The sequence below is a fragment of the Polyodon spathula genome, chromosome 3, assembly GCF_017654505.1.
Source record: "Polyodon spathula isolate WHYD16114869_AA chromosome 3, ASM1765450v1, whole genome shotgun sequence".
Taxonomy (NCBI): Eukaryota; Metazoa; Chordata; class Actinopteri; order Acipenseriformes; family Polyodontidae; genus Polyodon; species Polyodon spathula.
Window position 1 is genome coordinate 41,605,095 of NC_054536.1, and position 144,179 is coordinate 41,749,273.

Genomic DNA, 144,179 nt, shown 5'->3' on the forward strand with positions numbered 1-144,179 from the left:
TTCTAAATACCCCCAGCTCTACAACCACCCTGTTGATACACTGCAAGGCCTTGAAGGTTTGGACCCAGGGTAACAGGGTGACTTGGTATCAGTGTATAACCCAGGCCAGGTCTTTGGTCTTCAGGTGCTTACATTGTACTTACACATTGTTCTTGAAGTGAAACTCAATTCAGTTCAAATAGCTTTCAGTCCCTTTCTCCATGGAACATATGTGACTGACCTAAACCTGTTTCTCCTTCAATGGTTCTTTCTCTCAAGAATGCTCAAGCTCTAGTTCAGCTTTTTGGGCAGCCAAGGGTTAACAGTAATTGTGTTTTAAGCTAGTCGAACAACATAATGTTCAAGCTGTTTCAGGGGAAAGTAAAACAACCTGAATATGTTGGATGAGGAGCTCTATAATAAAGAAAAGTAATAACAACCACATAGTTAATACTTTGCTTCATTATCAATAAGCATTTTAGAAAGAAGTCCTTGTTTAAAACAAAACAGGAAAGCAACTCAAAAGCTGGAATGCTAACACACCTACAGCATGTCTATCATGGAAACTTTAGTAATGGTCTTTACAATTCAAAATTAGGAGCATTACTGATTACGAAATCTGATACAAACCCTTTCATTTTTCTGTTATATCTGACTCAATCCTCCGCAAAGAATTGTGTCTGATCAAACAAGTGGAGAAGTAGTTCAGTCCCATGACCTTAACAGCCTGCATTTTGGGTTCTAAGTTCAACAATTGTCAGACGTAAAAACCATTTTCTAACAAGATAAGTTGGGCCCCGCCACCCACCCACACACACACACACACACACACACACACACACACACACACACACACACACACACACACACACACACACACACACACACACACACACACACACACACACACACACACACACACACACACACACACACACACACACACACACACACACACACTCCTGGGGGCCAGGACTTTGGTGGATAACTGCATTGTTTAAATGGTGCTTTTCTAAAATGTCGATCCTAAAAAAGGCAAAGTAAAAAAGCAAGATATTGGTTGAGGCATGTGCATGTATCCCCCCCTGTGGAACAACAACATCGCTCGTAAAACTGTGTACTGTTGTTGCAAAAGAAACCCTAAAAAAAAAAAAAATAATGTGTCACTGTGTTCAAGATATTGTTGAAAAAGCTTTGTGCTATGTATCCCCTGAAGAAAGAGGTGTGCTGTTTTACTGTATTTGCTATTTAGGCTAATGTAGAATCCGCATTTTAATCACTTGCGGGCAATATTATTTTTAACTGCTGCGCTTCAAACCCAAAGGAAAGGCTTCTTCATTTCATTTCTGCATAAAATAAGCAGCAATGATGATGCCAGCAGCACCCAAAGCAGCCAGACTGAGGGCAGTCTTCAGATAAGGCCAGGAGTAGTTGGACATCGAACCCCTCTGACTTCCGTATAGCTCCACAAAGGCATCCTGAAAGAAAATAAAGATGAAGACAGTTCAGAGGAACATCTTTTCCTACACAACACCGGCAGTCAACCAAACAGGTGTTTTGTGCTACAAGCAGGTATACTTAAGCTGTTTCTTTTGGCTGCAATCATTTTCCAGACAAAGTCATGTTATAATAGAAAGGACATGAAGTCAGTTCCATTGCAATTAATAATCTTCAGTTCCCCAGGGTACAAACCTATAAAAAAAAGAAAACGAGTTGACGCCAGCTCTGTACCAGTCACCTCAGTCATTCATCATTACATTCTGTGCATACGTTCAGCTTGAAATAACAGGAAAGACTTAACATGTTCAAAAGCTTTCGCTTTTTTTTCTGAATGAAATTAGCATTTATGGCAGTAGGTGAATGGTTTGTATTTGGGAGCACCGGAAACTATTTTAGAGTCAGTTATATGTGAGGATTCTAAACCTGAAATTTTGACCAACTCCCCTCGTGTCAACTTCAAATTGTCAGCTAAGGAAGGTGCATACATCTAATTCAGTAAAAAAAAAAAAAAAAAAAAAAAAGCATTGATGAAAACTCCAAATCTTTAACTTTAAGTTGAAATATTTCATTATAAAATAATTATTGTGGAATGTTTGACATTCATTATTATAGCAATGGTTTCTTATGGTAATGTAATGGGTTGGGTAGAGATTATATAGTAGATTTAACTCCCACTTGGGTGCTGTCTTACCCAACACTAGTAATACACAGATCATACCATGCTCTGCGAGCATTGTCTTACATTTCATTTGACATGAGTAGAGAAAGTTATTAAACTACATCTTATCATGCTGGCTCCACCTCTATAGTTGAGCATACAACGCTGACTCTGTATGGTGTCTGTTCTACCTCTATTCAGCTTTTGTGCTTTTTCAGCCAAGGGCAACCACTGTGAGTTACTATATGCTGGTGTTGTGATGCAGACTACTATCTATAATAGAGTTGAAAACGTCGCATTTTATTTTATGACTAGATATGAATTTGAAATCCCAGGCTACAGAAGTTTAAGTCATTATGCATTAGTCCAATTATGCCAGAGTTTCTCAAACCTGGTCCTGAGGGACCTCTGTGTCAGCTGGTTTTCATTCTAACTAAGTTCTCAAATACTTAATTGAACCCTTAATTGAAATATTCATTAGCTTAATTAGAACTGTTTAATTGTTTTCAGCTTTTAAACAGTTGGAGATTTCCAGTTAACTGTACAACTGTATAAGTAACTTGAAATCGACTTTTTAGGAGCTAAGAACAATTAAAAAGGTCTAATTAAGCACATTATTAATGCATTTAAGGGTTTTCTCGTTGATATAGCTTACTCCAAACCAGCTAAGAATGTTATTGTGAGTATTGATGTCACTGTCTTCTGAAACCATTGGGCCCAATGTGAGACAAATGCAAAGGCACATTTTCTCAGAGGAATAACCCTATTGTAACTCCTTAAAGACAGGTGGCACAACACACCTAAGTTTCAGTTGCAGTCTGAGTTATGGTTTGAATAGTTATGATCCCACCATCATGTCTGATTCAAACTTTGAAAAATCTTTGTTTCTTTCTGTAATAATACAGTGTGCACTGCTGAAATCCAGCTTTCTGCTGTTTGCTGTTTTCTGGACAAGGAAACACCTCATAGAGATGAATGGTGGCATATAATACTTTTGACCTTAGGCTACAACACCCTCTAATACCTGCAGTCCATCTTGATGCCTATTGTTTGGTATCGCCATGTTTTATTGCTGGCAGTATGGTTTTGTCCACAAAACAGAAACAAAATAGCCAATTCTATAATAACCCTCTATTAATATATATATATATATATATATATATAGATATATTATATATATATATATATATATATATATATATATATATATATATATTATACAAAAATCTTACAAGAAAATTTACGTCATGCAAAAACGGTCCTCAATACCTTTTGGGCAAGACAACACATTTCTGTTGTAAACATAACGTTGTATTGCAGTAAAGGGAGCACGTGCCTTACTTTCCTCCACAACTGAACATATTTATAACATAAGACTATCGGAAGCAGGGGTATCATCATAATATTTTTCACCTGACACCTGACACAGATTAAAAAGCTCGCTGTCATTGTGCAGAACTATTTCACCGACTCGCTGAAATGTTTGTCTGTTTGTCTTACTGCCATTCAGAAAAACACTTCAGTGTTAGTGCTCACTTAAGAGTGTTTTCTGAAAACCATTACCTTGGCACACTTAAGTAAACCCTCATATTATGAACTGAACACAACTAATAGTTTATTAGAAGTTTTATTTTACAAGCTATGAGCCGAACAGAGAATATGTAAATACATTGTCTGCCTGTTCCAGGGGTCTCAACAATACCAACAATATTTTACATTTTCTAAGAACTATAACTCCAGTAGCAGCTGCCTCTCACACATTCTACTGTACATCTATGACCCTCTCACCTATGCAAGAAGCTGCCAACAAACCAATCACTGCTTAACAGCCTATCACTGTGGCTGCATGCCCTTTTATAATCACTCCTATGAGACAACCTGGGAAATATCAGTAGGGATGTGCTTCTGTGATAAATATGGCCTAGAATAAGACATTTCCATTTTACATTTATTGCTACACAATTTTACTTTAACACCAAGGACATATGTTATCCCTTATAGAAAACCTATTTTTAATATAATGGAAAGTGGTTTGAAGGGCTGATACTGTTTATTAGACTATGGCCTGTGGCAAAGTGGTTGGTAAGGGGAACAGATGTCGCGGTGATGCGGTGCAGGAGTGATGAACAGACAACAGTGATTCAGTGAATAAGTGCGGTTTATTGCTCTTTTCCAGGTCTGGCGACCGTCAAAAATAATAAATCCCCAGCAACACACAACAATGTGTAAAGCACGGGGATAATGAAAACAAGGGCACAGTCCCGAACAAAAAACAACGGTACGGTCACCAGTCCTGGGTGATCGAAAACGTGCAGGTGCTCAGTGCAGTGGTGCTCCGGATAGTGCTCTCCTTTCGACAGCTCCGGAGATGTGCGTTAACTGTCTATTGGTGCGACAAAGACAGACAACTACAGACAGACAGAAAATAACACACAACACGTACGACACTCTTCACAATACTCTGAGAGCTCTTCTCTCAGTCCTTCTCTCCTAACGTTAACCCAAACGAAGGAGAAGATCAGCGTTACCCTGGCCCCTATATGTAATCCCGCATGATATCGAGATAAACGGTTGCAGCTGCCTTATTACTTGCAGCTGCCTCTCGTTTACCTTTCAAATCAATACGGTCTTACAACAGAGTAGCGCTTCCCTCCAGGCTGACCCACTTCCCTGACCCGGAAACGAACTGTCAGGCCAGCCCTTCCAGATACTTCTCCTCCCGTTCTTTAGCGCCCTCACAGGTCGGGAAGAAGATTCATCACCAGAACTCATCTTTCCGTCACAGGCCCCACAATGGCACCATTTTACCACTGGCTCCCACCATTCTTGCTGTCCTTGAGCTACCACAGTCATTCCAATGCTACTGGCTTCCCATTCATATTATACAATACAGAATTCTGGATAATGCAGCGGCAGCTGTACAGGGAAATGCGAGACCTAGGTTGTGAACAGCAATGCATTAGAGACAAATATCACTACATTTATGCATTAGCTTTATGACCTATAAGCACTGTATCTAACCCAGCACAAATTGCATAAAGCAGGATAACAATATACAACTCTGACTACACTAAAGGTACAATATTGTATGTGTACATATCACAAGAGCTGCTGCGCTTGTTTAGAGATATCTGTTTACAGTACTAACATTACCTGCTGATTTCCTGCAACACCTATCTAGTATATATTCAATAGGGATTTACACGTGCCACCTGGCCATGGTCAGATTTGTAGGGCTTAACAGTTCATTGCAGAAAAAAATATATTTTACACGCTTTCTGCAGAAGTCTGACAAGTTAATATATGATTAAACTAGAAATGACAGGGCTTGCTAAAGTGCTGATAAGCAAGCATCTAATTCATGTTTGCCCTTCCACATTTGCAAGCATCCTGATTAGAGCAGTTTCCGGGGCATTTCTGAACAGTTTCCATATACAGAAGCCATGGTGATTGCCCTAATAAGTATACCTTTTTTAGAACAGCAGAAAACAAAGACATTGCTGTGCAAATAATGCATGAAACATATATATTAGTAAAACTGGATCGATATTTCATTCGTTCCATTTTTGAGGACCCACAGTGAGAATATATAGCGGTACACCAGGAATGTACATAATTCATGTAGTTATTCCATAAATGTGGGTGCTCTTGGTTGCTATGCCCACCCTCATGAGTGAAATGACCACAGAACATTCATGGAGTATTCTATTATATAACATACAATGCAGGGGAAAAAAATCAAGTGAGGAAGGCCAAGTTTAGGATTATGAATGGGTGGGTCTCGATATCTCTACTTCCAATAATGTTTTCATAATTATATGTTCCACACTTATTCACACCAAGATAACGGTTAAAATCCTTAGTTACTGTACCATATTGCACACATGCTAATTACTAATAAGAGATTGTGTTTACTGCCAAGTAAGTCATAGATGGGTGACCAACACCTTGACTGGCAAAAGCTTCTCTCCTTTCAAGGCAATCGGAGAAGTCCCCCTCATTTCTTTCATATTTAGGACCTGAGTAACAGAATTATGACAAACACAAGTCAATGGGATTGTCACCAAGTGATGCCTTTAGAGCCTTAGTACTTTCAGTTCCCCTCCCACTGCTCCATGATATAAATAGGGTAGATGTAGGTTATAACAGTCAACTTCCGGGTGCTGGACCCCAATAGAGCTTCACACATACACATTACGTTATCAATTACTTCACCCCAATGTATACCGTGCTCATGCTGCAGTCAGCCAATCTGCACTGTAGACAGCTGGAGGGCTTTTGCACAGAGGATTCACCTGTTCAAGATGAATAAAACATCACCCTGAGCGAAAGTGTAATTATGTTTTTTGATCTAAACAACTAATCTCAACGTTCGCCTGAACCAGAGCAATACAGAAAGAGAAACAATTATAGTTTGTTAGAAATGACAGCTAGAGTTTTCTGATCTCAGGCATTTCCTTTCTAAGAAGCATTGAAAAACTAAATGTTTTTTCCTTAAAACATTTTTTAGGAAATATTGAAAAATGACTAGAGGAATTATTTATTTATTTGGAAGATGCCTTTATCCAAGGTAATACACAAATAAATAAGAATAGGATAAATTATACACTTTAACATTAACATGTGCTTACAGTAAAGTTTTACCAATTTGTTTAATTTGTCTCTGAATAGTCTTGTTATTGAGAATGACCTGTAGTTTGAAGACACAGACTTAAACAACAAGTCATAGTTTTAAGCTTTTTCTTCCCCTAGATGTCACACCTTGTTTCCAGGAGATTGTTCATTCAGAAATGAAAAAGTTAACCATTTTATTATCCGCTCATTCACACATTATTTCTGCGAGAATTTATTCTCAGCGTGGCATTGGTGGAGAGTCATGCAGGAGGAAGTAGGGACTTCCTCTGCTTGGTTTGAGGGGAACAGCTGGGGAGGGTGACTTTATTTTCCCTGTTTCTTGTGATTGGTTGAGTAGGATATCCTCAGTCAGACTGTGTTGAATGAAACAGTGAGAGGGTTCCATTGGCTGAACAGGAATGCCCTATTGTTTACTCTTGCTTTTCCTTTCTCTAAATGCTCTTATTTCTGTTGTGTACACAGTGCGTCTGTCAGTCTGTTGTCACATATTGTCTGGTGCTTCCCAAGGAGGCTTAGTCTGGACTTTGTAGAAAAGAACAGGCCTACACCAACAGCTTGTCATATGCGTTGTGTAAAAATAAACAAAAATGTTACTTTATATACAGGCAATACCTTAAGATGGTAACCCCCTCTATTAAATTAAACATTTTGGCCAAATATAAATTTTGCTTGTTTCCAATGTTTCCAATTTGACAGATCGTGGATACAGACTTGCAGCACACACTTAATTAGGAATGGGGTGTCACCTCAATACTTGGTAAGGCGCCTGTCTATCAGTATGTCTGTCAAACTTGTACCAATTGTGATGAAACTTAGTAAGGACAACTTTTAGCTCAAAAGTATCAGAGTCTTAAGAATAATGGAAGCACTAGACCATACATGTTGTATATATAAAGAACATTAAATCTAACTGTGTTGAAACTTGGTACAGTCCTTACCAAGGTGATCTACTTTTCACGATGTGGATAGTTCTACAGCTATGGCCAAAAGTTTTGCATCACCTAGAATTTTAGTTTTTTTTTTTTTTCTTTTTTAAAAAATATATATATATTAATTTAGAATCTCTCATTATTATTTTACATTTTTTCTCCCAAATTGAAATGCCCAATTATTATAATTTTTCTCCTTCATCGCAGCAATTCCCCTCACAGCTCAGGGACCTGAGACCCCATCCCTTTCTTGATAACATCACCAAACCTCAATGGTTTTCAAGGGAGGCTTGCTGTGTAAGAGCTCTGGCCCACTACCGCTGCTATCAAAGCTGCAGGGCTGCTATAGCTCCATACTGGTGGTCTGGCTGGCGTCCAACAAAATCACAGGAGTAATGCAGATTAATTCTTGATTTTGTTTTTCTGCTACTAGAAACTAAATCGGACCTATAAAGTACCACAATCAATGTTAGCTGATTTGCATTGGCTTTCTAAGAAAGCCCAATACACACTCATAATGGGGTTACAACTGGACTTATTAACGAGTCAGCCGTTTAACAGACCACTTACATGATTCTAAAGCACTACAAAGGGACACACACAAGACACTCAAATGCAAAACACTGGTGAGCCAGGGTGTCTATTATGCATCACAGTAAAACAAGGACAGGGCATTTGATCATTCAGCTTCAAAAAGCAAATAATGTGGTCAGTGAGGATAGAATTTCAGAATCAGACTGAGGTTTGAAATTCCCATGAGGCAACTAGAAATATAAGAGCCAAATACAAGCTGGTATCAACTCCTCCCTTGAGCTTTTATAATACACATACACACACACTGTTGAGGGTCCAACATGGCTCAATTTTGAATTAGTTCATGTAATAAGCTTGGTGAATATGAGAATGTGAATTAAACAAAAATAGTCAAATAACTTTTGTTTATTGCCCAAACTTATCATTTTCGAAAAAAAAAAGCCTTTTCCTTCCATATAAAAAGTAAACTGAATAGAACCCCAGAGGATCTGCTAGAGGGGAAAGTGAGAGTGGATTGTCTTCTGTTACACTCCATGAATATATAAATATAAGATGTTCTGTCCTGATATACAGTAGAGGGACAGTACATACACCAGCCCTACTACAGTACACAACCACATTAAGGAATTCCTTGGTATGCTTCAGTTCTGTAATGAACACCAGTCGCCTATCCAGCAAAACATATACCAGTTCCACTGTATTTTTGTCAGTACGGAACTAAAAAAAAAAAAAAAAAAGATTAATTTGATTTGGTTATTTGGAGGCAATGGTTACCTTCTAACTTTGTTATGTACTTACCAGAAAGAGCTAAGATGTGCACTTGAAAGTAGTGCAGAAGTCAATGGAGTAGTCTCTGTACTGACTCCTGTCTGCACTAGGGATTTTAATGGCATTAGTTTACGTTGTCAATTTCTGATTCCGATGTAACCAGCTAATTGGAAGGCGCCAAGAGTCTGCATTGCTGCCTGGCATGTGTTTGACATGTGGAAAGCTTATTGAAAATGACTTTGAAGTGGAGGGCTGTGGAATGAATGGAGCAGAAGCTGGCTGTGTCAGCTGAGCACCACGAGACTTCACGTACAGTAGGCCCTGTCAGCGAAGGTGCCCTTTTCACACACTCCCACCAGGAAGCTGAGGCTCCTCTTGTTTAGGGGACAAGTAAGGTTTGTTTTGATAGCAAATTGCTTGGAATGCAACTGTTCTGGATCACTACCTGGTCTGCTGTTACAGAAACAAAATAAAAAACTATAGTAGTCATCAAGCACAGCATACTGTACAATAGGAATATGGTCCACAATATTATGAGATTTTGTATAAGTAACTTGATCTCAGTTTATCTTCATTTGATTTTATTCATTTGATTTTCAGTTCATATAGAACTCCAGTTCTATAAACTATAAATTACTCCAAGTACTCTAGTACTACTAAATTTGGAAACACTAAAAGAAACTTAATACATTCAATGACAAACATTTTGACTGAAAGTCCTTTTCAAGTCTTTTTCTTTGAAGATGTTGAAGAAGACTTTCAGTGGAAATGTCATTGAAATGTCTGTCACTGAACTTATACAGTTTTATTTTTTCTAAATGTAGCACTATTAAGTATTTTATAGATAAGAATATGCATTTAAACTTGAGTATTACTTGGGAACTATACAGCAAAGTGGTTGACATAGACTTATTTAAACAGAACCATTCTGCTGTGAGGCTGGTATGAACTTATAGGGGCCAGACCAACTGAATGGCCATCATTGAATTATCACCCTCCCTGGAGTTTCACTTTTTTTTTACAAACTAAAGAGATTCCCATGCACTATTAGATGTTTTATTTCCATAACCTTGGTACATAGCAGTTAAAGTGCAAACAAAGTCTGGCTTGTTAACATGTTATTCTCCTCATGGTTAAACTCACCCCCCTTTTAACACAATAAGCCTCATCAGAAAATTATAGTTGAATCATCCTAAATCATGTCCAATAGTTCTACTGTACCAGACATCAAAACAACACCCTTCTGGTTCATTGTTGTTCAAATGGCTCATTTTAATCAAGAGATAGGGGATTTTCCAAAAGTGAATTAAAAAATCTAATCAAAGTAATTTAATCCTTCCACTTTCAACATGACATGGCCACCAAAGCCTATTTATCTGAAAGAATGATCAGCCCCAGACCAGTAATCTACAGCTAACAGCTGACCTTACACTGAACTGAGGAATTTCCCGATAAACATAAAGAAATGTTCCAGTAATCGCTGTCTCAGATAAATCAGATTATTACAATTACCTTGCATTGTGAGACCTTTCTATTATATGCAAATTTATGGAAACTATAATAAGATCCAAAATGGAAAATTACCTATACGTTAACAGTATCCTGGGATACAGTCAACATGGTTTTAGGGAAGGGAGATCGTGTCTAACTAACCTGCTCAATTTTTTTGAGGATACAACATAGATAATGGATAATTGCAAAGCGTATGACATGGTTTATTTGGATTTCCCGCACAAAAGATTAATTCTCAAACTGAACGCAGTAGGGATTCAAGGAAACACATGTACATGGATTAGGGAGTGGTTAACATGTAGAAAACAGAAAGTACTGATTAGAGGAAAAACCTCAGAATGGAGTGTGGTAACCAGCGGTGTACCACAGGGATTAGTATTAGGTCCTCTGCTATTCCTAATCTACATTAATGAATTAGATTCTGGTATAGTAAGCAAACTTGTTAAATTTGCAGATGACGCAAAAATAGGAGGAGTGGCAAACACTGTTGCAGCAGCAAAGGTCATTCAAAATGATCTAGACAAGATTCAGAACTGGGCAGACACATGGCAAATTACATTTAATAGAGAAACATGTAAGGTACTGCACGCAGGAAATAAAAATGTATAATATTATAAATATTATATGGGAGATACTGAAATTGAAGAAGGAGTCTATGAAAAAGACCTAGGAGTTTTTGTTGACTCAGAAATGTCTTCATTTAGACAATGTGGGGAAGCTATAAAAAAGGCCAACAAGATGCTCAGATATATTGTGAAGTGTTGAATTTAAATCAAAGGAAGTAATGTTAAAACTGTACAATGCATTAGTAGACCTCATCTTGAATACTGTGTTCAGTTCTGCTCACCTCACTACAAAAAGGATATTGCTGCTCTAGAAAGAGTGCAAAGAAGAGCGACCAGAATTATTCCGGGTTCAAAAGGCATGTCATATGCAGACAGGCTAAAAGAATTGAATCTATTCAGTCTTGAACAAAGATGACTACCTGGTGATCTGATTCAAGCATTCAAAATTCTAAAAGGTATTTACAATGTCGACCCAAGGGACTTTTTGGACCTGAAAAAAGAAACTAGGACCAAAGGTCACAAATGGAGATTAAGCAAAGGGGCATTCAGAACAGAAAATAGGAGGCACTTTTTTACACAGAGAATCGTGAAGGTCTGGAACCAACTCCCCAGTAATGTTGTTGAAGCTGACACCCTGGGATCCTTCAAGAAGCTGCTTGATGAGAATCTGGGATCAATAAGCTACTAACAACCAAACGAGCAAGATGGGCCAAATGGTCTCCTCTAATTTGTAAACTTTCTTATGTTCTTATGTATTTTCCAATTAAAAATCTTATTTGCTGCTGTAATTTGCCTTGGATAGACTTTTTTTTTCTTCCAGTGCAGGAGTGGCAACATCTTTTAATCCTATTAAATCCCTTAGCCTATGGGAAGATAATAACATTATAATTATCAGGAGCTGAGCTAACTGCAACAACACATTTCACTAAAATAATTTACTGAAATAATCTCATAATCATATTAGTTTTATTCAGGCATTAACCCAATTGTTTTATATGTTCTATTTAATAGTGATGGGCACCAATATTGATATTGTAGCTTTCTGGGGTTAACAAAAGGGAGCCAGATGACCGCAGCAAGATCATATTTAAGATTTTATTCCCAAAGTCAGGACACCACAACACAGCCCACAGCAGCGCGCAAGCTGCCCCTTTATACTCCAAAACCCTGTGAAAACATGCAAACTTTAGACATTGCCAGACATACAATGTAGACATAACAAGACACGATATTGGACGGCACAAATCGAACGAGGCACAAACACAACACGATTGGACAACATGGACAAACACACTGGGGTCACGACTCGATCACGCTCCCCCCTCCCCACCCCGCAGGTGCACTCGCTGACATGCATAGGCACTCAGGACATAGAGAAAACACGGAACAGCAATACAAAACCATATAACACATAACACTAAATGGCCAGATCGCTACAATATTTTGATATATTGATTGATATCGAAAATCATTTCCATACTGCGATATCGTGGCATCTAACATTTTTTGCTCCATCAATAACTTTTGACTAAATTTTACCGATTTTGGTGACATAAAACATGGTGTATATAACTACTAAGTTAAACATTGGTTTTCTTGAAGTTTTAACAATAAAATCAATTTGCTATGCTGTAACTGATTTGTTTCTCGATAGAATAATGGATACATTTTTGTACAATCTGGCCCCTTTTGTAGATACCACATATTTATTTATTGGTAGGAGTAACTTCTCAATAATAAGAAATGAAGCCAATATGTTCCAGTCACATACGGCTACCAATGGAAATTGTTGAGAATGTCTTGTAAAACTGTTGTGATTCCAGAACAGTGTAGGGTTTAGAGCCCTGTTTGTGGCAGCCATCCTCAAGGTGATCTGTTGCAGTTGAAAGTTTTTTTTTAGTCATAATCTTTTTATTAGGAGTTAAATCACATAATTTGGGGGCTTTTTTGTTTGTTTTTAAAGGAGAGAGCGGAGGGGCTATAGACACTCTTTTATTTGCAGAAGTGCTTTGGGTGCTTTAAACTCTGCTGTGCATGCTGATGAAGTAATGGGACAGCACCTCCGCACATACACAGTGTATACTGGGGTGCTTGTACAGGCGGTGTAGTACATCTAGGAAACCCCCAAGATTGATTTCAAACCCCCGCTTGCGTAGCTGTTTGAAAGAAGGCAAATCCAAAAGGGGAACTCACTGCACTGATGTTTGCACCAAACTTGTTTTAATTATTAAGAACACAGTGCTAGAACATTAGCAGCAGGTGATGCTCCAGATAAAACATGTAATGCACTGCATCACACTGTTCCTTTTCCTTTCTGTTTCCAGCATCACTGGAACCACGCTGCTCAAAATAATGTATATTAAAGGTGTAATGCACTGTATCACACTGTTCCTTTTCCTTTGTTTCCAGCATCACTGGAACCATGCTGCTCAAAATAATGTATATTGAAGGTCATACCCTTTACAAACCTCAAAAAGGTCAGTTGCTGATGTGAAGTGCCACACATGGGGGGGGTGATCATAGCAGTGGTGGAGATACTGAGTCACACACATTGCTCATTTGCATTTGGTGAAATCCCTGCATAGAACCCAGATTTAAAAAACAATAACCTCTCTTCTAAAAGTAGACCAGCACTGCCTTTCCGTAACTTAAAAGGCTTCAGAATACTGATCTTATCCAATCCTGTATCTTTAAACTACAGTTCTATCAATAAGTTCTGCAAACACTGACAGATAGAAACAAGCATGTTAATAGAAAGCGCAACCTACACTATTGCACTCTATGGGTCTCATAAACATTTTTTTTTTGTGTTATATAGGCAATTCACTGTACTGTAACTAATGCCAAAATCTGGAATCACTGATCGTTAACACAGCTGTAATATGAGTGCTCAGCTCGTCTAAAAGGGCTCACCCTTTCATGTCTCACCTAAACCTGATGGCTGCACTGCTCATTGTGTAGGAATCACATTCATTATTAACATGAAACTCACTTAAAGGATTCTCCTGATTTCTCGGGGGGGTTTTTTGGTTTTTTGGTCAATGCTGCATGGCAGTTTGTTTTATAAAACTATCCCACATCTGGTTTAACAACTTCATGACGTGTACAAACTTGGCCTACTCTGTTGGCAACAAGTATTTAAATGGGTACGCATTTCTAAAAAACACAAACGTTCCCCCACACACAATAATTTGGTTGACTTTAAAAGAAAAAACGTTCAGGCTGTTGCCAGATTGTTGGGAGATAGTGACATAACATACAGCTGTGGTCTTTTGAAGTCTGAACTGCTCTGCAGGCACTGGTTTGCACATCTTTTCGTTTCCTGTAACACTGACAATGCAATTTTGTATCTGCAGGTATGAGGCGGCTTAGACTGGAGCAATCCACTGCCTACAGGCCTGGACACACCAGCATTTTTCTTCACCTAGGCTCATGTTTTGATACAATGGATTTCTATGTACCCTCACACACTAGGGCAGGGGTGGCCAGTCCTGGTCCTGGACAGCCACAGTCCAGCAAGTTTATGGGTAACCCTTAATCATCAATTTCTAAACTTGGAACCATTTCATTTTGACTAGTTAAGCAGGTACTTTGTTCAAGTAAGACCCCATATTCTGATATTCCATTTCCCAGTACGGTTCGTTTGAGTTTGGAACGTTTGCCCTTAAGTGTGAAAGTTCCAAACGTTGCCGGGAACGATTAAAACGAACCGTCCCGAGACCACATGAAAGAGGTTGACTCGGCACGGTTACATCCGTTCTGTGGACAGTTCATTTATTTTTGTTTCAGTGTAAAAGAAAAATGCTCTCAGTTCAGTTGCGAACTTCAAATGTACCAAAGTGTCAATTATATTTAGTTCAGTAACTGATGTAACTCAGTTGGAACAAAAACCAGAAGAATCTTGTATGCAATAGTATTACACCGTGTAACAAATTTTTTTTTTTTTTTTTGTTCCTGGGTAGTAAGTGTTATTTCCTAATTGCTTATGCCTCAAAAGTATAAAAAATGGCTATTATTCCCCACAAACTTTGCTTTTGTGACCAGGACAGTGATATTTCAAAATATCACTATTTCCAATGGGAAAACGGGCAAATGTGTGTCTTTTCGTTCACATAAAGTCAGACAAAAAACAACATATGAATCCAAATTAACATGTATTTATACTAAAGTAATACAAAAATGACTACAAAAGATTTAGAAGTGAGTAGTTTTTCGAGATTTACGATTATACTGTAAATACAGTATAAAATAATATATTTTAGTATAGTACAGAATAATAGCCATTTTCTACACTTTTGAGGCATAAGCAATTAGGAAATAACACTTACTACCCAGGAACAAAAATTGTGTTACATAGTATTATTGCCATCACTGTAGCACACCTTGAAATTGAAGATGTCACTTCATGGAGATGAAGAAAAGCATCCCGTTGCCTCTTCTGCAGCTGTAGAAATATTGTATTTATGCTTTAGCTAAATATGATATCCGATGGTAAACTCTAAAAGTTTTTTTTTTAAATGATTTTTTTTTAAAAACGCCACATTTAAAACAATCGAGAATTAAGAATATTTAACCATGTCATATATGTTATATTAGGCAGGCCTATACAATAAACAAATGATAACTTCAGATTTGTTTTCTTAGTAGTGTCAGTAGCTGAGAGACTACAAACTCCGGGTGAGAGGTTGTGCAAACAGCAGATCCCACAAGAAAATAGTCTAAACATGAAGTAGGCTATAATAATAATAATAGTGTTTTATTTCATAGTGTGGTTTTCACCATTAGTGGTTTCATTTGAAGGGTAGTTTTACTTTAATTCGTAAATTCTCTGACGTGAATACATTTTAATTAAGATGCGTATTTGTCCCAGTACTACAAAGAAAACAATTGCGTTTGGTTTTGCCAAGATCGTAATATTGCTACTGCATCGTATAGATCAGCTGCATAAGGACCTTTCTACCACAGAATAGAATATGTTTAAAAAAATGCATTAAATTATATTATATTATTATATTATATTCAATTAAGGCTGCCAAATGTTAACTTCATGTTTTTACGTATCATGTATCAGACTGTACCATGTTTTGTTTTATTTGCTGTTTATTAGCTATTAGCTGTTTTTTTGTGTTCTCAGTACAATTGCAGATGTGTAATGTGAAAGGGAAGTGTTCACTGTACACTTGAAAAGATGGAAGTGAACTCAGTACATTTCCAAGTGTACTCAGCACACATCCAGTCTGAAAGAGGAACAATCCAAGGAGGTTTCCACTGAAAAGCACCGAGCACACTTGGTAAGTGTACCATACTCAGTAGACTTACAAGTGTTCCCAGTGTGTAAAGGGGGCTAAGTAATTTATAGACAATTTGGAACAAAAACCTGAATAGCCTGCAGTACTCATGGATCAGAGCTGACCACGTCTGATTTAGTTGACCACATTAACTCCCTAAATTGATCAACAACTTGCATTCTTCAGAAATGGATGATTAAGGGCTACCTATAAAACCTGCTGGACTGTGGCTCTCCAGGGCCAGAGGTGATCACCCCTACACTAGGGCGTTGTTTTACATTGCATCTAGAAGTGGCATGTCCAGATTTCTCCCAGAGCAATTTTTGACGTGTCTGCACTCGACCAATAGCAGTCAACTCCTGGGTGACATCACTTCAGGTGAGTTATTTATAGGTCTGTAATTACTTTTGGTAGTTCCTCGCGCCAAGTTATCAGCGAGAACTGCCAGAGACTCTCTACAAATGGATAGTTTACATGTTTTCAGGGTATTGGTGCAAAAAAGTAAATCAGTTAAAAGCACCATTTTACTTTTAATGTGTAGTTCCCAACACTCTTAGGTGAAATGTAAGAAAAAAAAAGTCAATATCTGTCATGTAGTATGAAAAATAAGTTGCTAAAAATGTCCTTCTCCTCATTTCTTTTTCTCCCTTTTTTTGCAGATTTTTGCAGACCCCTGGCACTTTTATCCACACACATGTATATTACAGGACATCCGAGTTTAATGACAATTAACTTGTCAACATGGAAATATTTTAGGGAATGCACTTATTTTGAAGTCCCTATCATTTATATTAAATTATTTATTTCTGTTTTAAAATGGAACATTTGCCTGCAAAATATAATTTTATAATATATAAATGGTTGAGCATGCATGGGATTTGAAACTTAACCTTCAGTTTGCAAGTGTGTTGTGTTATACTGTCAGTGCTACACGATTAGTTTTGAGTAAAGATGAAGTCAGCCAGCTGAGAATTCTCGGGACTCTTATTTTTTATATTGTGGAGATTTTTTTTTCAAGTCATCTCATCATTCTGAGATTCTGATCTTGATCTCTGAAAAAATGTGGTTTCCTGTCAGTGTAACGCTCATTGTGGTCCCTATTGGTGCAAGGAAGTACGGTTTCCTCTCGATACTGGTTGATGAGAATGAGAATATTTGTGGTCCCCACTGGACAAAAAGGAATGTTAATTTCTGAGAATTAGCTATGCTGAAGGATAGCCTGTATATTTGGTAAAAGTAAAACATAAATAAATAAATACATTAATATTGAAATAAATGAATACATAATTCAAAACATAGACATTTCTTTCTTTATCTATCTTGACATGTATTTATTTTTCACTATCAGATATAAACACTGCCATTTAATACTGTGTGAAACAAAAATAAATACTCAAAAGTTCTTGTTCAATTGTATATTACTGAATATTTTTGTACATAAAGGTCATCATGCTTTCATATATTTTTACTTTCAAACTACCCGTACAATTGCTTTGTTGCGGGACTCGTTGTCTGTTCATTTTGTGTCTCTGTCTCAACCTTGCCCAGCACAAAGCAAAAACGTACAACTGTAAAACCGATGGCAGCCAAGGTTGCCCCAATTGTTTCTACTAATTGTTCACCCATTGTTTCCCCCATTGGTTTTACAGTTGTGCTGGGCATGGTTGCCCCAATGGTTTCCTGAAACTTGACTTGTGTTTTTGATATCTCCATTCTAAATGGCTGGGCACTTTTGATAACTTGGCGTTTTTTCACATTTCCAATGTGTTTTTGTTTCAGATCTATAAACAAAGCTAAAACTAAAGCCTATCAATGACGTCAACCACTGAAATGTGATTTGAAAATGAAAAATTGCTATCATGTGATTGCTAATATAAGAGTGAAACACTAATTAAAAAAGTGAAATACTGTGAAATATCAAAAAAAAAAAAAAATAAATTGCACCTGTAAGTGTGAATAAGATTAAATATATTTCTGCTTTGGACTTGTTTTTGATCTTTGTGTCATTCTGTGAAACACAGTGTGTGAGCACTATATTTTTTTAAAAACCTAATACATTTTGAGCTTAACACACCTGTGTTTGGACTACAGCTATGGATGGTCTTCGTACAAGCGCAAAATCATTGTTATATGAACTACAATTAATGAATATGACTCTTGATTATTTTATTTGTATGTGCTTTGGTTTCTATCAAATGAAAAATATAATGATATGAGCTAGAAGATGTACCGGTCAGATTTTTTGCTGCATAATCAGTTACTGTAAAACTGTGGTCTAGTAATATTATTGATTGTTTACACACAACATGTATATACAGATAAAAAATACACCCACACAAAAAAACACACACACACACACACGTACAAATAATTTTTCTGCCTAATAAAATAATCTCTTTGCTTCCTCATCCTCTTCTTCTGTTGAGGTCACACTTTCCATGTCTTCCCAAAACACAGCCATATTTTTTTTTTTTTGTATATTAGGTAAGAGCAACAGTGGGGGGAGGGAGGGTATCTTCACCCTAAATGGAATGCTATAAAGTACTTTGCTTTACCCGGGAAAGGGAAATGACACTTGGGTATAGATGTGCTGGTGTGGCGCTGTCTACCACACATCAAAAACAAAGCGAAGCGCTCTTGTGTGGAAGGTCATCCGGGTCAAAAATGCATTATTTAGTACAGATTCTCATTGGACTTAAGTATGTGTTGTAATTCAAATGACTATACATACTAATTTGGCCAATCAGATCGCCGAAAATGAAATGAGAACCAATGTATTTAAAGAAAATAGCATGTGTAATAAATAATCCAACCAAAAGTCGCCTTACATCTGCCATTCCTACCGAATTCGTGGCTGTATATGGACTTTGCATTGGGTAAAGTCTTGAGGTCAACATGGTCTGTCTCAAGAAGTCGGCAGCACTCAGCAAACCTATATTTGCACTCTCACCACCAGAATTTGTAATTTTCCTTATTCTTATCTTTTTAATGCTTATTTTATGTCTGAAATTAAAAAAATGTTATGCCAAAGGTGGTTGGGCTACTTTTGTAATTACGCTGCATGACTGTAAAATGACCAGCCCCTACGTAAAAACGCGTAGTTTATGTATTCTGATTGGACTTGGATGGCCTTCCATACCGCTGTGTCCAGGCCTTCGATACTATATTTGTTCCGGCTACTTTATTAAAAAAACATTACAATTATTTCCATTCCCGTCCATTTTTTTGCCGTATTATCGTACTGTAAGGTGATATAAAGTACATAATACCTACACATATGCACCAAAAAAAAGAAGAAAAAACATTGCTTTAGTTGTGATATGTAAAATTATGTGCTTGTCAGAGATATTGGGGATTCATGTATACGTTATGAAGAAAGCCATGATGGGATACCAGCTGAAACCTTGTCAGCTGATCTACAAATGCTTAAGTGCAGGGAGGTGCTGTATATATTAACACCAGCAGAAAAAGTTAACCCCAGTTTCATGCAACAGTTGTGATGGTGACAAAACATGTGTGAGCACTGCTGTGTAAAATGCTTAAAATTAACAGTTGCATTCAAGACATTTAAAACAAGAACAGCATGGAAAAAAAATAGACTTAAGGTTTGTGTTGCCCTAAAACTTAACATAAAGAAAATAATTTTAATGAATGGCTGAACTCTTAATAAACCTATGTTATTTTTCGTCAGTCAAAACCAATAGATTTTTTTCGTCACTTGCATCTTAGAATCAATAGCATCCGCAACAGTGTTTATCATCAGGAGTTTAAAGCCCGGGCCAGACAGGAGGGGCGCAGTGCCGCCTGTATTGCTGCCATTGCTTTCATATGGTGTTGGACAGATCAGCATGGGCCAATACCGCTAGTCCTGTGGTGCCACTGAGTGATACCACTCAAATCGAATCTAGCACATTTTCTTCTGGCTGCATACATACATAAAACATACCACGTACAACATAAAACACCAAATACACACAGGGACGGGGCACCCCACCACATGCCTGCACAGGGACAGCGTATGAAGCTGCTGCTCTCTGTCAGACTGGAAAGGAAGTGGATGGAATGTTTCCAGTTCCACAGACTGGTTGACAAAAGCAGGATTGGTAGGAAGCGTAGCCTTTATCCTGGCTTCTGCAAAAATTAAGCAGACTTTCGCAATTGAGAATTCCTGCATCTCACTCACCCACTTTGCAGAGGTGATTGCAAGCAAGAAAGCTGCTTTGAGCGATAAAACTTTCAGCTCAGCTGAATGCAAGGTTTCAAATGGAGGTTTCATGAGTGCATCAAGCACCACGTTAAGCCTCCAGCGAGGAACAATGTCCTTCATAGGCGGCCAAAGCCGCCAAGCTACTTTTAAAAATTGCCCCACCAGGAAGTGAGCTCCTGGGGAGACCAAGTGAAGCTGAAATAGCTGCCAGATAGACCTTAACTTAGTGGAGGATTTCACCTCATTAAACAGGTCCTGCAAAAATTGCAGCACAACTGCCATGGGACACGTCATGGGGCTAAAACTCAGAGGCAAGTACATCTGAAAGATGCCCCACTTGTATCTGTACCGGAAATGCGGGGAAGCTGCTCTGGCATCCTTCAGGGTGTCAATGACTATATTGAACAGACCTAAATGGCTTAAATGCAGCCGTTCATGGGCCAAACCCAGAACTGCCAAAATGGGTCGGGATACCATAAGGTCCCTCACGCCTGACTGCGCAGGTCCGGCGCTCTTTGGCAGGCTCCACGGCTGGCTGCTCAGGAGCTGCACCAGGGCTGAAAACCGTAGTTTCCTGTGATTTGGGGGGAATTCAACATCAGTTTATTTAGCTGCACCGGGTTTACAATACATGATTCAGTACCTTGTGTTTGCTGTTGTGTACATTTCTCAGATTCACGTCTTTCCTCTGGCTCAACTGTTGTTTATTTTTCGTGGGAGGAGGAGGTTGGCAGTTCCGCTGCTGCACTATACTTCCATCTGCTGTTGTCTGCCCACTTTTAAATCATTTACTGTACACTTTTTTTTTTTTTTTTTTTTTTAATTTTCTGCTTCTTTTTGGGAAATTTCTAGCTGTATTTTCGCTTTGAACAACATGACTTGTGGTTTGACTTGTGGTTTGATGGCATATTCAATATACCGTATGTTATGTACTTATTACCACAACTGTGGAAAAGTTAACAGACTATTATGGAAAATTGGGGTGTGATGCAGGAGTTCACACAGAGAATTAAAGTTGGCTGATAGGCCTATGTGTTTATTTTTTTCAGAAGTATTAGTGATTATATACCTTGTTATAATCTTTATAAACAGCAGCTGTGAAAGAAATGCAACCCTCCCCCCTGTTGTTTTTTAATCGACACAGACCTATTATAAAGTTTCATGCTGAGCCACAATTTATTTTTGAAGCATCGGGAAAACAGTTTTTTGGTAATTGGTATGGGAAAAGATATTCTAGAATATCTTTGATATGGGCCCTAGCTGAGGCTGGGCCTGGGTGCAGTCGCATCCCTCGCGCCACCCCCTGACGACGGCCCTGCTGCTTTACGTGATCTGCTGCAGAAACATTTTTAGCCTTTTTAGAGACATCCGTTTTCTTGTTTACGGTGCGTAGTATTTTAATTTGCCACTTAAGTTGCATATAGTCACATGACAATCACTGCACAGCACTGTGTGCATGGCGAATATTGCACTCAGGCACATAGCAGAGCTGTACAGCTTCATTAATGTGATTTTTTTTTGTGGTTATTTTTATTTCTTAAGAATATTGTAAAAATCAAGGTATTGGGCTAATTTCACGATTGCAGCGCAGCCTGTGAAAGTGCGATTTTCACAGGGCCCTAATCATCTATCATCAACACAGGCAATTTTGCTTTAAAGTTACATAAACATACTTGTTCAATAAAACTGCTTCTGATTTGCAGAGATCAAGGTTGAAACCTAGCTGCAGTTTACTTCAGTATCCAGTGTGTTGTTGCTACTGAACAAGCTGTTTAAAGATGCCGAAAACAATAAAAATCACCCCAAAGATCGGGTGAATTAGTTTTTTTTCATTCCTTGTCTCTGCCATTTCTTCGCAGTATACACTGGCCATAGACACGTTTTCATAAAGTAATAACATGATGTTTACTTGTGCCTTTTTGTAGCTGAACAACCAAAGGAAAACTGAAATTAAACTTTAAACACTTAAAATAAAACAAATGTGGAAATGGCGTTGTAAAATGAAGAGAGAAAAAACTCACAGTTTTGGTTCTCATTTATTACATTACACATAACAAAAAGTCAAAACAAAAAATACATGTCAAATCAATTTAAAAATCACTACACATTTCCAGCAAGTTAGGTGCTGTTTAAGTAAGGCATTTCACTGACATGCTTTCCTTTTTTCTGTCCCATGAGATTCTGGCTTGCTCTAAAGCAGCACATGTTTTTGACCCAGATGTTCCATAGAGCGTGCGCGCACATAATCTGGTTTGTTTACGTTTTGCTGTCTAAAAATTTTAAATAGAGGCTCAAGAGCTGCTGTGTTGATTTTGTGTGTATATTAATCACACTGAGCTCTTTTTCATTTGCCATTTTTGAAACTGTCCAGCAAATTCTGGTGAGGTGGTAAATAAGTGCAAGGTATTTTTGTATCCAAATACAAGTCAAAAAATATTTGTCCCAGCACTATTCAATACTACTGTTTGTGTATAACACAGTTTTTTATCTGAGAATTTTGTTTCTTTATTGCGGAAAACTAGGATCCCTATTTGTCACCGTAACATTGAGACTGGCTGCGCTTCCAGTTCACTTAAATACTGCTTCACAGTGAAACAGTCCCCACTGGGATGAGCTCTTTACCCCAGAACTGTTATACTGGAGACCTCCTACTCTAACGGTAAAATCTACCACATTATAGTATGCTTCACAATATACTTTATGCTTTAGATCACAGGATTGCTTCTGTATTTTAGACCTATACAAACATGTCTGATTATACACTGACCTCAATAATTATTCAGACCTTCAATTTTAAAAGCCTTAGTTCTATATATCCAAGTACTGTAAGGTTCAACTGTATTAAAAACAAGTTATAAAGCTGTGGCTAAATTTAATTCCTAAAATAACATTTGATTAATAATTAAAGAAAGATAAATACATTTTCCACATAGCTTGAAAAAATAAATGTTTTAATGTTAGTTAATGTTCAAAATAAGTAACTTTGAATTACTTTTAAACTTCTATGTTGCTCGTTGCTGCCGTTGTAGGATTTGCAGTTTGTTTTTAAGGTCATGTTAAATGTAGGCCATTTTGCTAATTAAACTAGTTAATGCCAATTAAATAATAAGCCAAGCTAAGGCAAGTTTCAGGGATGCATACAGCAATAGGCAATAACAACATAGTAAGAGTGATACTTACAGAAGGCTCCAGGTTGGCACCTTTGTTTTTATACAGTTATACTGATATTCTACACTGAAACCTCTCCTTACTACAAAAGCTTAAGCTTGTTTACAATCACTACAACATTGAAAAGTAGATACACCCTAGCCTTTTGGGTCTTTCATTGAGCTGCACCAAAAAGCTGACCAGAATGTCAAATTCATATTGAGATGTTTGTTTTTGCCCTGCCACATAAAATATGCCATTTGCATAATATTTGTGTTTTTGCAAAACCAAAAGATAGCGAGACACTACATTATTATGATATTCAGTACCCTGGCACTAGTGCACTCTAACACTAGTTAACTCTTTTTAAAAGCTGTTTTAATTTAACCCCCTTTTACTTGTTACTATAGCGATTGTTGATCCCTGTTTATGCACATAATTGCTTTGGAAGTACTTCAGGAAAGAAAACACTAAAACTGCAGTGGTCTGGTTCAGCCCATATGGGGGTGGGGTAGGGTTTAATCTTTCATGAACCTCCAAATGGTCATAAGGCTTGGTCTTATACTGTACTTATTCAAGATTTTGTTTAATAATTTAGAAATGTTCTAAATACTGTATGAATGCTTGTTTAAGCAATGTAGATATCATGGCAGAAGAAAATTCATAACATGATTTCAACCAAACCTTCTTCCGGGCTCTTTTTAACTTTTCTATCTTACATCCTTGTTTTGAGTTAATGCAATAATGGCAGACTATACATCTGAACTGAATTAAAGTAATGCCGATATTAATTTCAGTAGCAGTCTTTACCAGTGAGAGTACTGTAATGGTTGGTAATGCTGCTTCTTATTAACATAGGTCTAACATTCCAGAAGGTTAACTAGCAGTAATGAAAATACATGTATAGCGCCCTGCATTTTTCACAACTTGTTTTTTCACCTGTAATTTGATCCTTTAGTCATGCGATGTCGATACATCATCCACAGTAAGCCACATAATGAGCAATCATTAAACAATCATCCCATTACATTCCTTTAACTATTTGAATTGCTCACCCCAGTACTACAAAGTACGTATTACCAGATTAATAAACAGAACGATGTATATGGCTACTGACATTTATTTATCCCTTACATCCCTGTGAATACGGATTATCTGGAAAATTAGAAAATAGCCACTAATTAAGAGGGCCAATTATGGTCACTCCAGAAATTGAAAAAGCTTAACTCGAGACCTGCTGTTTTAGAAAAAAATGGATGCACCAACAAAATCAAAAAGCATTTTTGAGATTGCATGTAGCAATATCCACCTGGTGTCTCAACTCTGCCTGATTGCAATGCATGGCAAGGGACTACTGGATCTTATACAGTGGTTTGAAAGCCATAATGTTAGAGTTCATTAAACGTATAATAAAGTTGCAGAAATAATAAATACATACCGAGCACTGGCACAGCACAGATGGCAGTATAAACAAACAGTGTGTTAAAACTTTCCTCAAAGTTTATGAAAAATTGATGAGTTACTACAACCCTGATCAATGCAGAATGAAAACACATTTTTTATTCAACCAGCTCACAAGTTTCTGAAGGCAGTGAGGATTTTCGACCCACAACAAGTTTGTAGTTTGGATAAAGAAACCCTCCCGTTAGATTCTATTCCAGGGTTTGAATTTCTTTGACCGAACTTTGGAGAAATGCAGAATAACTATTTCCCAATTTAGTATGAAAAAGGCTAAAAGACACTTGTCAGTTGTTACCAATTCTGTGGATGCGGAAAAGCGTTTCTTCATACGGTCACATTTTCACAGAGCAGCCTCTGATAATGCCAGATGGACTCTAATACAGAGAAAACATTACTTCAATTAAATATTCGAGCAACAGAACTACTCATAATGACTGAAAATATAAAAAATGTACTGTAAGGGAATGATGAGAAAAATTAAGCAACTTAAATATGAAGTACTGTAGCTGGCACAAAGCCTTCCATAAATAGTTTTCTCACTGCTGCTGCACTGATTTGTATAGGGGGAAGGCTTCTAGTCAGTACATATGCTTGCTTCATATAGTAAATATGGTTATCCAGTAAGCAATGGGGATAGGGGACTGAACCTGTATTTTCTTAGCGAGGATGTTATCCAACAGACTACATGATTACAGCCCTGTGAAATTCACAGGAGAATTAAAACCTGCAATTCAGTCCTAAATCTCCAGATGTCTGTGTAGCCACTCCAGCTAAACTGAGCTAAAGACTAATAATGTTTTCTATGTATCAGAGTCCATCTGGCATTATCTGAGCTTGTAGCATCCCAGTTGCTGGATCTTTTTGAATACTTCCTTATTTTAAAGCAATCATGCAATGCAGTGACCTTTCAACTCTGCTAGCCCCACTTGCTTCCTACTATTGTATCTCGATAGACCAGGGGGAAACTGCAGACTTGAAAGGTATTAATGACATTTCTCTAGATTCAGAAAGTAGTACAAACTGCTGAAAGATTTAGAAACTGGGATTCTACAGGCTTATATAATGCCAAGTGAATTTAGATATAGAGATCAAGTATTAGACCAACAGAACTGAGAGTCTCTCAGAATGACTGCAAATACCATACAAATGGAATAGAAAAATTCCATTTGAAGTAACGTACTGTGATGAATGGTCAGGTTTTGGTACAAGAAAAATATATCAGAAATGTGGGGAACCGGATATCTTTCGCTTGAACACAAGACAAAACAGAGACCATTATCGGTATTAGTGCAGCAGTTTTTAAGAAACTCCATTTCCCATGATCCGTCGGGGTAAAAGTCAGGAGGTTAATGGTACAGGGATCCTGGGATATATAAGGCAGCACAACAGTAACTAGGGGTAGAGTAGACTGGAGAGGAAGCAGTCTTGCGTAAAGCGCATGGTGAATTGCAGGAGGTGACTAGAAGACAGAGCAAAGCAGTGTGTGCAAGTGCTGACGGCTTGATTCACAAAGGTTCCAGTTCCAAGACTACCCTGTTCGGGTTGAATTTAAAGTAAGAAGTGTTACAATTACTGTCCTGCTGGGGGAAAACTGTACCGTGTCGACAGTGGGACAAGAAGTCAAGTTCAAGCAGAGGAACGAGCCTGTCTGCAGTTGTGAGTAATAAAAACCTGTTCGAATATTATTCAGCCAGAAGCTTCTGCTTTTACTTTATAACTGTGTGCAGTAGTCACCTTTGAAGAGAAAAGCACTGAATAAAAAGGACTGTTTAACTCACCTGCTTCCATACCATTAGGAGAATGGTCTGCACTTCACTTTCATAAACTAAATGTCTGTTGTTAAATGCCAAGCCTGGATGGCGCAGTAGTTTTGTAAATAAAGTAAATGGTGCCAGTACACCATCAATACGAACGTTGTTTTGTATACAGTGTATAAAAACAGTTGCTGAACAAACAGCCTTTCTTGTATGGACTTTGAAAATATTAAATGGATGTGTTGGAATGGACTTTTTAAATGTAAAAACGAGTTGTGCTGAAAATACACTGAGTAAACTAACAGGCTACACTTTAAGGGACTGCCTAAAATTGCAGAGCCTGTTTTAAAACTAACTGTTACCGGGATATATATATATTTAATATATATATATATATATATATATATATATATATATATATATATATATATAAGGGTCAGTCTAAAAATGTCCAAGGCTATTTAAAAACGTACTGTGTAGAGAGGCCTTGGGTTGAAGGACTGTGTATGCAACCCTAGTGGTTTAGTTTGACGGAGTCCAGGCCAAACTGAAGTTATACAGCCTGTGGCTAATAGAGTCACCACCACAGAAAAAAGTTAAAAACGCAACCAGTTTGGTTGTGTTGTTTATTTCTGAGAGGACTGATTAATTAGCCTGGAAAATGCTGAAAATGTACTGAAAATGCACTGAGTAAGCTAACAGGCTACAACGGATTGTCTAAAAATTGCACAGCCTGTTTTAAATCTAACTATATATATCTATATATATATATATATATATATATATTATATATACCGAGCATCAAAAGAAACGTATCACTATTATATCACATTTATTTTCTAAAAAAGTAAGGTATATAAATGATGGACATTGACAAAATGTTTTTGTTTTCTTTTTAATCACTCGATCATTCATCCTTGACCATGACATGCTTGAGTGACTATGATTGAAGCATATCTACTTAATCATCTAATTTGTGCAACAGTTGATTGGACACTGGATATGGAGTGATTTCAGCTGTTGAACTGCAAGCAATAAAGAAAATCACAGAAAAAAACACAGTATGCCATGTCTGTCAAGAGAGCAGCGCCTTCATGCAATCAGCATGTTGGAGGCTGGACTAGAGCAGCGTACTGTGGCTCGTCGTCTTGGGTGCTCACAGCCAGCAATTTCAAACCTGGCGAGACGGTATAACCAGACACACTCTGTCAATGACAGGCCACGAACTGGGAGACCAAGAGTCGCAACACCTGTCCAAGATCGACAGATCATTTTGCAGTATCTTCGTCATGTCAATTGTTAATCAGCAAAATAAAAAGTCACTGCACCTGCTCTAAAACAGTTTGTCATTTTTCAATCACATCTAGTGAATTTTATCCAAATAAAAGTGATGAGTTTCTTTTAATGCTCAAACATAAGTGATACATTTCTTTTGATGCTCAAATATAAGTGATAAGTTTCTTTTGATGCTCAATATATATATATATATATATATATATATAGATATATATATATATATTATATATATATATATATCTAAGCTATAAAATCCCACAGTTATCGAGATAGATGCTGATAGTCAAGAGTTGCATAATGATTTCCTTCCTGTTGGTGAAAGCTTTGCTAGAGAGCAGAGCAGGATAACACATTGATTCACGTTCAACCGAAAGTGGTGTCGGTCAATGGTGTCCCAATAGAGGGCGCAGTGGTTAATTCTCTGGAGCATTTTATAGTAAAGAATGACTTGTTGTTTAGAGGAACAGTGATCAGTGGTAACCCTGTTGAACGGTTGTTGGTAACCCCACTCTTTAGAAATCAGGTGTTAAAACTAGTTCATAGCCATTTGTTCGTGCCCATTTAGGAATGGATAAAACCTTGGATTGCACCCTTCAGCAATTTTACTGGCCAGGCATTAAAAGAGCCATAGATCATTATTGTCAGTCTTGTCTCTTGCCAACGGGCTAGTCCCCAACCACATTTACAGGCACCTTTAAAGCCTATGCCAATTATTGAAGTACCATTTGAACACATTGCTATGGACTTAGTGGGTCCAATATTTAAATCAGCACGAGGACATAAATATGTATTGGTTATCTTAGACTATATTACATGATATCCAGCAGCCATTCCAATGCAGAATATGGCCTCTAAAATCATAGTTAAGGAGTTGTTTCAGGTTTTTTCCAGGGTAGGAATCCCAAAGGAAATCCTCACCGATCAGGGAACTCCTTTTATTAACCGTCTGATGAAAGACTTGTGCACCACCCTTTGCATCAAACCTATTTGAACTGCCGACTTACATCCTCAGGCAGATGGGTTAGTCGAAAGGTTAAACAAAACCTTAAAAGCTATGCATAGGAACGTGATAGGGCGGATGGGAAGGAGTGGGACTTACTCTTACCTTATTTAATATTTGCAGTGCGGGAAGTTCCACAAGATTCTACCAGGTTCTCCCTCTTTGATCTCCTATATAGCCATAGTTGCAAATCAGTAAACATTGGTCCAGAGTTAGAACTCAACAAAGGGGCGAAGTGAATCAATTAGCCCTCGCTAATCTTCTCTGATGTACCGAGCTGTACACAGGTCATCCAACATGACATTGTCACTCCCCCCAGGGGTAAGGGTAAGAGTGTGACCTTATCATTTACCAGAGGCAAAAAGTATAGACATTAAGGAGTTAGAAGCCATGTTGAAAGTAGGAAGTAGGCGTGGGGACTGTCCTTTCTCAAATGTTCGAAGGCAAAGAACATCTGGTAATATACCTCAGCTGCAAGTTGTTACCTCGAGAGTCCAGGTATGCAGTGGTAGAGAAGGAGTGTTTGGCGGTAAAGTGGGCCGTGGAAACTCTCAAATACTACCCATTGGGCCGAAAGTTCACCCTGGTAACAGATCATTCACCACTAACGTGAATAAAGAAAAGAACGCCAAAGTAACCAGGTGGCTCTTGGCCCTACAGCAGTATAAATACACCATAGAATACCGCAGCCGATCTAAAATTGCTAACACAGATGGGCTGTAGAGAGTACATTGTTGAACTAAAAAGGCTGCTCGACCTAACAGGTTTGAGCTGAGGGAAAGGGTGTGTGATGAATGGTCAGGTTTTGGTACAAGAAAAATATATCAGAAAGGTGGGGAACTGGTTAATTTTCACTTGAACACAAGATAAAACAGAGACCATTATCGGTATTAGTGCAGCAGTTTTTAAGAAACTCCATTTCCCATGATCCGTCAGGGTAAAAGTCAGGAGGTTAATGGTACAGGGATCCTGGGATATATAAGGTAGGACAACAGTAACTAGGGGTAGAGTAGACTGGACTGGAAGCAGTCTTGTGCAAAGCACATGGTGAATTGCAGGAGGTGAATAGCAGACAGCAAAGCAGTGTGTGCAAGTGCTGACGGCTTGATTCACAAAGGTTCCAGTTCCAAGACTACCCTGTTCGGGTTGAATTTAAAGTAAGAAGTGTTACAATTATTCTGGTTTTACTTTATAACTGTGTGCAGTAGTCACCTGTTGAAGAGAAAAGCACTGAATAAAAAGGACTGTTTTTAACTCATCTGCTATCATACCATTAGGAGAATGGTCTGCACTTCACTTTCATAAACTAAATGTCTGTTGTTAAATGCCAAGCCTGGATGGCGCAGTAGTTTTGTAAATAAAGTAAATGGTGCCAGTGCACCATCAATACGAATGTTGTTTTGTATACAGTGTATAAAAACAGTTGCTGAACAAACAGCCTTTCTTGTATGGACTTTGAAAATATTAAATGGATGTGTTGGAATGGACTTTTTAAATGTAAAAACGAGTTGTGCTGAAAATACACTGAGTAAACTAACAGGCTACGCTTTAAGGGACTGCCTAAAATTGCAGAGCCTGTTTTAAAACTAACTGTTACCGGGATATATATATATTTAAGGGTCAGTCTAAAAATGTCCAAGGCTATTTAAAAACGTACTGTGTAGAGAGGCCTCTACACAGTACGTTGGGTTGAAGGACTGTGTATGTAACCCTAGTGGTTTAGTTTGACGGAGTCCAGGCCAAACTGAAGTTATACAGACTGTGGCTAATAGAGTCACCACCACAGAAAAAAGATTAAAACGCAACCAGTTTGGTTGTGTTGTTTATTTCTGAGAGGACTGATTAATTAGCCTGGAAGCAGCATCCCAGGCTCCTTGTACTTTGGGAGTGTTCACCAGCAGAGGTAACAGCTGAGCCTAAAAAGAGATAAGATTCAGTTTTGGAAATAAGAGACTGTGTGCTGACCAATTTACTATACTTACCTGTTCTCTCTGGATTCCCATGTGGAGCTCTTTCCCTGACTACCTGGAATGGTAGGACTGTTTTTACACTGAACCGCGTGGATTACAGGAACCTAACTCAAGCTGGAGTACTTTGGTGAAGGTCTTTCAATGAAAAGTGCAAGCAGGATCAGGAGTCAGCCGGTGGCAACCATGAAACCCTGGAATGGAATTCCCAATACTGCACGGGACTGTGCAGTAAAAAAAATACCACAGATTACTGTGAGTAGCACTACAAACTGTTTCTTCTTACTTACCTGCCGTTTAGCTCGGGTAAGGCTGAGTCAGGGCAACTGAACGTTGTAGTTAGCACCCAGAGTGGCAGGTTTTGTTTTGTTTTGATTACATTATACAACAATATTATAATTTAATAAAACTGCCTGATTTCAACTTCATCTACTGTTGTTCTGAGTGTCTCTCTCACACTGCCAGTTGGCTACCACATACAAATACTGAACAACTGGTTCACAGTTACCATTAAATAGCAATACATAAGCTAATGCTTTAACCTGCTGATGCAGGTCAATTCATGTCTCTTTCAACTGCATTACAAGATGTGTTGCAATAACAGAAAACAGTTTTAATCTTACCATTAAAAGCATTTTAGTGGTAGTGTCAGTTTTGCAACATCTCACATACATGAGTAATGGAAGTGGGACAATAGCCCTAATGGCCCTCTATTGTAAATAACACAGCGACTGAGCAATATTCAATAATATATACATATATATATATATATATATATATATATATATATATATATATATATATATATATATATATATAATATATATAAAATATTATCTCTGAGGAGGAGTCGATTAAGGTCAAAAGTGACATGTGTTACTGTAAAGTGAATGAAATCGATTGAGTCATCCCCCAAGCACATATACACAGTATAGTCAGGAAAAATACCTTTTTGTATTTGAGAAAACAATCACTTTTACAATCGGTGGAATTATTTCAGTCTCAGAGACTGAAGTAAGTGCTGAGATGGAAATAAAGGGCTAAATGGAATATTTCTTGTAAAGTAGCTTGTAAACCTGAGTTTAGAAAGGCCTATTCATTGTTTTGAAATCAGATGGCATCATGATGGCATCTAAATGGGTATTTGGCAAATGTGTCTGTTTTAACCCTACTTCCTGGCTTTCAACTAGTAATATTTTTTATGTCAGCTCTATTTCGCGGAAATTGTGAAATTCAGGGGTCACCACGAAATTCACCTCTATAAGGGGCCAATGCATACTAGGCAATTAGGGAGAGGGACCAAAAAAAACCTTGTTTAAATGAACTACTGCATAATGCAAGCGATGCAAACTACGTACCTTCCTTCTGTAGAGAACCCTTTTTTATTCCTTTGCCGTCCTGTGTGCAAAAATTCTCCAAAGCGGTTAACGTTGTTGTTTACTATTAAAATGACAACAAAGTTTTAATCAGCCTATCAGTGCGTCTTTACTGCTTTTCTGTGATCTGCTTCACCCACCCTAGTACTGAACTGTGCAGTAGGGGGTGGGACAAAGTTAGTGCTGCATTGTTTTGATTTAGCCAGTTGCTAAAATCTAGTCTTCAGCATTGGAGGTAAAATAGTAGAAATGGACAACAAAAAAAAAGCAAAGTATATTTTGGCTTAAGATATTTCCCAAATAAACTGTACATGCAGATGGTGGTAATTGTTTTGCATATCTTAATGTGTCTGGAGAAAATACGATTAGTTTCAGAATCACACATTAAACAGAAGGCTACTACAGACGCTGCTGAACAGAATGTAAACAGCTTTCAGAAACCAAACTGGAACGTCAGCCCAGAGAAAACGTATTCCTGTCTGGAAGTTAAATCAGTACTAACACGATCTAGCACAGCCACCTCGCTGCAACCTGCTGCTTACTTTTTCGCAGTTGGAATTTTAGCCATGTTTTCTTTGTTTTGACAAGGGACTAATAAAATAAATTATTGGACGGGACAAATAACATGACAACGAACGTGCTGCATGCATTGCCATTATTAAAGTATGCCAGATTCCCTTGGGTAACCGCATCTGTATAACTTGGCAAAGCTTTGCCTTAACTTCTAACCAATTCCATGCAGTCCCTGTACGGGCAAGTCAACTGCAGGGGGATGCTGCATGCTAGCCTTTAGCAATTGACAGCAATCAGCAATCCTAATTTGATTCCACAACCTACCCGTGAAAAGTATGTAAATTTACCGCGATTTAAGTAGAGCTCTACTTATGTAACCTTGCACATCTTTCTACTATAACTAAAGGCTGTAACAAGCAATTCTTTATTAACAACTGAAATCTGCTGGAGGTAGCCGTGGTAAGCTTCTTTTGACCACAGAAAAAAAAAGCACACAGTCTGAGGGGTTTAGAGACTTAGAGAGAATGAAAAAGAATGGAGAGAACCATGCTAGCAAACCTGTAAGTGAAGCCATAATATATAAATATGTGATTAATATTTTTATTAGTAGTATTATAGTAGTAGTAGTAATGATAACAACAATAATATTCTTGGGGGTGCCGCTGGGTTACCCAGAGCATCTCGGGACTTCCCCAGCGCCTCCAGACGGGTTTTCGGACGACGGTCAATATTTCGATTAGGCGGCGACGACTGACTTGAAATAACTATAGTCCTTATAAAGTTTTATCACAATTGGACAAATATATATATACAGTGCCTTGCAAAAGTATTCAGACCCCTGACCAATTCTCTCATATTACTGAATTACATTTGGTACATTGAAATTTCGTTCTGTTCGATATTTTATTTTAAAACACTTAAACTCAAAATCAATTATTGTAAGGTGACATTGGTTTTATGTTGGGAAATATTTTTAAGAAAAATAAAAAACTGAAATATCTTGCTTGCATAAGTATTCAACCCCCACACATTAATATTTGGTAGAGCTACCTTTCGCTGCAATAACAGCTTTAAGTTTTTTGGGGTAAGTATGTACCAGCTTTGCACACAGTGTCGGAGTGATTTTGGCCCATTCTTCTTGGCAGATTTGCTCCAGGTTGTTCAGTTTGGTTGGACGACGCTTGTGGACTGCAATTTTCAAATAGTGCCACAGATTATCAATGGGATTGAGATCAGGACTTTGACTGGGCCACTGTAGGACATTCACCTTTTTGTTCTTGAACAACTCCAATGTTGCTTTGGCCTTGTGCTTGGGATCACTGTCCTGCTGAAAGGTGAATTTCCTCCCAAGCTTCAGTTTTTTAGCGGACTGAAGCAGATTCTCTTGCAGTATTTTCCTGTATTTTGCTCCATCCATTCTTCCTTCAATTGTAACAAGATGCCCAGTCCCTGCTGATGAGAAGCATCCCCACAGCATGATGCTGCCACCACCATACTTCACTGTAGGGATGGTGTGTCTTGAGCATGGGCAGTGTTATCTTGAGGCATGGGCAGTGTTAGGTTTGCGCCACACATAGCACTTTGAGTTTTGGCCGAGAAGCTCTATCTTGGTCTCCTCTGACCACAAAATCTTTTCCCACATGACAGCTGGGTCACTCTCATGCTTTCTGGCAAACTCCAAACGTGCTTTCAGATGGTACTTTTTGAGTATCGGCTTCATTCTTGCCACCCTCCCATACAGGCCAGTGACATGGTTGACTGGTGCACCATTACTCCACTCCCAGCCATTGAACTCTGTAGCTCCTTCAAAGTGATTGTTGGCCTCTCTGTGGCTTCTCTCACAAGTCTCCTTCTTGTTTGAGCGCTGAGTTTTGAGGGACGGCCTATTCTTGGCAGTGCCTGGGTGGTGTGATGCAGCTTCCACTTCCTGATTATTGATCCAACTGAGTTCAGTTGATTGGGATATCCAAACACTTGGATATTATTTTGTACCCTTTCCCTAATCTATGCATATGTATTACTTTATCTCTAACTTCTGTAGAATGCTCATTGGTCTTTATTTTCCTTCAGATTCACAGCCTTACCAATGATCCTTCAACAGTGGGGTTTTTATCCAGAAAATGTGACAGCAACTTTAATGGTTCACAGGTGGAGGCCAATGGTAAGGTAATTGTGTCCTCGTTAGGGCAATTTCTTTCATCGGTGCAAACTGGGAGCTTCCACAGCACAGGGGTTGAATACTTATGCAAGCAAGATATTTCAGTTTTTTATTTTTCTTAAAAATATTTCCCACATAAAACCAGTGTCACCTTACAATAATTGATTTTGAGTTTCAGTGTTTTAAAGAAAAAAATATCGAACAGAACGAAATTTCAATGTACCATTTGTAATTCAGTGATATGAGAGAATTGGTCAGGAGTCTGAATACTTTTGCAAGGCACTGTGTGTATATATATATATATATATATATATATATATATATATATATATATATATATATTATATATATATATATATATATATCACACTTTATAAAACTGACTAGCGAGTATGCAATGTTTGGACAGGTACATCTCGCCACTACCCTTCGATTTCAGAAACATATTTAAAACAAAATGGTGACAACGGGTTCTCAAGACGAAGTACAGTGGGGTCCCCTGACTCTGGCAGGTTCAACCAAGTTGTGAAAGCTTGGGTAACAGGCCAAGGTGGAAGGGGCACTCACCAATCCGGATACACTGGATTCATTGTCCACAAGAGAATCAAGAATAACGTAGTAGAGTGACAGTGCAACAGAGAGGTCTGCAAGACCGATAGTGAAAGTTTCAAGGAAGTATGAACTTCAGGTCAGCCAAGTATATGCACCAACAACAAGCTATTCGGATGAAAAAGTCAAAGATTTTTATGAAGTACAAGAACTACATGAAAATGGAAAGAGCCACTATAAAACTAGAAAACGAGAATTCGGTCTGCAAATTTGGACATGGCAGCAGGAACGAGAGGGTTGACAGACTAGTCCAATTTGCAGAGAACAAGAACTTATTCATCATGAACACCTTCTTCCAGAAGAAACCCATCAGGAAATGGACATGGAGAGGAACCAACGGAGTGAAGAATGAAATTGACTACACACTAACCAACAAGAAGCACACCATACAAGTTGTCTCAGTACTAAACAATGTTAACACAGGAATTGACCACAAACTTGTAAGATGCAAAATACACTTAAACACAGCACTAGAAACTGAAAACTATTGAAAACAACTGAAGCATGAAGAAGAGACAGGAAAAGGATGGAATGGATAAAAGTGCAAACAAAAGTATGCAATGTTATATATTATAAGAGCGAAAAAACTGAAATGGCAGTGGGATGGACATGTAGCAAGAAGAACAGACCATCGCTGGACCAAGGAGACACTAGACTGGGAAGATGGCAAGATGAAATTAGGAAAAAAGGCAGAGCATATATGTCAAAAGTACATACAAACAAACCTCGGCCAATGCACTGTTTACGGTGGTACAGTAACTCAGTATGTTAATTTAACATAGTTTAATTGTTTCTAGCAAGTTCTGTAACACTGGTAATCTGTTAACTTCCCCTTAAACTCTTGCAACTGTAGCATAATATAATATAAAGGATGGTGCAGGTAAAGGCACTCCGCACGGGGTAGAAGATGCTCCCTATAACCTGGAGATCACAGGTCTGAATCCAGACTATGCAATTGCCGACCGTGACCGGGGGTTCCCAAGGGGAATTTGGCCAAGTGCAGCCCAGGTAGGATGGGTTTAGGTCGGCAGGGCAATCCACGGTTCACCGCTCACCAGCGACCCCTGTGGCTGATAAGGCATCTGCGGGTCGGCAGTGGAGCCATTCAGATCTGTGTTGTCCTCTGGCACTATACAGTGGCTCTCAAAAGTATTCACCCCCCCTTGGACTTATCCACATTTTGTGTTACAACATGGAATCAAAATGGATTTAATTAGGAGTTTTTGCCACTGATCAACACAAAAAAAGTTAATAATGTCAAAGTGAAAAATAAAACCTACAAGTTGTTCTAAATTAATTACAAATACAAAACAGAAAATAATTGATTGCATAAGTTTTCACCCCCTTTGCTATGACACACCTAAATAAGCTCTGGTGCAACCAACTGTCTTTAGAAGTCATACAATTAGTTGAATCGAGTCCACCTGTGTGCAATTAAGGTGTTTCACGTGATTTCTGGTTAATTACACCTGTCTCTGGGAGGTCCCACAGTTGGTTAGTACATTTCCTAACAAACAAGACATCATGAAGACGAAGGAACATTCAAAGCAAATCCGGAATAAGGTTCTTCAAAAGCACCAATCAGGGATAGGATGATAATATGCCGGGTAAGCACTGAATTTCGCTGACTGCTATTGAGAAAAATAATAAATTTCAGTATTTAGAATTCAATTTTCTATCTCTAGATTTTTTTATTTCACCAGACAAGGGAAACACCGTAGTGTATTTAGTTACAAATCCACTTTTTCTGAATAATTGCACTGGAGATGAGAGATCTTTAAAACAGCAGTGTTGATAAATTTGTCAAATTGAAACAAAGCGAGACGCTATCGATCCTCTTATTATAGTTTATTCATGGTTATCTGTGTAAACATGCTATTTAAAAATATTTGCATTGCGTATTTTATGTAAATGATTTAATGAATAAGCGCAGCACGCACAAGTACTTGCTTATCAGAGTGAGCCAGGAATAACTCCCGCTATATTTAAAAAATATATATATACACACATACACACACACACACTCTGTGCATGTCTCGAGAAGGCAGTGCAATAGGCAGCGTGCCCGCAAACAGCCAAATAAGACCAATTTATACCCATGCCCAAAATTACTTTTAGGACCACTGTTCTATGGTCTGATGAGACCGAAATAGAGCTTTTTGGCCTCAACGCTAAGCACTATGTTTGGCGCAAGCCTAACACCGCACATCATCCTGAGAACACCATCCCTACCGTGAAGCATGGTGGTGGCAGCATCATGCTATGGGGATGTTTCTCTGCGTCAGGGCCTGGAAAGCTTGTGAAGATAGAGGGCAAAATGGATGCAGCAAAGTACAGAGAAATCCTGGAGGAAAACCTGCTGAAGTCTGCAAGAGACCTGGGACTTGGGAGAAGATTCATCTTCCAGCAGTACAATGACCCAAAACATACAGCCAAAGCCACACTGGAGTGGCTTAAAAACAAAAAGGTCAATGTCCTGGAGTGGCCCAGTCAAAGGGCGGACCTCAATCCAATTGAGAATGTGTGGAAAGAGTTGAAAATTGCTGTTCACCAAAGGTTCCCATCCAACTTGATGGAGCTTAAGCAATTTTGCAAAGAATGGGCAAAAATGGGCAAAAAAAGTGTCCAGATGTGCAAAGCTGGTAGAGACTTATCCAAATAGACTCATGGCTGTAATTGCTGCCAAAGGTGCCTCTACCAAATACTGACTCAAGGTGGTGAATACTTATGCAATCAATTATTTTCTATTTTGTATTTGTAATTAATTTAGAACAATTTGTAGATTTTATTTTTCACTTTGACATGGACTTTTTGTGTTGATCAGTGGCAAAAACTCCTAATTAAATACATTTTGATTCCATGTTGTAACACAATAAAATGTGGAAAATTCCAAGGGGGGTGAATACTTTTGAGAGCCACTGTAGGTCTGATGTCTTCGTTGTGGATCCATGGTGCAAAAAATGATGGCTTGGCAGGAACATGTTTCGGAGGATGCATGTTTCAGCCTCCATTTCCCGAGTCGCTGGGGGGTTGTAGCGGTGAACTGAGATTAATAATAACACAATTGGCAATTCTAAATTGGGGAGAAAACTGGGAAAAATGTCATTGGCAACGACAAATAAAAAAAATAAAAACATAAATTAATGGTGCACCCGTCTTAATTATGAAGTATTTCCTTCTAAACTGTTATTTTATTCAGGCCATAGTGTACTTTCTCTGGCACAGTATGAAATGTGCAAAACAGTTGAGAACAGAATGTAAAACAGTTATTTGCATAGTTCCTGGGAAAAAAAAAAAAACATTGCAATGATAGTATGTGTCGATTACTTCATCCATTTGCCATTACTACTATGCCAGTACAAATACAGTTTCTGACATTTATCATCATGATTTGCCTTTAGTTTGTTTATTAGTTTGAGGAGATGCACATGTACACTAAAGCCCCACCACCTTCTGTGTTAGAAAACCTTTCAGCTACTTATGGGTACAAAACAGCTGTGTCTTGGCTAAAGGGTTATTCAAAATTGGCTTCTACATGCTTTTAAACTGTGGGAAAATGTTACCATAATCCTTAGTGATTTTCATCTTCACTAACCTGTGAATTTTTCTTTTCTTTTCTTGCTTTTGTTTTTTACTGTTAGGATTTGAAATTCTAATCTGTTACAATATCCTTAAAGATGAAGCAGAGTTTTAAGTCCATTGTCCGACCCTTGATTACAACAGCTTCAGTACTTCTGGAGGGTACCATTTTCTCTGTCCAGCAAAGTAGGTGCAGAGCAACACAGAGCGATTTGTTCAATGCATTTAAAAAATGGTACTGAAGTTAGCAAAAGAGAAAACCATGTTTGAGTAGCACATTTTCAAGCCCTCCCCATCTCTCTACTTTGGATCACTTCTATTGGGACAATGACCAACAATAAGCAGACAATTGCCATATTCTACAATATTGCTAGTAGTTTTAAAGATACGACAAAACCGGAAGCAAGAACTCCCATGTTACATGCTAACACATGCTAAAGCTTATTGGAATCAAGATGATAAAATGCACACAAAGAAGTAGTCCATTTGCAAATGCCTAGGGTTGCATTATGTTAACTGTCATTCAGTAAGGAAAGGTAGAAGGAAAGTTTAAGGACACTGCACTTATTTTAGCTGGAGAGGAAGAGCACAGCTGAATTGAATTCTAACAGCTTGCTGTCAAGCAATGTACAGCTTGAGCTGGGGCTGGAACATATACATTCTTAACAGTAAGGACAAAATGAGCAGCTCCCTGGAGCAGTAAAGCCGCCCTTGTTGGCTGCTATGCTAACTGATGTTTCTCATTGACAAAACAGAATCAGGTTGGCTTCCGCCTTGGGTTAGTGATTATCGTCTATTTCAGGCAACAGGTCATGTGATACAGCATCTGTAGCCTTTTAATCATTTAAAAGCCCTGCAGATTCATACAACAGTTGGATTAGTTTCCCAAGCGCAGTTGTTTTCAATTACAATCAGATGAAGTCTGTAGAATGGGTGTGTAACATTAAGTAATCCATTGCTACAGTCTTGTCAAGCTTCAAATGCTGGTGCAGTATATTCATCTTTGTATTCGCGCCATGATCTATTTCTTTTATATATCTAATGACTACAAAAATATATTGCAAAACATTATTGGCCTTCATTCATAAAGACTTAATGTGATGGCAATTACAATATTACCCTGTGTATTTTCTGGCTCTCTAGCTTTATGATTAAGACCATAAAGTATATAATTATTTTAACACACTCTAGAAAGAAACAGGGATGGTTAGTACTTCTGTATTCTTCATTCCATCATCTGGACACAATTCTAAAGTATTTATTTGTGAGAAATGTAGGCTACCCCTGATTTTGCAACCAGTTTTTGATCACATCCAAGGTCCTGGACATTTAAGCCTGGGTCACTAAAAGTTCTGAATTCTCACTGATTGTGCAGATAAGACTGGTGCAGATAGAATGCTCTCCACAGCTAGTTTAAACTGTTCGAATAGCATGCACCTCAGCAGCCAATTGGACTAAAGGGATCCGATCCTGGATCCAGAGTCTGATCTTGTGCCTGTGACGCAATGGATTGTACAAAAAGGATCAGCGTTGATCCTGAAGTCTGCTGCAGTCCGTCCGTATGTCTGGTGTTGTGTATCTTTAAAGCATATGTAGCTTCAAGTGTCATTGAAAATGCTTTTATTCTTTTACATCTCCCTTACTATTTTATGGTGTTCACATTCATTCTAAGTGGTTCTGAGTTCTGTTGCTCCTGCCTTGCCCTATCTTTGAGCTGCTTTGAGCTTATCATTCCATTCACAAATTGTGATATGTACAGTAGAGTAGTGAGGTTGACAGAGTTTGCCTGTTTAAGCTCCCATTCTATGTAATTGAATCATTATATACTGTTAGTTTCCTTATGATTTCTCAACCCATTACGTTTAACTCTTGACAGAAGCTTAAGTTTGAAATGTGGTCCTAATTTAGAACTTCTGTCAACCTGGTCTGCCAAATTATAGCTTCAGTAAAAATGCCCAGAACAATGTGATAGAAAACAAGACAGAATTAATTTGATAAAAAAAACACATATTTTGTGCTTTGTTTCATTTTTTCCCATTTTATTTCTTAATCGGACTGTAAAGATATTTTCCTAGCATTCGTGGGTGTATTTTTCTGCATTTTAAGTCAGCTGTTGTCATGTGGGCTACAGTAGCTGGTGCTTGCCACTTCTCAGTATGATTTTCCAGCATGGACTGGCTTTAAATGTTCTAATGTTTTCAGACATTCTGAAGAGGTAATTGAAGAGCACAGAAATTAAAAACTTGAAGTACAGCCATCTGCTTTCTTAATTGATATACATTTCAAATACGGATAGCAAAGAAAAAAAAAAATTGCTCTAGCCCTGCTAAACCGAAGGAAAATTAAAATAAACACTTGTTCAGTGTGGGTTCATGACATATTAAAGAACAGGAAACAGTACGGGAGTATCACCGGTTTGTTCAGAAACTTCGACTTGATGACACGAGGTTTCAACCCTATTTCAAGTTAAATCCTAATTGAAGATAAAAGGTAAAGATATAAAGTTGTATTATACAACTCTGGGTGCTTGAACACATACAATATTAACTTTTCTTCCTCTATCTTGATTGTTCATTCATTTCTGCGGGCCTGTCCCGCTGTCTTCCTCGAATGGAGCCTATTACTTTTATCTGACTGGCTGCTGGTAATGTATATCACAAAGAGGCATGGCTAAAGTTGAATCATTTTGATCTCTCACGCACCGCCCCTAGTGCCGCCCCTACACGCTGCCTTCGATGTGAATGACTTGATTAAAAACAATAGCTTTTACTTTTTTTAAATTTTTTTTGCCACGTGGCACTGCCGTGTTGTGTCTGGTGTGAATGTCCCTTTATAGTTGCTTTCTTGTGCAATTTGTCTCGTTAAAGTTTATTTTTAAAACAAGAAATGTGCGTATTTACACAAAGTAATGGTTTCTAATGTAGTTGGCTGGAAGAACACAAGATGCCTTGACATTTGCTTGTAATTCTGGGCCAAATACAGTACTGTTGGCATGCTACCACTGCTATTAATGGGCCCTACTCACAGGGTTATGGATGTAACCCTGAGTCCCTGAAAGAGAAGACAACTACCGACGATACTTCTGGGATATTGCCTGCCTTTGGTAGGTATTTCTGAGCATTTTATATCAAAGCTGCCGATAGGCCCATCTGCGGAGTGATGTCCCAGGTCCCGCCTCCTGAGAGAACAGTCACTACGCAGAATGCTTGCTCTCTTTTTGCCTCAAAGGTGCGTAAGTGACCGAAGTGACCTCGCTGGTCAGTGGTCGTCTTCTCTTTCAGGGAACCAGGGTTACACGTTCCCCTTTCAATTCAAAGACAACCACTGATGATACTTTTGGGAAAGTATACCAACGCCATTGCGAGGGAAGTGAGCGGACAGCTAATGGGTGATCCCTCAACTATACATAACCGATAAGGTCAGTGATGGGAGTGTGCACCCTCAAGGACCCTTGTGCCCAATTAAGGCACTGAGCAATCTACCACATTAACGCAGTAGAACCTGATAAAGGTATGTGCCATAGTGCCGCTAGCCGCTGTACAAATCTCAGACAGTGAGGCTCCTCTAAAGAGGGCACAAGAAGTGGTCACCCCTCTTTTAGAGTGCGCAGCTACCCGCTCAGGTGGAGGTAAGCTGGCATTACCATACACAGTCGAGACTGTCCGCAATCCAGTGTGACAGTCACTGTTTGGATACGGCCTGACCCTTGGTCTGTATACTGTGATAGCCGAAGAGCTGGTCAGAATGACGTAAAGCTCTTGTCCTTTCAACGTAACATCTCTATGCCCACCCTGGGCAGAGGGAATTTAAATGCCTATCCCCCCCCGTAGCAAAGGGAGGTGGATGAAACAACTCCAATTCCACAGACTGGTTCATTTGGAACGCCGATATCACGCAGGAACGCAGGGTTTGTCCGCAGAGACACCCTGTTCCCATTGTCCCAATTACGCATGCAGCAGCTATGCACAGACAGCGCCTGCCGCTCACTAACATGCATTGCAGAGGTAATGGCTAAAAGGAAGGCTGTCTTCATGGACAGGTACTTCAACTCTATGGAGTATATGACCTCAAACGGAGCCTTCGTGAGAGCTTCCAGTATGACATCAAAACTCCATTCTGGGAGAACGTCCCTCCTGGGAGGACGTAAATTTCAGGCACTCTTTAGAAACTGGGTCACCAAAAAATGCACACCAAGTGAAACACAGTGCACTGGGACATGGCATGGGGCTATAGCTGCCAGGTACACTTTCAATGTAGAAGGCGTATTACTGGCATCTAGCAACTCTTGCAGAAAGAAAGGCATAGGAAAAGATATAGGGTCATAACCGAGGGTCAGACACCAATTTTGGAAGTACCTCCACTTATATGCATATAATGACCTAGTGGAGGCTGCCCTGGCATTGTGCCCACAACCACGTCAGAGCCCTAGGACTGTCCAGCGGTCCCGTTCAGGGGCCAGACCCATAACTGGCACTTGCCAGGTTCAGGGTGCTAAAGAGTGCCTTTTGCTTGACTGGGGAGATCCAGGCAGAGTGGGACCTATAAGGAGCTGGCACAAGGTTGCAAACCAGATTCTCCTGGGCCGCCGAGGAGCCACCAGGATAACAGTCGCCTTCTCAAACGAGACTTTCTCTAGGAAGGCTGGGGGCAGCGATAATGGCGGGAACGCATAAACAGCGTTCTGGGCCACTTGTGGACTAGGGCGTCTATGCCGAGTGGACCGCCTGAGCGGTAGAGAGAGTACCATAGGGGGCATGGTGTCATCTCGAAGCCAAGAGATAGACCTCCGCATGCCCAAAGCATTCCCAAATGTGCTCCACCACTTGAAGATGGAGTCGACATTCTGATGAACGTGGACCTTCCTTGGAGAGGAGGTCCGCTGCTGTATTCACTACTCCGGGGAGATGGACTGCCCAGAGAGATAGCAGATTCTGCTGGGCCCAAATCAATAGCCGGTAGGGGACCGCAGTCCACCCTAACACATGTCTCCAGTGGAGCTCCGGGAGAAAGTAGGGGGACAGCAAGGTGATCTGCCCGTAGTTCCAGCATATTTATGTACTGTAGAGCATAACCGGTTTGTACAGTGGCGAACACCCAGATGTCCGAGGTGCATGTATGCCAGTACTGCAGCTGGTGTGGAGAGAAGCAGAGAGTCTGACCATGCAAACCTTCAGGGGCCGTGCTGCTGCGGTGGCCTACGACGTGCTTGGCACTGCCGCTTGGAACTCTGCTGCGCGGGGGCTCCACATCCTGCGTTGCTAAGTCCCTGTTGGGAGGTTTGGTTTGCTGCCAGCGCTGTGGACTGTAGGCTGTGCCCCAGGTTACCCATTGGGGCCGTGGGGACAGGGACCACATGTGTCACCTGCTGCACCCTGTTTGGCTGCCAGCGGCTCAACCTACCCCGTGCTGGGGCGCGTGAAAGGAGAATTGCAGCCACCTGCTTGGACGCCTCACGTTCTCCACGGGAGCGTTGAAGTATCTCCTCCACCACTGGACTGAAAGTATGCCCTGGTGAAATCGGCACATCTAGGAGCGCTGATTTGTCAGCATCAGGGACCCTCATCTGGGAAAGCCAGAACTGTGTGTCCCTGAAATTGTAGTCCACTGTATCATTATTTCTATTGTTAGCAAGGCTTTAAAAACTACAAATCCCATAAACTACTGTTTCTACTGGTAAGTGTATGCGAGCCACAATCATACTAGCCAGGTTCCGGCCCAGGGTTTGCCCTTGGAACCCGGAGACCTGGAGTATAGAGCTGGTCACTGTGCGTAACTCAGATGCCAGTGGCTCTATGAGAGGCAATGCCTGGTCATACCATCAAGGTATGCCATCAGCAAGCTTGCTGTGTTTGCCAGACGAGTGGCTTGCGCACCTACAGCATAAGCCTTATTCAAGTGGACCTCGGTGAGGGGCCTGCTCCCTGGCATTGTGGATTAGGGCAAGCAGGGTCTCTGGGTAAGCCACCTACCGGCGCAGCCTTAACTAAGACTGTGATGGTGGAGTCCACAGGGGGAAAGCCCACCATGCCCAGCTTCTCTGCACCTTCCAAAGAAGCCAGCTGAGCAGCTTGCTTCAGTACACTAGGCACTCTTCCTCAAGGAAGTCGTGGAACACAGGGAAAGGCTGAAGGCGCGGAGCCAAAGCCTGTATCCTAAAGACGGACTGGCACGGCTCAGCTCCTGCCTTCCAGGGAATGTTGAGGAAGGCTGAAGCTCTCTCCACAAGAGCAGATGTCGAGGATATCTTGGAGCTGAGGCCCACTTCAAGAGGCAGCTGGAGCGTTGCGCCCCTTTCCTCAGAAAGGAAGTACACCAGCACTATGCACTGAGGTAAAAACCAAGGGCACTGCTTGCAGAAATAAGCTGGAGAGGTGCAGGTATTACATATTACTACTACAGCAACCACCAGAGTAGCTGAGCACCAAGAGCAAGGGTTCTGCATCGAGGTACCAAGTACCGAGGGCACTGTACACTGGGGCGTGCGGAGAGGGGTACCGCAGTACCACTGTCTGTGCAAGCACTATGTTCTGCATGCACTGGGCTCTGAGGCACTGCACAGAGTGCGTGCAGGGAGCACCGTATGCACTAAGGCCACTGTTTGTACCGAGGTACTGAAGCACAAAGGGTATAGGGCACAGTGGGTATTAACACTACTACATACTGTACAATACAAATACAGTCAAATTGGTTTGCATCATTAAAATAGAACCCTAGGGTGGAAAAAACTATAAAAAAATTAAAAATATACTAAAAATGTGAGTGTGATACTGTATTATTTTTATTTAAATTGATAGTTTTGCGGTTATTTAAAGCGAATGGTTTATTGCTGTTTTGCAGCATGGATGGGTTTAAAATTCCCCATCCAGCTAAACGCATGTGTAATGTGGCCATCTCCAAATTAATGAAGTGATTACCAATTTGGAGATGGCCAGGTATATATAAAGAGCAGATCAGCCATTCAGAAGGAGAGAGGTTTGAAGAGAGAAAGAATGGGGGAGAGATCAAATAGATTGAAAACAACAACTGTTGCTCATGCTGGATTCGAACCAGCATACTTGTTCAGGGTTGTGCTTGTACAATTTTGGCCACTGTGCCATTTCCATTTTGTTTTGTTTATTCATTTAATAAAAAAAGAGCTCATTGGAGACTCAACCCACATAACTTTCCTGAGAGTCTGTGCATTTCCTGGTCTGGTGACGTCACCCACCCAGCAATCCTGCCAGTGAGATTTTCTAAAACTTTTTCTACTTCAATGTTTTGTTAACCAAATCTAAAAACACAACCAGGATAAGTTATAACTCACACAAGTGTTTTTATCACTGTGTGTCCCTGAAATTGTAGTCCACTGTATCATTATTTCTATTGTTAGCAAGGCTCTAAAAACTACAAATCCCATAAAGTACTGTTTCTAGCGGTAAGCGCATGCAAAAACATGCACTTTGATCAGTGTTCAGAACTCACAGTTTGTAAGAGAGTTAAGAACCAAACATACTGTATAAAACAAAAAAGTACAAATGGTAAAGGTAAATGGTAAATGCTAAAGTACTACATGTATCCCCAGTAAATTACAAATAAAGACATGTTGTTAACTATGCAGTTATTTGCATCACTGTTTGCTTCTTACTTTCATAAGCTACCCTTATAAAAGTTTCCCATAGTATAAGTGTGGCAAGGTGTAATAAAACATTGTGATAACACATAAAGCATAGGAAAGCTTTGTTAAGCATATTAAAAACCATGGGAAACCACTGGAAACTATGGTAAATGCATAGTATAACCATTAGAAAAGCATGGGGCAACTGCAAAATGACAGTGCAAATTTACTGTGGTAAACTTTCAGAATGGACAATACAGCGATTTTAAGTCTTGTTTGAGGTTTCTAGGCCATTCTTGTCTCGGTATTGTATGTTAGTTGGCACTCATTAAAATTTTCAAAACATGCAAATATTCACCAAGATACAAATATTCATTCAAAACCCCATTTTCTAAAGTGTTATCAGCCGAAGTTACGGTAGCCAAAGACCATAAGAAAATAATACCATGACGCAGCTGTATCGCTTTACCATGAACATAGCTGGCTTCTATAGTTGTAGGTGTTGAAGGTTCTGCTATGTCCTTACTGTATGTACCTCATATTTAGTTAATCACATTATAAGATTCATTTGGCAAAATGGATACCTGCCAAGTTTTTCTTTTGACCAAGGAACATATCAAACCACAGACAATTCATCAGTGAAGTGGCTTTGCTGACATTGGTTCTGGTGTTTTAACACCTCTGCACTGGGGTTTTTGGTGGGTGTTGTTCAATAATTGCCAACATTGAGTCATTGGAGTTTCTCTCTCAGGATATTTGGACTCACAAGTCTACACACTGAAGACATAAACATCCAAAACACACCCACATACAAGTGGAAGGACACCAAAACGTGAGGTCATAGACAAAGTGGATGGATCAACCAACTTTGCCCAACTATACTTCACAGGAAGAGAGCCGGGGCTGGACTGAGAGGTAGTTTGAGGAGTGACCTCAGGGGATTGGATAGGAAAGGAAAGCAGTTCCTGACTGGCGGGAGCCTTCTTGGCCACAGGAGAGAGAAAGGCCTCGAAGGAAGGCTATTCAGCAGCCTTAGGAACCAGAAAACACATAAGCTAGATTGGCTGACAGACCCCATGAGAGGCTCTACGGAGCGGCAGACGTGCAGGAGAAATAGGCTCTTGCGCTGAAGAACCTGGAAAAGCAATGATAGAATAGGGAGCTGGAAATAGAGCCCAGTCTCAATTTGAGTAAGATAAAGAACAGAAGCTGCTAAAGGATAGAGTGTGTGGCCAGGAGTCCACTCTGACTCAAGCAATGAGTCCACCATGAAAGGCATTATATAAAATAAAGACTGATTGACTGATTGATTGAACAAATCATGTACAAATAAATAAACAGAAACACACAGCATGTTGTGTGTGTGTGAGTCCATGCCTTTAATCTTGTTGGGGTTTGGCCAACTTATAACGCAATTATAATATGACAGATGAAATAATATTGTATTTAAGTTCTTTTAACTGTAAATAAATGAGGGAAAAACACAAACTCACACTTAATATATAATATATATATATATATATATATATATAGATATATATATATTACATATTATTATAATATCCACAAGGCCAATTAAGGTGGATAAAAGATCTCAATGCTTCATACTGAAACTACTGAGCTACGGGTTTCATGTAACCACTATATACTGTAAATACTTGCTTTCAGTTGAAGTCAAAAGTTTACATATCCCAGTGGAAATGTATAATTTCTAGATATTTCTCGAAAACAAAGAATTTTCTAAAAAAAGAAACAGATGTAATTATTTACTTCATTTTTTTTTTTTTTAAACAAAACTCCAAAAATGCTAATTCAGAAGTATTCATACCCTTTAATGCTATGTTAGTATTGTCTACAAGGTCTTAGAAATGTCAATATTATAATGCAGAATCTAATCATAGAAAAGTCTAGAAAATGCTGAATTGTAGGAGAACATTCTTAGAGAGTATAAAAGGGTTAGGCATAGGATGATTGCTGTCATTACCAGTAAGTCAATATCCGAAAAAGTAAAGTGCTATCTGAAGACTGAAGAAAAAATAGTTATTGTCATAAAAATGGAGAAGGATACAAGAATATTTCCAAGCATTTGAGTATCCCAACTATTTTTTCTATTATCAAAAAGTACAAGACTTGTGGCAATGTTGCCCCGCCCGTGTGTATTTTGTGTTGTATGTTGCATGTTGTGTGTTAATGTTGGTGTATACACAGGATATAAATGGGTCTGTGAAACACAAGTTGTTTAAAATGTATATTTGTATTTAGGCACGAGGATTGCACAGCACTTCACGTGCAGGTAAAATGTAATAATATGTGAGCACAGGGAATTGCATTAAGTTAATTTATGTGCAGTTGTACCGAGACTCCAATTGAATGACTGATTAGCAATTGAGTCTCAGTACAGCTGCATAAAAGCAGCATGTTTTCACTCACTCGGAGTTGTGTGTTTGGTGAGTGGAGAAAGGAATTGGAGACGGAGGTAAGAATAGTTAAAATACAAGCTCGCCGTGTTTTGTCTGTGTAGTCCGTTTTGTCTGTCTCTTTATTTTGGCGAAAGTGCCGTGTCCTGTGTTTTGTTTGTCTTGCAACCTTTTATTTTCTGCTTGTTTAATTATTAAATGCTGACATCACCCACTGCAGCCGTCTTTGTGACATACTGTCAAATTGCTCCCTTGGTCTGGAAAAAAGAAGGTTTAACAAAGAACAAGTAGAGGAATTGTGAGGAAGGTTAATAACAAGAGATTGACTGCCAAATATATTCAAGAGAATTGGCTGCAAGTGGGAGGTCTCAATGGTCACAGGCCAAGGAAAAAGCCACTCTTGGAAAACATCACAAGGACAATTGCTTAATGTTTGCAAAACAGCATTTGAATGCTGGATGTGAGTTCTGGTCAAAGGGTTATTATTGCTATCCCTCAGGAGGTTATTATTGCTAAAGGTGCCTGAACTAGCTATTCATTTAATTTTCCCTGTCATGGTATGAACACTTTTAAATTAGCATTTTGCAATATAATTGCTGAAATAAATAACTGTAGACATCTATTTCTTGTAACTTTTTTCCTTATCCACAAAAGTAAAACTTTTGCTACAAATTAGGTATTAATAAATGTATAATTTCTAGAAATTTCTCAAAAAATAATTTTTTTAGAAAAAATCTTTTGTAACAAAAGTTTTGCTTTTGTGGATGATGAAAAAAAAATACAATAAATAGATGTTTACAACTATTTATTTCAGCAATTATTTCCAAAAATGCTAATTCAAAATTATTCATATATAGTATTCATACATATCTGACAGTTGCAAATTCTGTTTTTAACAATATCTGACAGGTTCATAGATTGTTATACAAAAACAATCTCCTGCTATAATAGAAAAGGTATATCCCAAATAGATTTTAAAACATGTTTTATTATAGCCACAGTACTAAACATACAATATTCTGTATGCATAACATTTGAAACAAATCAAAATCTGATTGATTTTCATGAAGACGGCACATGTTTCTTAGAATTTCTTATTTTTCTTTTTATCTACTACAATTGCAAGAAGTGGCACCACCTCATGTTAGAATGTATTTTTATCCCTTTTATCTACTTAAATGTCACACACTTATTTTTGGAAACTTCGCCCTAGTTCTTAGAATGTAGCTATTCACCACAACCGGTATTCTTAGAGTTAGAGCAGCAAAGGATCTGTCTTTACTGCACACAAAATACACTAAATATTGTAGTTGCTTTACATACTTGTCTTTGTTTTTATTTATATCTGTGACAGAGACTCCGCTCTAGACAGACTCAAGTCATTGTCTTCAAATGACTCGACTCGACTCAAGTCCCTGCAAGTAAAGACTGGACTCAAATCGAGTCCCTGCTCGAAAGACTCGACTCAACTCCTGCTCCAGAAGTCTCCACTCGACTCATGTCATAGTCTTTATGATAAAATAAATTACACAATCAGATTCGTTTTCAATAACCGCAGCCCTTCTTCTGATGCATAGAAGCCCTGCCTCTTTATGAGTGAGAGGAACAAGGGACAACATAGAGACAGAGAGAAGAGCTTCAGCAGCATGGAAGGTAAATCAAGAGTACCAGCTCTCATCAAGTTCACAAGAACTATAGAGTAGACAGGGAGAGAAATAAGCAGTCTGCATCGTGCCAGCACTGAGAAACGCTAAACTAGATAAGGTATCTAAAATAACAGAAATTGGTTTTGGTCATTTTTTTATTTCTTACCAAGTATCAATACGAAATTACTTATTTGGTGGGTCAAGCTTAAAGCTTAAATATGGTAGAAAAATAGGGGTTTAAGTGTTTCTTGTCTGCTTTAATGTATACTAATCTAAAGTTATACTTTGTTTGAAAAAATGTTTTAGAAAACAAAAAAAGAACTGGCAAAAAACTGTTTTTAAAATCCAAACTACCACGAATCCAAACTCATGCACAAGCTTACAAACTTGAAAGAAAAAAAAAAACATCTGTTTTGCACACAAATGTTAATGTAATAAAGCACTGTATAAGAAATGAACACAAACAATCCTCTGGAGCTTTAATCATTGTTAATTAGACCTGTTTGATTAATACATCAGGATTTGCATGATGGACATAAGTTTTAGGTTAGTTTGGTTAAAAACATTTAGCTTTTCTAAAGAATAAATTCATAAAAATGAAAATGGGTAGACCAGACTATAGCAGCACAGTTTTGGGAATAACCACAATAAACATTGCCAGTCGAAAGGAGGTTGAGGACAGAGCTGGATTGTTTTCAATGCATTTTGACCAAGTAGTCTGTAGATTTTGTCATAGTGGGTGAACAAATCACTTATTACACAGGTAGAAAAAAAAGTGTTTCTTTGTGATGCTACAGTATGTTGCATGTGTTTATGAAACCACAGCTACAACGTAATTATTATTGCTTATGCCTTTATCCAAGATGACTTATAAAGACTAGGGAAGGTTGTTCAATGGCAGTGAGTGAGCTCAGATTTGAACTGGGGACCTCCTGATTACAAGCCCAGTATTTTAACCACCAGACCACACAGCCTCCTACAATATCAGTCTTTTAAAATACAGTTGACCTCTTAGTGTTACTACGTTTGCAGTGTTACTACATTGATGCAAAGATTTTCTTGTGCTAAGTATACGTGGTTAAAGGGTTTATGGTGCGTTGTGTTCTGTGTGAAATATGTTCAATATTTTTTTTAACGTATTAGTGAACAACTATTTTTTTATATGAAAATCACTTATTTTGTAACACACATTATTATGCTAAACTCTTAGCCTTTCAAGATATATTTCTTTCTGTAATATTAAACACATTTTTAAGCAAGTTAAGCTTATTGATTTTGGACTGGAGCATATATGTGCGATTATGCAATGGTTTTAAAACTCTGATTTCACCTCAGTTGCATTACGTGGATTGTTTTCCTTTGTAATTGCTATGGCCTAGAAGCAAGATCTTTGTCAAATAACAAATTAAATGCCACAAAATTTCCTTTCATATGGTTAAGGTACCTGCAAAAAAACTATCAGGGACTTTCACTGTTAGGAAAAAGCACTCAGACTGCCATCAGTAAAATTGTAAATAAATGTTTTGTGGTATCCTTTACTGTACATCCAACCCAGTTGAGCACAGGTAAAGGGCCTCTGTATGGTCAATAACAAAACCTGCTTATAAAAAGGCCAATGAATCGTGAATTCACTGAAATGGAGAGACACAACACAAGGCAGAAACCGTGGACCCTTAGTGGTGAACATCAGTGGGGTAAGTATGCCCACATTATTGTTCATCTCAGTTTTGTATTTTTAATTGACATTTTCTTTTCTTTTTACTTAATTTCCTGTAAAATCAATCTGATTAAATCAAACTGTCTCAAACTGTCAGAACTAATGACTCTAATGACTCGAGCCAGATAGGTGCAAACTCTGTGATTCGACTCGAGCAAACTCTGTGACTCCACTCGAGCAAACTCTGTGACTCCACTCGAGCAAACTCTATGACTCCACTCGAGCAAACGCTGTGACTCCACTCGAGCAAACTCTGTGACTCCACTCGAGCAAACTCTATGACTCCACTCGAGCAAACGCTGTGACTTCACTCGAGCAAACGCTGTGACTCCACTCGAGCAAACGCTGTGACTCCACTCGAGCAAACGCTGTGACTCCACTCGAGCAAACGCTGTGACTTCACTCGAGCAAACTCTGTGACTCCACTCGAGCAAACGCTGTGACTCCACTCGAGCAAACGCTGTGATTCCACTCGAGCAAACGCTGTGACTCCACTCGAGCAAACTATGTGACTCGACTTGACTCAATTTTCGCGATGACGAGTCACTTTTTTATAAAACAGTCCTGTATCCGTTGTGAACGAATCGCTATCGGTGCCAAGAAGGTGTTCTTTTAAGCAAAGTTCCTGTTCCTTTACCCAGAGCATTTACAGTGGGAAAAATCTGTTTCACCACAAGGGTGTTCCCTTTGACGAAGTGTTCGCTTTGGCAAAGTGTTCTCTTAGGAGGTGTTCCTATATGCAGAGATTATTGTACTATGTTTCATAGTTTCACCACTGGAATAATGTTAACATGAGATTTAGTTATCACTTCAGGTAAGGAATGCCCCCAAACATATAATACAAAAATATAGCACATGTGGCCTTAATAAAACAGTGAACATAACAATTTTCTTTAACTTTGTATTGTTACTGAAATAATTATTAAAGGTGTATATTAGATTCACATATTGTACAGTAATAATATATTGTATTCCCTAATGTTGTTATCTTATAAGGCCATGTTGCAAATATTTACTGTACAGATGTTTCTTGTAAAATGTTATTGTAACAAAAACCCTATTTGGAAAAAAGGCAGCCCTGTTTTCTACTTTCTATTTTGCCTCCTGAGCCACAACAGAGCTTGCAGAGGTCCAACACTTCTTTATTAAGCAACAGCCTCAGCTGATCAAATGAGATTCAAAACCAAGCTGGTAGTTACTTGGAAGAGTTCTCTTGGAAAAAAAAAAAATGTGATTTTAATTAAATGTCTGATAAACCTTAAGCTGAACCACAAAACCCCAAAAAAGCAAGTTTCCGGCTTCGACTCTTCTGGGCATAGCAGTCTTTTCTAAACTGACTGTGTAACCGACTTTGTATTTTTTGGGAGTGAGCTTAGACTTTTTGGGGAACCATGTTAAAAACCATGTTATTGAAACCCCACTCTTTATATTGTAATGACAAACTGCAACATAATTAGAATTCATCACAATCGAATCTACCTGACAAAGAAAGACATATTACTACACCGGTACTACAGTAATGAGGCATTAACAATACTTCAGATATGGACCAGTCAGGACTCAAAAGTCAATATATCTTGCAAATTGTCTTTTTTTCTTCCATCTGAGCCAGTGGTTCCCAAACTTTTTTTGCTGTGCCCCCTTTAAGAAATATTTTTTTTGCTTTCTAAATCTTGGCATCCCCTTCTAAAACAATAAAATACAAATTATAATATATATTTAAGATGGATATTTCATATTACCATCATTATTCATAATTGCATTGACACCAATACAAAAAACTAGTCACTTAAATGTTGCGCTGTCGTTTAGTTTCTTCATTCCACTTGAGAAAGTAATGACATGGAGGATTTAAAAGCCCATTTCATTGTTTCACAGCAAAACCCTGTACATGAAACCGATTTTACTGTTATTATTACAGTATTGTTATTACAGTATACCTGTGACTATCCATTAAATAATGTTATGCAATTCCGAATAGTAATTGTAATGTTTGTCCAGCTTATTTTATAACTTTATTAAAGATTTTATTAAAGATTTGTTTAATAAAATGTTGTTCCCTTGTTTGTACATTCTGCATGCAACAAATCACGTATCTTAAAATAAAAGCTAAGCCCACCCTCGTTTATAAACTAAAGCTGTATCTAAATCTAAATTTTTATTTAATTTCATTTGTGAACAAAATGTATCTGATATTAAAACCCGCCGCCGCTATACTTTCAAATAAAGGAGGGCTAGGTGATAGAGGCGCTGAGCTACAATAGGTCTGAAACGAGACAGGCTCTAGGGGTTGGTCAGATTAAACGTGATCCCTGCCTGGACAGCTGAGAGAGTAAATAATCCTGGAGACCCACTGAGTCTGCTATTCACCACGGAGCTTTTACAATCACCAGGAAGTCAGAAAAATTTATTTTCCAGTCAGGCCTTGACATCTGAAAAACACTGTTCTTAGCTAATGAAAAATGTTGGTACTCTCTGACAAATTTCTAGATTTCGTTATCACGCTCTGCATTTTTTAATCACCACAGGATTAATCTTTAATCGATTAAAACCCCTAATATATACTGCAAAACTTCAAATAATCGTCAGTCTCCAATACTCGCTGGGTCTCTAATAAGCGCCAGGGCTGCTGGGAAATATGCTAAATAGATGCCGGGTCTCTTTTAAACACCGGGTTATGAATAATAATATAATGAGCGTCATAATGAATGTTCCAGCCAATACACACATGGCTGTACAGAGAGCTTATAAATTTGTTTTTCAACAGTGATGAAGAGACCGTGAGGCTCAAGATGAATGATAAAAAAACTGAATTTAACCTATTTCAAATGGTACACGTATCAGGTTTTATTCATTTTAAAGCCAGTTGTGAAGCTTTTTTGATCATGCTGAAAGTAAAATACAAACTTGTTTTCTGATATTAACTAGGTTGCCTTTTAGTGTATTTGTACATGCTTTATTATTATTTTTTTGTATTAACAGTATTTAGTGTTGATGCAGAATCCAGTGTAAGAAAATGGGTACTTCTGCATTCTTTAATTTTTTCTAGCTAGCCAGTCCACTGTTCTGTCCAGTCATGTGGTGCACGCTGTTGTAATCCCTTACTTTCCCTTCCAAGGTAATTCTGCATTTTCGTTGACTCCATAGCTTCTTTCATTTCCAGTAAACTCAAAATACATTGCTTTGCGCAGCATATCATAGTGACATTGTATGTTATAATCTTTCAAAACTACAACCGTTGCATCAGACATACTGCCTTTATTGTTCATTACTCATTGAACAAATAATCATCTGGCTAATGATTTTGGAATCTTCTGCCTTACCTTTTGCTTCCGTGACATCTCCAACTACTTTTTTGTTACTGATTTTAAATTTTACATAAAGTAAAATAAATAGTTTAAAAAGCAATTTAAAGTCAAGTAGACCAGCAGGTTGACTAATGTCTTCAAAGTTTAAGATTCAGAGCTTATCCTAGTGTACTAATTACGCTTGATTGATGGAAAACAGTCATTTGTTTGCTTGAGTTAAATAACATCTAACCCTACAACAGGTACTGTATGTTAATATTTTAACAGTTTAATTCACTTGAGAAGTGGTCCTCCATTTTACCTTTCATTGCAAACACTGCTAATTCAAACATAAGAATCACAAGACAGAAAGCTATTGTTTGTAGTTGGAATTTATTTCAATTGTGGTGCCAACTTATTTTCGTCTAGACTCATGCATTTCATTGCAATTAAAACACATTATCTAAACCTAGTCTGGCCTTCATTGGTTCCTGTTATTGAAAGGTTCATTACCAGATCTTATAAGTAGTCAAGACTTTTAAATAACACATACAATAGGGCTGAGACGCACATTCGTTTTTTCATGCTTGAATATTCTTTCTAAACAAATATTTGAATGTTCCTTGAATTCACTGATAAAAACGTGGTTACCATAATCCAAATGATACATCTCAGGAGTAAAATAAACCTAGTGGCACCTTGTAAAGTGACCTTGTAAACAAAGGAGAGACGCACTCTTCTATAGAATGTGTGTTGTTCCTTTCATTCATCATTTTGGTGTGGCTTTGAAGGATGTCTATTTGATACACTCATAAAAAAAATCTGTTAAAGGAACAAATATGAACATAGTCCTTTGTGTCTTTCAATGTGTTTGTTCATATATTCACATATTGGTCTGAAAATTAATATATAGTAATTTCCAATGATAATTCACGTTTTTCTTCCCTATCCATATTCCTATACCTTTTGTGATGTTTGCAATCCTTGAGTCCTGTTTTTGTTCAATAAATTCATGTAAAGCTGCGACCCTTTAACCTTTTATGGTATTACAGCCTCTCAAAACCCTCTAATATAACCAACCAATTAGGTGGTTTAAAAACGCTATAGGAAAGGTGAATCTAGTCCACCTTACACTCCCCATCTTGCATACCAGTTCTGCAGGTAATGTTTTTTGTTAATCTACCCTTTTGGTGGAAAGATCTCCCTAAGAGGTTAAGGAGTGCAGAGACTGTGCAGATATTATTATAAAATCTTGTTAGCCCTCACTGGAATGCATATCACTGCTGTTAGAGTGGAGGGGGAAACACATAAGTCATGCTTAGAGTTTTGCATATATCTTATGAGAACCTACTTTAAATAAAGTTATTGAGTGACTGGTGGGTGCATGGTGGCTGTCTGTTTGTCTGTTTGCCTGTATGTCTGTCACACTTAATTAAAATTATCTCTAGACAACCTGCTGAAGACAATCTTTGAATTAATCAAAACCTGGATCTTGGCAATCTACATGTTACTGACAGTTCATTTTGAATTTACGGCCATGACGGGAAGCTACTATGCTTTTGACTGTTGAGTTATAAAAAAAAAAGTATCATCCATTGTTAAAAATGGAAAAATAGAATGTTGGCCCCATGTCATGTAAGTTCCAAAGGGAGGCTAAAGAATGTGGGAAGACACCCTTTTATTACAAGGCACCACACAATTTGAAAAAAAACATTGAGAGTACTGACTAATTTGGTGTGTCTCTAGCACATTATTTAAGGTGCAGTTGTACACGTCCTTTGTTATTTGACTTACTTGGCGATCATACTTGAATTGTTAATTGTTTATTGTTTCAATGTTTTGGTTTTGTTATAATAAAGTATCTTGGACAAAGCGAATGCTCTTATTAACCAAAACCCATAATAAAAATAACCTCCTCTTGGTCATCTCATATCCATTTCATAAGTCAACTATGCTCTGTGTGCATTGGAGCTCTTAATTTTTGTTGAAAGCACTCTGCTTTGCTTGTTATACGCAAGTGGACACCTTAATGACTATTATTAGATTATGTAAAGATGTTAAATATTTGAATACTTAATACTAATAGTAACAATTTGTACTGTGTTATTAATACAAATAGTAATACTACACATAAATCTGGAGAGAAAAGGAATAAAGGAATAAATGCATTCTCTTTTAACAAAACATTTCTTATCCTGTTACCCAAGACAATTTTGCAACACAATGTTATATGCGTACACTGTAATGCTCTAAATAAGTGGAATTTTCTTATTGTTGTTCATCATCATGTGCCTGTGGCGCAATCACAGGACCCTGAACTACAGTGCCAATGATGCAATCATTGGCACTGCATTGCAAAGCAACAACTTTTTATTTTGTTATTCCGTGATTTCAGCGTGGTAACTGATACTATTCAATTGATCTAACCAGTGGCAGATTCAAATACATCCTTAAATGAAGGGGACTTTCATAAAACCAACAAACCAGGCAAGAGGGGCAAAACACAAGTAATCACATATATTGAATTGAAAAAAGAAAAACTCCTCTCTTCTCCTAGCAACTTCCAACATTTTAGGTTATAATAAACATTTAAACATTCTAAAAATACAAAACGGTTTTAAAAAAGTATAGTATTGCTAGTGCTTCTGATTTTCGGTTTTAACCGATAAACACAGTTAAAACACACCTGATAAAAGAAAAAAGAAATTGGTGTATGTCCAATAAACACACCGGAAAAACTGTGGAATTTGTTACTTAATTCACACTGACTTCACCCCTTTGCCAGTGCAGTTAGTTATACAATGTCCCTCCTTCCTGACTAGTATTGATTCGTTCTGATTACTTTAAACCCACCCTAACTACTGAGGCAGCAAATTCCTACACTTCTATTGGAGACCCATCAGACAAGAAGGAATGTACATGCTTGCGAGATTTCAAATGCGATTACAATTAGCCACAGCGGATTATTCTTGGTCACATGATTTAAAGCTGTATTACAGGTAGATAGGGAGGATTTACAAGATTGTGGGATTTAAAACTGAATTTCAAATTGTGGCGAGATTTTTAAAGATGCCTAGACACACAAAAACCCCAGAAGAAAATGCCCGTTACCATAAGGATTTCGTTGTGGAAGACAGCAAAAGAAGGACACTAGTGTTACTATTCATATTGTGCCATGTAAAAACATCTAACAATTTTGGAATGTATCCAAAAACAAAAATCTCATACAGTACATGAAAAGTGGAAAAAATTGATTTCAGGGTATCTACATAAAACTCAAAAATAGCTGCAAATACACACTGAAAAATTAAATTAATAAACACAGAAAAACAGAAGCCCTAATTATAACCTTAAACATGTAAACAAACAATTTGGCTTGTTCCATGGCTGGAATACTAGAAGTAGAAATATATTTTTAGTGGACATTAACAATCTGTTTACATAGCTTGATTGTGAAATAATGGTCTTAGAATTTGGATTTGAGAAAAGGAAGCAGTTCACAGACATTCTATTAAAACCAGACTGCAATAGCAATTCATCATTATTAATAAAATAACCAAATACTAATAAATATAGTCACCTTATATTTTCAATCCCTTCCCAATCTGTTTTTTAGAGATGTTGTTAGGAGTGAGTTACAGTAAAGGGTGTTCATCATTAACGTTGTTAAAACTGAACTGCCTTTTGAAAAGATGTGTGAATATCCGGAAAACTATTATAGAAAACTGCAGACAACCACTTACACTAACATCTGGAACGAGCCAGAATAATAATTAGTAATTTAAATATGACGATTGAAAGGTTGTATGCTTGGGACGGAGAAGTCTCACTGGAAAAATAAAAATGCAGTGTAAAAAAAAGTCCACTGACAGCACCTGTCTGTTAGCAAGGGGAACAGCCCTACAACAATGGTGTGCTTCAAAAAAAATTAATTGTGCAGTGCACAACAGCCATAGGCGTGCAGAATTAACTGTGTGCACTATACCACTTTTTACAGAGTGTCTTTTTTGTAAGCACCACAGACTGTCCATAAGGCAGTTAAATGATTAAGTTAAGAAGCTAAGAACTAGTAACTTCTTTGAAATAGATGACTTTTTCATTAGAGATAAGGAAAATATTGGCGGATGAATGGCATACGTTGTTAGCAACTGGTGTTTACTCCAAAAGGGGCTGTAAGACACCTGTGTTTTTAATGATCTATTATATAACCTTTGTATATTGATGGAAAATCAAGCAATGAAAAGATGTCAATAATACCTTAAACACTAAAACCCTAAACTTTTTTTTTTTTTTTTTTTAAGATATATCGGGTATAGTCCTGTATAGCTCCCTGTGTACTGTTCTGGTCAATAACAATTTACTCTCTAGCTCTATTCAGTGTGTGTATTCCTTGAAACCTTTCAGAAGGGTGACAAGGTAAAACCATTTGCACATCCCTGGACAACATTTGGCTTTAAGATCCCTTAATGGACAATAGTAGACTTTAACACTGTATTTCAAATTCAGTGCCCTTTTTAGAGGTTGATTAATTGGTAATTGGCTCCCCTTACCCACCAGGACGCAGTTAAAAGGATTTGTAGGTATGCTTTACATGGATTCAATAAAGGTATGATAGTCTTTGGATGTTGATTACAGCTTTGAATTAAGGGGCACCCACTATAACTTAAAACATGTAAATGTCTATGGTTAGAAGTTTAAAAAGCACCTTGTTGCACAGCTACACTATACCAGCACATGTGAAAATGTACAGAAAACATCTGTTAGGCACTCCCCAAGAAAGTTGCAACCATAAGAAATCCATCTTTTCTGGCCATTGCCAAGGCAGCTTTATTTTAAAACACAACAACATTAGCACACATACTGGAGGGAAATAATTTTATGAATTATTTAACATAACAGCTAACTCACAATCTACCCAAAAATGGGATAGTACACCTTCTAAAAACAGAGAGGCAGGCTTGCTGGATTTTTGGCGGAACCCCAGGATGGCTGGGCTCCGAGTCTGCATAAACAGTGTGGGTGGTGACCATGCTGTGGGGCCCAGCTACATGGATCTGAATTACTTACCCAAAAATATTTACAGCATTAGCTAAAGCAAGAGGATCCACATCGCAATCCTTTCCTGCCTAATTGCCAAAGTACAAGTGTTCCCATCTTACTGCTCCAAGCATCTTTAAACAAGGAAAAAGTTCAATGACCTCCCTTAATATCAGCTGATGTTGCCAGCCTGGGGATAGTATGACAGGAATGCATTGATCTAGGCACAAACAATCTAACTGTGTGCTGCAGAGTGCTTTATATGGGAAATCTAGCCACCAGCAGGGAGAAATAGGAGTTTGAGAGGGCCTTTGGAATAACCACCTGTGGCAAAGTGCCCCGCCCCTGTGTGTATTTTGTGTTGTATGTTGTGTGTTAATGTTGGTGTATAGTCATTGGTACACGGGATATAAACGGGTCTGTGTAACACAAGTGTTTAAAATGTATATTTGTATTTAGGCACGAGGATTGCACAGCACTTCACGTGCAAGTAAAATGTAATAATATGTGAGCACAGGGAATTGCACTTTATTAATTCACGTGCCGTTGTACCGCGACTCCAATTGAAAGATTGATTAGTTTTACTCAATCGGGGTTGTGTGTTCGGTGAGTGGAGAACGGGATTGGAGATGGAGGTAACAATAATAATAATATTAAAATATCAGCTTACTGTGTTTGTCTGTGTAGTCCATTTTGTTTGTCTTTATTTTGGCGAAAGTGCCGTGTCCTGTGTTTTTTTGTTTTTTACAACCTTTATATTTACTGTTCTGTTCACTCATTAAATGCTGAGCGAAACCAATCGCTCAGCTCCGCCCAACTCCACCTCTCTGTTTATTTCCTGGTTCCTGTTTCTGGTCTGACGTCACCCACTACAGCTGTCTTTGTGACACCACCTTAGTAATTTTGAGTATATCCAAGACAAGGATTGCTAGCCACCATGCACCTAAAACAATCTGCTTTGGGAGCAGTGACACGTGATTCTGATGAGCTAATTTCATTTTGAACTAGGCCTGTCAGCTGATATATGTATTTGCCTATTTTAAAAAAGGAAGGTACATGAATTTCTTTTTGAAGTTGCTATTAAAATACTTTACAAGTGGTCTTATTCTTTTACTTGATAGCCTAGATGTTGGTACAGCTCAAATTTCAAAGACACAAAACTAGCAGCACCATATTAAATGGCAGCATGGGCTGGGAAAGAAAAGCCTGTAATTTGTGCAGTATAACATTTTTTATTGCTATTGTTCTCTTTATTCTAAGCAGACCTGAAGTGGGAGCTGAAGAGTATCTACAATATATACTTCATTGTCAATACTTAACTAATTAAATATGTTGGACTGTGTGAGAAAGACAATGTATTCTAGTCAACAATCTTCCTCCTGACCTGTGAGGGTGCTGTGTAACAAGAACAGTGTGCTCCGGACTGGATGGTTTGGTAGTTAATTCCAGGGTGAGTCGGAAGCTGGCCATTCAAGAAGGGGGCGGAGTCACAATACCAGAAGTCATCGCCTTAATGCAGTAAGCAGTATGTCTATCATGGATTGGAGGATACGTGATTGCACTCGCTACCGAAGGGGGAGAGACTGAAGGTATATCAGGGGATGTGGCCAAGCGATCTGTTCCTTGTGTTATGGTTATGAGTGGACCAACAAGGAAAACCAATGTACTAACCGTGAGTGTTTGTTTGTTTTGTCAAGTCTAGTAATTGTTTCGTTTGTCACTGCTAGAAGGCTAAACTCTGGGAGCTGTAGCGATATGCCAGTAATAAACCTGGACTACATTCCACCCCTGTGCACCACTATATTACACCACCTGCACCAAGAGCACTTATTCTGGACTGTGAATGTAGGCTGTGTTTGTGTGTGTGTTTATTTTGTTATTTCAGGACTGAAATACGGTTTACAAATGAAGTGATACACACTGTTGTGTAGAGCCTGTTCTTTATTATTTAAGCATTGCAGGCACGCCACCCAGCTTATAAAAGAGCTGTTTTTCACTGTGAACTCTCTTTGTGTCCATCATTACTAAGCACCACATCACCTCTACACCTGCTCACTGCAAACCACTTTGCCACAGACTGTAACGGTCATTTTTACAAAGTGACGCTGAGCCTTTGAGAAGGGAGGGGGAGTTTAGAGTAACTCCACCCTCAAAAATGTCAGTGATGCCTTAGCCTTGGTGGTGATCTAAAAGACATCCATTTATAGTGTCCACAGCCTGCATTACTGGAATGTAGTGCTAGCAGTGGCTATATTCACCCTGGTTAAGATGGCAATACCCTTGGCAAAGAATAGGAGGATGAGTGGCTTACTTAGTGTGGTTTACTGTAACTACAATTTCCGTGCTCTGAAACTGCAGTTTGAATGTTATCACTGTATAGTGAACTACAGTGCTCCCTCTTTTTTTTGATATCAGACTTACACATCAAAACTCTGTCAACATGGCCTAAAAGTGAATTAACCAAAAAGTGCATTACCAAATGTTGAAAATATCGAGGGAGCACTGTACTGTACTACATTGCTAATCCATAAGAGATCAGTGGTATATTGTAATAAGCACAGAAATGTTTAGTAAAGTATAGTAAGTTATGGCAAGTGCTTGGTAATGCATACACTTTGAAAAGGGCTGCACTTTCCTTGCAATTTAAGTTTTTTTTTTTTTTTTGCATATGGGCAGGAGATTCCAAAACTGTCTTAGTTCTGACATCTGTCAGCAAGATTTTAATTTTTTTTTTTTTTTGCTCCAGAAATATTCAGAGCCTGGCATTTATGGAAAACAGTAGGGAAGTTTATGAGGACAAAGCAGATTCATTAATAAACCAGACTGTGGTTCCATCTCAAGTTATGACTTTGCCAATGGTGAGGCTAACCTCAACCCAACCCCTTCCCCAATGGTTTGGACATTGGTGGGAATCAGCATCTCTTTTTATAAATTGCACAATTAACTTCAATCCTGATTTACGATGATCCTTCCGCGGGCCCTTTGCTGTCACGCAACTCAAGCTGTAAACATTTCTTTTTCACAATATACTCTATGACGGGGAGTTGGTTGCAGAGCAATCATTTAAAATTATGTCAGCATTTGCTTACAACCAAATACAGTTGAAATTTTACAAATTGTAAAAGGGTTATCCCAGATTTACCCAAAATGAAAATACATGCATGTGGCAAAGTGCCCGCCCCTGTGTATACTTTGTGCTATGTAGTGTGTTTTAATGTGGATTGCATGAGGATTGCACAGCACTTCACGTGCAAGTAAAATGTAATATGTGAGCACGGGGAATTGCACTTTATTAATTGACGTGCAGTTGTACCGCGACTCCAACTGAATGATTGATTAGCAATCGAGTCTCGGTACAGCTACATAAAAGCAGCATGTTTTCACTCACTCGGGGTTGTGTGTTCAGTAAGTGGAGAATGGGATTGGAGACGGGGGTAATTGTAATAGTAAAGTTAAAATAGAAGCTCACCGTATTTTGTTTAGTGATAGTCCATTTTGTTTGTCTGTTTATTTTGGCTACCAGTGCCGTTTCCTGTGTTTTTGAATGTTACCACTGTTTATTTTCTGTTCTGTTTATTTATTAAATGATGAGGGAAACCATTCGCTCAGCTCCACCAAACTCCACCTCTCTCTGTCGTTTATTTCCTGGCTCTGGTCTGATGCCACCCGCTCCAGCCATCTTTGTGACAATGCACCACAGGGATAACATAAATATCTTTCTACTAGTACAGTGATTTACTCTACACTCTGATTTGTTAGGTTTTTTTTTTTTTTACTACGCTTGAAGAACTTTATCCTCAATAAGGTGCTGTTTTTCATTTTTAACGGCTAAGGAATGTTAGCCAATGACCTACATCAATCACATGATACTGTATGAAGTAAACAATTGCACTACATACCTATGTATATCTTGGCAGTTTTCATTTTATATTTCTTTTTTATTCATTTTCTGCTGATTAGAATACCTCTATACTGTTTTTGTTGTGAAAATATGTGTACACATAGACACTACCTCCAATAAGTATTGGGATAGACCCCTTGACCAACAAGCATATTACAGTAGTAACATACACCACCCACCACGGCTTTACATACCAAACCACAGCTATCAGTATAGCAGATCACTGTGACTTGCACTCTATACTGTACATGTAAAAATGTAAGTGAAACATGTGGATGGACAGAAGACGGACAGGCAAGTCCTTGTTCTATCCCCAGTGCTTCCAATAGCTGGTGTTAATTCTTTACTAGAAACCATTCAGTAAGGTGTACAATTAAACTTTTTAAAGGGTGGCTAAAGTATATTATATGTGTTTCAATACACTCTAAAGTTTTCAAAGACTACCGACCTAAAAATGGCAGATTAGAATATCTTGGCATAAAAAACTAATTTATTTATTTATTTATTTATTTATAGTCAGGGAAAACATCAATGGGATCTAATTAATTGATCTAAACAGTTGCAAATCGAAATACTGCCACTTGCTATTTCTTTTAAACTTTTAAAAGATAAAAATGCACTAGAGCCTACACACACTGTTTATTTTCACAGACCCTTCTTTTAACCATAAAGGTGCTGTTTAGATCCTCAACTTTGTAAAATCAATGGAATGGACCCCACTGTCTTTGTTTACAAGATTAACCTGGCAAATGGAGGCATTTTCATACATCTGTGATGCACTCATCTAATAAAATCTATGATAACGTTTAAAACATTTTATTGAAAAAAATGAAAAAAAACAAGCTAGTTTTTTATACATCATTGCTTGTCTCTGGGTGTCTTCTGAAGTCGTCATCTCTGAGCACCACATAATCCTTAGTGAATAGTCCAACTGCTTTACCTAAAACAATTACATCTGTAATGTAATTGCTCAGAATGTTATGTACTACTTTAGTTAAGACAGTCATGCGAGTCTCTTCGGTGTATGTCACTGAAAGTACTGCATGTAAAACGTCAGGGAGGGCCCCAATTTCATAACTGATGTAGATGTGGTGAAAAAGGGTCTAAAGTTTGGCATCTTGCCCTCATCTATGAAATACAATGTGTTCTGAAGAGCCCTGTGCACATGCAAAAAAAAAAAAAAAAAAAAAAAAACTATATCGTTAAAAAAATCTTTTATTTTCCTCTTTTCACTTTTCAGGGGGATTACCATAAAGGCCATGTGTTGGTGATCTCAGTCAACAATCTCAGAGCACAGTTTGTACTAGTTGGGGGATTTTTTACTTCATATTCATTAGAGTAAAAACAAGTTGGTATACAGCAAAACCCCAGGTTTTACTTTCAGGATGACCTTGATGACATGGTGAGAGGAAGACTGTGGCTAAAGAATGGCACTGAATATTGATTATTCATATATATACGTGACTGATCTGCTGTCATTTCTGATTAACACTGTGGCAGATTGCCAATTTATAAACTTTGGTTTGCCATCAGCAACATTATCTGCTATACCAGGGGATACCACAAACCTGAATTTCCCTAATCTCAGAATAGTTTTTTGGGGGGGAGAGCTGCCAAAAGATGCATATTGTTTAAATGGAACCACACAGACCCTCCCACTATTTCTCAGTGGATCCATGAATTAAATATGTGTATGCTATTGGAAAAAAAATGTATAAACTTAGAAAGCCCACATTTATTTGATAAAATGTGGGCCCCCTGGTTACACTATTTAGACTCTGTGGAAAATATTGTCCCAGTACCACAGACATCAAAATGTACTTCATGTTTCTTACCCTAGGCTGAGTGCACAGGCAGTGTGGACACATAACGGATATTGTGACTATGTACTATATATATATATAATTTATTCCGGTCACAGTTGTATTACTGAAAACTTGAATAAAAAAGAATTAAAAAACTCCAGAGTTGATTTAGCCATAAGCTTTGTGTCATTGTCGTGTTGGAAAAAACTGTCTGCCAATCAGTCTATGAGCAGAGGGTATCATTGTGCTTTGTAGAATGTTTTGATACATGGCTGTGTTCATTCCATTGTCAATCACATGAATGCCTCCAGTCCCTGATCTGCTAAAACACCCCAATACCATGATCGAGCCACCTCCATGCTTAATTGAAGGTACAAGTTTTTTTTTCTCCAAACATACTGGGTCCATTTTTTTAGCCTCATTGGAACAGAGAATTTTGTTGAAAAATGCTTCACATTTCTGTTACTATTTCTTGGCAAATTTTAGATGGTTTGTTTTATGAATTTTCTTTAAAAGTGGTTTGCAGAGAGGTCTACGGTATGTGCATACAACCCTTCTATGTTTGGATGCTTCTAAATAGTTCTTTAAGTACTTGGCTATGAATCTTGGATTTTCTTTAGTTGCACAGACAATTCTTCTACTTGCTGTATCTGTAATTTTCTTTAGAAGTCCACTTTTTTCTCAAACATGAATCCAACTCCATTTTCTTGACCATCTCTGCTGTGTTGCCAAAATGTTCTTCAACAGATGTTGGAAATAATTACCTCTTTTTCTGGCTATTGACTTTATAATGCAGCTTAGTTTAAATCAATTAATATTTTTTTAATTAGTTCTATTACACTTTTCCAGACTTTTGTGTAAAGGTATCAATACTTTTGTCATGAACACATATTTGAAATTCCTTAAGTGATTTTTTTAAGATTGTTTAAGCTACCAGAATATTTGTCTGCAACTGTATATCCCTCACAGTAGTGTACTGTTTATTGTTCCATAAGCATGTCCTTTGGTATTTTGCACAGGCAGTGATATCTCATTTGGGGGACTTAAAACAAAAAAGTCCTTCAAAAAAATTAATTAATTAATTAATTAATTAATTAAAAAAAAAAACCATTAAAATTCTGGGAAATCAAAATGCCCCAGTCATAATTGTTTGAGTATGGTTCCATTTTATTCATCTTTCAACTACAATAAACAAAATATACTTCCTGGCAAGTACCTGTCCAGGCAAGTAAGTTGGGGAACTCAACCTGTTATTTAATATATTTGACAGGATGTTAAATTTAACTTCAAATTACTATCTTATTTTTAAGACTTATTTCAAGACCTTTATTCAAATATAAAATGCATACAATCCAAATATCTGCACGGTACTGCACAACTATGTGATAACAGCTAAAGCAAAAATAAAACTTGAAGTTGCACACTGAGAAAGAGTGGTGTCTTTCCGAGGTACAATACTGTCGGTTGTTTTTCATTTTTATTTTCAAAGGGATACGATGTGTGTGGCGGAATAAAATGTTTCCCTTTTGAACGCCTCCTTGTTCTCCCCCAGTTTCAGTTCAATGAAACCTATTCCCCAAATACTCTGGTCTATCTGTCACTCTTTGTACACTTTGCTTTGTTTTTATCTAACTTGAAAGGACACCAGACTCAATTTCATAAAGGACCATTCAGGTTAGACTGTTTTGTTTAAAAAAGATTGCCCAATAACACTGAAATGGCTGGGTTCTGCAAAGCTTTGCTTAATTTTTGTTTAAAGATAATTTCCTTGTTAGACATTTACTTTGCTTAGCCTTGTGATCTTATAGCCTAAACAAGTGAATTCAAACATAATGAATTGAGGTACCTGAAGCTATGTCTGAATTCAGAAAATATACAATCACCACTTGCAAAGAAAAATACCCCAAATTCACTGCTTCTACTTTTATAGCAAGTTTAATACTGTGTATTTAACAGACTGGTGTAAATTGCTGTACATACTGTACATCAGAAAGCTAGTCTTCAGCAAATTACAGAACATTCATTTAAATGAAGAAAATTTGATTTGATGTCACCTAAAAGACACATGAAAACTGTTCCACCTTTGCAATGCACCTCTAAAATGAATGCAATAAAAGGCCTGATCCACTAAACATATTCTTTATTTAAAACCTGTTTGTAAATGTCAAGAAAGGTTTCATGAATGCCAAAATGCATTTGATCAATGAAGAATACAGACTGTGAACTACTGCAAGAGTTTACCATCCCAGGTTATCAGTGGAATTAAATTAGTTGGACTTCACCAATCACTCCTGTGTTCAAACATCAGCAGCAGGAAGGGAGTGCAAACACAGACCAGATCTTTCCAAAACAGATAAAACCCTGTCTCGTTCTGTATTTGACAAGGATACCAAAAATGTAAGCTCCAAATACAAATACACATTTGCTAGGATGTTTGTATCTGTCAGACCTGCAGATTAGCAGCACAGTAGAAAATAAGAACCCCTTTTCCTTATTAATCAGCACAAAACTGGGTTCCTCCTTAAAAACTCTGTATATTGTAGCTGTGTAAATCATATTCTGTAACAACTGCTTACCATTAAAAGCCCTGTAGTTTAGAACTAGAGGGCTTGCTGTTATTAAAATTTGCTGGGAAAATCCAGAAGACCTTTTAAATTTAAAAAAATATATACAGTATATACGTTTATTATTGATGCAAAACACCGGACAACTGATAAATTTGCCACAACTCTCTCAACATGTGTAGACTAAAAATACATTATAGACACTCCATTATTTTAAACTGTTTAAAAATGTGCTTGGACAATCATAAAACGATTTCAATGTTACTGAATTGCTTTGACTGCACGAACGACATGACCTAGCAGGGGTTTGGATAATACTACATTTCGGGATAACTGTGTTTTCAAAACACGAGATGCAGCTGCACTGCAACAGTTTTCTACTGTAGTGTGGACTGAATGGCAAGGGCTGTCATGATTTCGCTTACAGAGGGTTATGGGGAAGCTTAAATGGCACCACACAGTTCCTGCCTGTAGCCAGTATGGCTTTTCATAATTCAAAAGCACCGGTTTTAAAGAAACAAAAAGAATAAACAAAAACGAGAAGAATGGTGGAACCTGTAAAAAGGTGTGCTGGCTATCCTTTGTGATTTGTAACAATGTGTGACTGCATGTCGCCACCAATTTTCATCCTGTCCAAAGTTTGAGCATGCAGTACCTCAGGTCACCGTTGAAGCAAAATCCCCATCTGCTACAATATCCTAGAATTCTCAGTTGTCCCTCCCAGTACAACTGCCACATCAAACAGCCCTTGGAGGTCCTTCACATTTTCTGTACAGTTAAAAGGTGCACATAATTACCTGACATCTGTTATACTGGCAGGGCTTCTCCTAAGTATTCCTATATAGCACCATGTGTTTGATTTTACCAGGTCTCTCAACTATTTTCAACTGCTTTGGTGGTTGGCTAATTTGTTCAACCATTTTTCTCTGATAACGTCAAAAGGGTTGTTTCAGTACGGAGGGTCCGCAATTTGAATGATTTAAATTGCAACTGAACAGACAAATTCATGATGATAAGGAATTTGGCTGGAGACCTTGTCCGTGGGTGCTGACAGCTATCCGCAATGTTGGCCGACTAGCGGAGAAATGATGACATCATGCAGTCTAGTGCCGCGGACAGGAAGTGGCTCACAGGACTACCTCCCACCACAGATAAAGTACGCTGCAAGGTGGTGGCAGGGTAGGAGGAAGCCAGACAAAAAAGAAGTGACATGAACGAAAGCCACACAGTTTTTATGGCGCTTGGGTGTTGATTAGTGGGTGGATTCTCCTTCCAGAAATACAACCAAGTTTTCCATGCGTTGGACTGAGTTGTCCAAAATGAGGCATTTTGCTGCAGTTAAGGCTTACACTTTCTTATTACATAGTCTATCCTCCAACAAGTCCACCCTTAAAAACAATATTGGTTTGCTGTAACACAACTCAAGTTTCTTCAGTTAGGTAGGTAAGGAAACACTTTAGTAAACAATTTGCAGGTATAAAGATTTAAAGTGATGTAATTGGAAAAAAAAGTGTTTGTTATATTTAGACTACAAAAACAATATGCACAATACATACTACAGAGGTTCTAAAAATGTTTGGGTGGAGTTAAATGAAAGGTTACAGCAAACTAACCTGTTCTGTGCCTACTGCTTCAGACTCTTTTTAGTCCTAGAGTGGATGTTTTCCATTTTTTCTGTTCCCTTTAACTGAATAATCAGCTGCATTCACTGAAAGCTTTTATTTTGTCAAAGCCTTACATCTCTGTAGCTACTGCGTTAACGACTGAAGTAGTGTTGCCTGTTGTAGCAACATACAAGAAACATGCAACAATATAAATACACTTTTTTTGTTTTATTTTAAAAGGTGTATTTTATTGAGTTGAATATTTTGTAAATAATGCAAGCATAAGAAGTGGAAGTTTTAGAATAACTTTACCCGAAGAATCAACAGCATTAACAAGATGATTATGATTACCAGTAGCTTCAGGATACCCAGTCCAGATTGCCGCATGGTTCCAGACACGTGATACAAGCTGCCCTAAACCCAATGTCTAGCTTTAGCTCTGAGAGTAATATTCGGGACTGGATGCTCACGATGACATACAAGAAGGCACATCGACCATACTGGAGTCTTACATTGATTTAGGATCAGGTGGAGTCATATTTTAGAAGTGTTAATCAGGGCCCCCTCACAAAGCTGGCCTGGCTGTAGCTGGTCTAACATTCTGGAACACTGCACAGTGGATTATATATATATATATAGATAATATATATTCTGACAGAAAGTGCTTTCAGGTTATCAGAGCTCTTTATCAAGCAGACACTGAGCTTCCTCACTTTAAACCATATCAATATCATCAAAGGAAACTGCTGGGGCAGCAAAAACCCGAGGCAAATTGAAGCCACCTCCACCACCAACCAATATGCAATCTTAAAAAATAAAGATGGCTATTTTCTGTTAGATTATACCCTTTCTGCAAAGGGGTTATGATTACAGAACTCAGAATGCTTTTATATGCATAACCTTAGCAAATCCTTTACCATTTTGCTGTAGATCATTCCATTTTCCACCAAATGCATTGTCACCACCCAATAAATGTAGATTATTTGTTTGATATAAAACTGTTTTAGTAGGGGTTCCCGAGTGGCTCATCCAGTTAAAGCACTGCACAGGTGCAGGAGCACAGGATGAGTCACACAGGCAGGAATCGCTTCTCCTTATTGCACAACCGCGAACCCTACTGGCCAGACACCAAGCACATTCAGAATGGATAAAAAGCAAGGCTGATCTCTGTTCTCTGGGATCGGATGCCCGTCCACCTCTGTGTAGGGTTATGATTTCACCAGATTGTCCATAGGAACAGCAGATCTATATTCTGAAAGTTATAAGGTATACGCAAATAGTGACCTGTAGTATACTTTTTGAGGTATTACAAAAGCTTTGCTGGGTAGGTGGATGGACTGACTCATTTTGGTAAAATTAGGAATGTAATGGAAAAAGTGAAAGATATCCAACCTTCTGTGTTAAGGAAAAATACTGTCGGGTTGGTGTTACAAATCTTTATTGTATATAGCTGGTGGTCATCATTGCTACGGGTCCACAGGGAACTTAATTCCGTATTAGAAAAGCACAGCCATTTCAATTCCTCCTTCCCAGTCAGTGACGCCTATGACGGAGGTAAGATGTTTTTCAAATGTTGTTCTTTTATAAAAATATTATTTTGTAATAATGTCAGGTTTAAATGTGATTATTAATTAGTTGTATATTGTAATATTGGATGGTAAATGTTTACAGTAGTTATTTGAATTAATGTAATTAGATTTATTTGGTTGGGGAAACTTAGATTATGCCAGCATTTTATATATTAAAATGAATACATGTTATTGGCCTTAAATATAGCAAAGGGTAATGGAAACAACAATCGGAAGATAATATAAAGTGATAAATTGCGTTGTTATCTTGTTTAAATGTTACATTTTTATTTGCTGTTTGGGCCTAACCACATGTGTGTGGATAATGCATCTGAATGAGGGCTAGATGGATGCAGCGTGTGCGTTGTGTGGGAGGCCTAGCACATGTGCGTGGGCTGGTGTTTCGTTTTTTTTATTTTTATGTTATTTTTGTGGGAAGGGTGATTGGTTTCCTCTCTGATTGATATAGGTGGCTGCGTTGTGAGAGGCGACTACTCGTTCCTTTCATGTTTAATGTTCACAATGCAGCTAAATTCATTTGTGTATACATTTTTTTTTGTATATCCTTTTATTCCTTTATCAATCATTTCTCATAATGTGAGTTTTGTATATATGTTCGTGAATGTTTAATAAGTATTTTTGTTATTTGGTTTAAAATTGTATTTAGTCTAGTAATGGTATGTAGATTATATTTTGGTTTTATATTACAATACACCATAGCCCAGTCAGTGATGCCTGAGAAGGAGGTGGCCGTGTTGTGAGAGGCGACTACTCATTCTTTTCATGTTTTATGTTCACAATGCAGTGAGCCCAAGACTGGTCTGAGACTTTTATTTAAAAAAAAAAAAAACCACAACGCAAAGTTAATCCATTCCAGAAGTGACAACTAGCCTGTTACAACTGGTACCGCGCAGTTACAACCCGAGCACCTGCTTTGGATTGCTCGAGGTGAAAGCAATTCTGGCTTGAGGCTTGTGAGAGCGGAAGACGCTCACACACTCTCAGAACGTCCGTGCTGTGTGGGGACTCGCTGTGGTGAGGAGAAAAAACATAAATCGGACGTTCCAAATTGGGGGAAAATAAATAAAAATAATAACGGGTCACTCTAAAATAAAATAAAATAATAATAAAAAAAAACAGTTTTAGTAGTATTAGTTTTTTCAGTAAAACATACAGTAGCGTTTGAATGAATATTCTACTTTATGCAAAATATGTGCTTTTAAACGTGTCCAGCGGGATCACTTTATCATGTCACTGTACATAACATTGATTGTAGTGATAAGGGGTTCAATAAACCCCCCTGGAGCAAAATACCAGCAAGGTTAATACAGAGTGAAAGAGCAGCTACTGTAAAATGACAATTGCTATTGTGATTAGGCTGGAGTTTTACTTGGTTGCATAATTACTCTAAATGTGCCAATAGATATTTCTCATACTGGAAAGACACTATGAAGTACTGTGGAAATAACGCAACCCCTCTTCAAAATACATTTTTATTTTGTATTGTTCTCTTAATTTTGTATGATGTTTTCAGTCACTCAGAGTGATTCTTATTGCAATTACTCAAATATTGCGTTAAACCCATTTTTTGATGTGTTATTGTGCTTTGACCCGAATTCAGATGCTGCTCCTGTAGCTGTAGCTCTACACTGCACTTGTAACATTTGGCAATTTGTGGCATACTTGTATAAAGAGAAGGCGATGTGATACCTTTTATATGACTAACTAAACAAAAATTAAGCACAAGCTTTCAAGACCTCAAAGGTCTCTTCTTCAGGTGAAAGTAGGAAAGAGAGATTGATGTTGCAATGGTTTTAATTCTGTAACAGATTCATCTTAGGTGGTATTGCAATGAGCTACATTGGAGCTGGATGACACATTGTTTAGTGATCTGTGTTGAGGTCTGCCATAGAAATGAAACAGCTTTCTATGCGTGGAACAAAAGTTTTCAAACAATGAAAATTTTATGGAAAATTTTCACAGAACCAGACGCAGAAGTCAGACATAGAGAAGGTCCATTTAATATAAAACATTACACTTGCCACCAATTATTAATCCACACTGCATGTCAAGTTTTAATACACGGTGGCAGCAACGAAGACCGCTTTTATAATGAACAGCGACAAGCCAGGCTACAGAAGAATCTGCATTTTCTTAAAACACGCACTTTAATTTTTAATTGTGCAACTATTTACTACTAAAATTATACGTTTTATGGTGTAAGCATTCATTACATTATCCTTTTAAGCTATTTAGTCTTTCAAGAACAAGGTACAGTAATATGCATAAATACACATTGCAATCAGCTCTTGAATAATGCTATATTTCACTTTACAATGCTGGATATAACAGTGAGTTTATTAAAACTTAAAAGCCAGCTTGTTATACGTAGGGCAGCAGTTATCCAAACCTAGACATACATTGTTACTGGAAATTATAACTATACACTGTACTGTACATGTGGTTTGGTCGTGGGTTATGGAGCTGAGATGGACAGCACATAAGCTCCCATCAGCACCGACAATTAATTGTCACTGCTGTTGGCTGTCTGACAACTGATTACTTAAGGACATAAAGGTTTTGGTACAGTAGTTGACATAGCCTTTCTCTTGCTCTGTTACTAAGATACAATTCACAAGCTTGTGTGTAGAGCATTGCTTGCTGTGACTGATTTCATTAGAGTGTGTATTATGTTTAATATTTTAAGATTGTAAACATATTTACATACAATGGTTGAAATGAACAGTGAGAAAGTGTTTTTTTTTTAATTTTTGAAAGACAAATATTTCTTCAGCAAATATTAACTGTTGCAATAATAACAATAACAATAAAATGCCAAAGCATTACTATGAATCGTAAATGATAAACCTTTTTTTTTTTTTTTTTTTTGTATTTGCGCACTGCGCAGCTAAAGCCTGAACAAAAAAGTAAAAAAAGGAATACTACAGCACTGTACTGTACTTCATTCATATTAAACACTCACAGGTTGTTTAGTCTGTCATAGCATCGGGCTGTTCAGGACTGTCTTTGTTTTTTTTAAACTGAGATATTGAGACAGGAACAGCAGAAACACACCAGCACCAGTGGTATGAATTAGCAGGATTTGGAGGGGTTACTTCCAAGGTTAGCTATCCTTTACCCCCACCCCCACAAATATCAGTAAATCCTGTAATAACCATGACTGCTCTCCCCCATTCTGTTCTGTGGAGGCCACTGTCCTGCCTACTGGGAAGGTTAGGGTATATCCTCCTAAATGTCATATAATCTCTCTCTATGGTAGCTTGGATTAAACATTGTGCTCTCTTATGTAACCACCTGCTACGTGGGCCTGTCTGCACTCTAGATAGTTGAGTTATACTGATGAGTTTTACTCTGCCAGCTTGCAGATAAAGCCTTGTCATGGGTTTAGCAAGTTGATTGTTTGGCCTGTCCTGATTATACCATACTCCAGTTCCAGTTTGAGAAGAACTGTCCTACTTCTGGCTGTGGACATCTTTGCAATGTTAATGTGTTTTATAATTGCTACTTGATAATGGCATATAAATTATTATAGCGATTACTTAACAGCTCAAAATCACCACGTTTTATTTGAATCAACTGGCAATAACCAGGTAGAGTAGCAGACCTATACTCACGCCCCAGAAAGTCTAGTAGGCCCAAGAGTTGGTAGAAGTCAGGTCAGGCATCCTTGCAGAGCTGAGGAAAACTTTCTTAGAAACTGCCGTCACTATAGCTGACTGTAGTCGGCACTCCTCTTATGTAACATTTATTGCTGAGACCTTTATTAATCTGACCAGGAATCCACAAACAAGGACTTGTCCACACCCCAGACTCTTGACTGCTCAGGAAAGCACCACCCTCCTCCATTTATTTATTTATAGTCTCTGACCAGGAATGTGCATTCCTCAGGCCATTAGGGATTCCAGTGTAAAATATCCAGAAATCTGTGCTAAGGGGGTAAAGGTCAGCTCCCAACAAAGAAATGGCTAAAATGATAGATTCACTGTACTTGATTCCAGTTATATCAGAGTCTTGTATTGTCTGGCTTAACCTTCTTCTCTACTTAGGCATGTGTGGACAAATACTGTATCTTTAACCACAACAGTACTCCCATACAGTACTAAAAAGTGAGGTATGTGTGCAATGCACCACACAGGTCAAAAATTTTAGGAATGCAAAGAACTCAACTAGTGTTTTTCATTTCTCTTATGTAAACAACTACAATACAGTATTATACATGGATGACCAGGACTATATACATTACACATCCTATTAGAGCAGAACCTGTTAGTAAAAAGGGCAAACGAATACTTGCAGACGAAGGTACTGTACTGTATCACAGGACTGTGTGCTTCTTCTCTGGTTGTACATGTATTCTAGGGGTGCTTGGTCATAAAGACACTAAAAAAAAAGATTCTTTGTTTTCAAATTTGTCTAAGATTTTACTATGGTAAGTATATTTGTGGTACTAATTACTAAATAAACCCTTTGACAGACTACTATGTGAAAAATACTTAAAATATTAAATATACAGGTACACTCCACTTATAATGGATCCTGTTAAAACACAGTTCAGTTTAGAACGTATTGAGGAGGCATGTCCCTGCCAAACAAAACAGGCTTTAATGGGGAATTACTTGGGTTAAAATAGATTCGCTTATAACATATATACCATTTAATACATACAGTTTTCCTGTTCCACAGCCAGGTCTTTTGTGTTTAATATGTACAGTTTAATACATACAGTACTGTTTAATATGTAGTTTTTCTGTTCCATAGGTAGGTATTTTGTGCAAATAAGGTACATCTGGGACAGTAAATGACAGTCACTGTGGCATTTGTGACATCAAGGAGGAAAACAGTTTTATTAACTACTTTTATTCTTCTATGTTTTTGTTGGCACAGTTGTTGTGCAGTTTACAAATAGAACTGCCAGGCAGTTTTATGGCTCCCAAGCCCCAGTATCAGTACCTGTCTAAGCATGTTTAGTTCTCAATATGCCAAGTTTAAAATCAGCAACTTCAACTGTTCCACAGAAGATCATTTTGAAGGCAGGCAGCCATCTTGTTTAACGCGAGTTTCATAAGTCAGTTGTATTGCTAGTGTCAAGGATGATGCTTGTGAAGTTTCTAGTTAGTCAAGTAAACCGTTTGTCAACTGAGGCAGTTTTAAATTTCAGACGAAAACATACACCCGGCGGCCATCTTGTTTTATAAAACATAACCATTTTCACATATTTGTATCCCATCGTTAACTACCAAGTTTGATAACTACCAAGTTTGGAGTTTGTTGGACAAACGGTTTTCAAACAGCAGCAGTTTGTTGTTAGGGGCGCATTTCTATAAGATTTTTGGCAGCCATTTTGACGTTAAAATTCATCACAACAACTTCTGCTTCGCAAACTTGATGCGGGTTTGGATGCTGATGATGTATGCCAAGTCTCAGATCAATCGCTTCACTGGTTTCCAAAAAGATTTCAAAAGGTTTTATCAAAAAATGTGTCACGCCGCCAATTGCAAGGGCACAGCAGCAAAATTTTTTCAGCATCTGACAGCCAATGTATCCAGCTTGTTACCTGCCAAGTCAGAACCTGATCAGGCACATAGCCTCGAAGCAGCAGCAGTTTAAGGTTTTGGAAAGAAAAATAAATAAATAAATAAACTTTAATAATAACAATAGGCTTCCCAGCCTTTGACTTGGAAACCTAATTAGCAAAAATGTAAATTCATAAAATGGTACTACTTATTACATTGTATGGCCCATAGGGGTGTTTTGTAAAAAATAATAAACTCCCATTCTTTGGCAGTTAAGCTTTCTTGTATTGTTGATATTTACAAGTATTTATGTATTTATTTGAAAGGGACAACGAGAAATTTTTAACATTTATGACATGTCCACAGAGAGTAAATATTTAAGGTACGACAACATTTCGAATTGTGTTTACTACTATAGTTTTTACAGTTACTTTTGTAGACACCAAGGCTAGCATTAGACCTACATCTGTATTTGACCTGCATTAGTATGTACTCAGCTCAGTTACATGTTTAGGCAAACATTAACATCTTTTTCATTTCTAAACTAAACCCCCTTAAACTGCTATTTGTCCATGCCAGCTCATCCAAAACTATGCTGTCTTTTTCCTTCCTCTCCTCCCTCCACTGGCTCCCTATCGCCGGTCACATCCAATTCAAAACTTTTGTACTCGCCTATCACTGTCTCGACCTTTCTGTACCCTCCCACCTCCAGACTATTATTTGTTCCTACACCCCCTCTCACCTCCTCCGCTCCTCTGCCACTGGTAGAGTAGCTGTATTCCCCATCGACTCCCCTGCCTCCAGAGCCAGCTCCTTTTCCACCCTTGCTCCTCAGTGGTGGAACGACCTCCCCATGGATATCGGGACTGCACAGTCCCTAACCACCTTTCAGCGTCTCCTCAAAACACACCTGTTCAGATAGCATTTGTAAACACTACAACTCAACTATACTGGGCTACATGGCAACCAGCTGTATCAGTACTTGCATCATCCTGTACTTGCACTTAACCACTCCACTCTTTGCTGTATTCTACTACTGCTCTGAATCATAATACTTTCTGTATCTTCTACTTGATTTTACTCTTAAAGGTAATCTTCACATTTTTTGTAATTGTTCTTATTTGAAATTGTTCTTATCCATTTATTGTACTTACCACTTGCTCTTAATGGACTTTAATCTTATAAGCAAATGTTTTTAAGTTTAACTGCTCTTAGTCGTATTGCTCTTAAGTGTATACAGGTAGTGGACAAAAAAATAGAAACACCAATGTAAAGTCACTTAATAGGGCGTTGGGCCACCACGTGCAGTCAGTACGGCCTGTATGCACTTTGGCATAGAGTCTACCAGCCTCTGGAATTCTGCAGGAGGGGTGCGGCACCATTCTTCCACGGGAAAATCAATCAACTCTTGCTTGGTGGAAAACGCTGTCTCAGGCGTTGTTCCAGAATATCTCATAAATGCTCGACTGGGTTCAGATCTGGTGACTGAGAAGTCCATGACATATGGATAACATCAGTGTCATGCTCATCAATCCACTGGGAGATCACACGTGCTCTGTGGATGGGGGCATTGTCAACCTGAAAGCACCCCTCCCCCTGGCAGGAAAAAAATGCTGCAACATAGGGTGAAGATGATCACGCAGTACCATTAAGTAGTGATTAGCATTGTCCTTGCCTTCCACCTGTGTGAAAGCCCTTGCTTTCAATATACTGGGTGTCCCTCATTTACCCAGGTGTTAACATTTTTTTTTCCACTACCTGTATATTTACTGCATTTTTTTATTTTCTCTCATTTGAATTTGCTGTTACGTACTACTGATTTTATTGTACTTTATAGCTGCTATTATCTGTAATGTGATGTTTAGTTTAATCTGAACACATTACATGGTGTCAGTTTCACCTAGCTCCTTTACTATAAAATTAACAAATTGGTTCACACTCCACAGCTTTTTTTTGTGATCAAAGTCTGTTTATGAATGGCATGCTTCAGAGATAAGGGGTAAGTACAGCACGACTCCTTTGTTTCTAACCTCAAAGTACATCGTTTGCATCTGGTGCCACTCAATTTCACTCATTTCACTACATGTATACAAAGTCACTGTCCATGGTGACTTCTGGACTCATTTCGTACTGCATACTGTATAATGTCTGAAATAGGTGTGTTACAAATTTGCTCCAAAAAGTACAAATGTTGTATATGTTTAAATTTGTAAACAGTAAATGAAAAGAAAAAATGCTAAACGGTACAGCACTATTACTATTTAACGGTACTATCTCGTGTTTCCAGTTACAGTACCCGGTATCAAAAAGTGTACTTAAAAAAAAGCACCATCAAAAGTTTATGATTCAGAAACATAAATGCCCTGTAGTGATAGAAAGGCATAAAATATTGGATTTTACCCATTGTATGTGTTCAGGTACTAAATAAACACTTTTGCGGTAACAAGCTATATTAAACTTGTCAACTACAGTACAACCATTTAGAAGAACCCTGAAATGTTTATATTTCATGAGGGAATTCACCCACTTTAACATAGTCTAGGTGTTTAAAAGTGTTTTGTTCTATTTACTCATGTTGTCTGGTAATTACACAGTTTTTCCAAATGAGTATGAAAAGAAAATGTTTTAATTTTCTAAATAACACATGTTACATGGTAGGAATGATTAGCAACAATGCATGCTAGAACAGCTAGTAGCGCATGCTGGACTTCTGTTGGTGGTTCTGTTTCCATCTGACTGGTCAATGAGGCTGCAGCACATACTGTACTTTGCCTAGAGTTAAGTGAACCAGAAATTTTCACTGAGTTCGTTCTGGGTACTTGTTTGGTATTTTTTTAAAGCTAAAATGACTCTTTGGAAACCAGCCTTTGCCAATTGGATTGAAAGGAGAAAAGAACATGTTAATCTTACAAAATTAGGCATAAAAACCTTGAGTGCTTAGAAACTGTAATATAGTGATATTCAAACATCCAAATTCATTGTTTGTCCCCACACAATAGTGTTGTGGTCAAAGCAACAAGCTAATGCAATGATATAGTGACAATACCTGAAAAGGGGAAAACCTGAAAATGATGAAGGTGACATATATGTTAATGGTAGAATACCTTTTGCTGGCCCAGAAAGTTATTTGATTTCATAGAGGTCTTCAAAGAAGAATCTGTCAAGTGCAATTTTTTAGTAAACAAGTAGCTGTAATGCACACAGTTGTTTGAAAAAGATTTACTCTGCCAGGACACTGGTTTTGTTGTCAGTTTTACACCACTTACAATAAAGAGCAACATGTAAATAAATGAAATAGTGCTACCAAAACAAACTGAAAATTGAGCAATTTTGCAGCCTTCGCTAATTGAGCAGAAAAAAGATCAACTGTCCTTGAGTTTGCTTTCTGAAAGTCATTTTGCTAACGTTTCCGATATCCTTGCCCAGAATGACAGCTGTGGTCAGTCACTTTTTTATTTTCCTTGAAAACTTGCAGCAAACCTCTATTTTTAGAACATGTCTAAGAAAAGGAGTACACGGCATGTTTTGTTTTCTAATTGCTAATTGGTTTCCTTCTCTTCAGCAAAGTTTGGATGTGAGCCATAAAACGCCTTTACTGGACAATGTCAACTCCAAAGCAGGTTACAGTAGTTGTCATTGGCTGACATTGGGAGAAATCACATGAAACAACTTGTAAAACCCGTCTTGAAAAAGAAAAAAACAGTGTTATGCAGTTGCATGCAGGACCAAAGGACTTTAACACTTTAAAACATATTTTAAATAAAAAGTGAAAAACACATTAAACATAAACTGTAAAGGTATGTATACAATCGTGCACATCAATGAATTCAATAACACAACCTTAAAGAATATTACTGTTTTGTGTAATATCAGATAAATAAGCCTAGGGGTAGACATAAGACAACATGTGGGCAGTGTATGCACTGTATCACTTTCACAGCACAGAAGAAGTTTAAAACAGGGGATTCTTCTGTTACAAATGTCACATTACAGGAATGCCCCAATCTGGCTAATTGAAATGTAGACTCAACAACGTTAAAATATTTTCATTAGTGTGGATTGTTCACCTTGTAATTTGACCCTCCAAGAGGTTTTTGCTATTGGCTCATCACTTAAAATTAAAATTAAACTATAGTAAAGTCGCTAACCAATGCATTTATACATATTGATACACCTGTACTTTACTGCCATTTGAGCTGTGTCATTAACAAGAACATAACATTTTTTTGTTACCATCTATCAATGCAATGTACAGTATTTATTATGAAGTACAAACTGTAGCATGTGATAACACTTTGTCACCCCTTTTTTTAAGTTGTGCTGTTGTTGGAATAATACTGTACGTTTTAAATGCAATATTTCAAAGGTCCAATGTTATAAAAAATAATATTCAGCAAATGTAATTTGGAATCTTCTGCAGTATAAACTATACCTGGAGCATGAGTCACACAACAGCATTATGATCTATGCTGGACTCGTGCTGCTCAACATAGGGTGGACAATATGTTATGTCTGAAAGGGAGCATTCATTTTTCTGACAGAATTGACACCAGTTAGCCCATTTATAGGAAATGTTTTTTAAGATCCCAGGGTCTGCAGTCATAAATGTAAATAGCGGAGCAGATGGCAAGCAATGCAGCCAGACTTTACGAATAGGTACTAAAGAGGGAAGAAACTGGAAAAAATGGTTGCCTCTCCTACGATTGGTTTAGAGAAAATTGTTGTTTAAAGCTGTCATATTACTATGGCCTTTACTGCAGTACTGGCATCATGGAGCTTTGTGTTTTACAGTACTCCCCATTTATAACGCTGTAGCTGGGAGCCACACATTATGAAACTGTGCTATTCATGTTCCTTGTTCTAATCAGAAAGAAACATTATTACACCACAGGGCAATAGCCTCCATCTGACATGAGACTGGTTCACATCACTGTCAGTCCCGCCCCTTTTGGAAGGAACACCTTTCATCTTCACTCCTCACAACAAATGGCTGAATACCGACTCTATGACTTAACACAAAATGTATTACAAAACATACTACAAAAAAATGATGCTCCAAACACTAAATGGTGATAAAAACGTCACCGTCACTGTTTTCTGACGCGACGATGTAAAAAGAAACATGACGGATTATGCAGCTGTCAGCAAGCCGCACGGAGAGATGATAACTATGCTGACAACTATGCCGTATGAACTCAAAAACCTGAGTGTGGTATCAAAAAATGGTGCGTGTAAAACTGTTCGTGAAAAATGGCAATTACTGAAGGTATACCCAATATTTCACAATATCTCAGAATGAAGAAAAAAGACTTTCCTGGCTTTCCTTTCCGGGCAGTACAAGTTATCGTCTCATCTTAGCAGCAAGTTTTTCTTTTTATTCAACGTATTTCTTTCAAACATATCAGAAAATGTGTTTGTCTGAAAAACTGTCTGCCTTAGTGATCAAACTACAGTGCATATGTGTTTGCTGTTAGGTTCGTTAAATTGTAAGCTGAAGAAAGCTAAAGAAATTTAACTTATAATGTTACATTATACAAACAAAAACAGAATGAATCAATCTTTAAAAACGTGCAAACAAGAGTGAATCAAATAAACAAATACATCTTGACGTTACAAACACATCTTCCCTCTTTTTTTGCTTTTGAAGCACTATACACTTTTTAACCCATTCAGCATCACTTCACCTCCATTTTTAGTTATCCCTCCCTCCTCTTCCAATGAAACATTCAAATTTAAAAAAAAGCCAGGTGTGAGTCCCCCCAACCCATAGAACACCACAAACAGCAATTAAAACTCTGGCTAACTTTCAATTATATGTCAGCAAATATTTTCTAACTGTCAAAGGATATGTACTGTAAGTAAATATATGTATATTAAACATTAGCTGGCATTATGAAACATTTTCAGTAAATAGTGAAAAGCATGACTGAAAATCAGGTGTCCTCAGGGTCATAGGCATAGGGTTGTATGGGCCCGTGATGCTCCACCAATATCCTGGAATGTGGGCCCAGCACCACCAATGTTTCACATAATAATTGTATGTATCTTTTGATGGAATGATATCTTTATACACAATATGTTTTTAAAATTCCACATCATAACGGTAAAATACGCGAGAAACAGCGAATAACATTTAACATCAGATCAGTTTAATAGGAAAATCAGTCTGATTTCTCCTTCGTTAGAAGGGAAAGTTCTGAGCACTAGTCTTTGGCGCAAGCCTTTCAAAGACCACCAGCTCTTGCACAAAGTATTCAACAGTATGGTAGGGTGCTAGTCTGCCTACCAAGACTACAAAATTACATGTGAACCACTATGTATGAGCCAAGAACGACTGAATCACTTGGGAGTTCTCCACGTTCAAAAGAACCTTATCAAAGAAATTGACAAAAACAACTTAATTTTGTGAACTGAAAAGTGGCAAAATGTTTTTGCTCTTTACTAAGCGGTAAATTGTCTATGCACTGATCAATAATTACTTCTATCTTTATATAAACATGAATTTATAATTAAGTTGACTAGTACAAATGCACCAATTTTATTACTCCTGTTTTGCTGGTTTAATTATTTTGGTGTAGAATTTCAGCTGTAAGCACTATGCCTTGTCCATATGACATACACAATAACAACAGGGTAAGAAACAGTAGTGTTTAGAAAATGTTTTTTTTTTTTTTTTTTTTTTTTTTTCAAATATCCTTATAGGAAGTGATTTCATTTATAATCCAAGTTACAAAACACGACTTAAGTCTTACTTCAGCTATGTAAATGCAGAAAATCATTATAATGTAGTTTATGCACTTTTTTTTCATTTACTGATTTCATTCTTATGTTTTATTTACGATAATTGAGATTCATTACTCTGTATCTTATTACTGTATTTTGAGTTATTCTGTTGAAGCTGTGGCTTTAAAAATGACTCTATCTGAGCTACTGTTTATACTCAATCAGACTGTGAGTGACTTGAATCTCCCTGTCTATTTCAGAAATTAAAACTGGTTTAATTTAAAAGAACTGGGTCAATTGCAGCGTTCCACTGATTTTGGCCCTGTTCACACTACATAACCGATCTCGAGTGCCGTACTCGAAACCATTGTAATTAATCCAGCTCAAAGCGTCCACTCTGAAGTACCGTTTCATGTTTAGTCAGGCTTAATGCGTACACACACTATTAAAACAGTTTGATTACAGTTCCTAGCAGCGCAATGAACAGCGGAAATTAATACGATAGTCTCCCACCATGCACTGTGTTTTATTTTAAAATAATGTGTTATGCACCATATTAATAGAGGTCAATATTGCTAAAAATAAATAAAACAAGCATTTTGGAAAAAGTAAATGTGAACACACACGCACACACACGTAGGAGAGAGAAGGTGCTTTTGTGTAAAAAAAAAATCGGAGGACCTCTGAGAAAATGATCTGGAATAAAGGACTCAATTTCACCGATGTCGTTAAAGATTCCGAATCCACCTGTTTGTTATGATTTTTAGTCCTGTGCCAATCGGGGTTAAATTACATATAAATGACATATAATCTCAAAGCTACAGTTATGGGGAAGTAATTTTAGTGGTAGTCACTGCGTTACTTTGGCAGCTTCAAACTTGCAAGAATATCAGTTTATATTTCTGTTTGTATACTCGGAAAAGGCATAATCAAGTTACAGTATATCTGGGAGGCACAAGAATAAGCGTTACCTGGACTGGTTTCACAATTGGTCTTCTGTCACCGATTGGCTACAACAGCATGTTTATACTTTGTATGACTTGTTTTGCACTCAGCCTGACATAAAAATGGTACTTTTATCGGAACTCCTCTCTCTGCTCATATGTTAGTCTTTCCAGACAATATTATCATTTCAGTCTTCCTGTCTCAAATCTATCCTTGTAACGCAACATTTGAAAAGCATCACACTGCAGTCCAAGTCATATACTACTTGTTTTTAATCTTTTTAATCACAATTATGAGAAAAGTATTAATTTATGGCAAAAGTCTGAATTATGACAAAAACAAACAAAGCAAACAAAAACAACTATGGATTCTTTCCAAAGCTATTCCACTAAACAACTCCGCTGGCCAGACTACCTAACTTTTTCCCCCAACAACAGAAACAAGCAGTAATACTTTTTTTTTTCTTTACAGATGACCTTGCGTAGGCAAATGGCAGACTTGTTATCTATTTAAGTGTAAGGAATAATTGCCACGTTCAAGAAAATATAGTGTAGGTGTTTCACTGTCTAAAACGCTGCACGTAGGTGCTTACAACTCCTTCCCACACTGTTTTCAAGGTGCGCACTAGTGCATTCTTTAATGACCACAAAAATGAAATTGGACCTCAACACTTGTGTGTCCCTTCAAAACAGCCATACGCCTCCTTCACGCACACACACACATATCTTCCCACATCTGCCTGGAGTTCACAGTGGTATATCAACCTCCTCCCACACACTGAGGCACTTATACTGCAACACGAGACTTCCTTTCATGGTGTACTGCTGCTTTTTCATGGCCTAAATTACACTGTCCACATAATCAAAGAACAAGACAATGATGTGATGAAAGTCAAGGCATGCAAACATGATCACATTCAGAGAATTACACTGTATATGAACAATATTGGCTGTGTTTGATAAACACAAAACATGGTGAATCTTAACAGACTTTGATCTGATGCAAAACACCCTATTGAAAAAATCTATTCACTAATAAATTATATAAATTCAGGTGTTATTACATAAACCTCAACATGAATAACAAAGGAAAAAGACACAGTAGGCTTTTTTTTATCTGACAGTGTTTAAATGCAATGTCTACTTTAAGTAAAATGACCAACTGCACTGTTATGTAGTCAATGCATAGATAGGTCTGCTACAAACGTGGTTGTTTGTACAGGCCTACAGAGACCCCAACCCCCATTTTGTGAACGAGTTGCAGAGGTTGGGCCTACTGGCTTTACATTACCAAATGTCTACTATGTTTGCAAGGAACACTTCTATCTGCCTATCTGCCAACAGAGAAACTACAGCCTGCACTTCCTCAGCATCCCAAGGCTGTACTTTTCTCTCATCATACTCGCTGCCCACCATGTTTGTTGTTTTTCTTTCTGGAGTGTACTAATGCAACGTAATAATGAAAATCATGAACCCCGCCCCTGGCTCGACTCGGCTCTCAGTCAGATTTAGATGTCTTGTGAGGCCAGAGTTTCACAGTTTGGTTCTGACTCGGCTCGACAAATAGCCAGTAGAGAACCACCCATACCCGTACCACGCCTAGCCCTCACGGGTTGGATGTGCCAGTGGAGAAGAGGTACAAAATGCCAGTTTGGTGTAATAATTTAGAACAAACCACGCTGATCGTTAATTTAAGGGTTCTGATGTAATTAACTACAATAATTTTCAAAAAGAAAATACAGTACACAGTACTGTATAAATACACACAGGTGCTGTTTCCATGGGGGAAGCAAAGACACCCCACCCAACCCCACCTCCACCCTAAACACCCACAAACTACTGCTGTCCTGCCACAAGATGAGAGTAGGAGAGGCTATTACTTGCTTGTAATAGGTCATGTTTACTCCTAAAAACATAACCTGCAACATAAACAAACACAGACAGCTTTGGAAGTGCCCTTGAAAAATATGAAAATCCAATGACAAATTTAACAGCAGCTGACACATAACATGGTCGAGAAACCCCAGGTTGCTTCCCACACTTGATTCGAATATATCGTTCAAAACATACAGTCGTTATCATCATTGGCATTTCTTTGTTTGCAAGACCATGCCCAAAACACCCAGCAAAGCCCCTATATTGAGCGACCTAGGTGGACTGCAAAGAGGTTTCGTGTGAATTACTACCTTTAATCTATGTGAACCGAACTCAACTTTTCAGAAGCTGGCAGTTTGAAAGACCTTCGATCAATGGCAATTAGCTCTAAAAATGTCTTGTCTTCAAATACACTGGTAAAATAAACCTTTCCAAAAATAGAACATAGGTATGATTTACAGTAATAATCAAATAAAAACTCTCCATTATCACCCATACGCCCACTACAGTATGTGTTCTATTTCCATCAAAAACACTGACAAGTAACCGTATCTACATGAATTTTTCTGTACTGAAATCAAAGCAAAGGTTGTAAATATTGAGCTGGATCCAAGATCAGTTGAATATAATGCAAATCTCGAGGCTTACCCTGTTTTGTTTTGTTTTTTGTTTTTTTTTTAACTTATTTGTCAGTTTACTGAAAAGTGCATGTATTTTACAACTGGGGACTACAGTACAAAAGAAAAAAAAAAAAAAACTATGCATAATGACAGTTTGCAAAGTTCCAGTAAGTTACTGAACCGTCTACAGCTGGAAAATGACTGTTCTTTTCACATTTAGTTAGTAATCAACTGTTTTAGAGTAAAGCAGCCACTTTGCATGCATTCACTCCTTATTGAGACTTGTTGTGTGCAAATACTTACAGTACAGTACAGTATGTTAAGAATTAGGTTTCCAACACCAAGAACATTTTGCTCCTTAGTATAGTAGGTAGTAACCAATAGTAATCTCCTGCTCTTTACAATCTGGTGAGTGAAGAATTAAGGCAAGGGTGCCCTTCCACTCCCTTGTTCCAGCCCTAATCTCAATTGTTTATTTGAACCAATTACACCTCCATCCAGACCCAAAAGTAGTTACTTATCTGTTATCTGTTAAACCTGGAGTGGAATGGCCCTCCAGGGTAAGGTAAAGGTAACAAGCTCTTATTTATTGCATTAAGGTATTTATTTTCTGTAACAGTGAGTTTGAACAATTATACAAGTTTGCTGTAGTAAAAGCTTAGTGAAAGTACAGTGTACATTAACACATGCAAGCGTAATAAATGGAAATTTGGGAAAAACATGACAAACTGCAAAACGACTTTACAAACACCCCATGGTAAACTTTAATAAGCATTAATACAAACTTTAGAAATATAGGAGACAATTAGGCTGAACTTGGTTATACAGTAAGAAGTCTACTTAATCCTCTTTTTACTGTTTGGATACCCCCAAATGTTCTGTGTCTTGTTATAAAGACTGTCAACTTCAATTCCAGTCCTCTGAGTTGGAATACATGTCCATATTTGCATTATTAATATTTACTTAGAAAACAATACCATTTGTAACAATTTAACATAAAAGTCACTGTTATAAACTAGAAATGGTTTTGTTTCATTATGCTGTTCTTCATTAAATATGCACTTCACCAGAAAGGTATAGCTCAATCAGTATACTGCTAATACAACATGTTACTGTGGCAATGTGAAACAAACATTAAGACAAATACATATTATTGTCGCTTTCCTCGCCAGTTACATCTAACCCAGTGGTCCTCAAAGTCATGCCCGCAGGCAAATTCGTGCCCCAGAAGCCAGGCCACCGTGCCCGCGGCAGCTGTTCTTACATTATTGGTTGTGAACAAATTTTTGGTGGGTCGTAGCTAAAATAAAGAAAGCTTTAAACACGTTTTCCAACAAAAGCGCCACAGCAGTCTGTTGGTGGTGCTGCTCGCTTATGCTGCACAACATTTCCTTTTTTTTCGAATGGCTTTTGCGATACGATCAACCAATTGAACACCTGCATTGTCTCGTGATAGCCCAATCATAAGTTAGTTGGGTGTGACATAAACTGTGTCTGTTTCAGGTGCAGGTAACGACTGTAAGTTTAACCAGTAGGAGAGTCAAATATCTGCCAAGTTTTACACAGCTGTCCAATCATAAGCAAGCAGAGGCTGTTCACAGTATGCTGCATGAAAATTGAAGGTGAGTGAATAGCCAAAAGGAAAGTGAAAGATCTGACAGCTGTCCAATCGTTCGTGAGCAGAGGCGGGGTGTTAATGTGCCAGGGAAGCACTGCATTTCGCTGACTGTTACTGAGAAAAATAATACATTTCAGTAGTTAGAATTTAATTTTCTATCTCTGTATTTTTTTTTTATTTATTATTTCAAGAGACAAGGGAAACACCATAGTATATTTAGTTACAAATCCACTTTATCTGAATAATTGTACTGGAGATAAGCGATCTTTAAAACAGAGTAGTGTTGACAAATTTGTCAAATTGAAACAAAGCGAGACGCTGTCTGCACTTTTTTATTTCAGTTTATTTTAGTTTTTATTTAAAAAATATTTGCATTGCGTTATTTTATGTAAATTATTTAAAGAATAAGCGCACATGCACAATTACTACCTGACACTTGGCCTTATTAGAGTGAACCAAGAATAACCCCACTAAAACTTAATATATATATGTGTGTGTGTGTGTGTGTGTGTGTGTTGCGAGAAGGCAATGTGTAAGATAAGAACCTATGCAATAGTCAGCGTGCCCGCAAACAGCCAAGTAAGATCAATTTATGCCCGTGCCAAAATTACTTTGAGGACCACTGATCTAACCAATGGTAGCAAAAAGTGCCCAGTGAAAAAATGAGTTAACAAGGCTTCAATTACAATACTTGTCCACCTGTGGCACTGTGCATACAAACTACCATTTAAATACAACAAAATAGTGAATACAAATTATATCTGATAAACAGCATAGCTCAATAAATTATAATTAAACAACATTTGCCAAAAGTCCTATGTTAAACATTTCAGTAACTATAATTTAAATTTCAGAGCAATATAATCCTAGTTTAAATTAAAGTCAAATAAAATCTCCTTTATTCCTGTATTTTTTCCTCTAAAGATGTTCTGTTTGAAAGTGTGATACAGAAATGTTATGTTATCAATTACCAGAGCTGTTCTTGGAATTCTTTTTTTTTTTTTTTAATTTTGGATTAAAATAGGCATTCTATCTATTGGAAAACTTCACGGACAAAAAAAGGTAAACCAAGTATGTTTACAATCCATGAACAAATGTCACGTCATTGTGGGGAAAAAAAACCTAGGTTCATACAGATATTAAGCTACTGTAAGTGACATTTCAATAACAGGAACACAGAAAAAGGTGGAGTAATTGGAAATTTTTCCACAGCTTTTGCAATGCTGCCACTAGTCTAAGTGCCCGACTTGCTATTTTTAGAGAAAACAGACATGCTTGCTTGATTATTTCAAAACCACAAACCTTCCAGTGAAGCTATTACCAGTACTTGTGCATTAAGGGCCTCTTGGCATCAACAGCAATGGCACATCTTACACCATATTTCCCAGTACTTAAGGATTACAGCTCAGCTCTGATCAGTTATGAGGAGTACTTTTATCGCAAGGCATCTTGACATATCCATAATAGAAATGCTTGCTTAGCACTACATTGTATTAAGAACAGCACAAGTACTGCACAGCTAAGTAGTGCTGCACCAAACCTGAACCTGTCAAACATACAGTAACACCCAAATAATAAACTGAAGAATTATACCTACAATAATCCCTTTTTCAAAATGTATTTCTACAGATAGCCCAGTGGGGGGTGACATAAATGTAAATGGCTTAGCATGGTGCAGTGAAGGGTTAATAACATCTTAACAATTCTAGACAGACAGTTTAATTATTTTGATAGATATATATTTAATAAACCACAGTAATATAAAGCAGGATGTCAGATTAGGTTGGAGTACAGACAATTCTGGGTTAAAAAAAAGTCAGCTACCCAACGCAATGCCAGACAGTTGAGGTTTAGCCAACAGTTATCCTTTCAAAAATGGCTCAGCTGTATTTAAGGTAAATATCCAAGGTGCTGACAGAGCCTTCCTGTAAAGTGTCAGTTATTGCAATTGTTCAGTGTCATCTTGCACAAAAAAACAAAGTTAATGTGAAATGTTGTAGAAAACTGACATGTAGATTAATCTCATCAATCATTTTCTTTAACAGTACAGCAAAGTTTCATTCATACGTTTCATCTATTAAAACAGACATGAGAAAACGTTATGTGAGTAAATATGAGTCAAAGCTCTGCGAACCTGTGTTATAAAACAACTAAATTATTGAGACTCCTTTAATTACTTTATACGGGACTGCAACACAAACCTTTCTACTTTTTCTAGCAAATAGTGTGACAATTAATGGTGTTTACAGAAGAATCGTTATGGGTCCTCAAAATTGTCATTCAATTGAAGCCTTGAGGCAAGTACTTTCCAAGTCCCACTTATTTAAAACTGAGAAGAAAAACAAATTCTGAGGAGCTAGTATGAGTTAGATAGATAGCTTGGATACCTTAACATAAACATTCCCATAAAGCTAACAGTTTAGGACACTATTCTATAACTGAAGCTGTCATGTATTATTTGTATTTACACTTGTGAGGTTTTTTTTTTCCTTTCATAAATACTGCATTATATCAGTGTAGTTAAAACTAAATAACATGGACAGTATACAGCAGGGAAGTGACACCTGTGCTACAGTAGGTGCTATTACAGTATGCTGGCGCCTCTTTCAAAAATGAAGATGCGCACCCCTTCACAAAGGCAGGCTCCTTACTGTTTATAACTTTCTTTAGCCATTAAAGAAAGAATTGTGTAACTTTTTCAGAAAGCATTATTAATTACTGAAGAACTTCCATCTACGTTAGTTTTTTCTGTCTTAATTCTTAGTCCTTTGTTTTTAAGCCATGTCCTGTACATTTCAGCAGGTACACTATATTCCCAATATAAAAATGTGTTCTTGACCAGTGAAGTCCTGTTGACTAACTAAGGCTATAATGGAAGTTGCTTTTATTTGTAAGAATAAAGCAAGTAAGAGGGCATTGTTTATCAACGCAACGTGACTTGCTTTGTTGTGCTCCAGACTCCACTACAAGTCATATAGTAAGATAGGAACAAAACACAAGGAAAACAGGTGGGATTTCCCCTGCTGTTTTAAAATAAACAGGGGAAAACCAGTCAATGTATTTGTGTAGTTATCATCAGTATAATCTACCATGGAGTAATGAAGAGGGGGTTTTGTGTAAAATATTAGTACAGTACCCATGATTTAACCCTTGCGGCTTCAGCCCAAGAACCCCAAAAATATCCAAACATGGTACCTTCTTTGGTTAAGATTTAAATTCAATGAATGTTCATCATATATGTAGGACATGCAAAAGAATGTATATGCGGTGAATAGAAAATTCAGTTTAGGTAAACATTCATTTCAACCCAAGCCTAACCGTAGACCTTAAATATATCTATTGTTTGTTCAAAATTAAATATATTAGTTCATATTAAATACATATTGTGGGTTTACAAAGGCTGCATCTACAGTATTACAAGTTAACACTATAAGAAGTGTTTTATTCTTGCTATCAATTCAAGTTGAATATGATCCTATTGTAGATGTCTACCTATTTTAACATTGGCCTCATGGCTCAGACTATTTTTTCCATATATGTTACAACTTCAGATCTTGAGTTTACTATTAGATTACACTGTTGCAGACACTGTAAATAACAAAGATAAACATATAATAATTCAATAGTTTGTTTTCTTCTTGAATAATTACTTTAGGTAAAATTTGTTACTATACTGCAAGACATATCCAAATATTTGATTTTCATTGTTATGGGGTATGGATTCAAAGCTTGATAAATGTTATCATTCTTTTCATTTGTTTTGTTTGACGAAATAAAGAGAATAAATAACTGAATATACAGAATGGCTAAGGAACACGTAGACTGCTACAGTCAAAAAAACTAATCACGATTACCAGTAAGTATAGTTTTGCACTTTTTAGGGAGGTGTCTCACTTAGAATATCAAATCAGTTAAACAATGTGTTTACAACAAGTCTAAATCTTCTGTGAAAGACACCAGAATCTATCAGAACAGTAAGCAAGAAAGGTTATTCAGCTGGAAGACATGAGATATTCTATTTATACCAACCACCCATATCAGATAGCAGCACTGTAACAATAGGTGTTTTATATTCTTTATCATTCATAATAATAAACTTAGGTATTTTGGGATGAAGCATAAAACATATTGTAATAACTAGCCATTGTTAATCATGATGTACTTTTATATCTGTTTACAAATAATTTGCACATGTGATCAAGACTCATTAAATTACACAAGGCATATCTTCGTAACCATCCCTGCATAGAAAGTCTAACCTTGTGTAGTGCTTTGTTTTTGCTCAATAAAAAACTGAACTGAAACACTCAGAATCTCGTAATTGTCTTCAAAATTACACTGCAAGCAAGCCAAAATAACATGACATTGGGGCGCTACCCAGCCAATATACTTTACACCAGTGACAGACCTTGTAACAGTCACCTTTTAAATCATTACAGACTCTCCCTGGTTAGTTATTTTTACAGCAAATAAACAGTTACACTGTTGGTTATTGATTTTCAAAATCTACGCACTATTTTAATTACCTAAACGGTGGTGGTATTTAGATCAAATTGATCTATTGTTATGTCTACATTGACAGAGAATAGACCTCTGAGAAAATCAGGGAAATACACTGTTGCAAAAAACAAAGGACCTACTATACTTTTTAATTATCTAATGACATCTTTCCTACAGTGTTTGGTGATGTTTATAAGAAAATCTTCTATAGCAGTGTGAATGAAAATTATTTATACTCTTATTATGAGATGAAACAGAGCAGCTTCAACAGTCACAAGAAAAGCTGTATTCTAAAAAATGCAAACATAAAGGGAAAACAGCCAGTGTGCTGTGCAAGTCTGAGTGTGCTCGTTTCACCTCTTCAGACCGTGCCAGTGCAGTGACTTCAGTACCACATGTAGCAGGTGAATGACATTAGCTGTAGTAGTTAACACTAGAGTACATCTAAAGATGCAGGTGGTCTTTTTAGCCCCAGAGCTGTGGGAGCCAGACAGTAGCTACACTTGCTTCCAGTAAGTTGTGTCGTCATGATTGGCAACATAACATAACCTAAATACTGTAAAAAAAGAAAATAAAAAAGTCTGTCCAAGTACATTTTTTAAACACTTTTAAACCTGGAATAGAAAATGTTAGGAACAGTTGTACTTTGTTAATCTGGGGAGAAAATATAAATAAATAAATAACTGCCCACCCAACCATGGAAAACTAGAGTTGGAGTACAGGAAAAGAATGGCTAAATGTTTTTTTTCAATTCTCTGTTTTGTGTTTGATGCCATCATTTTTTTTTTTTTTTTTTTTATTGACCTGTTTTCTGTGTTTGGACAATGACATCTAAAGATGCAGGTTCCAGTGCATGTTAAAGGAACTTTAAACCAGCACAATTTATTATGACCTATTTTGAATTTCATTTACAAATATCTGCTTTATGCAGTACAAATAAATAAAAATAACAATTAAAAGATAAATAATAATAATAATAATAATAATAATAAATAATAATAATAATAATAAATACGTCAAATTTAACAAATGGCTGGTGACAGCCTAGCTCAGGTGACCATAAATAATACAGGTTTTACATAAATAAAAGGATTGTCTGGTATGTAATAAAGGTTACAAGACACTATTTTGCATCATTGATAAACAGAACTGTGTGTTTAAGAACCCACACTTGAAATGCTCCATTTCTGAACAGGCCGTGCAGGTGTGCACTTTTTGTAGCATTCCTGCTGTAGGGTATCGATTGATTAGTGGGATGCATGGAACAACACCACAGTATGAACTACCTGTGTTGTTTTTATAAGCTGTTATCTGCCTTCAAAACACAGAAGTCTCCGGTACCTTTGTCAACTGGTGAACCTAGGTTTGACTTATTCATTCAATTGTTTTGTTATATTTACACACTGCATAATTAGTTGGTCACTGATGGTGGTGCTGTGGTTTGTCTATCAGTCTGATGCACCCCATAAAATACAGCTGAACTCTTTGGCCCTATCAACACTACATAACCGATCTCAAGAACCGTACTCATAAAACGTTTTAATTAATCCAGCTCAAAGTCCACACTAAAGTACTGTTTCATGTTTAGTCTGGCTTAATGCGTACACACACCATTAATATAGTCTGGTTACAGTTCCTAGCAATGGGGTGTGGGACTTAATATCACATTATCCCATCATGCATTGTATTTTATGTTTACAACCCAGCAAATATGGATCCCGTGCCCACTGAAGACATAGCGCTTCTTAGCATGAATGTTATGGCTTTGTTTCTTAAACACACAAGGACATTTTATCATAATCTGTGTGCTTCGTTTTGAACTCTGAAGTTCTCTTTGACCGATTTCATTGCTCCAGATATCAATATGCCTTGATTTCGGCTTCTGACTACGTGGCCAGGGCCTTTAACTGATGGCCTAACCTTGAATTTCACATACTGATTACCATGTAGCGCTCTGTATGGTAGGTAACCTTACAACCTTACCTGAAACTGATAACAATGACAATTGAGGAGTTTTGGTTAAACACATTAGCAGGGCGTCATTTCAGAGAATTCTGGAGGGAGGGGGCAAAGTTGTGTCAGCATTGAACATTTATACAAAATAAAAAAATGACCTGGGAATAAGGAATATTAATAGTTTCTTCCGCAAGTGAATCCATCCTTGCTCTCTAGCTGTCTTTAATTTCTTCTGTTTTCCACTCACTGTGGAAAATATATCCAAAATTTTCCTGACTCATCATGATATACATATTCTATTATTATTATTATATAAATAACAAACACAGTGTAATTCTGTGATGTTGATATAATCACTGTGCAACAACGAACTATCAATATAATGGAGCATATAGACCTATTAAAAGTGTGGTGTGGGGGGAGGGTGGGGGTTGGGGGAGCAACATTTTTGATGACCCTGCACATTAGCTATTTGAATAAAGGCGTCTGCCAAATAAATAAATATTAATAAATGTTGAAAGAGACATAAACAGAGGCATGGAGAACTTAGATTACTTTTGAATTTACATTGGCACATACCCATCCTCCATTCTCTTGGATCCAGTTCTGAAGCTGTCCATTTAGGTACTCAGTCATCCAGTTTGCTATATTATCCACTTGCGACGTCATCTCTCGGTTCACGCTTTCAACGCACATTGTCCCACCAAACTCGAAAAACGCAACAATCCTCCCCCAGTTCACCCCATCCCTGAAAAGCTCTTCGACCACTGATGTAAATTTCATGTGGACTGTGGTTGGTGTGAAATGCAACTGCCCGGCCATCTCCGCAAAGTCTCTATGATACATTAGTGAGATTTCGTCCCCGGCTTCGCGTAAAACCTTATGGAGGTCTGCATGAGGCTCGATCCGGAGCGTTCGGTTTAGAAAAGGGGTCGGATCCTGTCCAGGATTTGGCGCGGTACGCCGTACCAAAACTGGAGAGCTGGAGGGGGAGGAGTCGAGCAATCCATTATTATTTGGAGAACCCGATTCTCTGCCCACGTGGGAGTCCCACACATAGCCCCTTTTCAGGAGTTTGTCATGGATATACTGTGAAACGATATTCCGATTATCAAAAGGTCTCGTGTTATTTGCCATAACGCGGTAAAATAAAGAAACAAAACCGTTTTTAGGCGTTATGCAAAATGCATTTTCCAAAACATAAAAAAAAAACCTCAAAGGATTGTTTTTACGGTATCAACTTAAACATGTGTGCCTTGAGTTATGGTAATACTTAAACAAGGTGTGTTTGAGTTATGGTAATAGTTACCCAAAGCTTTTTAAAATTAATTTTCTCCCGAAAAGATGTGTACCAGTTTTCAAAGAAACGTGCTTAGGACTGTTTTTTTTTTTTTTTGTTTGTTTTTTTTGTTTTAATTATTATTCTGAAATTAATGTGTTTATCCTACACTAACTCAGCCGCTGGCATGCAAGTTACTATGCATTGTTTTAATTTTACTCACGTACCTTTACAAGTTCACACATTATCTCTTAGCTTTCAGTTATTTAGTTGTTTGCACTGAGATTATTTACTGTATCCACGATACAGTATATGTAGCTAATGCAATCCGTCAGGAATTTGGATCCAGGATAAAACTCCCCTTTTTGGCACTGCACAGAAAATCCTTGAAATGCGTGGTGTTTAGTTATATCTTTAAAAATACCACATAGAAAACAATAAGATTTTTGGAAAGTAGATTAGTCACTTTAAGTAAATGAAACGAATGAACTGCATACAAATCCACGACTGTCTTGTACAGAACTGTATTTGCTTCCCTTTCTGGGTTCAATTCCAAAGACATTACAGCGCCTCAGAAAAAAAGAAGAGAAAGCATTGGTTTTCTAAATGCTGTAATCCTATAAAAAAATTATCTGGAAAGGCTCCTGGAAAGAAAAAAAATAGAGGTCTGCAAGAACTCCGACCTGCAGAAAGACCGACGTAGTCCTGCTGCTAGCAGCTTCACATCAACACAACACTGACTGAATAGAGCCTCATGTCACAGTCACAGAGAAATACTAACCCGCTCAGCTCAGCTCAGCTCTCTCTCTCTCTCTCTCTCTCTCTCTCTCTCTCTCTCTCTTCTAATGAGGTATTTCCTCTACGTCACACCCATTCATTAAACTTTTCAAATTCAGTTGAGTCTAGAAGCCCTGAGGCGTTTTGAGGATTCTGTTGGTGCCACACAGAGATGCGGCAGTTGCATTTTGCAACAAAATTATTCCAGTCTGAACTAAATTTCAACAAACTACATGTGATACGCAGGCCAGGTAGTTGAGAACGAGTCTGTGCACTAACTTGTGAACTCTGGGAGATCATATTTTAGCTTGAATGAGAAATATGAACTGCTCACTATAGTAGCCTAGCTTCTAAGGTTCACAATGCCAACTGCTAATAAATGTAGTGTACCTTGTTATGAAGAATAAAACAATATTGCCAAATATTACCTTTTATCAATACCTAGCCTATATGACCGTGAACTTTCTTTTAGCCATACTACCTGTTGCTGTTTTTTAAAAGAAAATACATGCTTTTTGTGAACGGAAAATGACACTGTTTAGAGAACTGTAGAAAGAAACAGCAAACACATCTTTAAACCTATATGAACCTTACAGACATTCACGTTGCATGCATAAGAGCTAGTCATACACGCAGGCGCATCAACCCACACACAGGCGGAGGGCGGGCGCGAACAAGAGACCTCTTTTGTACAAGCCTCTTTTGCAAGGAGCGTATATCGGACTTATGTCTCCCGTGCAACGTACAATATTATTTATTAGCATAAATAATTGTATTTATCTTAGCAGGGCAGTTAGTTATTACAAAATCATAATACAAAGTATCACAGTGCAGAAAATCACATTACAGAATATCGTTACAGTTAAATAATCAAAGTAAATGCAGTAAACACATTTACGAGCAAGTTCGATCGACTAAGAGCAGTTAACGTATAGTAAAAATATTTGCTTATCGAGTAAAGTCTATTAAGAGCACATAAGTACGATAAATGGATAAGAACAAATTCAAATAAGAGCAGTTACTAAAAACTTGAATATGGATATCTAACAGCAAAATCAAGTACACGTTACCGTGATTAATTATAATTAAGAGCAGTAGTTGAATACAGCAAGGCATGGAGCAGTACAAGCTGATGCAAGTACTGGCACAATAGGGTGCCATTTATGAAATGAACCCCCTACAATAACAGCATATGTGTGTCTGTGTGTGTGTGTGTGTGTGTGTGTGTATTGTTCAAAATATTAAACTCGTATAAATTTATTTTTAGAAAATGTTAGTGGTTAATCTATGAAGCAGATACAGTGCTACACAACTTGTAAACCGTTCATGATTAACAGAAACACTTTGAATAACCGAGCAAACCAACTGATTAACCCAGGTTGAAAAAAAAAACAAACATTTTATTTAACTATTAAAATGAGTCAGTTTTCTAATACATAACACAATAACAACGTTATATTAAAAATAGCATTAGTTTTGTAGACGTCTATCATATATTGACAACAAAATAACATACGTATCTGTAGATATGAATGGATCTTAATTTTTAAACATGTTCCCAGAATAATTAATACTATTTTCCGTGATGTCTGTTGTCAGTGGAAAGGTCGTAGGAACAATAGCTATTATCAAGACCATGGCGGTATCAATTCTTCCTCGTTATAGAAACTATTTTCTCACACACCTGGCGCTCCTGTCACAGTCTGTGTACAGATTCTCGACATCTACAAACGTGGCTTTCTTATCACAGGAGGAAGGCGGAATATAAATTCTGTACAATTATTTGGGCAATTAAAAACAATTAAAATCCTGTACAATTATGTGGCCAATTAAAAAAAAAGTGTGGCAATACAACCTATCAACTATTTCGCTAGTTCAAATGTTTTGACAGAGGACTTAACTGGACGCACAAATTAAATAGGCGGGACAAAAGAGTGAGGCGGGGGCAACTATAAGAGGCGTGAACTAGTAAAACAGGTATTGCGCATGCCCGTAGGACCAAGGGATGCATTTTTCTGAAGGATGCATTTTCTGACATTAAACCGGAAGGCTGTCTGGGGCTGAGCAGTCCTGATTAGGAATTTGTTTTGGTACATTTTTATGAACGTTTAAATGCTACGCAGGTGTAAGCGTTTAAAGGTTTAAACCATATCTACACACACACAAACACACACACGCACACACACACTCTATATTACATTCTGATATTGACAGCCCAGGTTAGTATTTTCCAAGCAAACAAACCCTAAATAAGCAAATAACGTTTTAACATAGCAAAGACTTAACTACAAAGTAACAAAAAAAAAAAAAAAAAAAAAAACATACACACGAAAGTATATATATTGAAATTAGTGCTTTCACTTAATTCAGTTTTTTGGATGAGTTGATTTATGGGCATTAACTGATTAACCTGTAGATTAAATCGGTATGCATGCACATTTTTAATAAAGGTAACGATCGTATAGCAGCTGTCTTGCACGTATTACTAAAAAATCAATAACACAAAAAAATAAATAAATAAATAAAATAAGCCCAATGTGAATTTGGTCATTTTAAAATTATTATTATTATTATTATTATTATTATTATTATTATTATTATTATTATTATTATTATTATCTTAGTAAATGTCTCTCTTTGTATTTGTGCTGCTCTAGTGAGATGTGTCTGTGCTGACCCTGTGGGCACAAGGTGAATAAATTAACTAAACCTTTTTTTTTTAACATTATATTATATTCAAAGAACAAAACAAAATCAATAATAATAATTATTTAAAAAAAAAAAAAAAAAAAAAAAACACAGCACAGCTTACATATGTTACAGACTCTACTGTTCAGGGATCGGTGCCACGAACGGCAAATCTTTTTTTAATTTTTTTTAATTTTTTTATTTTTCCCCTTCAGTTGACAAAATGCATAGATATCGATCAAGAACATTTTTTTAAACAAATGATTTGTATAAAAGTGTACTGGTAAATTAAAGCCTATACATAATTAATTTACACTTACGCATTCTCTGAATTAATATTGAAAAAACTTCCTTTTAAAATCATGTTATACACATTCACAGTCGCCTTCTACAACGCTTTGTTTTTATGGATGTTTGCTTTTTATGCATCCAGTAACTCCACTGACAGTAATTCTGAGTGTTTTCATTTCAAATAGTGAAGCATTGGACGTGTGTTTTTGTAGTACGGCAATTTTGTTTGGCATAATTATTTACATACCACGTTTTGGTTACTCAGAATTATTTAAAATGTGGCTTTGCCTCCTTCCTTTGTTTAGAGATATATATATATATATATATATATATATATATATATATATATATATATATATATATATATATATATATATATATATATATATATATATATATATATATATATATATATATATATATATATATATATATATATACATACAAACACACACACACATACAGTACTGAGCAAAAATGCTGTAAAGTAAGAATGCTTTCAAAAATAGACATGTTAATAGTTTATATTTATCAATTAACTAAAGGCAAAGTGAGTGAACAGAAGAAAAATCTACATCAAATCAATATTTGGTGTGACCACTCTTTGCCTTCAAAACAGCATCAATTCTTCTAGGTACACTTGCACACAGTTTTTGAAGGAACTCGGCAGGTAGGTTGGCCCAAACATCTTGGAGAACTAACCACAGTTCTTCTGTGGATTTAGGCAGCCTCAGTTGCTTCTCTCTCTTCATGTAATCCCAGACAGACTCGATGATGTTGAGATCAGGGCTCTGTGGGGGCCATACCATCACTTCCAGGACTCCTTGTTCTTCTTTACGCTGAAGATAGTTCTTAATGACTTTTGCTGTATGTTTGCGGTTGTTGTCATGCTGCAGAATAAATTTGGGGCCAATCAGATGCCTCCCTGATGGTATTGCATGATGGATAAATATCTGCCTATACTTCTCAGCATTGAGGAGACCATTAATTCTGACCAAATCCCCAACTCCATTTGCAGAAATGCAGCCCCAAACTTGCAAGGAACCTCCACCATGCTTCACTGTTGCCTGCAGACACTCATTCGTGTACCGCTCTCCAGCCCTTTGGCGAACAAACTGCCTTCTGCTACAGCCAAATATTTCAAATTTTGACTCATCAGTCCAGAGCACCTGCTGCCATTTTTCTGCACCCCAGTTCCTGTGTTTTCGTGCATAGTTGAGTCGCTTGGCCTTGTTTCCACGTCGGAGGTATGGCTTTTTGGCTGCAAGTCTTCCATGAAGGCCACTTCTGACCAGACTTCTCTGGACAGTAGATGGGTGTACCAGGGTCCCACTGTTTTCTGCCAATTCTGAGCTGATGGCATTGCTGGACATCTTCCGATTGCGAAGGGAAGTAAGCATGATGTGTCTTTCATCTGCTGTAGTAAGTTTCCTTGGCCGACCACTGCATCTACGGTCCTCAACGTTGCCCGTTTCTTTGTGCTTCTTCAAAAGAGCTTGGACAGCACATCTGGAAACCCCTGTCTGCCTTGAAATTTCTGCCTGGGAGAGACCTTGCTGATGCAGTATAACTACCTTGTGTCTTGTTGCTGTGCTCAGTCTTGCCATGGTGTATGACTTTTGACAGTAAACTGTCTTCAGCAACCTCACCTTGTTAGCTGAGTTTGGCTGTTCCCCACCCAGTTTTATTCCTCCTACACAGCTGTTTCTGTTTCAGTTAATGATTGTGTTTCAACCTACATATTGAATTGATGATCATTAGCACCTGTTTGGTATAATTGTTTAATCATACACCTGACTATATGCCTACAAAATCCCTGACTTTGTGCAAGTGTACCTAGAAGAATTGATGCTGTTTTGAAGGCAAAGGGTGGTCACACCAAATATGGATTTGATTTAGATTTTTCTTCTGTTCACTCACTTTGTTAATTGATAAATATAATCTATTAACATGTCTATTTTTGAAAGCATTCTTACTTTACAGCATTTTTTCACACCTGCCTAAAACTTTTGCACAGTACTGTATATATATATATATATATATATATATATATATATATATATATATATATATATAAAACAAACAGCAAAAAAAAAAAAACACTTTTCTTACCCTGTGTGGACTGAACCATACCACGCCTACTACAGTATGAACACCAATGAATCGCCAGATCGACCAAGAATAGAACCTGCCCCAGTGATAAATTACTAAAATTAATACATTAAAAAATATGCATTTGGTGAAATTTGTCATCTGACCGTTTATACGTGCAATATATTATTAAACGTTGAACCACTTCTTTAGAGTTTATAGGTTTAAATGGTTATAATTCCCATCCCTAGTCCTGATTTACTTGTGCAAGAGCTGAAATACACTATATATATGGATTTCAATGGATTCTGATGGAATTTTTAAATTTTTATTTTTTGTATTTCTCAGGGCAACTCCTTCACAACCACAGCATTCAGCTATAGGTTGGGTATCTCAACTGTGTGCAGAATATATGCATGGCATGCACTTTCTAGAAGCTACACCCGGACATTTAACAAAAACCTGTAGCCAAAAACAATGTGTTTATTTAAGCATGCCAACAGTGCTTACTTTCCAATTTCCTTATATTTTCCCATAATTTTGTATTTGTATTCTTTATTGAGATATGTCTTGTGGTGTTTATCAAAAGAATAAGATATTCTGCACTACTATAATCAGACGGTCCCCCACCTTGCCTGTAATATTTGACAGTCAAGTCTGAATACAAAAATAGCAGCAAAATGTCAGGAGTAAAAAAAGCAGCGAATAAACGCTGTAGATTGAATTGCCCTTTAAGGTGCAAGTTAATAAAAAATTATATATTATATATATATATATATATATATATATATATATATATATATATATATATATATTATAATATATATATATATATATATATATATATATATATATATATATATATATATATATATATATATATATATATATATGTGTGTGTGTGTGTGTGTGTGTGTGTATATATATATATATATATATATTTAATACAACATTGTAAAAAAATTGAAAAGCAATAATGTTTATGTATATAATCCAAAACTTTGGAAGCAATTCCTGTTGTGCTTTGTTCTTACTGAAAAATGTTTGCACCCTGTAATCAATTGGTTAACATTTTTACGGAAACCCTGAAACTATGGAAATTAAAGTTAAGTAGCTATTTGCATCAAAGGCAGTATTTCAGGTTTTTAAAGTTTTAAACTGTGTGCTATACAGGTGATGCATCAGGATCTGATTACTCTTTCTGGCATATCTTTGACTATTTGATTTTCAATTGTTTAACTTCAAATTCATGTAAAAAAAAAAAAAAAAAAAAAAAAAAAGAATGCAAGTAAAATTAGAATATCTCTTAGTCTGCAATGTATTCAAATGGACTTGACATGTCATGTGGTCCATGTGACCTATAAAAGGAAGGATTTTAGTAACTTTGTAAGAGACATGATAGAGTGTGCAGGTTGTTCCTGAAATGCAACTTTTGCAGAAACATAATGTGACAAGCAACACATGTACTACAGTGGCCCAGATCACTAGCCAAGACACACATCAAATTTTTAAATAACATACATGCAATCTTATAATATAAATATTGTCTCAAATATATAACTTCAGCATTCATACATGTATAAATCTTAACTCCACACTCACACCTTCAGTGATTTATTACATAATAGGAATAGTATGATAACACATGTTTAACATGTGCATTGCTGGGTTTTAAAATGCATGGTTAGTTATTTGTTTTATTCATTGTTTTATTCATTGAAAGCAATTTATATATATATATATATATATATATATATATATATATATATATTATATTGCTTCCGACTAATTTATTATATTATTTAATAATTACATCTACAATATATATACATTAGTTTAACGAGTCAACGTGGAGAGGAATGTAACATTTACATTGTATTGCTGTCGCCTGCTATTTTGTTTATAATACAGTAACTGTTTATAATGGATCCAAACCCTAAAACGACCACTACTGCAGGTTTATTTAGGGGGTTTAATCCACATTAATGGAGTTTATTCAGGTGTTTATATAAAAATATATCAGGCTAAGCCTTAGACTCTAAGGCCTTGTTCTCCCAGAAAGTACCTTTAAGTAAATCTAGTCATTTTTAAAGTTATTTTCTGTAATTACATTTTTTGTTTTAAAAAAGGCGTATTTTTAAGTAATTAAATTACTTTGTCAAATGGACTGTTTGCTGAATGGATACATTTATTTACTGTTTTTTTAAGTAATTCTATTACACTTATTATTTTAAGAATTGTCAAGAAATGTTTTGATGTTTCAAACTGTTTCTTATCATGCTAAAGCCAACATTTTAGACAGCACTCTGGAACTGGAAACATTTCACTTACATGTTAGCAGTGTAAATATATAGCGATAAAAATAAACATAAAAACATAAATGGAAAAAATAACAATGTGGCAATAATGTTAATTTCTATCCTGCATTATGTCAATGTTATTTTATGTTAGTCCCTTACACAATGGGCCAAGGTTACAAGCGCTTCGTTTTAATAGGTCACCAACAGTCTCCAGGAAGACAAACAGAAATTCCACAGCTTAAACAATGATAGTCTTGTTATTGACTGACTTGAACAAGATATTTAATTTAAGACAACAAGCTGGAAATGGGAAGGTTTGGTTGTAGAGCGAAAATGAAGTATCACCTGACCTGACAAGCGAATGGGCTGCTGTTGAAAAAGAAAAGCAATGAAACCATTCAAAGAATCGTCAGCCACTTTGTCTAAAAACAGATATAATACCGTGTTGTATTAGGGGCCATCCAACACAATCATCAATTATAGCAAGCTCTTTTTCAAGACACCACCCTCCCCAAAAGTGTACATAAAAATGTTGACATCAGAAGCAGGCCCTATGTTTTCAAAATGTAATTACTCATAACAGTGAGGGGAAAATTAGCACTTGTGAGTGGTTTACTGTGCTATATTGTACACAAATACATAGGAATTTAAACATTTGATAGTAATCTTTTTCACTTTATGACTCGCAACAGGATCGTAATCTATACCATAGTTGGCTAATGGATTTCCAAAGTAGTAAAAATTATTTCTGATCCTATATTGGTGACCGTCAGGATGTAGAAAGCAGGCAGTACTTAGTTTGACATATTTTTCATAGCATTCCATCTACCGAGAGAGGCAGCTCAAGTCAAATCCTATTATAATGGAGGCTGTTGGCGGGATATTTGTTTGTTGCTGTTTGCACCAGCAGAGCTGTGCTTCTCCACTCTGCACCTCTGCTGACCTTGCCTCATGCAGGAAAAGTCCTCCAGGGATTGCTGGGCTTGGCTGACAGGAAACAAGTGTGGTAGTGTGAGTGGGAAAGTAATGAGATAGATTTAACCCCATCCCTGCCAACAAACACAGGTTTTGCCATTCCCCAGTTAGGTAATTGGTGCTAATTGGGGATTGACAACATGTATAAAGGGAACCATAAATCCTTTGTTTGTTGGAGGAGTTTGGGTGTGAGTGTTTGTGCTGTGAAGTTTTAATTTTATGGGGACAACAACCATGGGGGACTAATGGCAGATTCCCGTCAGTGCAGAGGGGGTCCCATGCACAGCTCTGGTGGACACCGGTGTGAGCAAGACATCTTCCAACAAGCAACCGAGAAACAACGCACCTGCCTGGAGCCCACGACCGTGCAAATGCAGACCATTACGCAGGAGCTTGCACCAATGAAAGGGAAGGGGGCAATGAACATCCAGATTGGGGGCCTCACCATACGTCATGAGGTGTGGGTGGCAGCCGTACAAGAGTCCTGCATCCTGGGACTGGACTTTCTCAGACAAATCGCCACCCAGCTGAATCCTCGGAAGGGGTCCTCAGCTTCCATGGGGGCCCGACCCTTACTCTGGCTATTCTGGGGGAAAGAGCGTACCCTTTTTAGTGTGGTCTTTTGAGGGTTGGAAACCCAGTTCTCAGCGTGCCACTGCCATTCAACTACAAGATCCAACACTGGGCTGGGGAGCGCCATGTCAATGCTGATGCCCTGTCACACCGCCCCTGCTCTTAGTAGGGCTGCTGCCACTGCAACAGACAGATCATCTGGGAGCAGGAGCTGACTGTGGTGGAAAGGCAGGGAGGGGAGTATCAGAAGCAGCACCAGCCAGCAAGGGGGAGCCAAGCGACTTCTGTGACCTGCAGCAAACTGTCAAAAGTCACCGCGGTGGAGTGGAGGCAGCAGCAAGAACAGGATCCTGACCTGCAGCCAATGTTGCTCTGGCTGGAAGAGCACCAGCGGCTGTCTTGGGATGAGATCGGCCTTCAGTCTGCAGCCAACAAAGGGCTATGCTAACAGTGGAGCAGTCTGGCCATCAGAGACAGATAACTTCAGTGGACCAGTAGGTGAGATGGCACGTGGTGACTGCCTAAAGATGGTGGGGCTCCAAGCCAACCATGGCACCCCCTGTTCGTGACACTGGAGTCGCTATGTTGAAGACTACTGCCGCCGCTGTGACAAGCACAAAAGGAACACCCGGGTCGGTTGCATGCCCTGTTACAGCAGTTTCCAGTTGGAGCCCCTCTTGTGGCCATGGACTACTTAACAAAGTGGCCTGAAGTATACACTCTACCAGACCAGGAGGCAGAGACAACAGAAGAGCTGCTGGGGTTCCCCAAGATCTGCACTCGAACCAAGGCTGCAACTTTGAATCCTGGGTGTTTGACGAGATGCTTCGCTGACTAGGGTTCCATAAGACACACACCACACAGCTGCACCCCCCAGAGTGATGGGCTGGTGGAGAGTCCAGGAATCTGCCAGCTGTACCCCAGTGCTGCGAATGCTTGGTCGGGAGCTCCAGACACCGGCTGAACTGTTGTTTGACCACCTGCGGAAGACACCACCTGTTCAGAATACATCAGACGTCTCCAGGATTGGCATGATGGTGCACACTGCGGCCAATCTGCCAGAAGTGATACTATCACCTTCGGGAACGGGGGTGGCACTTTCTTGCCGGACAACTGGTCTGGGTCTACAGCGCCCAATGTAAAAGAGGCTGTTGCCCCAAGCTGGACAGTGCCTGGATAGGGCCCTGCTGGGTACTTGAATGGCTTGGGGAGGTGGTCTACAGAGTACAACTTCTATGGTGGGACTGCAAAGTCATGTTGCATCGGGACCGCCTCGCCTCATACCAGGGGAGGGACAGTGACGACTTAGTTGAGGCTGGAGACCCAGGCTTGCAGATACCCGTGACACCAGCATCACCGGCAGCTGTGTAATGGAGACTGGTGGCAGGATTTGTTGTTGCTGTCTGCACCTGTGCTGACCTTGCCACGTGCAAGAAAAGCACCCCGGTGATAGCCAGGGACCACCGGGCTCAGCTGACAGGAAACAAGTGTATTTGCTGTTTACAGTGTTGGCACGATACTCAAAAAAATTTATGTATTACTGATTACTCGTTTCTTTCAAAAAAACACATAATGTCCTTATTACTTAATAAAAAAAGTACAGAGTTATATTACTCGTTATATTTCTTTCTCCTGTCTTGTCCTGCGAAACAGTTGTTGTGATTATTGTTTACTATTTAACTGTATGTCTGGTGATTTATTAATTAAATGTGTCTGTGACAGAAATACAATGATCCCTCCCAACCTATGAGGGCGCTAAGTAACGAGAACAGAGTTCTTTGGACGGGCTGGTCTGACAGTTCTTTCCCAGGGTCAGGAAGTTGGCCAGTCTGGAAGAAGGTGAGACTATGTTGCAAGAATGCATTGACCCGGAAGGGAAACAATGTGGCAGCCGCAGATTAGAGAGACTCGATTACCAAGGGGTCATGTGTGACAGCATAAAAGGGGACGGAGAATCATAAACTGTTCCTTCGCTTTGGTTTATGTGTTATTAAACCGAGAAGGATACCGAGAGACCCCTGTACAAGAAAGCTGTTTAGTGAGTTTTTTGTTTATTTGTTTATCTTTGTATAATCGTCTTGTTTGTTATACCACATTAGACGACTAACACGATTCCTGAGCTGTCGCTGAGGGCCAGCACTAAAGCTGGAACAGCACTGCACAGCTTTAACCACAAGCACTACTGCACTCACCCAGGACTGGTGACCGTGTGTGTATAATTGTAGGCAAGATACTTTGTTTGGGTCTGCAAATCCATTATTATTTGTTATTATTATCGGTCACCAGACCTGGATAGAAATACCAACAATAAAACATTTATTTTCCAAACTGGATTAAACCTCTCTGTCTGTTTCTTTACCGCACTGCATCACCCCTGCACCTGCATCCACTCAGCCACTTTGTCAGAGTGTCAAACAGGATTTTTTAAATGTTTGTAGTATAATAAACAAACTCTTAATAATGTACTGGGTATAGTCAGTTGTAACCATTACAATACATACAGCTTACAGTGCTGTGAAAAAGTATTTGCCCAGTTTGATTTTCTGCATTTTTGCATATTTTTGACACTGAATGTTATCAGAGCATCAACCAAAATCTAATATTAGATAAAAGAGACCCTGAGTGAACAAATAACACAAAATGTTGATATTTATTTCATTTATGTATTAAAGAAAGTTATGCAACACCCAATGCCCCCGTGTGAAAAAGTAATCACCGCCTTAGACTCAATAACAGGTTACGTTACCTTTAGCAGCAATAACTGCAACTAAACGCTTCCTGTAGTTATTGATCAGTCTCTCACAGCGCCATGGAGGAATTTTGCCCCACTCCTTCATGCAGAACTGCTTCAACTCAGTGACATTTGTTGGTTTTCAAGCATAAAGTGCTCTTTTCAGGTCTGCCACAACATCTCAATGGGATTTAGGTCTGGACTAGGCCATTCCAAAACTTTAAATTTCTTGTTCTTCAACCATTCTGATGTAGACTTGCTTGTGTGTTTAGGATCATTGTCTTGCTGCATGACCCAGATGTGCTTCAGAATTCTCTGATACCAAGCAGAATTCATGTTTCCTTCAATGATCCCCAAGCAAAGCATCCCCAAATCATGACACTACCACCACCATGCTTGACCGTTGGTATAAGGTTCTTACTGTGGAATGCAGGGTTTGGTTTTCACTAGACATAACGGGGCCTATGTTGGCCAAAAAGTTCCACTTTTGACTCACCTGTCCATAGAACATTGTTCCAGAACTCTTGAGGATCATCCAGGTGCTTTTTGGCAAACTTGAAACAAGCATTCATGTTCTTCTTAATGAGCAATGGTTTCCGCCTTTCTACTCTGCCATGAATCCCATTTTTACCCAGTGTCTTTCTGATGGTGGAGTCATGAACACTGACCTTAGCGGAGGAGAGAGAGGCCTACAGATCCCTGAATGTTGTTCTAAGGTTCTTTGTGACTTCCTGGACAATTTTACGCCTTGCTCTTGATGTTGGCAGGACTGCCACTCCTGGGAAGATTCACTACTGTCCCAAACTTTCTCCATTTGGACAATATGGCTCTGACTGTGGTTTGGTGTTGAGCCCCTGAGCCTTAGAAATGGCTTTGTAACCCTTTCCAGACCTATAGGCATCAACAACTTTTTTTCCCTGGAGGTCTTTAGGAATTTCTTTTGATCGTGGCATGATGTCCCTCTAGAATCTGTGTGCTGACAACTTCACTCTGATGGTAAGGGCCAAAGTTAGTCAGCTTTATATTGGGCAGGGCTGGCCCAAATCAGGCCTGATTGTTAACCAAAGTATTTAAACAGCTGACCCTAATTATCCCTTTAATTGGGTTGCTTTAACTAGGGGGGGGGGGCAATAACTTTTTCACACCTGAAGCTTGCATGTTTGATTACCTTGCATACCAAACTTTGGTGTCATTTTTTCTCTCAGACTCCCTCTATAAACTACTACAGCCCACAAAAAGATCTGACTAAATTCAATGTGAAAAATGTGCAAAAATGCAGAAAATTAGACGGGGCAAATACTTTTTCATGATACTAAGTTAAATTTAAGTTACATAAAGGCTTGCTAGAAAAGAACAAGGAGCATTAGTTGGGAAAAACTGACATAATCTATGTACTGTAGTATTTTTCATGGGCATGCAATTTGAGTTCTTTAAAGTGTACATTCAGTCAAACTATTTTAAACACTTTGTTTAGAAATCTAAATAGTCCTTGTTGTAGCGCATCAGAAGGAGTGAAGGTTACTGAAGAAGAAGCTGTTTATGCACCTGTCGGGATCTCTGTTATGACTTTATTAAGCCAGTTAATCTAGATTGTGCACAAGCAGGCAATGAAAGCTGTTGTTCAGGGTTCATATGGTCAAGGGACTGCCTTAAGATGAGTTGTTAGCGTTTCCGGTTTGATGGCGTGTCGTGCTGACTGTAATACAATAAAGAGTAGTTCATGTTAGTGGTTACAACTGAACTGAAAGGTACTTTGGCTTTAAAAAAAGAAGAGACCACTAACGTAAGTGTATAGCAGAGAAAAGGTAACGAGACAAGCTTGTTTATTAGTCCCCCAACACTTACTGCTATGGCCAGAAGTTTTGTATCACCTAGAATTTTAGGATTGAGACATACCGGTAATATATATATATATATATATATATATATATATATATATATATATATATATATATATATATATATATATATATATATATACATACACACACACACACAGCTCTGGAAAAAATTAAGAGACGACTGCAAAATTATCAGTTTCTCTGGTTTTACTATTTATAGGTATGTGTTTGGGTAAAATGAACATTTTTGTGTTATTCTATAAACTACTGACAACATTTCTCCCAAATTCCAAATAAAAATATTGTCATTTAGAGCATTTATTTGCAGAAAATGACAACTGGTCAAAATAAGAAAAAAGATGCAGTGTTGTCAGACCTCGAATAATGCAAAGAAAATAAGTTCATATTCATTTTTAAACAACACAATACTAATGTATTAACTTAGGAAGAGTTCAGAAATCAATATTTGGTAAATAACCCTGATTTTCAATCACAGCTTTCATGCGTCTTGGCATGCTCTCCACCAGTCTTTCACATTGATGTTGGGTGACTTTATGCCACTCCTGGCGCAAAAATTCAAGCAGCTCGGCTTTGTTTAATGGCTTATGACCATCCATCTTCCTTCTGATCACATTCCAGAGGTTTTCAATGGGGTTCAGGTCTGGAGATTGGGCTGGCCATGACAGGGTCTTGATCTGGTGGTCCTCCATCCACACCTTGATTGACCTGGCTGTGTGGCGTGGAGCATTGTCCTGCTGGAAAAACCAATCCTCAGAGTTGGGGAACATTGTCAGAGCAGAAGGAAGCAAGTTTTCTTCCAGGACCATCTTGTACTTGGCTTGATTCATGTGTCCTTCACAAAGACAAATCTACTCGATTCCAGCCTTGCTGAAGCACCCCCAGATCATCACCGATCCTCCACCACATGGTCTCCGTCTAATCATTAGACGACCAGGTGTTGGGCAAAGCTGAAAATTGGACTCATCAGAGAAGATGACCTTACTCCAGTCCTCTACGGTCCAATCCTTATGGTCTTTTGCAAACCTCAGCCTGGCTCTTCTTTGCTTCTCATTGATAGGGGCTTTTTTCTAGCTTTGCACAACTTCAGCCCTGCCCCTAGGAGCCTGTTTCGAACCATTCTCGCCGTGCACTTCACCCCAGCTGCCGTTTGCCATTCTTTTTGTAGGTCACTTGATGTCATCCTACGGTTGCTGAGTGACATTCGAATGAGTTGGCGGTCATCCCGATCAGTGGAGAGTCGTTTTCGCCCTCTGCAAGTCTGTAGCTTTGTTGTCCCCAATGTGCGCTGCTTGACCTTGTTCTTATGAATCACCGTCTTTGAAATTTTAAGGATGGAAGCAACCCGACGCTTACTGTATCCCTCTGCCAGTAAAGCCAGAATTGAACCCTTCTTTTCCTCACTCAAAACTTTCCTTTTCAACTCTTTGGGCATGGTCAATAGTTATTTTTTGATTCCAATTACTTTTGAAGTACTACTAGCACTGTTTTGCCCTCCAGCTGGACACAAAGTCTACTGGAAGCCATAATAGTAGTACAGTATTTAAAGTTAGATTTTAAAATGTCACATTTTTCAATTTGTCAGTTTTTCATGTTTATGAGAAAACTAAAAGGTGGTATGTAATTTAATGTTCTATGTTAACATTATCAGCAGGTTTCATTCGACTTCATTCAAGATTGTATTAGTATGAGAGTTTGTATTTTAGTAACTGCAAATAAATTGCAAGAAATATTAGCATTTTCTAATCAGATTCCCAAACAGTATTGTGCAACAGCCAGGCAGGATTTTTAGATATAGTTATTGTTTAAAATAAGCTTTTTTGTACTATATGGAAATAAATTTTAGACATTATTTTTGTATGTATTGTATTTGAATGAATTGTGCTTGTATTTGCAAACAGGGGGAATACAGTAACAAATAAATTAATGAAGTGTATCTTAATTTAATTGTGCAGTGCTTTCTTTCTGTACCATTTGTCATTAAAACAAAAGTTTTAAAGATGAGAAAAAAAACTGGCTGACGTACCAGTGCCTTCTGTTCTTTCTCGTGCACTGGAAAGGAAACGTGTTCCAACAAAAGAGGAATTGTTTTCTCAACCAAATATTAAATATAATGAACTGTGACAAAAATGAATGGGTGTTGATGATAAACGTTCCCAGAACATTAAAAAAAAAAAAAAAAAAAAAAAAAAAAAAAACTATAATACATATTATTAAGTCATCCTTCTGCGACATTAAATGCTTCTGATAAATATATCTTATTGTTTTTGTAAGGAAGACAGGAAGTGTAGGAAGAAAAACAACAATAAGGCTTTTTTGGCACTTCTAATTTTAGAAATGTGTTGAAATAAAAACAGAAAACGGCTGAATTGAACTGTCATAGGTCAACTATTTTGGTGGCATTTCTAAGGGCATAGTGAAGAAAAGAGACCAATTTGAACACAAACGTTAACTTCAAACAGCCCTTGTATTTACCTGAGCATGCGAGACAAACTGGTTTTGCTCATAGCAAGTTTTTTTCTGCAGCTGGAGGCCCTGAAGAAAAATCTTTTAGAAAAGTTGATAATAAGACAGTGACTGCTTTGTGTTAAAACATTTGAATCTGAACTTTTGAGAATAAACAACATTTAGCTGAATTTGAGAAAAAAAAAAACATTTCTTCCTCTTTATTGAGACTCAAAGCATGTAAATAGCAGAATTCTATTTGCAGTATTAAAAATATGTAAAATAAAAGCCTATATTTTGCCTCCAAAATACTGATGAAAAATAAAGTCAGAATTGAAAAACACACAATATTCTAGACAAGGTCTTACTAATGCATTGTAAAGTTTTAACATTACTTCCCTTTTTTTTTTTTTTTCCCCACATAAACTCCTAGGTCTTTTACATAGATTACTTCTTTAATTTCAGTATCTCCCATATGATATTTATAATGCATATTTTTATTACCTGCATGCAGTGCCTTACACTTTTCTCTATTAAATGTCATTTTGCCATGTGTCAGCTGTTTGAATACTTTGGTTAACAACCAGGCTTGATTTGGGCTAGCCCTGCCCAATATAAAACTGACTAACTTTGGCCCTTACCATCAGAGTGAAGTTGTCAGCACACAGGTTCTAGAGGCATATCATGCCAGGGGCTCCACCAAACCACAGTCAGAGCCATATTGTCCAAACGGAGAAAGTTTGGGAAAGTAGTGAATCTTCCCAGAAGTGGCCGTCCTGCCAAAATCTCTCCAAGAGCAAGGCGTAAAATTGTCCAGGAAGTCACAAACAACCCTAGAAAAACATCCAAGGATCTGCAGCCCTCTCTCACCTCGGCAAAGGTCAGTGTTCATGACTCCACCATCAGAAACACACTGGGCAAAAATGGGATTCATGGCAGAGTAGCAAGGCAGAAACCACTGCTCACTAAAAAGAACATGAATGCTCAAGTTTGCAAAAAAGCACCTGGATGATCCTCAAGAGTTCTGGAACAATGTTCTATGGACAGATGAGTCAAAAGTGGAACTTTGTGGCCAACATGGGCCCTGTTATGTCTGGTGAAAACCAAACACTGCATTCCACAGTAAGAACGGTCAAGCATGCTTGTGGTAGTGTCATGATTTGGGTATGCTTTGTTACATCAGGACCTGGCCATCATTGAAGAAACCATTAATTCTGCTCTGTATCAGAGAATTCTACAGGAAAATGTCAGGCCATCTGTCCGTGAGCTGAAGCTGAAGCGCAGCTGGGTCATGCAGCAAGACAATGATCCCAAACACACAAGCAAGTCTACATCAGAATGGTTGAAGAACAAGAAATTTTAAGTTTTGGAATGGCCTAGTCAAAGTCCAGACCTAAACCCCATTGAGATGTTGTGTCAGGACTTGAAACGAGCAGTTTATGCTCAAAACCCACAAATGTCACTGAGTTGAAGCAGTTGTGCATGAAGGAGTGGGCCAAAATTCCTCCACGGCACTGCAAGAGACTGATCAATAACTACAGGAAGCGTTTAGTTGCAGTTATTGCTGCTAAAAGAGGCGTAACCATGGTGCAATTACTTTTTCACACGGGGGCATTGGGTGTTGCATAACTTTCTTTGATAAATAAATTAAATAATTATTAAAATGTTGTGCTATTTATTCACTTAGGGTCCTTTTTATCTAATATTAGATTTTGGTTGAATATCTGATAACATTCAGTGTCAAAAACATGCAAAAACGCAGGAAATCAGACAGGGGCAAATACTTTTTCATGGTACTGTACGTAATTTTCTATTTTGGATCTTATTATAGTTTCCATATGTTATCATATAATAGAAGTCAGGCTTATTGGTCTGCAGTTACCTGGTTTGGTTTTGTCTCCCTTTTTGTGGATCGATAATATGTTTGCAATTCTCCAGTCTGTCAGTACAACCCCTGTGTCAAGAGACTGTTGCATGATCTTATTTAGCAGTTTGTAAATAAGGCCCAGGGGATTTGTTATTCTAAGAGCTCTTAGTCCCTTTAACACTTCTGCCTCTGTTATGCTAAAGCTATTTAAAACTGGATAGGAACAGGTTGGCATGTGGGACATGTTGCCTGTATCCTCCTTTGTAAAAACTTGTGAATAGTAATCATTTAATATATTTGCATTTTTTTCTCTTCATCTATGATTTTGCTATTTGCATCTCTTAGACATTTAACCTCCTCTTTGAATGTTCTCTTGCTGTTGTAATATTGGAAAAACTTTAAAAATGGGTTTTAACCCCCTTAGCAATGCTTATTTCTCTCTCTCTCTCTTGGCCTTTCTAACTTCCTTTTTGACTTGTGTTTGCAGTTCCAAGTACTCTTTCTGTGTACTTTGTTCTTGGTCCCTTTTAAACGCTGTGTAAAAGTGCCTTTTTTTCTCTGAATATTTTTTTTAAAATCGATCTATTAAACAATTTTGGCCATTTTGTTTTAGATATGTCTACTTTTGGGATGTACTGCAATTGTTTTTGCAGCCATACTTTTTCTGTGGATGTTTTCTCTATTTTACTCCAATCTACTTCTGTTAGTCTCTGTTTGATTCCTTCATAGTTTGTCTTCCTAAAATTGTAAACCTTAGCTTTAGTCCTTACTTTTAGCATTTTAAAAAGCACTTTAAATGAATTTTGGTCCATTATTCTGACCCATATTAATTCTGCATTTTTTTTTTCTTCTAGATTTAACACCTGGGCTTCAAGACTATTTTTGATATATAGAGCGACCCCTCCACCTCTTCTGTCCTGCCTGTCTTTCCTATACAGTGTATACCCTCCAATATTATATTCGTCTCCTTCACTCTCAGATAACCAAGTTTCTGTAACACCTATCACATCGTAGTTACTTGTTAGTGTTGTAGCTTCAAGTTCTAGCATTTAGATAAATACATTTAATGACTGTCTTACTAGAGTTGCTGCCCTTGTTTTGATGTAGTCTCCCTTCCGTTTCTTTTTTTTTAAATTTATTTCTCCCCCCTTCATTTCAAGTTTAAATGATAATGTGCAGTAAACAGTTTTGAAAATCTAGTCCTTATTGTACAATATTGAGTTATTTAAAGAAGGTTTTAGAAGAATAAAATAGAATGATATTCATTAAACAGTTTTAAGCGGTCTGTATATTAAAAAAAAAAAAAAAAAAAAAAAAAAAACGTGTCATTTGGGGGAATGGTTCAATAAATATGTTAGGGTCAAAATCAAGCCCAAATTATAGTTCGGAAGTTGATAGACAAATGTCTTTTTCCCCCCCAAGTTAGCTGCCTTCACCCATAACAGTTATCACATCTCCCTGTTGCTGATCTGTTGGCTAGCAAAGCTAAGAATCACAAATTTCAGCAACCTCTACCCTGAAGTAGTATCAGGGGAGAAATGATCATGCAACCAGGATTAATCTGAACCCTATGTAGACTTTTAACATTGAAAATAAATGTTTTAACAAAATGATTTTTACTAATGAAGTCGTGGTAACCGATATGACACCGTCCTGAAGAGGGTATGTCTCTGCCTACAGGTTTTGACTGACTCAATAACTAATCAATCAATTGACTTAATCTACTACTGTGGGATCTTTAGATTCAGCATGAAAACTGGAGCAGAGGCTCTGAACCATTTTAAATCTATGTCATGAAAGAGATTTACACCAAGCAGTTGCCCGAGAAGGGCAGCGACACGTGTGGCACTATCTCAACAGCTTTACACAAGCTGAAATTAATTTTGGAGAGTGTTAAACAATACTGTAGTGGAAATCAATCCTCTTTGATTTCAGGATGGAATGTACAGAAAAAATACAGAACAGGGATAACTTGAATAACAAGACTACATAAGATCAAATTAAAATAAAATTATGCTGCCATTCCATTCTCTACTTTATATATATAATATATATATATATATATATATATATATATATATATATATATATATATATATATATATATATATATATATATATATATATATATATATATATATATATATATACACACACACACACTGTGAACAGGCTGGCCGTAACTCAAGTTCATGCCCCTTTAAAAATGTGACCCAGAGAAGAAAACTTTGGTTTTAGCTCTTATGCGCACTTTAATTCAAAACGCAAATCAAACAAACAAAAACAAACACCTAGCTCCCTCAGAGCACTCACTAAACATATGCAGGTCCCTGACTAATGCGCAGGACAGCTAAGCTGTTTACCTGACATATAACACCGATACAAAACATTTCAATACACTTGTTTATAAAAATAAAAAAAAAAACAAATGTAGGTTTCAAACAGACCTTAACAACTTTCAGTCAGGCTCTACACTCCACAGCAGCAGCAGCGTCAAGTAGACTGGAGCTTCCCTTTTATATCCTGCACCTGGCTCTAATTTTTAATAATTGCCAGGTGCAGGTGATAATTAACCAATTAACAATTAAATTAAACAATTAGCTTAGCAAGGAGGCTTTTCAACCCCATCCCTGCCATGAAACAAACATCCTTATTACTTGCAGGCCCTGTGTCCTGCTGCATCCGTTACTATATATATATATATATATATATATATATATATATATATATATATATATATATATATATATAAACGCTCAAAGAGCCAGTGCCCTTTATCTAGATTCACACACACATATATATTATATATATATTCAGGCATATATATATATATATATATATATATATATATATATATATATATATACAGTGCCTTGCAAAAGTATTCAGACCCCTGACCAATTCTCTCATATTACTGAATTACAAATGGTACATTGAAATTTTGTTCTGTTTTATATTTTATTTTAAAACACTTAAACTCAAACTCAATTATTGTAAGGTGACATTGGTTTTATGTTGGGAAATATTTTTAAGAAAAATAAAAAACTGAAATAGCTTGCTTGCATAAGTATTCAACCCCCACACATTAATATTTGGTAGAGCCACCTTTCGCTGCAATAACAGCTTTAAGTCTTTATGTATATACCAGCTTTAAGTATGTACCAGCTTTGCACACAGTGTCGGAGTGATTTTGGCCCATTCTTCTTGGCAGATTTGCTCCAGGTTGTTTAGGTTGGTTGGACGATGCCTGTGGACCGCAATTTTCAAATAGTGCCACAGATTATCAATGGGATTGAGATCAGGACTTTGACTCGGCCACTGTAGGACATTCACTTTTTTGTTCTTGAGCCACTCTAATGTTGCTTTGGCCTTGAGCTTGGGATCATTGTCCTGCTGAAAGGTGAATTTCCTCCCAAGCTTCAGTTCTTTAGCAGACTGAAGCAGATTCTCTTGCAGTATGTTCCTGTATTTTGCTCCATCCATTCTTCCTTCAATTGTAACAAGATGCCCAGTCCCTGCTGATGAGAAGCATCCCCACAGCATGATGCTGCCACCACATACTTCACTGTGGGTGTGTAGGTATGGGCAGTGTTAGGTTTGAGCCAAACATACCGCTTTGAGTTATGGCCAAAAAGCTCTATCTTGGTCTCATCTGACCACAAAACCTTTTCCCACATTGCAGCTGGGTCACTCTCACGCTTTCTGGCAAACTCCAGACGTGCTTTCAGATGGTACTTTCTGAGTAACGGCTTCTTTCTTGCCACCCTCCCATACAGGCCAGTGTTATGCAGAGCTCTTGATATGGTTGACTGGTGCACCATTACTCCACTCCCAGCCACTGAACTCTGTAGCTCCTTCAAAGTGATTGTTGGCCTCTCTGTGGCTTCTCTCACAAGTCTCCTTCTTGTTTGAGTGCTGAGTTTTGAGGGACGGCCTTTTCTTGGCAGTGCCTGGGTGGTGTGATGCAGCTTCCACTTCCTGATTATTGATCTAACTGTGCTCACTGGGATATCCAAACACTTGGATATTATTTTGTACCCTTTCCCTAATCTATGCATTTGTATTACTTTATCTCTAACTTCTGTAGAATGCTCTTTGGTCTTCATTTTCCTTCAGATTCACAGCCTTACCAATGATCCTTCAACAGTGGGGTTTTTAATCCAGAAAATGTGACAGGAACTTTAATGGTTCACAGGTGGAGGCCAATGGTAAGGTAATTGTGTCCTCGTTAGGGCAATTTCTTTCATCGGTGCAAACTGGGAGCTTCCACAGCACAGGGGTTGAATACTTATGCAAGCAAGATATTTCAGTTTTTTATTTTTCTTAAAAATACTTCCCAACATAAAACCAATGTCACCTTACAATAATTGAGTTTGAGTTTAAGTGTTTTAAAATAAAATATCAAACAAAACAAAATTTCAATGTACCATTTGTAATTCATTAATATGAGAGAATTGGTGTATATATATATATGAAATCATTCCTTAGAAATTCTGGCATGCGACTGGTTAACACCTCACCATATGCCCAAAAATAACTATTGCCTCCGTGGCGCTGTTTACTGTCAATTATTTGTGATATGCAACTATGTCAGATGCAAGAATCACTGCTAGTTCCTAATTACGTTTTAGTCCAATTGTCTAGCTGCAAACAGATCTTTCACAGAAGTATCAGGATCCACCTTTACTGCTGATCAAAAAAGAAACATTTCTCACACACAAGTACAAATTCTAAGCAACAAAACTGGTAGAATAAAATGTACATTTCTATGGAATGCATTACAAATATTCTCCAACATATACATGTGTTTATTGATTTCTGTAACAAAACAGAAAATAAGACCGTTGAGAATTTTTATTTATTTATTAATTTTTTAATTGTTGAACACAATATAAAGCTCTCTTTAATAGTTTGGCCAAAACAAAATAAACAAAACTGTTAAATATATTCTGATCAATACAGACTTATTGCTTACATTTTACCTTAACACTTACTAAGTGCATTACAACTGGGAAAAAGACATTTTTTTATCAGACTTACATCTAACAAATTAAACATACTTTATTTGCAGAACTCAAACAGTTTCATGACTTTTTTTACATCCTACATTATCAATCTTATTTTGAGAACAGTTTAAACATGTAGAATGAGATTTGACATTAATTCTGTAGTGAACTACAGCCTTACGTTGAACAATACATCAAGCCAAAGTCAAATGAGAATGTAATTTTGAAAGAATCAGAATCAAATCTGTTCTCACTCTCACCCCTGCAATTTGTTTAAGACACTGTGTACAGAAAAAAAGCTATTTATTCACAAATAAAGCTTAGCATAAAAAAAATAACATTATTTTTGGACAAACATATTTAGTTACTATGAATACAATTCTATAAGAAACTGGTGATCAATCAAAAAATAGTGTCTGCATTATTTCCGTCTTTCTTACACCATTCAATAATATTTCCAGAGGCACAATATAAATGAAGGGCTTATCACATGATCCCACATGCACAGATATTTTGCATTTTTGGCCTGTGTGGAAATAGGACTGAGCAAAATGAATTAAGCTCTCGATCAAACTGACAAACGTTTAGGCTATGCCTTTATTAAACTGATCAGGGTTTGTCTACTTACATTTCTTATAGTGTCCTCAGAGTTTATGATGGAGTGTTTCATAATTCATAAATCCTTAAGATTTCTTTGGGTTATTAGTTCAATAAAACATGGCAAGAAACTACTGTTTCATTAATACTTCCACATCCAAAACAGTAGCAATGTAGAATGGGGTTTGACGCATACTGGCAAAAGTGCAGTTTACGTGCTGGTTTATCGCTGGCCCAAATGATTTATGCAAGGCTCTTTTACACACTTTCACAAGCCATGAGCTAATTTCTCATCGCTTTGAGTACCATCCTTATCTGATGAAGCCATCACTTGTACTAAAAGGAAAGAGAATATTAGGTAATCTAATATTAGATAAATTATTTACTAAAAGGTAAAATATTAGGTAATATTTCTAGAACACAAAAAACAGAAACCTTCCCCTACTACTAGTTTAGTGATTTTTGAGACAAGAAACTAAAACTTAAGGTTTAGAAGTCTACCAATGCAGATACTGGGAAGACAAGTCCCGAGATAATGACAGACAAGACTAGAGATAATGATATAAGAGATAGTGGGGACTACCTACTCCATTCTGATCGATACACTGAAACAAATTTCTAATTTACAGAAAGTTACACAAGAATTATAAAGGTACCAACTACCATATACAACCTCTTGATTATGAAACAACATTGTAAGATGCATACTAGTAAATGGCCTGGTTGTTCCGCCAGCTACATTATAAAAGGCCCCAGCTTCCAAGGCAAGATTACTTATTTTATCACAAGTGGCACAATGCTATAATAAAGGTTACACTGATACGCCAAATGCCTTTATTTTCCCCACTTAAATTCTAATGAAAGCGGAGATTAATTTCAGCCTGATGTCATTCGGTCAGTGATGTCAGCATCACAATCACACCAAGCTTAATTTTAGTGTAGTATTTTCTGATAATGTATATTGTAGGTTACACTGTCATTTACGTACAGAAGCGGAAATGTAATCCTCACAAGTCACTTGCTCCATGCTTTGCTTACTTAAAAAGAAACAACTGATAAAGTATTTTATAACAAACATCTAAAACAACAAAGGATCAACAGAATGAGAAAAAAAAAATTACATCTGGTAATACATGCCCTCTTCAATTTAGTGTGCCGACTGTCTTAAACACATTGTACTGTGTGTGTTGATTGTGCCAATTGAAGAGCTCCAGACGTTGCAGGACATCTTCAGTAACAGAAGCCCTGAAGTGCATCACAACTTCAATAAAATAAATGCATCAAAACATTAATACACAATTACAGAAAACATACCAAGGTGTTTGCTATTAAAATGCTCACTTAACATAAAATTGAAGCAGGCAGGCATTTCAGTTCAAGAGTAGAAAATAGTGAGTGAGAGTGTGTGTGTGTGTGTGTGTGTGTGTGTGAGTGATACATTAATTTAAAGGTTTCCACAGGATAGACCCTTGAGATGCAACATCTTTTTTTGATGAGTGTGTAGCTCCTGCCACTTCCTATAAAAGGCAGACTTGGAAAGGATTATATTCTTATGCTGTGTACAAGCCTATCAAAATATACTCGGATGTTGCTGTATGGCATATCATGCAGAAAACCCCAAAATATCTAACTGAATGGTTGCACATAAAACAGTGTCAGCTGGGGAGAACAGTTGTCAGGGGAGACGTAAAAGTGTGATTTGTCCAAAACATGGAAAGACATACAATTAATCTTATCAAATCTCATCAAAAATCCTTACAGCATGTTAATAGTTGCCTGGATGAAGTACATAGAATGTGTTTGCAATAGAACAATTTATTTTCAATAGAATATTTAATAACTAAGGCAATTAGCATTGGCAACATTATCACAACTATGTGTGTGTGTGGGGGGGTGGGGGTATATATATATATATATATATATATATATATATATATATATATATATATATATATATATATATATATATATATATATATATATATATATATATAAAATACACATACACACACACACACAGTGCTACCCAGTTATAATGTCCCTGTTGCCATTCCTGAAGTCTAATTCATTGTCTTAGTGCAGCGCATTTGTTTCCTAGACCAGCCCTCTTATCAAGAAAACCGTAGTTTTTCTTTGTCTTTTAGCCATCCTCGCAATATAGATTCTGCAATATTTATTTTGAAACTTTTCTTACTCTGACCAGTGCATCATTTAACAGAGAAAGATTTCCATTTTTTGCTGCTTGCCATGCTTCGTATTGTATATCTGGAACATTCACCCAACGTTGGCGAGTCAAACTGCATTATGGGGGAGCTTCTTATTTATTATTTGTTTATTTTTCAGATGTCTTTATCCAAGGCGACTTACAGAGACTATGGTGTGTGAACTATGCATCAGCTGCAGAGTCACTTACAACAATATCTCACCCGAAAGATGGAGCACAAGGAGGTTAAGTGATTTGCTCAGGGTCACAGTGATTCGAGTGAGCCCGGACTTTAACCGGGGACCTCCTGGTTACCAGCCCTTTTCTTTAACCTCTGGACCACACAGCCTCCGATAAGGAAGCCACGACCTTAACGTGTTAGAACCGATTCCACACTATTATAGGTCACATTATAACGGAGTAGCATTGTGATTATATATATACACACACACACTTGTATTGGCATAAAATATTCTGGCTGTTTAGAATCATAGTATTTTTTTTAATTCATTATATGCGTTTTTCAAGCACCTATGAAGCCTCAATAGAGCTCACAGCACTATTCTGCCCCTAGTGGATAGAAAAAATATATTATTTTCTAGGGGCAGAACGTTGCAGGAGGATAATGTTTACATCCTGATGTATCGGACGAACACGGAAGGTTGAGATGATGCTTTGGCTTCTGAATATTAAAAAGTTACCTGTATGTGATGACAAACAGTAAATGATGCAATGTGATCTAGACAAGAAGAAGAATACACTACTTAGGATAACACTGACAATTCATACCCATATCAAGTTGTTCTGTAAGATCTTAGAATGCATATACCTTGGAACTGCTATTCAGCAGAAGACAACATCAACTAAACTATAAGAAAATACCAGACCAAAAAACAAAAATACTGTAACCAGAACAAAATTAACATACACAAAATACAAAACAGGTGCACCAGTATGGATCAAAATAATACTGCACAGCAATGCCTTTCAAATTTGCATTTATTTTGCATATCACCAGTACTTGCCAGTGAATGCACTTCCCCCATTGCTTCCCAGGTGTACTCATCAGTAACTCTCTCAGGTCTCCGAATGCGTTGGAGGGGTGGGGGGTGGGGGGTGTTGCCACTCTGACAAGTCCACTCCAGCAGAGGTTCCGGAAGAGATTATTTATTCAGTCTTGTCTGTTTGTTTTAACTGTTCTCTCTGCATCATGCAGCGACGAACAATGCTGTCAAAGCTTCCCAGATAAAACAGAGCAATCGTCCTGAAAAGGCCCATGGTGATGATCTTATCAGGGCAGAAAAGAAAGTCAACTGTGTTTTAATTGATTATACCTTTTCAACAGTAGAATAAAGCAATTATACAGTAAATTGCCATGATGCGAGTGTTGTGAATTTGAGGTTTGTCGTGTTTTTCAACCCATTGTACAAAAATTATTTTAAAGAAATAACTTTCAACTTGCAGCAATTTATATAACACAATTAATTAAACTTTAATAATAATAATAATATTACAGGGAATACATGACCTATAATCCAAGTAAAAAGTCATTATCATAAATTTAATGATGTCTTGTATAAAACATTTCTTTTAGATCTCAATAATGCACTACTTTCATAGGTTTACTTAAGGGGAGGTATTTTTGTTTGAGAGATCCTATGGAAACACCCTTTTCTAAAGCAACACTGCTTGCACGTGGGTCATTTATTTGTATTGTTCAGGATTTTAATTTGACACGGCATCTATTGTTTTATTATTTTAACTTATCATAAAAAGTGGTTTGCCAGCTTTGTAGCCTTGGAAGGACACACTGAACCCAAGTACATGTAAACTAGAGGTCTTCACTGGTCTACCCGGACCCGAGGACCCAAGACCCGACCCGTACCGAACAGGGTCGGGTCCGATTTTGTTTACTCAGTAATACACAAACTGTTGAATACTATTAAAGAGGCTCTCCTTGGTACTAAAAATCATTGTTTATAATTCCTGTTGCGTGGATTGGCTTCTCCCAGTAGCACATGGCATGGCTTGCAGAGCACAGCAGCAGACACATGACCAATATCGAAGGGGTTTCTTTTAGATCATTCTTAAAAGTCAGAGTAACGGATTTGTTTATGAAGGACGTTAAAGAAACTTAAGAAAAAACGAATTCCATGAACAAATGCTCCCAGAAAAATGTGTGGGAATCATTTGTTGTTATTGTGGACAAAGAAGGAAAGCAAGTTTTGCAAATCACAAATTTTACATCTCAATTCCATCTGCTCTTGTGTTAAGTTTGTAATAAAATCACGCACTTACAAGATCGTACTTCAGTTCATTTGATTTTCAGATAATGTATTTTTCTTTTACACACATATTACATATTTAATTTTACAGTCCTCTGTGTAGGTCCATGATGGAATAAACTGTCTGTAATTCTGCCAGATTTTCAGGTTTACTGGAAAAAAACACTGTTTAATACTGTATCTAGTCAGTGCATCTCCTAAGCTGAGGAAAGGAAAAGTGTTCCACTGTTTTTTTGGGCTGGGGCGGATCCGGGTCTAATAACAAGAATTTTACATCGGGTCGGGTAAATAACTGTCGGTTTGTGGTCAGGTCCGGTTGATTAATTTGGATCTGTGAAGACCTCTAATGTAAACATCATGCAAAAGCCCTTACCTGTTGAAGTCCCTCAGTGATAGAAGTGACAGGTGACATTCCACAGGTCAGTGCGGAAAGCATATAGCCATCCGGACCCACTGAACTGTTGAAGTTACCTTGCTGGTAAGGAAGATAGAAGGAAATAGAACAAAACTAATTATTCCACTTCTTGGGGACATATATACAACACGTGTTACTTATGTTGGTGTAAATGAGCTGTCCCTTTAATGACACATTAATCTTTATGCCAAAATAATTCCCGACATGGATTCTGCTAAACATAAAAGGTACATCTCCTTGTTGCAAAACAGTTTCAGTCATGAATTGCAAGCCAACAGATCTGAGAGACTTTGATAGAGGGCATTTAACATTTCATTCTGAGGAACATGCACTGTTACTGCACACTTCCACCCCCATGTGCGATTAATGTGGGATAGTATCCGTGAATAAAATATATCAGTATGTATGTACTCTAGCAGCCTCGTCCCAGCTTCTCCATCACTGTGTGTAAAGGATGTTTCTGTCAAGCCTGTCGGAAGCAAACTGGAGGTGGGTTATTGTTGAGCGCAGTTAAATTTAATGATGGAAGGCAACACAGCAACATTTTTTTGCATTCAGGATTTACCTTAAATTCTTGCCAAGAGTCTAAACTATGATCCACAAATTAAGTACCCATACTCGGGGGTGGGGGTGGGGGGGGGGGGGTACAACACATCTTCTAAACGACACCATCAGATCGACAGTACATTAGCTGGGCATTAACATTGTCATCGGCATCGCAGTCAAAGACATCAGATCTGAGCCAATGCAGGTATGATAATGTCTACTACGCATTATGTATAACCTACACAGGAAACATTTAATCGTTCTAAACTATCTTAAGTATTTGTGTGCACTAAAAAAACCTTACCAGTCCCCTAGTGGATTTAATTGACGTACCTACAATATTGTAGAAATTAATGTATACTTTGGAGCCAAGGTGCACACTTCTGACAAGTCATTATATTACTAAATATATTCCTGAATTATACCTGCATGTAAAACAAGAGGTCATGCAGAAGATAGCACTCACCTACAGTATTTGGTTAAAATGAATCTCCATTTAGATAACTCTTTATTAAACCAGATTCAGAATTGTTTGCAAAACTGATATACATTTTTTTTTTTTTTTATACTAGAAACATTTGTTTTCAAAACATGTACCATTGTATAGACTATGTATTTATTATTTCTGTATTGTTATTATTTACAGTATTTGTTTTAAATAATTTTATTTTAAGGATTAATTAGAAACCAAAAGAAAAGCTGGTTGTTAATCTTATTTGACCAAAACCTGTTTTATTCCAAACACCTGCACTCTCAAATGGGACAATAATTGTGTCATTTTTGTTTCACATTTAATTTACTGTATCGTGGCATAAGACACTGGCGATGCACAGCCATATTTAGATGACAAATACCAGTATTGTTTTTCTTTTGTTGTTTTAGATGAATATACAAGGTTTTTAAATTACAATTACATCTCAACTAATGAAAAATACATTTCTCAAATGATCTCATTCATTTTTAAAAGAAATTTTAAAATACATACCACAGCATCTTTAACTATTACTTTAGCGACTTGCTCCGGTTGGCAAAGGCCAGATGTTTCAGAGATCAATTTGGTCTCCAATGGCTAGAACATAATACAGCAGAGCAAGAGAGCGAGACAGAACAGTATTTAGAGCACTGTGTTCACCTTATACAACAGCTTACTGTTATTACTGTACCAGTCTAGGAAGGGAATGCAGTGAAGGAATCCAAAAGAGAAAATGACTCAGCCAGCAGCCGTCGGATACAGCTCTTGTATATTTCATACAGGAGCTCCAGAACAGCCTCTTGTTTAATGGATAAAGTGAATAGTTTTTGTCAGAATGGCCTTTTTAATGAAATGATTAGGTATGTATATGTCTACCAAAATCATGCAAACACCTGAACAGATACCAAATCTGTATACATGTCTTCAGATAATATTTGGATGAATGCGGTTTTTCATGTTTGCATATATTTACTAAATAATTTAATCTTTCATAAAAGTGTTCCAGTATGTGAATGTCCTTTCATCTAGAGGGTCAAGTGACAAGTTAATAATGTTGAATAAAGACAGTGCTCAGAAAATGAAAAACCAACCATACATTACATTTAAGAGCTCACAGGATTCCAAATTACCTTGGTTTTATTCTCTTCTGCAAGCCCAGGGGTGTCAGTGTCTGGTGGATAAGCTACTGTTACGTAAATATTATAGGGTTTTATCTGAAACAAAAAAATCAATGCTGAGAATGAAAACAATTTCTATGTAACTCCATCAGCCAAGTCTTTCTTGTCTGTTACTTTTTCCTTTTTCTTGAAGCAACTGTTTGAATAACCTACAAAAGCGCAATTATAATGTAGTCTTTTGCAGCAGTATATAACAACCTTTTGATCCAACGTTCCTGGTACGTACTATTCATTGATTATAAAGAAGCAGTGTTCCATATGGTTGAAAAACAGTTTGATTATTTTTATTACTGAAATGTAAAATGAACCCCGACTACCAGGTCTGCGTAAGTAAATGTTTAACAAAGTGCACCCTGTGGGCTTCTGGTGGAACGAGTTCAAAACAGTCCTTTCATAATCTTGTGCTTCAGCAGATACCAGATTGATGCCCTAATAATATATAGTGGAGTTTATTCAAATGCAAAACCTACATTGACTATATATTGATTTACGCTCCTTGGAAGAAATTCTTCTTTAGTGATCGTTATGGTTTTGTGATGTCCAGGAGAGGAAAGCCACATTCATTTTCTGCAAACTGCCTGTCAATAAGATTCCATGCAAATTCTAGAAGGTTCTTGTCTATGTTTTGAAAATAAGAGCTGTCTGTTCTTTGCCGTCCTTGTATTAGATGTTTTGACTGTGGTTGCTGTGATACTGAAAGGACCTTTGTGTGTCATGTGACGTGTAGGACACGCCCTAGGGGAGTGACAAGTGTGGTTTCAACAGAGGAACTGCTGTGATACCAGCAATTTATGTTTATGCTCCACCCTAAACTTAATATAAAACCAACTCCGAGACAGCACTGACTTTGGTCTCTGGCTATTCAATTATTAACATTATGCATGTACACGCTACACACATTTAATCCTTGTTGCAAGGCAGGCCTAAGCTACATTCAAAAACATGAAATGCATTAAGCTTAGAATTTTAAAACATGCAAGTAGCATAGATGTAATTAAGAGAATGTACCTCTGTAGCAAGAAGTTTGATTTCACCCCAGAAAACCCTAGGCTTATTTATTTATTGGTATTTGATCATTGACATATTTCTGTGGAACAAAAATATAACAATGGAAATGCGTTTTGTACGTCTCATTTTGAAAATAAGCACAGCGTACCAAATCAGATTTGTTATGATCCTGTTCAAGTAGATTAACTTAGTACTGTGAACAATAAGACTAATTTGGTACGTTTGCTCATCGAAAGCATTTTCTGCTTAAAATCTTTTGCAGACACAGCTGCATTTTTCCCCTGAAATGACGAGTACATCTGAAAACTTTATTCTGGACATTTCTTATGTCCGTCACACTCGGGCATTTAAGATACACTTTTTATACATGTACCTTTGATACCATTTTCAGTTTAACACAATACAATTTCAGTTAATATGCTTTAAACAACAATAATAACAACTAATTGTCCATTATCACGCAATTAAACTTTTCTGTGCTTATGCAGCAATGTCGGCAGCTTAAAATGCAAGTATGATCTGCCAGTTTGAAATGTGCATAAAAAGACATGAAATTAGATTAGTTTTTACTAATGTTAATGTTTACATGAATCCCACTGGTGTAACAAAAATGTGTTAATGTCCATTTGTCAGTTTTTGGTTAAGTACATGGAAAACTATAAAGCTCTGTGTAATTTTCATATTTTAAATTAACATTATTCAGCAAGTTTAATTTTACTTTATGAAGCAAAATGTGTTAATTCTATATGGTGACTATAGGCCGTAGCTGTAGGTTAGTCCTCATTATCGGTCTAACTTGTTCTGATCAGTTAAACCAATTACTCGGTACACTGCAATCAGGATTAAGTTAGTACAGATTTGCAGGACCTTCTAGTCTGCATTTTAGTCCACTTGATGTGGACTAAGACACTGGTATGCTGCAATTGACCCTGAAGGATTACTCTTATGAAACAGTATTAGATGATGAAAGCTTAGTACTTCTGACCAATACATTAAGGTTGTCAGAACATATTTAAATATACCTCCATCTGCAGGGATTCAGCCAATCCACGAACGGCAAATTTGGACGGTGAATAAGCAGTGTACCCAAACAAGCCTAGCTGCCCAGCCTGCGAGGACACAAACATGATCCTTCCCATCCTCCTCTCTTTCATGGTAGGAATCACTGCCCTTGTTGGATACACACTGCCCAGGTAATTGACCTCCATCAATCTCTGTAAATAATTGAAACCATACTATTGGTAGAGGAACACAGGTCATAGTACATAAATGTACACCAAAGATAAGATATAACTGTTTTCTGCATACATTTTACTTTAGTATCTGTGAAAAAATACTCATTAAGACTAAACTTACTGTTTGTGATTCACTGATTAGTAGATTTCTTTCCATGACATAAAATGTATGATACTGTATAACTATGTGATGAAATACAAATTGTTATAGCAAGAGCTTTCTTGAAAGGCATGCTAAAAGTTGCAATAAAACTTTGACACCTAGACCTTTAAAGTTTTAACAGACAGTTATATGTTTTAGCTTTGATAGGGTAGGGATTGACTGTTGAAAAAGACTTCCATAAAAACCACACAGTAAAACAAGGACTAAGCTGGGATTCAGACCTTCTTTTCTGCTCTTCTAACATGCCAACTGAGATTGCACTGATGTGCAAACTTTACTAATTTAGATTAACGGGCCTAGAAAAACAGACCTAACAATACAACATGCACTGAAAATGTACCTTGAAGCAATCCACATCAACCTCTTCAAACTTTGCAGCCACTGTTATCCCAGCACAGTTCACTAGCATGTCAACTGGCCCCAGTTTTTCTTGAGCCTAGAAGAAACACAGGCAGATAAGAAACATCACAGTGTCAGCAGCACTATAAGACTGAAACACATTGCACAAAACTGGATAACTCTGTTAACCATATTACTGCAATTTGCCTGTGGGCAAAAACTCCCATTTATCTGAATGGCTTTTTATACAGACATAATAGGGTGTTCACTGACTGATATATTATATATAATATATATATATATATATATATATATATATATATATATATATATATATATATATATATATATATATATATTTAAAGTACAATACTAATTTAAGCTCTCTAACTGAATTTCAACCTTAAGATAATTTGCAAGAAAATTCCAGTTCTATGGACCTTTGTAAGAGAATGCTCCTCGAAGTAAAAAACAGTCCAGAGATCTAAGACTGTGACTGATTTATAAAACTTTAAATAAATGCCACCTGCAGAGGTGCACTTGCCACTTTCTCAATCTCATTGATGACCAGCACTCTTTTTTCACTAAATACAAAGTCCTAATCAAATCAAGCGAAATGTTCAGTTGTATATATGAAACACACCTTTCACTGCATCTACTACATGCAACCAAGGGGCTGTTCTTAATACGGACATTGAAAATGTCCGAAACCTAATTTAAATGTACAGATGAGGAATCCTAAGCAAACTTACTTGTTTAATGACATATTCAACTTGACTATAGTCCTTGGACACATCAACAGATATGCACAGTACTACCTGTAAGGAAATATGTATACATACATATGTATTTATTTTTACAATAATTCAGCAATAAGATTCAGTCAGGATTACAAAATTACTTGGGGGGGGGGGGACGACTACCTGTTTATCATTAATAGCATGTTTTTCAATCTCCTTTTTTGCTTGTAGCAGTTTGCGCTATGAAAAAAAAAAAAAAAACAGATTTAATGACAGTAACCATGTTACATGCATAGTATGTGTGTGACCTTTTTCAGATTTTTTTGGTTTGAACCTTTTAGATCAGGTAGATGCCATAGAATGTCATTTAGATGCAGTGGCAATCAGTGTCAGCCAGGTTTGGAAATAATAAATAATAAAAACAAAAGAAAGGAGTATATTGTGAACTAAAGCAGTCCCAATGGTACAATAAATAGGGCTTGGACTATAATGGAATAAGGTGAAATATGGCCCGAGGTTAAACCAATATCGCCTTAAAAAGGTTAATTATTACTGGAAAGTGGACAACACATGCAATATAACTTTATTGAAAGTTATATTCCCATTTTCACAAATGTTTACTCTCTGTACCCTAGAAACTTAAATCATGTGACCTCAATATGACAGCCATGAAAGTATGAAATCACTATGGCAAATGGTCTTGAAACTAATGAGAGCTAATTGTTCTTGTACTGTAACTTCTGCCCCTGCTACAACAGTGGCAATTGTAAGTTAGGAAGTTTTTGAAAACTAACATTATTAGTAAAGCTTGTTAGCGTGGAAAATAATGATCTAAGTAAAACCAAAAGAGAATACATGCGAAACACATGCAACTGGATATTAAACTGGTAAGAAACGTAATGTTAGGAAAATTTACATGACAAAGAACCCTTTTAAGTTCTGCCAAAGATAATGTATTGATTATACTCAAAAAATACACTTACCTCATCTCGTGCCACCAGCGTTATAAAAGCACCTTGCTTGTAACACTCAATAGCAATACATTTACCAATACCACTGGAGCCTCCTGTTACCTGGTTAAATAATAATATTAAAAAAAAACCTTTTAGCCAATGTTAGTTGTGATACATGTACAAGGATTTATTAAAAGCATATTTTGTCAGTATAACAGCATGCCTGAAACTTTCCAGTAACACAGCAAATACATTTAACAACAGGGCAACTGTTGCCAGAAACACAATCTGCCAAGACACTAAGCGCTGAGCAATTACCAAGCTTTCTCATCGAGAGATTCAAATAGAAGTATAACTGATTTTCAGGGTCAGATCACTCACCTTTTTGAAAATGTGAGTTACTACTGTATTAGTCCCCAGAATAAACTGTTATCAAAAGGTTTAACAATTTAAATATTTTTTTTTTTACCTGTTAATGCCACATAGCTATATGTTTTTATTTAATTGTTTTATATAAAAACAAAAGTATTTTTCTACTATTACTAATTTGGATATTTAATTTTTTCAACTGTTTTAAATCTTATTTACTGTGCAGAAATAATGCTATACCGAGCATCAAAAGAAACTTATCACTATTCTAACATTTATTTTTGAAAAAAATAAGGTATATAAATGATGGACATTGACAAAATGTTTTGGTTTCTTTTTAATTACTCGATCGCATCCTTGACCATGACACGCTTGAGTGACTATGACTGAAGCACATGCACTTAATCACCTAATTAGTGTGACAGTTGATTGGACACTGGATATGGAGTGATTTCAGTTGTTGAACTGCAAGCTTGAATAAAAGCAATAAAGAAAATAAAAAAAAAAAACAATATGCCACGTCTGTCAAGATAGCAGCGCCTTCGTGCAATCGGCATGTTGGAGGCTGGACTAGGCCAGCGTACTCTGGCTTACCGTCTTGGGTGCTCACAGCCTGCACTTTCAAACCTGGCAAGACGGTATAACCAGACACACTCTGTCAATGACAGGCCACGAACTGGGAGACCAAGAGTCACAACATGTGCCCAAGATCAACAGATCATTTTGCAGCATCTTCGTAATGTCAATTGTTAATCAGCACAATAAAAAGTCACTGCACCTGCTCTGAAACAGAGTTTGTCATTTTTTTATTCACACCTAGTGAATTCTATCCAAATATAAGTGGTAAGTTTCTTTTGATGCTCAGTATATAAATCTTAGTTTAATAGATCTTTTGTGTAAAAACCCGTCATACAAATCTGCAGTGAAAAAATAGACTTCATATTGTATCAAGCCATCTTTATATATTTTACTTTAGTTGGTTTCACATTTGATTTTCACATACGATATTCAATTACAATAGTTTCCAATGCATCAAGATATTACAAATGCTTTTAAAAATGTGAAAATCAAAGCAAGAGCTTCATAAAACAATACATTTTTAGTTAGCCCTTTGCAAAATACTACCCCCCCCCCCCCCACCCCACCGAGTTTTCTGAACTATGTACTGCTAACATCTGCTCTTTACTGGACCCTGCTTGTTCTCAGCTGCCACGCTTCAGCTTTTATTGACCCCCTGGTGAGTAAAGCTTGGGAAGCGAGTTTGTGAACAGAGAAAATATGTATCTGTTTAAAATGCCCAGAGCAAAATGTTGCAAGACTGCTTGCTCAATCTCATGGAGCAGAGTTCAGTTACAGAAACTTGTTTGGTGAGTTTCACATTCAAGGCAACAAGCCAGATGACTTTCAATAGCCACAATAATATAACAGGAAAACTGGGGGCTATGACACTGGAACCTTAATAAGAGGGTATTATTGTTATAAAAATAGGCATTGGAGTAGAGACTGTGCAAAGAGGCCGAACTTTGCTGGGGACTACGAAGGGAGCGTCACATTGGCTCTGATACTCCCGGGGTGGGGGATGGGAAACTGGCAGGGATTGCTTCTCCTCATCGTACAACAGCGAACTCTATTGGTCAGGCACTGAGCACATTCAGAGTGGATAAAAAGCAGGGCTGATCTGTTCTCCGGGATTGATAGCCCATCCACCTCTTCTGGATTGCTTTTGAACTGTTCTGGAATAATACGTGGTCATCCACTGGACCCCAATAATTATCCTACTTCCTCTAATTCTATCATGCCTGCGAAGTTGGGGGCAGAAAATCTTAAGTCAAGGTGGTTCTCCAGACTAGTGATGCCTTTTGAAACTGCTCATCAAAACATCCACTTATCCATGCCTGTTAAATTTACTGTTGTGACTGAAGCTGATGTGCAGCAAATTGCATTTTTTGACACTGAGAAGATATTACAGAATACTGGGCTAGGAGAAGTATGAAATATGATAAATCAAAGAAAAAAGAAAAGTACAACGATATGAGAACCAGTGTTGAGAGGAAAGGTAACGAAAGACAGGTGTAGTGCAAGGTATTGTTTAATTTACTTATTTGACTTATTTCAAATGGCTGAATCCCATGCTTGAAGACACAAATATCAGCTATAGGTGTTTCCTATAAAATAGCAAAAGAAATGATTTGATTACTTATCTTGAGCTGAAAGATATAATTTACAGCATGCTGCTGCAACACAAATCTGCATATTTAGCATGCTACAAAGTTAAACAATGGTCAGGAGTTGTGCAAGAATGTGACACTGTATACTATACAACCTACCATTGAATGGCGTGTGTTACTAAAATATACTTGAACTTACATGAGAAACGTTCTTATGATGTCAAGGTCAGAATGCAACACAACATCTGATTTTAATGAAATAGCTTGGTGAAACACCTGGGTAAAACAGAACTGGGTACCACATTCTAAAAGTTATATCGTAAAGGTCAAATTGTTGTACTATGTAGTTTGTTTCCACACAAGCGGACAGCGTTTCTAAATTTACAACAGCGGTTTCATATACAAAAAATGAACTGGCATTTACCGACGCTATTAAAAAACTATACTGGCAATAAGTAACCATATGATTTGTACACTTACACATATTCATCACAGTGTGCCCCATTATGATAAGTCGTCACTTTATAACCGCACGAGAATATGCGATTTGTCCCGGCTAAGTTCAGCTTGTTGTTTGTACTTACCACTACATGGGCCCCGTTTAATTTGAGAGGTTTGGGGCTAATCAGCGGTGACACCATGTACAGTAGAAGTACAAAGGCCACGATAAAAGCAGCAACCACCAGCAGCATAATGAGTGGCAACAAAAGCCACCAGGACTGTAAGAACTGACAGAGCCAGACTGGGAGAGCAGAGTTCAGACCTTCCTCCTGCAGCAGCTGCAAAGGCCAAAGCCAGGGGGCGCACATTCGGATCGAGCTCTTCAATCACTAGAGCAGCAGTAAATGCAGATGCACTGACTCTCCTCGATTGAGGTAAGGTGAGGTGAAGAGAAAGACGTTAAGAGGATGGTTGAACTAAACACAACTGAATACAGTATTCAATATATCACTTGTTACCGCAAGCGTTTTTTAACCAAGGCCACACCAGGAAGCAAAACAAGGGGAATGAATGGTACACAGTCCGTGCGCAAGCTCCGCCGCTGACGAGAACAACAAATGTGCGTGGCCACACAGAGGAGCATTTTGGGAATTGTATTTTTTTCTATATTCGTACTCTTGCGTTCAGTGAGCACAGCTAGGGTTCGGTGTGCTCCGGTTCTGGAGCCCTGCAGCCCAAGCGAAGCTTTCCAGTTTTCTGAGCTGAGCGCTCCTGAGCATGGAGCCAGAGGTAGTGTCACAATGTGATAGAGGTAGTGTAGTGTCACAGTGTGATACGGGTACCAAAACTTGACCAGTGTAATGTAAGAAAGTATTAGCTGTGAGATTTTGATACCGGTGCAATCAATTGCGATGTGATTTGTTTTTCTGTTATCAAAAAGAGGTACATTTACCAATAAATATACATTATTTTTTTTCGCAAATCATTATTCTTTTTTTTTTCTTTTTTTTTTTTTTTGGAAACTTAAACTGTGGCCCGTTTTGTTTGTATAAATTAAAAAGAGATGTTTTGGGAGATACTGTCCGGACAATCACGCTGTACACCGCACCAATCATTTTCTGATCACGCGTCATTTGCCAATGACATTATTTGGCACTCTAGGTTCCAAATAGTGTCGCCAGCACAATTGGGTCTCATTGAAGATTACGACTAATGTAACAATGTACAACAGATTGTATAACCATTTTATTGATTTGATATTTTAACTGTTGCATTCTTTGCTCTTGTAAATATATATATATATATATATATATATATATATATATATATATATATATATATATATATATATATATATAGGACAATATGCTGTGTACCAAAACCAAATAAAAATAGTCCAAATAAAGAGGAAAAAAAAGTAATATAGATACATAAAAATGTGAATAATTAATATAAAATCAATTAATTATCAGAACGTTTCAGACCCTGTCCCTCAGCTAGTTTTTTGCTTTCTGCGGGACAGGGAGTCTGTACAAAATATATATATATATAATATATATATATCTATATTCTCATATATAATATATATATATATATATATATATATATATATATACTCTGTTATAATGCAACCTGTAATAGTGCGGAATCGGTTATAACACGGTAAGGTCATGGTTCCCGTATCGAAGGTTGTGTGGTCCAGTGGTTAAAGAAAAGGGCTTGTAACCAGGAAATATTTGATGTGTTATATCAAATTACTCAAATGTTGGACAAATCCTAAAAACAACATTTTTTTTTACAAACATGGTTTGTGTGGACGGTACCTTCCTCTTAATTAAAAGGGTTTCCCAGTCGACAAACTCTGTTCAGCATCGCTTCCGACCAAACGCTGGGTTTTTTAAACCTTGTTTTTCAGGATTTTTTTTTTTCATACACTAGGATCATTTTAAATAACTCTTTTTTGTTGGTTTATATTATAATTGAATTATGAACTTTACTATTGTTACTTGTGACAACCGATAGCCCAGTAGACAGTGATACTGTACGATTATGAACTGATCATATATGGAATATGACTTTTCTAAAAAAAAGTATTACCAATTCTCCGTTTGTGAAACATGATAAGCATAACTTTTCATGAAGGTGTCAAACTGTTAAAAGAAAAACGGCTGACTAATCTGGTGGGTATAGAAACACTGAAGTCTGATCTGCGGACTAATCTGGTGGGTTCTGGAACAAAATTTTCAATACTGTATTTGCTACCTTCCCGTGACAGAGAAAGAATGACCTGTGAGGGCGATGTGTAAAGGGAACAGAGTGCCACGGACTGGATGGTCTGACAATTCATTCCAGAGAAAGGTGGAAATCGGCCATCTAAAAAGGGGGCAGAGCTACGGTACACCAGAAGAGATGTGGCAACCGCAGATTGGAGGAGAAACGATTGCACTCACTAACCAAGGGGATGTGGTTTAGCGATCTGCAAGTGGTTGCGAGCCAACTGCTAAAAAGAGAACCAAAACGTACCATGAGTGTTTGGTGTTTGTTTGTTTTGTCATGTCTAGTTATACTTGTTTGTTCTCGTTAGACGGCTAACACAACCCGGCGCTGTCGCTTAAGGTTAGCACCAAACCAGGACAACACTTCACAACCGTATATGAATAAATTATATTTCACCACTTGCACGTTAGCACTATTTTGCCACTATTCCTGCCTTTAAACATTTTAAAAAAATCCTTACTGAATTATTCAGTTCAAACATTTGAATGAACAAAATAAATAAGTATATACATATATAATAAAGTAAATTCAGAAGTACTTTGATGTTCATTTGTTGCTATAAGGGCCCGTCAAAAATGATCCATTAGAATCATGTATTCCGGTATCTGCAGCCATTACCTTTTATAAAAACTAGTACAGGCATATAGAGACGGTCCTCTTAATTGCATGGAAGAGGACAGTGAGTGAAAGTTTATACAGTCAAATGCAATCTGAAACGTACAAAGAAGGCTAGGATTGAATAATAAAATAAAAGCTTGGTGAAGATTGGTACAAAATCAAGGTAGTTATCGTGTTCACAATGTCGTGTGTGACAGACAGACCGTATAATGTACATTGTAGTAATACGTATCATATTGCATGCTAGATACTGTATTATAGAACACTGATACGATCCATGTAACATTTATTATACTGCTGGAACGAACATGTTCATGTTCAGATATCTGTTCATGATTCAGACATGTATTTGAATAATTGTTAATTTGCAAAATGTTTTTACAGTCATTATGTTGTAGCTTTTCACAGGAGACAGAAAACTGAGAGACACTTGCTTTTCTTTTCAATTTATTTATTCACTAGAGCCACAAGTCAGCTTCCCAGGTTACACACACAACAGATGACTGGATCCAGCCCTTTTTATACCTTTAGCCCCGCCCCTTATACAGATCAGGGTAGCGGAGCTCACGCACATCGCATTGGTCCTTAGCCGTACACTAGGATCAATGGGCACAGACCAGGGAAAGACAAACAAGCAGATGTGTTACATTATACACAAAAATTCACACACAAAAGGTAGACAAAACAGTAGTGAAATACAGCAGGGAGCGAATAAAAACGGCATGTAAACACTTATAAACATCCGGAATTACAGTACATGGACTGCTACATTGCCATCACCTTAGCTCCTTTTTGTCCCTAAAAAGTTTGCAGAGCGCAATGCCCGAGAGTCCAGCTCCACAGCTAGAGTGACGCTAATCCCGCTGGCATCATTGCGATCCGGTACAGGTTTTGCTGGTAGCTGCTGTCGGTCAACAACAGCGCCTTTTGCAGGAGCCCTTGAAAGGGCTTACCAGGATGCAGGTGGAGACGGGGATTCTGGATGCGATGGTGGCAGGCTCTGCTCCGGCTTTTTGCCGGTGCTTCACCCCTGGTCAAAGCCTTTTGCAGGAATCCTTGAAAGGGGTGGCATTTACCAGGGTCCCCGTGGACACTGTTGCTCTGGGGATAGTCGTTGGCCCATCTAGGAGTAGCGGCGGACCCGCTCCGAAGGCCACTGTCCTTCTCACCAGATCCAGCTTCCTTCTCGTCTGCTAAAAGTCCCAGGATGCAGTGATCCTGGATGTCCGCAACCCAGACCTCCTGATCAAAGGCGGTCTCACCTAGGTGCAACTGCAGTAGCCCTCTCTCTTGCATCAGGGATAACTGTCCCATCACAGTTGCACTGCTGTGGGTTCCACTTTAGCCCAGCTGGTCTCACTGACCCGCTGGAAGATGTCAGGTCTGAACAGGGTGACGGTGGACCCAGTGTAACCCTGACCCCAACATCTACCAAATAATAATACTAAGTGTTTGCACAATGAACTCCTGTCCAATATATGTGAATCCTTAGCAGGTCATTGTTGGATCATGGTTTTGGTTCTTGGTCAGTGGGACATTGAGAAAGGTCAAAACAGGCTATTTAGACCTATTTGTGAATAACAGATTTAGTTCAAACGTAACAGGAACTATGTTCAAACCTAACTGTTTAGTTCTAAAAAAAAAATTGTGTATGCATTAATCCACCCATGTGACAATCTCCAAAACCTACTTAGTTTTTTCTTGTAGACCTAGTTAGTTCAATAGGTTATATTTTATCAACTATACATTTTACGAAAATCTCATTTTCTAATATGATTTTGCATTTTTTGTATAATATGGTGTACTGCATCAGAAATGAATCTGATGGGACAAAGAAAAGTTTTAAATATACACACTGAGAAAAATAACTGGAGCTTGCTGATGCTCCATTGCCTTTTATACTCTTGTGCTCTGAAAAGGAAAAAAGCATTATAAGATCCTTTACCTCAAGCAAAAACCTCCAGTTTAACTTTGTCTGTTGGACTATTTTTTCTCCATAGTGGAAGAATATATTGTAAGGGCAGGTCCCGGAGCAGGCTGGAAAGAGGGGCAGGGCCAGAGCCTGGGACTTTCCAGCCAGGTGAGGTATCTAGCTCAGGATTGGCTGGAGTGGGTAATGCCTCTCTCCAGCTGCCCTATAAAAATGAGGGAGAGCTGGATACCAGGGTCGTACTGAAAAGAGAACAGAACGAAGAAAAGGAGCTAAAACCAGAAAGAGCTAAAGAGAAGAGCCAACTAGTAGAAGTGTGAGCTGTGGCTGACAGCAGCTTAATAATAATTGATCTAAAACAAATAAAAAGTTTAGCCCTGAAACCTTGCCTTGTGTCCTTTTTGACACCGCCACAATATGTATATGAGATGCCTCCCCCCGCCCCCCCAAAACACACGCATACAGTCAAATTTTTCTAAATAGTTTGGGAACCGGAATCAGACTCAAAATATCTGGTTACAATGACAGACACCCGGTTCTGACCCTGATTCCAAAAATCTCCTGAAATGTACATCATTATGTGAAGACATTAACTCCTAACAGACCGTTCAATAACTGCTATTATTAAATGGGTAGAAACAATTGGCTAAAATACTAGATTTTGATTGACAGAGACCTTCTCCCTAGCCATTAGATATCTGGTGATAACACAACAGTGCAGAACTTCTTTCTCCTCATCACAGTAAACAAAGACAATATGCCAGCTGTAACTGTATGCCTAGGTAAAAAAAGATTAACTATAAAAGTTCTGCTTCTGGAAACTTTGAAAAATATAAGAAAATGTCAACATCTCGCCATACCGAGGTAAATGAAGCAGATCTACACAACCTAGAAATGAATACAACTGAGGAAAACACCAAGCGCCAACCAAAATGGGCTATGAGAGTTTTGTGTGACTGGCTAACTGAAAAGAACATTGACATTGATTTAAAAACAAAACGTCACAACAGAAGCAGCAGCAGCAGCTCCGTCTACTGGAGAAAACCCAGACATACAGGTTGAATCAGTGAATGGCAACATCCAGTTCAATATCAACAAAGCCTAAACAAGAAACTATTATCGAAACCCCCAAAAAGGAAAATATTATACAAAATGGTTTAAAAGCAAATGTTTTATTAGCTAACAATGTTTTGTTACTGTGGAACTACTTTTTCTCTCAGTGGAAGGTTACATAAATACAAATTATATAAAAAAAAAGTTTATTTACCAACAACAACACACTCATAGACCCATTTAATAATAGCAATAATACACTCCAGGGTCTGTGCTCACAATGCACCCAAGGGTGATAAAACACACCGTCATATGTTGCGTGGCACCACGAGAGAGTGCTCTGTTTATTGAACACACCCCGCCTTTGCACTTTAACTCCTTGAGAATCTGTGGCAGGACTTGAAGATTGCTGTCCACCAACAATCCCCATCCAACTTGACAGAACTTTAACAATTTTGCCAAGAAGAATGGGCAAATACTGCGCAATCCAGATGTGCAAACCTGGTAGAGACTCACCCCAAAAGACTCACAGCTGTAATTGCTGCCAAAGGTGGTTCTACCAAGTATTGACTCAGGGGGGTGAATACTTATCTAACCAAGACATTTCACTTTTTTTATTTTTCATTAACTGTTGTTTCACGATAAATATTCTCTTGCCTCTTCAAAGTGTTGAGTAGTTTGTGTAAATCAAAGGGAAAAAAATCCCATTTAAATGCATCTAGATCACAGGTTGTAACACAACAAACTCTGAAAATGTCCAAGGGGGGTGAATACTTCCTATAGGCACTGCGTAATGTGTTTTTATAGTTGTTTTAATTTGCTTACTAATTCAGTTGCTTTAATATGCTTTTATATTAAGTTTCTATACAGTATTGTGTACATTTCGAGTTCTTTCATTTCCCATTGGCAAAACAACATTTTAAAGTTTTGTCAGTCTTTTCATCTCTTTCAAATTGCCTCCATGGATATCCATGCTTTCTGATACAAACATTTGCACATATGCAAAAATCTTTGTTTTATTTGTCTGAAATAAACGGAGCCGTAAAGTTTTCGAAAATTTCTATTTTTCACCAATTAACAAATTAATTTGGTAACTTTTGAAAATGCATAGAGTAGTATTTAATCTTACTAACATGTTTTTAAAAAGGTTTTAAAAACATGATAGTATTATTAACTTGATTTAAAAACGGACAACATATTTGCTGTAGGCAGATAAAACATGGAGAGAGAGGGAGAGAGAGGGAGCTGCAGAATTATATTTTACATCAGGTTTACGATTAAAGAGGAATATACATATCAAATGTAAAATAAAATGAAATTGATTCAAATGGGCAGTGATAGGGTAATTACTGTAACAATGAATATGTACTTAAATTAAACACTATCCTGTGAAACAAAGTTACATTGTGAGTGATCTGTTTTCCAGACTGCCTCTGGGTTAATGTAGATTAATTATGCAAGGTTCTTGCCAGTATGCTCAAGGAAAGTGATGGTTTGTTGATGATGCTGGATGTTGTGTTTTTTCTGATTTAGAGCTGAGCAAGAATATTATGGGGATTGATTTGATACAGGTTGTAGATACCTGTAAATATAGAAATTTATAAAAAGGTTGTCATTTTTTATAAGAATAATATCAGAAATTAACTATTTAAAATCCAACATCAACTTCATATAAGACTATAATTTTCAGAGCTTAGGAATGACAGAACAAGCTACACAAACCTTTAAGGTTGCATTAAAAAGAGGTAGAATGTTTAAAAAAGAAGGAAACAATTTGCCTCAAACCATTTCAATAATTTTGGCCAAAATAAGGGCCACACCCTCCAGAAGAAAAAAAAACACCTCCTACTGGAGGAAGATATCATTATTGGTCCAGAGTGCAAAACTACTTTGAATAATTTAAATACGGTATTCACACATGTTATGTTTAATCTTAGACAGTGGTTACAAAGAAAGGATAG

The 144,179-nt window shown here is 37.5% G+C and overlaps 2 protein-coding genes across 3 annotated transcripts; both read right to left on the reverse strand.

Annotated features, from left to right (window-relative positions):
* Positions 1-910: 910 nt before the first annotated feature.
* On the reverse strand, positions 911-98,392 carry LOC121313099 (apoptosis regulator Bcl-2-like). Its single transcript, XM_041245266.1, has 2 exons — positions 96,926-98,392; positions 911-1,457 (listed from the first exon to the last, which is right to left on the reverse strand). Exons 1-2 carry the CDS (start codon positions 97,481-97,483, stop codon positions 1,320-1,322), a joined length of 696 nt encoding a protein of 231 aa, XP_041101200.1. The 5' UTR covers positions 97,484-98,392; the 3' UTR covers positions 911-1,319.
* A 25,833-nt stretch (positions 98,393-124,225) lies between these two features.
* Positions 124,226-136,933, reverse strand: LOC121313100 (3-ketodihydrosphingosine reductase). Of its 2 annotated transcripts, none has more exons than XM_041245267.1 (10): positions 136,484-136,933; positions 133,393-133,482; positions 132,590-132,649; positions 132,422-132,487; positions 131,671-131,766; positions 130,955-131,146; positions 128,877-128,960; positions 128,260-128,343; positions 126,687-126,788; positions 124,226-125,315 (listed from the first exon to the last, which is right to left on the reverse strand). In XM_041245267.1, exons 1-10 carry the CDS (start codon positions 136,706-136,708, stop codon positions 125,196-125,198), a joined length of 1,119 nt encoding a protein of 372 aa, XP_041101201.1. In that variant the 5' UTR covers positions 136,709-136,933; the 3' UTR covers positions 124,226-125,195. The 2 variants fall into 2 exon arrangements, with proteins under 2 accessions (XP_041101201.1, XP_041101202.1); XM_041245268.1 differs by having other exon boundaries at positions 132,593-132,649; positions 136,484-136,932.
* Positions 136,934-144,179: the final 7,246 nt, after the last annotated feature.

What these genes read in the sequence shown, in the direction of transcription:
- LOC121313099 (XM_041245266.1), bottom strand. Translation starts at nt 97,483, where the DNA reads ATGGCAAATAACACGAGACCTTTTGATAATCGGAATATCGTTTCACAG. An exon ending in TCCAAGAGAATGGAGGATGG is followed by an intron (nt 1,458 to 96,925) that starts GTATGTGCCAAT and finishes ATTTTCTTTCAG; the next exon opens with GATGCCTTTGTGGAGCTATA.
- LOC121313100 (XM_041245267.1), bottom strand. Translation starts at nt 136,708, where the DNA reads ATGTGCGCCCCCTGGCTTTGGCCTTTGCAGCTGCTGCAGGAGGAAGGT. An exon ending in TTGAATATGTCATTAAACAA is followed by an intron (nt 131,767 to 132,421) that starts GTAAGTTTGCTT and finishes TGTTTCTTCTAG; the next exon opens with GCTCAAGAAAAACTGGGGCC. An exon ending in TTGATGTGGATTGCTTCAAG is followed by an intron (nt 131,147 to 131,670) that starts GTACATTTTCAG and finishes AATTATTTACAG; the next exon opens with AGATTGATGGAGGTCAATTA.